Raw genomic sequence first — 128,213 nt, 5'->3', positions numbered from 1 at the left:
TTCTTGCCAGTGCAGTTTGCGAGATACGCTTGTAAAAGTTACTTTTTACTTTTGCCAGCACAGTAGCAAATTGTGCTGGTAAACGTAATAATTCTTGTAGTGAGGGTCTGGGTTCGTGGTCCAAGTAGGGGTAGAAATTCCTGTTTTTGGGTTGTTTCTGTGGATCGTGTTTGTGTCATGTCATGTTGAGGCTTAGGTATTACTAGAAAATGCTTAACCCAAATCTGAACCATTTATTAATCATGTAAGAAACTAAAAGACAAACCCAACTCGTTTATAAACGGGTTAACCTAACCCGATCTATTTATATAAAGAATCATGCTTAATTTTAGTAATTGTAGCTTAAATTTGTAACTCCTTTGGGGTGAAATCTGGAGTCAATAACTTCAGAATTACGATTAAAGTGTAATACATGACTTGATAGAGCATTGAAATAACTTTGAAATGCAATAGTTGAATCGCGTTAATCAAATCAATATTGAGTGAGTTATGGTCGTTTTATTGAAGACTATTCTGGACCCAGCGCCTAAGTTGACATCAAAAAATGTGTCAAGGATGTACGTATTTTGATGCCTAAGTGATATTTGGACATCACTTAGCCTGTTTTTATGTTCTGGTGAAGCTGTTATTTTACGAAAACAGGAAACTCGAAACTCCCAATTTCTGAGTAAGTCACTTTGTCGAAAACGTGAAAAATATGAAGTTGTCAATTTGACTCTTCTAACTTCATGGCTCTTAGTTATTATGAAAAACTAGAGGAACAGTCAAGACAGAATCAAAATCGCATAAGCAAAACCCAACACACCAGGCCATTTGTCAACTTGGGCGCTGGGTACTTTTTTAAGAGCTTCTGGGATGTCGTTTTGACACTTCTAAGGTTCTTGAACTTGAGGATAAGGTCTCCTACCCCATTTTGGACCATTTTGAAGAGTATTCGAAGAGCAGAATTGGCATTTGAATTATCAAAACCAGCACCAGGTCAACCTGGGCGTTAGGCTCAACTTTGATGCCTTTAGGAATTTTGTTTTCTCCCCGAGATTACTTGTATATTTATTATTTCTAATGATGAAAAAAATGTCTGGAACACTTTTTTTCAAAAAACTGATTGGAAACAACCCATGTTGACAATATATCAATCTAGGCGCTGGGTCCAGTTTTAGGCCACTTAGAAGTTCCATTTGGTCCCCAAAAATAGTTGAATCTTAATATTTGATGAAAATAGAGAATAAGTCCGGAAGACTTTTTAGATTAACTTCTCAAAATTGGCCCAGATTGATAAAATTTCAACCTAGACGCTGGGCCAGCTCCAAGTGCCAAATAGAGTGTCGGCCCCTTGTTCTAGCACCCAAGTTGGGTTGTTTCTTCTCTGCAAGCACTTGTTTCCCCGTTTTTGATAAAGACGAAGAAGATGCACAAGTCAGATTTTTAATCTAATGCTTGGAAGTAGCCTAAGTTGACATATTATCAACCTAGACGCTGGGTGCCCGGGCACTAATGCTCTAGGTGCTCAATACAAAGTTTGACCCATTCGCACTAAGACGGTGCCAAAAACTGAAACTCTAGTTTGGGTTTTTAACTTGGGCGCTGGGTGAAATCCTAGGTTCCCAGGTTGGTTTTTGAGGTGTTGATTTGTGTATTTTCAGCTCTCGAGGCCTAGTCTTGAATGCTTCATGGTACAGAATATTGAAATATAGTGAGTTCAAAACAACTTATCGCAATCTGAACGCCCATTCTGGAGTTCCCAGAGTTAACTTAGGCGTAGGGACCCCTTCCAGGTCGACCTCTATGACTCGGGACTACTTAACTCCGAGATGCTATCTTTCTTGCCATGTGTCAAACATTGATGTCCACGTCATCAAGCTACTTTTGGTGTAAACAGTGTGTAAAAATTTAAAATCATAAGGGCTTTTGCTATAAATATTTCAATAGTTTAAGCAAAAAAATGCTAAAAAGAAACTTATTTAGTAAAAATTATAAAAATTAATCTTAATTAAGATTTTATAAGGAAATAAAGTACTAGTTACAAGTCATTTATTTTTATTTGTTTTCTGAATTAACCACAACTATTCAATAATGATCCAATAACTAAAAAAATATAACCATAATAGTTTCATATTTATATATATGTTTGAGAGAAAAATGTATTAGTAGTAGTACAAAATGGTCTTGTGAATTCCTGTGCTACTCAGATTCTTTACAACAAGAGTCATAATTTATCTAGAATCAAAAAGGAAAGAGTTAAATATTAAATAATTTATAAAAGGAATTTTTTTTGAATAATAATGCAAACTTCATTAATTCAAATCATTAATCATTAAGGATGAGATTATAATCGGTAAAGAAAAACCATTAAAAGTACAATCACCCTCATAAAGAGAAGATCGCGCTAAAGCATGTGCAACCTTATTAGCAGATCATTTAACAAAATTGAAAGAAATAGCAGTGATATCAGCAAACAAACCAAAATAGGAAAGAAAAAAAGAAAGCCTAGATAAGTTTCCTCCACAAGCATCCTCCCTATCGAAAAAAGAGCCTAAGCAATTTATGGCCCAACGAACTGTGAATAATCCTAATTTTACCATGATCCATCAAACAGATGAAGAACTTGACAATCAGTCTTCTTCCTCTGACCAAGAAGAGACTTCTGAAACTTAGTCCCAAGATTTAGATACTAGTGACGAGTCTCAAGATTCAGATACTAGTGACGAGTCTCAAGATTCAGATACAAGTGAAGATGATGTACCCCCACATTTTATGACTCATTCTACAGAAGAGGCATATTCTCAAACCGAGCCTATTCTCAAAAGTGAGGATGAAAGTGAAGAATAAGAAGCATCTACAATAAAACTAGAATACATTCATCATCAAAAGAGTAAATATTCTAAGTTTCAAACTTTTACTCTTCGTGACATTCTCCCATGTAAATGGCGAGAAAAATTCCAAGAATTTCAAGCTTGGCTTAGCCTGGAAACACAAAATCTGCAGGCATAGACGGGGACAATCCTCTTGAATTTTGTCTTAAGATTCACCAAACCTTTGCAAGATTAGTGGACAAGCTTAGGTGAATACAGACAAATGACTTTCTTGCAACTCCCATCTATCACAAATGCCCTAAGCTATCTTTATGTCAAGTTTTGTAGCCAAGATGTACAAGTAACTGAAAGACTTAGAGCAGAGTTTTTTAAGCTCAAGTGTTGTTCAATGGACAAAAGAGACTTGAAAAAGCATTATAAAAGAATGGACTAAACGATTCTACGAAATAGGTGGCATTGATGATCCAAATTTAAAACAAGCCTTTCTTTCCTTTATTCCAGAGCCACTTGGTGAGAAACTTTGAAGCTACTCTCTGGATTGGGAAAGAGCCTAACGGGTGCTACAATTGGAGAAATTTTCCAACTAGTCTTAAAAACCCTTGAAAAAATGTGCTCCCAGAAGAAATTTCTCCAAAAATTCATGAAGCAATCCAAAAAACTAGGCAAAGTTTGTAGCAGATAATATTTACTCACTACCCATTTCCCTACCCATTTCCTTGAGATGCAAAGCTTATCCTTTCCAAAACCAAAAAGTCAGCAAAAGAAAAGGCCTCTCACAGGGCTATTTATACTCACAACTAAATCCTTTCTAAACTTAGACCCTATTTTCAACATGATTTTTTAATTCACCCAAAATATTCTTTTTCCAATCTAGTCTCCCTCTGGACTGCACTTTTCACTCCAAAATACATAGCACATCTTTTCTGGTACCTAACATGAAAATGTACAATTGAGTTTGAATTCCAAACTATGACTCTTCTCACTGCTAAACAGTCTTTCCTTGAACAAGCAAAAAATAAGCCAACCTACCGAATCTAAATGGATATTTTGCCTTGGTACGCTCCTCCAGAAGAGTGAAAAAAAAATACTTTGGGAATAGGCATGTCTTTGTTTATCCATCAAGACCACATGTAGCCAACATGATAGATTACTACACTGTCTTCCATATCAGTCTTAATGAAAAATTGGATGAGAACAAGAAAATAGTTTGCAACCCCACCTTTAAACTATACGGCTCCTAAGAAGCACCTTTCAGAGAAAATTCAGAGTACAAGGATCTCCAAAATGTTATTTTTGAGAAAAACCATACTATTCCACCAGAAATTTGGCCAAAAATAGAAGATAATGCCCCATGGGTAATGTTTCCCTTAGATTATTCACGACGCATAGCAAAGGCTCTAGAAAAATTCCAAATTTCAAAAAATAGTCATAATCAGGTCCAAGCCCCTAAAGCAAAGAAGAGAAATTCATCACTATTCAAAGAAACAAACATGTAGGGGTCTTACTTTGTAAGACAAACATTTTTTAGGATTCATAAGATTCATACATGGACCAAGAGATCAACCAGGATCCCTATCTCTTTGAGTACAATAGACTAGAATGAGAGATTATTTATTCTGAATATGATGCATGTCCACCAGATGAAAGTGATGAGATGAACCATCAGGTTGGCACCCACTTTAGGAGGACCCTAATTTTAGATAGCTCATAAGTAGTACAAAAAGATTCAATATCTCTTACTTTTGTATGATAATGGAAAAATTCCTGATAGTCATGATATTTGTAGGAAATTTTCTAATCGTTTGTTTGTTGGTTTGCCATTTTTTATGTTTTTCAGTTTGTTAGTTTGTCTATTTGTTGCCAGATTTTCCTTTTTTCTGTTTGTTATTTTGTTGATTTGTCCATTTGTTGTGAGTTTTCTTTTTCTATGTTTGTCTATTTGTAGGAAATTTCTAGAAAGTTTCTTATTTTGTATCCTACTCCATGTAAATGGTTATATATAGAGCCATCTTTTTTCATTCTAAGAGGCATGAGAAAAGCATTCTACTAAATAAAATTTTTAGTGTTTTTCTTTATACTAAATTTTCTTTAAGAAATTTTTGAGATAGTGTGCATGGTCATTGATTTTAATTTTGCCTTAAACTTAATTCTGCTCATGTTTTGACAATTGTCACTGCCATTAATAATAAACATTATGCTGATTTCTGGTACATTGGATGCATTATGAGGGATATTATTGCCTATTCGCAGTATTGTTAATAGTATGGGTCACTCTTTAGAAGCACTTTATTTTCTTCTGATGAGAATTAAGGTCGCGTTTGGTTGGAGGTAACTGGAATGGAAAGGAAATAATTTTTATTCCATTCATTTGTTTGGTTGCATTTTAAAGTATTGGAATAGCATTCTAATGGAATGCTTTTTCCACCATTTTGGTGGAATGACTATTCCATTTTAAAAAGAAAGGAATGATCATTCCAATGTAACAAGAAAAAAAATTTAATGGTTTTTTTATCAATTTTTTTTATGCATTTTAAATTTTATTCCATTCCATTCTTATTCTCATTCCCATTCCCATTCCCATTCCCATTCCTATATTTTCATTCCTTCCAACCAAACGCCTCCTATGTATAATGGTTTTACTATTTTGATTTTGTATTGCTATTTTTTTTTTTTTTGAAGAAGGATATTATTGATTACTGCATTGTTTAGCACTCTTTTTTTTCTTGAGATTTTTCTTACTAGGTTCACTCAAGAGGTTTTAATGAGACTAATTTTATCTAAAAAAAATCCCTATAAAATATATATAATTAATTTAAATAAATTACAAAATTAACAAAACTTAACAACTAGCAGGGTAGATAAGTAAGTGTAACTATAAATAATTCTTTTTTTTTATTTAAGCGTTTATATATTACAACCATATTTTACCACTCGAACCCAAGACCTCCAAGACACACACTCACCTATGGTCACTTGAGCTAGCCTCAAGTGGTTAACTACCAATAATTCTTTTAATCATAAGATGGAAACCATTGCTTGAATTAACATATAACATTCCAATAAAAAAAAAGCCACAAATCTTGAAATTTGTTACTTATTATAACTTTGCTGAAACACTGAAACTTACTAAATATCAACCAGAATATAAATACATACATACCTGACTTTCACTACAAATATATAAACGCTTAATATATATATATGCTATTATATATTCTGGTCAAGAAAGTACTATACATATATATTAACTAATCATCAAGGTTATTAGCTATAAACTAATCCCCTCTCTCTATATATATATATTAATTAAGAAAAAGACCTAATATATATATGTGATGATGATCCATCTTAGTTAGCAGCTCCCATAACCCTTTCAACCTTAAAACGTTGTTGAACACCTAATATATAGCTTGCAGCTTTAGCATCAATGGCATCAATGGCTTCTTCATCATTCGAACTACCCTTCTCATGATTTGCTGAACTATTATTATGATTATTATAACGTTGAACTGATGATGTTGATGATGATGAACTATTCTCTGATTCTTTGTAAATGCGCTTATTGCTTCTCATCAACATACTATACACAGAGTAGTACTCCATTAATTCTTTTTTCTTGATCTTTTTTCTTTCTTTGCCTAATTTAGATATATATGTATTCAAGAAAACTCTTAACTTGTATTAAAAAAATTTACAGGCAATGTCTGAATTTATAGCTTTTTTTTTTAACCTTGGGAGGGAGATATTTTTGTTTGATGAAGACTAGTCATTGAAATTTAAATAATTATAAAGTATACATATAAGTGGTCCTCTAACAAATAATATAAAAGTTTATCTTGAAACTAAGATATTTTTAAGAGTATATAGTGAAATTTTAATTGGGAGAAAGTGGTTAAAAGAGATCAGAATATTATTTATTTATTTTTTATTTATATATAGGTATATAATCTTAATTTGAATATATATATTCTATCATCATGACAACCCATAAAGATTTGATGAAAGAAACAAAATAACAAAAGTAAAAAAGACCTCCTTATCATCACCTTATGCATGCATGCATGCATGTATGCTTATCTATATGTATATCTAGTGGCTTTTCTTAGATTTTTCTGTTTGATGTTTTGCTTTTCAATAATACTATATATTAATTGAAATTCCTCTTCTTCTTATATGTATTATATTTCATATATTAAGGTTAACTTTTTTTTCTAAGAAAAATACCTCAATATATAATATCAAATTAAGAACATTTCAATGAGATGAGAAACACAATGATTACATCAACAGAAAGCTTTTCAAAATCCTTTCTAACTCTAATTTTTGTTATGAGAGAGCAAAGAGATTCTAAAAATAGCCATTAGCTTAACCATATTGGAACTAGGGAGATCCTAACCGGCAAAGACACTGTAATTAATTAATATGAATAACTACTAATATAAGACAGTCTTGTTTTTACTAAAAATGTGATTATTAAAAAAAAATAACGGGAGCAATAGTTCCTTCAAATAAAAAAATCTCTAAAAGTTATTGTCATTTCTGAAAAGTTTTTGACTTGCGGGAGCAAGTCTTGGAAGGCTTTCTTGTCCTTCCGGATCAGTAGGAAAGCTAGCCTTTTTCCGAAAAGGAGTTCCGGATGACTAGCTTTTCCTCCTAGAAATAAGTTTCGAATAGTCGACTTCAGCTGATTCTTTTTTATCTACAAAGCTCTTTCAGGGAGTAACTTTGGTTTGTATTTTTGGAAGCTCTCATGCACGTTCTCGAAAGCACCTATAGTTATGTTGACGTGGAGATCTTGCTTAAAGGAGAGCGCGGGTTAAGTTAGCTATTGCCTAACTAACTTAACAACCTCCCTTCTTGCAGCCACCAACTTTAGGATCTCGATCCTAAGCCTATAAATACTACCAACACTTATCCTTTCAGGTAGAACGATCAAATTGAGTTTTGAGATAGAGAGAGAAAGGAGAGAAAAGAGAGAGATTGGGGTTGGATTTTGTATGAAGAATTTTCTGTAGATGAAGAAGATTCTTGGGTAAGAGTGTGAGAGTTAACACTACTGCAAAACAAGGCTTTAGCTTCCCTTTTTTGAACCCATTTTATAAAAAGGGAAGCTAAAGGGTCTGAAAATACCCGCCTATTGAAAATTTACCTTTAGAGGCGGTTTTTTTATAAAAACCGTAGGTATAAAATTGGGGTATCACATTTAGAGGCGGTTTGGAAATAAACGACATAGGGTTTGATTAAATAACCCTATGCCGTCGGTTGGTATATAATAACCGACGGCATAGGGTACACGTGAAATTTGACACGTGTACCCTATGCCGTCGGTTATTCTATAATAACCGACGGCATAGGGTTATATAAACAAACCCTATGTTCGTCTTCCTCATTTCCCCTCACGCGAAAACCAGAGAGCTCAGCCACCACAGAGAGAAGAGAAAACCCTCGCCAACCACCCCTCCGCCAGCCATTTTCTCCTCCATATCTCAACCATTTTAGCCCATTTCTGTTGCAAAATCTTCTATTTTCGATACTTAATCCTATACACCAAAAAAGTTTTGATTTTTTTCCCTATATAACTGTCATCCGAACCTATACAAAAATAGTGGGTATATATAACTCCGGCCACCATTTTTTGTTGAGAAAAAAATTGTATCTCATCCTCCTTTAAGGTATAAATGTAGTTTCAATTCATTTTTATAATGTACATTGTTTTATTTTTGGTTTTTGTAAATTATTTTTTGGGTTTTTTAATTTTGTTAGTAATATTAATGTTGTGTTGTATGTGTATAGTGCCCGGAGTTTTGACGGAATTGCTCATCGGATTGCGATTATTAGGTAAAAATTTAAACCTCAATATATAGTATATATATGTATGGGTATGCTCTTAATGGGTATTACCCATATATGGGTATTTTATTCTTGACCATTGGATCAAATATCTAATGGTTGATATTTATAATCATTAATTAAATATTAAAAAATTAATATTTCCTATTTTGTTATTCTCTATATTCCTAAAATAGATAAAACTATTAATAGAAATAAAAAATTTATAAATGGAATTGTTATTTAAAAAATAAAGCACACTAAAAAAATTAACAAACTATTTTTTTTAATAAAAATCATTTTAAAGATTAAAAAGAAAAAAAGTGTATATTTATCTTTTTATAAAATTTCTTCATTATAGAATTCTAAATTACATTACTGAAAATAAAAAAATAATAATTTTACGCTTTAAACTGTAATACACATAAAATGTATAAGATTTTTTTTTAAACTTAAAATCTTTAATTTTATAATAATTAACTATTATTTATATGTTTTTATTTTTTTAAAAAATACTTGAGTTTACCAAATCTATAAGAACAAAACCAATGAAGAAAATTTTAACAAAAAAAAAAAATGAAGGAAGAAAAAAGTGTCATAAACATTATTGAATAATGGCAATTGCCAACACAAGAATTTCAGCACAAAAAATTATATTTGACCCCTAGACAAGATTATCATCTTCCAATCCTAAAAATATAAATAATGAACAACACCTCATTAGTTATTCTAGGAGAATGATTCGTGGTAATATCAAAAAAATCATTGAATGGTAATAATATTTTTCTAACAATGATAGCCTAAGTAAGAACTAAGAAGTATTGTAGCGTTTTATTTTTAAGAATATGAATAATATTAAGACAATTGGATTCCACAATCAAGCTCATATTCTTCTAATAAAAAAAACACATTAATATACATGTAAATGATTTTTAATCTTACAATGATAAATTATTAATAAACTCATAATTTCATAAAATAATAAAGTAGTAATTTTAATTAATTTTTAAAAATAATTTATAATTTTTTTTTTCAAATTATTAGTTGTAATTATCATTTCCAATTTTATAAAAAATAAATATAATTTTTTTTTAAAAAGAAAATAATTTTTAGAAACTTTCCATAAAAAAGTTATTAGATTATTACCTTATTAATTTTTTTTAGTTCCCATCAATGGATATTACCCATTAAGAAGTGTTCCATATATGTATTTTTATATTTTATTGAATATGTGTGTATAAAATGTGTGTATATATTGTGTGTATATATTAGTGTGTGTATAGTTTAGAAATAAAAATTTTAAAATTGAATTAGTGTGGGATATAATTTTTTTTTTTGAGATAATAGTGTGAGATATAATTGATTATATATATATATGTATGTATAATTTAGTAACTAATTAACTTGTTACTAATTTTAATAACTAGTTATAAGTAATGAAATAATTAATTTTGCAATATCGTTGTATTTCTTTATATTGTAGGTTCGGCATAATTTTGTGTGTAGCGTATTTGAGCTTGCAATTATAGGTATATACTTTAACTAACTTTTTCTTATTATATAATAAATTATCAATGCATGTTAGTTGAGTTTGAATATCTTAAATATTCATCCGTAGTGAAGTAGGTTCTGCGAATACATGTACTGCGGTCGGATGGGTGGATTAATTTTGTATTGTTTATCTGTTTTGTTTGTTATTTTAGGCACTTGTAAAATTTTTGGGAACGTCCAATTACAGCCGTTATGCTGCCGAAATTTCGGTAGAATTAGGATAAATCTTACTAAAACCATTCATAATATAGTTAATTATAACATAGTAATAAGAAGTTAGGTCACATAAAAAATAATAATATTCACATTTATGAAAACTTTTTAATTTTACCAACATTCTAATCAACTAAACAACCTAATAACATGAACTAATGTAAAACGAAAATTTGAGTAATTTTTAGATTAATATGAATAAATTGTGTGAGAGACTTAGTTAGTTACATTGTGTAATTAGTAACTAGATATAATTAGTTACTAAATAAATTAACAAAATAAACATATAAAATCCTTCTTTTTTTATTTTTTTTTCTTTCATTTGAGAGGTTCAATGTGGATTTTTATTTTTCAAAGAAAATAAAGAGCAAAAGTTAATTAAAAGGGGAAAATATTAGTTAATACCTTTATTGCTTTACCAAAAATTTTTCCCCTCAATTTTATTTATTAAAAATATTTAACATTTTAATAACATTCTAATCAACAAAACAACCTAATAATATGAACTAATCTAAAACGAGAATTTAAGTAATTTATAAATTAATATGAATAAATTGTGAGAAACTTAGTTAGTTACATTGTGTAACTAGTTACTAAATACTGAATTTTTTTGGATAGGATTTTTGTTATGGATAAATCATGGATGCGTGAGGAGAGAGACACACTGCGATTTCAAGTAGGGTTCGATGCATTTTTAGAGTTTGCCTTAAAGAATTCTACAAATCACGATCGTATTCATTGTCCGTGTGTAGATTGTTGTAATGTATCTAAAGGGAATATTACAATGATTAAGGACCATGTGTATTTACGAGGTTTCAATAGAAGTTATACTAATTGGTATTACCATGGCGAACATTTACCTAATGATCCATATCCATTAGGAAAGCGGGGGTAGATGATATCGAGGGTAATGATTTCGATGATTATCCATTGGACTTGCTTAACGAAGCACAGGAGGAATTTCTTAATGATCCTGAGAAATTTGATAATTTTCTTAGTGATGCTGATAAACCTCTGTTCGATGGTTGTAAAAAACTAAGATTACCAACAATGGTAAAGTTTTACAACATAAAAGCAGAAAATGGAGTGAGCGATAAATGTTTTACTCAATTTTTAGCTGCTTTTAAAGATATCTTACCATTTGCCAACTGCTTTCCGGAATCTACTTATGAAGTGAAAAAAACGTTAAATTCTATAGGATTGAAGTATGAAAAAATTCGTGCATGTCCGAACGATTGCATTTTATATCGTAAGGAATATGCAGACATGAATTATTGCCCGACTTGCGGTTTATCCCGCCATAAAGTAAACAAGAGTAAGGAGAATAGGAAACTTATCCCCCAAAAAGTGATGTGGTACATGCCTTTGATTCCGCGATCCGAAACGATTATATCGTAGTGCGGAACATTACGAAAATTTGATTTGGCATGAGACCAAGAGAGTGAAAGATGGAAAACTTAGACATCCTGTGATTCCCAAGCTTGGAAAAAAGTGAACTACATAAATCCCGAATTCAAATGCGAACCAAGACACATTCGTCTCGGTCTGTCTGCGGATGGAGTAAATCCACATAGATCTCTAAGTAGTCGTCATAGTTCATGGCCTGTCTTCCTAGTTATGTACAATCTTCCTCCCTGGTTAGTGATGAAGAGGAAATTTAACATGCTTTCTTTAATGATATCAGGCCCGCAACAACCTGGATATAATATCGATGTATATTTGGAACCATTGATTGACGATTTAATAGAATTGTATGAGAACGGGGTTCAGGTCTATGATGGTTTTAAAAAAGAATTTTTTAATCTGAAAGCTGTGTTGTTGTGGACTGTCAGTGATTTCCCTGCTTATAGTAATTTATCAGGCTTAAGCACAAAAGGTTACGAAGGTTGTCCGATTTGTTGCACTAACACATCGGCTCGTCGCTTGGAAAATGGACACAAGATGTGTTATATGGGTCACAGACGGTACTTGCCTGCAAATCATCCTGATAGACGGAAGAAGAAAGCATTCGATGGTACTGAAGAGGGTGATATGGCTCCTTTGCCACTGTTTGGGGAACAAATTCTCCAACAAGTTCAACTTGTAGATTTTAAGTATGGAAAGACGCAAAAAAATAAAAAAACTAATGGTTGTTTTCAAAGAAAGTCAATCTTCTTTCGTCTTCCATATTGGAAAAGTCTACTAGTTCGACATTGTTTGGATGTCATGCATATTGAAAAAAATGTGTGTGAGAGTATTATTGGTACCTTACTTGATATTCCGGCAAAACTAAGGACGGTCTAAATAGTCGTTTAGATCTCGTTGAAATGGGTATACGACAATCTCCGGCACCCGAGAAGAAAGGTGAACGTTTATATGTGCCTCCTGCTTGTTTCACTTTGTCCAAAAAAGAGAAACAAACAGTTTGCAAATCACTTGCAAATATGAAAGTACCTGATGGTTACTCGTCTAACATCAAAAACTTGGTGAATGAGACCAAATTGAAACTAATGGGTCTGAAATCACATGATTGTCATGCGTTAATGCAACATCTACTTCCAATTGCCATTAGATCAGTCTTGCCAAAAAATGTTCGAGAGTGTTTGACACATGTTTGCATTTTCTTTAATAGGCTGTGCGGGAAGGAATTAGAATTGGATAAGTTAGATGCATTACATGAACATGTAGTCAAAACATTGTGCAACCCGGAAAAGTTTTTTCCGCCATCTTTTTTCGACATCATGATCCATTTAATGGTTCATCTAGTGAGAGAAGCAAGGCTGTGTGGGCCGGTGTGGGCGAGATGGATGTATCCATTTGAAAGAAATATGAAGGTACTTAAAAGTTATGTGCGTAACCACTATCGGCCAGAAGCATGTATGGTTGAGTGCTACATATCTGAAGAGGCTGTGGAATTTTGTTCAGAGTACATGGCTGGAGTTGAGGCAATAGGAATTAGCAAACCAAGAACTGACCCAGATGATGTTGATAGAGGATTAAGGGGCAAAGGGACAATGGTGACAGTGTCCAAGCTTGAACTAGATCAAGCTCAATTAGTCGTGATGAACAATAACGCAGAGGTTCAACCATATATAACGTAAGTACCTTTTGTTTGATTAACATTACTTAAGTCACGATGAACAATAACTTGATTTATCTTACTTGTTTTACAAAGGACCATATGGAGTCGTTACAATCAATGGTTCCAAGAAATCAAAAAAATAAACAAAAATGGGTTGCAGACCAACATCGTCAAACTTTCATTGGGTGGTTAAGGAATACCATTATAGCAAAGTTGAACGAACCGAATCATGGAGTATCTGATGTGTTGAGTCGTATTGCCCTTGGACCAACTTTTGCGGTTGCAAAGCATGAAACGTACATTGTAAGGGGTAAACGTTGTCATACAAAGTCAAGAGATGATGCTCGAGAGGTTCAAAATAGTGGTATACGTATCATCGCAGAAACTATGCACTTTGCAAGTGCAAAAGATAGAAACCCTGTTTTAGGTACTATGACGTATTACGGGGTCATTGAAGAAATATGGGAGCTCAATTATTTTGCGTTCCGAATTCCACTTTTTAAGTGTTCTTGGGTTGACAACAACGTTGGAGTAAAAACTGACGAGCTTGGTTTTACTTTGGTTGATTTAAGTAAGAGAGGAAGCAAGAATGATCCATTCATCATGGCTAGCCAAGCAGCTCAAGTTTTTTACATTTCTGATCCGGCTAATGATAAATGGTCTATTGTTTTATCGACACCAGAGAGGAGGTTCTTAGAGACTGAAGAGGATGAGGAGAATGCTGACTTATGTTACGATGACTTCATTGTTGGACAACCAATTCATGAGCAACTCATGGGAATTGATCGTAACATTGAGGAAGACGACGTTGAATACATTAGAAACGATATCAATGAGGGAATATGGGTCAATTGTGATTCAGGCAAACATAAACAAAAAAAGAAAAAAAAACGTGTCTAATTGGTAACTTGATATATAGCTTACTTTATATTGTGGTTGTGAATGGTCCTGAATACTTAACAATTTGTTTATGCTTTTAATATTTCATATACACTACTTGTTATATATGTAGCTAACTTTGAAGTTTGTTTGTTAATGGTGTAGACATGGCGAACTCATAATCAGGATCTGATTCGGGAGCAGAAAATGAGTGTCCAACCACAATACCTACACGAGGGCCGACGCAAATGAATGAAATATCCAAACTAATGGATCGGGGCAAAAGAGTGGCCCTCGAAGTTAATGATAAAGGTCAATACCGTGGAAAAAGCTACGCGAAGCTCGTATCCACTACGGGAGTCGGATGTCGGCAGACAATAGGGTTGGCTTATAAACCGGAAAGAAGTCAACCGAGACTGCGAAAAATAAAGTTTGGAAAGACATTCAGGTAAGCTATTATTTGTTAGAATTTTGATTTGTTTTTCTATTACTCCAAATGTTGACTCTAACCGTGTTTGTTTTCCTTCAAAATAGACGGGGTTCATTGTGCGGACACCTTCAAACATGATTGTCTCATCCTAGCCGGGAAGTTAATGAAAGACTTCAAGAATAGGATGACAAAAGACATCATAATGCCCGCGTTGAAAGAGAATGATGCGGGACGACCGGCACAAGTCCCCGAAAAGCACCGGAGATCGACGCCGCCGATTGGTGCAAATTTGTTGAAAGTCGACTAACTCCTGAATTTCTGGTACGCTAATTATATTAACACTAAGATAAACTCTTAAATACAAGTACATGTATCTAATGTATTTTTTTGGCATTGTAGGAATTGAGTAAGGTGCAACGTGAACGTTCCTCAAAAATTCAATCCAGACATCGAAGTGGTCGGAGTGGAATGGTGAACGTACGGGAAGCTGTGGTAAGTAATACTTAAAATTTAATGTGCTATAATGTGCTATACAATTTAATTGGTACTCATTTCATTGTTATAACGTTATGTAGAAAAAGGATCTCGAAGTTGCAGATCCTCCCCGCCACCGTGTTTGGATTAAATCTCGCACCAAGAGTAGAAAACTTGTCACTGATTACGACAAGGAAATTGCCGAGAAGATAGTAAGTATATATTAATCCTTAATTGAGTTCTACTCATGAGTTAGTGTATATAATTCATATACTAATTGCTTGAATATATGCGTGCATTAGGCTCAATTAGAGGAGAAGCTTAGTCAGGGACAAATTCAGGTCCAGGGCCAAAACGATATCCTCACGCGGTGCGCTCGGGACACCGCAGCATCTGGACGTGTCGTGGCCGCTGGGTATGCTATTACTTCAAATGTTATTTATTTAGTTACACAAATGAAATCGTTGCTAATTTGCATTTTATGATTTGTAGGTTCCCGACTGGGGCATCTCAACCGTTCGGCGGGAAGAAAAGGGAAGTGTCCGATGTTGTGGCTCGGCAAGCGAAGGAGATTGAACAATTAAAAGCCGAAGTCCAATCCCTTAAGCGACGGAGAGGAACGCTGCCGAACAAGAGGAAGAAGGAGAGGTGGCTGGTGAGGCGTATGTTCCACAACCATACGCTCCTCAGGATGAGGTACAACCACAAATTTATGCTGAGGAGTTCATTTCCCTCAACGACCAAGGTATCCTATACAATTTTGATGACCATGCGACCCTTAATCAGCAAGTACATCTCTGCTCTGACAACATCGACAATATTGTGGCCCGAAGGTATTTGTACGAGCATGTGGGTAAGATCAAAGTTCACTGCCAGGATTACGATGATTCACATGCTCGGATCATGGTTTCGGAAATCCTGCAAGAGGACGCTGAAATCCCAGTCCCAATTGAAGAGTTCAGATATGTTAGGGGCGTGTACCAGATGTTCCTTCCTTGGCCTAAACACTTAATTTTAACAACCGAGGTAACTTCTCAACTGAAATTAATTATTAATGATTAGTGGAGTTTGAATATCTTCAATATTCATCCGTAGTGAAGTAGGTTCTGCGAATATATGTCTTTGCGGTGGGATGGATGAACAAACTACTGTTATATATGTGTTATTTGTCGTTATACAGCCATGTTCAAAATTTTTGGGGTCATTCAATTACAACCGTTATGCTGCCGAAATTTCGGTAGAATTTAGATAAAATTTGATATATATTTATTATGTTCTGTTTTGTTTAGGGTCCACTCGCTCAACCGCCCTCAAGACGTGATGCGTCAAAGGGGAAAGCCCCGATGCTTTCTCCACAAAGCCGTGGTGCACGGGAAGATGAGTTGTTCACGGAAGAGAAGATGGCGTTGATCCCTAATTCGCTAAAATGGATGATTCATGAATTCCTAAGGCTCAAAGATAAACGTGATATAATCACAATTTCTGTCCCCCCGAGGATTCATTGCACCGCGTACCCGCATCATTTTATCCGGAGAGGATTTGCGCAGAGTTGCTACGTGTAACTACATCGGCAACCAGGGAATGCTGTTTGGAATGATGTATACTCTTCTTTAATCTAATTAACCTTATATCAAATTATAGTTAAATTATTATAAGGCACTAACACTTTTTTTTGGCAGGCACATATGGGAGAGCATCAACGGTCTGAGAAAAATTTTCAAGTTTTACGACCCAGAGCTTCTCACAGTGCATGGGATCAGCGATGAAGAACAGAGTCAGTCTTTTGACGATGCGGCAAGACGATTGGCTAATTGGTTATCATTAATGAACAGCAACCACCAAATGTTCTTTATTCCTTGGAATATCGGGTAAACTTTATTAAATTCTTTAGTGCTAATTGTTCATTTCTATATTATGTCTTCAAATTATTTTTATACTATCTTACTTATATTCCAATATAATTTTCTAGGATGCATTGGACGCTAGTGGTGGTTGCGCAAGGAAAATTATCCATTTAAACCCTCTAAAAGGCCGCCCAATTCCCGAAGAAATAGAACAAATGATCGGAAGGTAATTATTTAATGACTTCTTATGTAACGAATTTAAATTAACTAACGAATTGAAATGCTAATATAATTTTCCCAAACAGGGCATTCATGTATATAGGGGACGCACATCAGTATCTTGGCCCGTGGCAAGGAATTTCACAAGCAAACTGTCCAAGACAACCTAAAAGCCAAGAATGCGGTTTTTATGTTTTGAAATATATCACTGACATCGTCGCACGTGCCAACCCCAACCGTTACATAGAAGATCAAAAAGCTGTAAGTTTTAATTATTGATCATAGTATATAAATTTTATAATAACAAATATATAATATACATATACATAAACTAATATAAATTTTTAATTTTTTTAACAGTTTGGGGGTAAGAAGCAATACGATCCAAAAACAGAAATTTTACCACTACAGCGAAAGTGGATCGAACAATTGATGGCGGTGATTCACGGTGACGATTGAGGTTCAAAGGTCGAAGAATTTTTCTTCATTATGTAATTTTTATAGATTAACTTGTAATTAGATTTATTAACTTATTAATATTTTTAACTAATTTTACATGTTTGTGTAATATTTAATTATTTTTATGAGATCAAATTATGTTTTTACCCAAATTTAATTACTATTTAATTTAAAATGTAATTAATATATAATTAAATTAAATAAATATGTAATTTAAAATTTAAATAAATATGTAATTTAAATTAAATATAATAATATATAAATTAATAAATATAAAATTAAAATTATATAATTAAATTAAAAAAAATGAAAAAAACTGAAATCTGCTCACTTTTGGCGTCGGTTCCTTACGCCATATATGGCGTCGGTTATTGGCTAGGAACCGACGCCATATATACCCCTATGGCGTCGGTTCCTAGCTAATAACCGACGCCATAGGGGTATATATGGCGTCGGTTCATATAAACCCTTTAGCGTCGCCCTGATAGGCGTCGGTAGCGAATTTCGCGAAAACCGACGCCTAAAGGGCTTAAAAACCGCCTCTAAAGGGTGTTTTTGTAGTAGTGTAAAACACTTTGAGAGAAATCTTCGAAGACTCTTCTCGACTGTATTGTACATGTTCTTGCTCAATCAATAAAAAAAATTTGGTGGTATTCCAGAATTGGAGTAGAGCCAAAGATTATATTGATATATCAGACTTGAATCGGTATATATCTTAGTGTTGATTTTATTATTTTTCTGCTTTAATCATTTCTAGTTGTTTATACTCTATTAATCTCTATTTTTCCTTACAATTATTGTTTGTGTTTTGTTAATCTTTTCATTGCTAAAAGCTTGATTAATTTTAAGTTTAGTTGATTTGATTCTACACTACTAGTTGTAATTTTCCCACAAATCTGAGCTTGGTAATCGATCAAGAATGCATAATCAAAATTCTTTCCACTATAATTCTTGAAGAAACTTTAATGTCATCAATGACGGGATTTAAATTGGAGAAATTCAATAGAACAAGAGACTTTGCGCTATGGAAAGAAAGCTTGAAAGAAATCCTAGTGCACCAGAAGGTTTCCAAGTTTCTTGGAGATGAGAAACTTTTAGCCAAGAAGAAAGGGAAAAGCAGAAATGGAGGAGATGGCGTATTACACAATCATCATGTATTTGTCAAACAATGTTTGAAGAAAACTCATCACAAAGAAGACGACGAAAAGAGTCTAGAACAAGTTAGAAGAGTTATATTTAATCCATCAACAACTAGCAAGATCAATTTTCTAGAAAGGTTATACAGGTTTAAAATGATTGCTTCCATTTCTTTAGATGATAATATTGATAGATTCAATGAAATTATTGTAGGATTAGCTAATATAAATCACAAGGTTGATAAAGAAAGTCAAACTATCATTTTTCTCATGAGATCACTCCCAATTGCATATCAAGAAGTAAAGGCTGCTATCAAGTATGGCAGAGACGTGATTGCATTGGAGAATGTTCTTGTCGCACTTAAGTCAAATTTTTTTGAATTATAATTGGAAAAGGAAACTAAGGAAGAAGAAGTGTATCTGGCAAGAGGAAGATCACCCAAGAAAGTGAGTTCGAAGAGTAAAAACCATCACTCTCAATCAAGATCAAAGTTCAGAGAGAATGAAACTCAAAAGTGTTACTTCTATGAAAGGTTTGGACACTTGCAAAGATTTTTCAAAAAGTACAAGGAGCAACCTTCAACAAATCTCCCAATGAAGATAGGAAGGACAATCGACATCATCACCATGGGAAGAATTCTGCTGCAATCGTGAAGGATAGTGATGACTGCTCCACTGAGGGAGAACTGTTCTCTATCTCGAAGTCATCAATGAGCAAAGAGTGAATTCTTGACTCTAGATGCATTTATCACATGTGTCTGAGTCAAGAGTTATTTTTTGATTATAGATCAGTTGATGGAGGTAATGTTCTAATGGGAAATGATCATTCACGTAGGGTGATTAGAATCGAGAAGGTTGCCATCAAGTAGTATGATGGCAGAATCAAGGTGCTAACGAACGTAAGGTACATCCCAGAGCTTAGATGAAACCTCATATCCCTGTGTGTACTTGAAGATGAAAGATACAGATACAAGTCCATGCACAGAAACTTGAGGATCACAAAAGATTCTTTGGTAGTGATAAAATGTAAAAAGATCAATAATTTATATGTTCTCTAAGGAGAAACTTGAGGATCACAAAAGATTCTTTGGTAGTGATAAAATGTAAAAAGATCAATAATTTATATGTTCTCTAAGGAGAAACTATACCATCCAAAAAAGCAACCATGGTGAAAGGAGTAGAAAAATATGAAACTGTGGCATCACAGACTTGGATATATCAGTGAAACAAGACCTCAAGGAACTACACAAACAAGGTATAATTGCAAATCTAAATTCTTGTGCCTTCATATTTTGTGAAAGCTTGTGTTTTAGGGAAACAACATAAGCTAAAGTTCACTTCAGCAAGGCACACAACTAAGAAGATACTCGAATATGTGTATGTTGATCTTTGGGGGCCATACAAAGTACCTACTCACTCCGGTAAGCAATATTTTCTTTTAATAGTTGATGATTATAGTAGGTGTGTTTGGACCTATTTGCTAGATACTAATAATGAGTGCCTGGAACAATTTAGAATTTAGAAAACATAGGTGGAAAACCAAACAGATCTTAAAATTATGAACCTAAGGGCGGATAATGGGTTGGAGTTTATTGACTCCAAATTTGACAAGTTGTGTCAAGAATTTGAAAATAGTAGGCATAGAACTGTAGTGAAGACCCCAAAATAAAATAGTATTGCTAAAAGGATAAACTGAACCTTGTTGAACAAAGTTAGATGCTTACACTATTCAGTTCTGGATTAGAAAAACTATTTTGGAGGGAAGCTCTAAAAACTGCAACTTATCTTATAAATAAAAGCCCAAATAGAGCTATAGGCTTAAAAACACCTTATGAAATGTGATATAATAGAACCCCCAACCTATCACATTAAAAACATCTAGGTGTAAAGCATATGCACACCAATTTATTGACAAGTTGAAACCTATATCCGTTAAGAGAACTTTCTTAGGTTATGCCTTAGGTACCAAGGGGTATAGACTAAAGGTTGAAATTACTAGAAATGTGGTTTTCAATGAGTTAAAATATTCTCATTTGACATTCGGAAAAGATAGTGTGTCTCCGTGTGATGCGAGAAAAATAAGAAACAAAAACACTACATGCATGGAAATGGATTACGTAATGAAGCTCCTAGAATATAAGGTTCACAGACAGAAGCTAGTGTGGAATCGAAAGACAATGCTCAGACGGAAGATAATTAAGACCAAATAAAGGTTTTAGAATGATTCAGATAGACAGGTTTGGAAGTTTATCAATTGGCGTGTGATAGAATCTGGAGAGAGATTCACCCTTCGGCAAGGTTCGTAAAAGCAGACTTAGTGGCTAAAGGCTTTACTTAGGTAAAAGAAATAGGACTACAGTGAAATCTTCTCACTTGTGGTAAAGTACAAGATGATAAGACTGATGTTGTCTCTGGCAGCTCAAATGGAGCTTGAAGTTGAACAACTTGATGTTAAGACTGCCTTTCTAAATGGATTCTTGGATGAAGGGATCTACATGAAGCAACCACCTAGGTTTTAGGTGGAAGGGAAAGGAGTTGAATTTTCATGCAAGCTTAATAGATCTTTATATGGCTTGAAACAGTCTCCAATGGAATAGAATAAATATTTTGATAGTTATATGCAACAAATCAGGTTCAAACCATCAGCATATGATCACTACTTGTATGAAAACAAAGGTACAGAGAACAGAGAGAGACTGGGGTTGGATTTTGTATGAAGAATCTTTTGTAGATGAAGAAGATTCTTGGGTTAGAGTGTGAGAGTTGTAATACTTTGATAGAACTCTTTAGAGACTCTTCTCGACTATATTGTACATGTTTTTGCTCAATCAATAAAGAAGATTTGGTGGTGTTCTAGAACTAAAGTAGAACCATAGATCACATCGATCAATTAATCGGGCTTGAACCAGTATATATCTTGTTGTTAATTTTATTATTTACTGCTTTAATCATTTCTGGGTGTTCATACTTTGTTCATCCTTATTTTTTCTTCTGATTACTGTTTGCATTTTGTTAATCTTGTCATTGTTAATTATTTAAAATTTAGTTGATTAAATTCTGCACCACTAATCATCATTTTCGCAAAATGATAAAATATACATATAAATAAATAGATTAAACTCAAATCCTAAATTAGTTTAAGAAATAAAGAAAATAAAATAATAAAAGAAAAGTACTATGCAGCCTCAGCAACTAGCTAGACTTATTCTTCTACTAGCTACTTGGAAAAATTAGATAGGGATTGCTTCGAAATGGCTTTATGCATTGCATGCAATGCATTAACTTGATTCTTCTTTTTTCCATTCATGATAAGTGATCAAAGATTCTTAAAGTAACTAATGAAAATAAAAACAAGAATGGGAATTATTATTTCCCAAACATAAATATCTTTCTTACTGTTTTCCAAAAATTATTCCATTGAAATAGTTTGTTTTTTATTTTTATATAAATATAATTTGTTAGGCATTACTTAATTCACAACTGTAAACCATTAACATATTACGAGTTAATCATAAGATTAATTAGAGTCGTACATTTTTTATATTAGAAGTAGTGGCCATAATTATGAGAGTGGAAATGATTTAATATATATAAATATATATAAGAGTTGATATGAATTAATTAATTAATCTTGGGTACTATACAAAGTATATGGAGGATAATTTTGATGACTCTTTCTAGAAAATAATATGCTTTAGGATCTTTCTTGTAGCTAGTTGTATATGATCTCATGTGGATATAAAGTGTAGCCATTATTTTCCCGGTCAAACTTGTGTCGTAGTATTTTTTCATGTGAAGTGATGATATATGCGATAATGACATATATTCATTCAACCTCTCTTCTAATTAAGTTTGTCGTTAATTTAGTAGTTCAACACTAATTGTTATCCAATTGTAATTTTAAGCTCTTTAACATAGGAAGAAAAAATCAATATATAGTGGATATTTCACATAGAGGTTGATTATATATCATATTACCAAATCTATATATGTATTAGGTAGAGTATTAGGTGTTATAGGTTTTTTTTTATATGTTAAATATGACACTTTTAAAGTATTTTTTTTTTTTAATTTTTAGGTCTTTATTTAATATGCCATATATATATTAGCTTTTTAAATCTCATATTTAATATTTTTATTTGTTTAGGTAGTTTTATTTGTCACTGGTGTCGGGTAAGTTGCCGAAATTTACTGTCGGCACCGGGAAAATCACCGGAGTAGCTGTCGGTGCCGGAAAATTCATCGAAGTTATTGCCGACGCTAAAAAATTCGTCACAATTGGCATTGTTGCCGAAAAAATTACTGAAAAAGTCACCAAGAAATCAGTTCTTGATGAATAAACTACTTTCTTAGTGATTTTTCTGGTAACAATGCCAATTCTGACGATTTTTCTGACACTGGCAGCTACTCTGGCGACTTTTTCAGCACCAACAACAAACTTCAGAAAAGTTATCGGAATTGGCATAGTCGCCAGAAAAATTACCAAGAAACTGGTTTTTCTTGATGAAGAAACAAGTTTCTTGGTAATTTTTTCGGTGATTTTTTTGACGACAATGCTAATTCTGATAACTTTTATGGCGTTGGCAGCAACCCTGACAAATTTTCCGACACTGGCAGCTACTCCGGCGACTTTTTCGATACCGATAGCAAACTCTAGAAAATTATCGGAATTGGCATTGTCACCGGAAAAATTACCAGAAAAATCACCCATAAACTAGTTTCTTCATCAAGAAAGAAACCAGTTTCTTGGTGACTTTTTCGGTGATTTTTCCGGCGATAATGCCAATTTCGATGACTTTTTCAGTGCCGGCAGTAACTCCGACAATTTTTCCAGCGCCAAAAGAAAACTCTGGTGCCTTTTTCAGCACCGGTGACAACTTCGGCAATCACTGTAAAAAAATATGAAGGGAATTTTAATATCTTTAATGGTAATTCAATCGAAAGTTTTTATTTTTAACACCATATTTTTTTCCTATTAAGTTTTCTTACCATATTTATCTAAACTAGCTTTATTTTTGGAAAACTTACAAAAATACTAACTTTTGGCTCAATCTTTACAAAAATACTGCCACACGGCAGAAATAACTTTTATACTGTCTTGGCTTATTTGTTTTTTCTCTTATACTGTAAACACCAAAAAAAAAATGAGGCCTCTATTTTCCACACCCACGGACAGAACCACCACAATAACACTAAAATAATCAGAAAACAACTATTAATTTTGGTGAGATTGAGAAAAAACTGTGAAATCGACGTTAAATAAATAATCATAGCAAAACAACTATAAAACAACACTAAAACAAATCAAACAAAAAGAAAGGAAAAAATGATTAAAAAAAACTAACAATGTTCTGCACATCCTCAATACCAGATGCAATAACAGCTATATTTGCAAGCCAAATTTTAAAAAATCAAAATAAAAAACTACTAAAATAACACAAAAACAAATGTAAAACAATAAGCAGATATAACCACTTAGAAAAACATAAAAGAACCACACACCTCAATACATTTACTAGTGAGCTCGTCAAATATATTTATAGGAGAACCAGAATAAAAAAAAAAAAACCCAAAATAACCATAGAGAAGGAAGAAGAAATGTATTTTATAGCCTACATCTTTCACACACACGGATAGAACCACTACAGAACCGAACACCCAAAAAACAATCATTAATTCCAGCAAGATGGAGCAAGAACACTGAAATTGACGTCAAAAAAAATAAATTATGAAAAACAACTGTAAAACAACACTAAAACAAATAAAAAAACAAAAGAATAAAAAAAATAATTAAAAAAACTAACCATCTTCTGCACAGCCTCAACACCTGATGCAATAAGGACTATATTTGCAAGCTCAGTTCTGAAAAATCAGATAAAAAAACCACTTTTATCTTTCTAAAAAACGTGACCGAAAACTTCAAAAACTAAAGAAAAAAAATGAGAAGAAGATGAAGAAGAAAAACTGAATAAGAAATAAAATTGGGCCAAAAAAATGAAGAAGAAGAAGAACTGAATAAGAAATAAAGTTGGGCCAAAAAAAATGAAGAAGAAGATGAACAGAAGGGAGAGAGCTCAAAAACAATGAAAAACAAATAATGTGTGTAGTTACCCATTAATTCAAGATGAGTATATATATAAACATATATATTTTTCTTGAGAATGATGAGATCACATGTGCTGTTGTCTAAATTTTTTTTAAAAAATATAAATAAAAACATGCATTAAAAGGTGATTGAACTTTTCATCATAAAATTTAAGTAAAAAATACAAAAATAAAAATATTATCACAAAAGTGACATGTCTAATCAAATCAGTAATTAAAGTTTATGTATTTACTCATAGATTCAAGATAAATATATATGTATAAACACATATATTTTTTCTTGGAAAGGATGAGGCATGTGGACTCTTGTCTATTTTAATTTTTCATTATCAATTTTAAGTAAACAAAAAAAAAGAAAAATTATCACAAAAGTGATATGCCCAATCAAATCAACACTATTAAAAAACTTAAAATATAATAAAATTGGTTAAAATAAATGTTGAACTGCCAAGTTTTAACAAAATGGCCCAAAAAAAATTTTAATAAAAAAATAGAGTATACAGTATAATAATAGGGTAGTAAAAATGTAATTTTATGCATATAACAGTAAAATTATAAAAAAATTGGGAAATGAGTAAATTACACACTATACTTTTTTTATATTGTCCTCTTTTATTTTTACCATCTTTTTTAAAGTCTATCATTTTTACCTATTTTTTAAAATATTGTACCAATTTTGTCCCTGTCACTTCAAGATACTCTCTATGTGACTCTCTTATGTCGGGGTATTTTGAGTATAATACATATAAAAAGAGGTATGTTTAAATTAAATATAAAATTAGAGGTAAATTTAATTAATTGATTAATAAAAATGATATTTTTCAACTTACACTTACGCATGTAAATTTCCCTTATTTTTCCATATAAATAGGGATTACCCCTTACCATAAAGCCCAGTTTTATTTCGGCCCATAATGAGAAATCAAATTAACGGGCTTGGTTTCTCTGGCCCATTGGTGAAATCACGTTCCCAAATTTCGCAGTCTCTCCTTTCAGTTCCAATTTCCCAACTCTCCATTGAAGCCGGAGCTCTCTCTCTCTCTCTCTCTCTCTCTCTCTCTCCCTCTCTCTCGCAGTCATGGCGGCTCTAGCTCGATTCTCTAAGAAGGCTTTAACCACTCTCTCGTCTCAGCAGAATATCCTTCATCGTGGGCTCGCCACTGAGGCTGGGAAGGCCGTAAATCCATCGGCCGATCGAGTCCAATGGGACTACCGAGGTCAGAGGAAGATCATCCCGCTTGGGCAGTGGCTCCCAAAGGTGGCCGTGGACGCCTATGTTGCGCCAAATGTAGTTTTAGCCGGACAGGTTACCGTCTGCGATGGTGCTTCAGTCTGGCCCGGTTCGGTCCTACGAGGCGATCTCAACAAGATCACCGTTGGATTCTGCTCCAATGTTCAGGAACGAAGCGTCATTCATGCCGCTTGGTCTTCGCCTACAGGTTCTTAATTCTCCATTTTCGTGTTTTTTGATCTCTTAAGCTTTGGATTTGAATTAAAGTATCTTAATTTTATGGTGTATTTTGTTTTGGTTTCTAGTTCTTTATTAAAGTTTAGGTTTTGAATTAGGTAGTGAATTGCTATTGCCTTTTTAGTAAGCTGAAAATGATAGCTTGGAGACTGTGTTTTCGAATGATTGTTAATGTAAGTAACTTGTGGATATAGTCTTGAACCTTTGGAAAAAGTAGAGGGGGAAACAAGAAAAGATGGAATTTTGTGTATTTAGGAACTAAACATGAAGGAGTAGTGGGAAAAACATGTTTTGGCATGTCTTTTGGAGCTGGGATGATTGTCTGATAATGGTAGGTTGCCTTTGAATGACTGATTGAGCTAATCATCTTATAGGGAATAGCAATTGAGCTAGAAATAATGAAGTTTGAAATTTTCAGGGCATCTCACGTATTGTGAGGTGTAGTTCCTTGTTAGATGGAGGGAGTTTTCTTGTATTTTTGAGCTGAGAGTTGTCTTATGTCCAAGTCCAACAATACATTTGTTTGGCATATTCCTTCTAAGGATGGAAATGAATAATAATGAATGATGTAGCTTATTCGCGTTATTGCATTTAGCTTCTAGCTTGCTTGTGCAAACAAGGAAGCAACAACCATTACAAATCTTGTGTGGTAGTAGATTTATAAATTTATGGGGAAAAAATCTTCTATTGTTGCTTTTTAATGCTGTTTGGAGCTTGGAGTTTAGGAGGGAAATAAATAACAAACAAGATTATTTTTTTAGGAAAATTGAAAGTTGTATATGAGTACTAATTTTTTTTTTTGCGAGTAGATTGGAATAAAGAAGTTCCAAAAAAAAAATCCTTTTTTTCATTTTCAGTTATTCCCCCCAACCCAATAGCATTTTTTCTCAACAAAATATGAATAAGTAACAGATTTTGGCTAATAAAATTACCAGGGAACGAGAAAAAGTTGGATTTTGTGTATTGAGAGAGATGGAATGTGTGATGTATATAATGTTAGAATGACAATTAGGTGGGACTTTTAGCGTATTTTGGAGCTTAAGTTTCTTAGGCTTCTGATCTGATCAATGTGCAATTTTGTTTTTTTTCCTTTGTTGCCAACAAGTCTTAGGAAACAAGCCTGCATGTTTAGTAACTGGGTAGATAATCTTGTTGAATAAAATGTATAGCTTCCAATCTTTGATCAAATTGTGATCTATTGCGGTTCCTATTATCTATTATGGTAGTAAGGCTCCAGTCTACACTTTACATTTGAGATGCTGAGGCTTAGCATACCTCAATCTTTTTTAAGGGTTTTGGGCCATCCTATAATATTTTAAAGGAACAAGAAATTATAGTTATTGCTATGTAGGTACTAAGGATGGATTCAAACCGCAGACCTCGTGGAAGCAAACCACGAATCTGATAATTTGATCTACCCTTTTAGGCCCTATGCACAAGAATGAAATAGTCGAAACTTGTGTACTAATTTTGTTATGAACATGTAGATAAATTTCTATACGAGCTTAAGATTTCAATCACATTTATTTCATTGATCTTTTTTGTGTAGGAGCTTAAGATTTCAATCACATTTATTTTATTGATCTTTTTTGTGTGTGAATTACCATTGACAATCATCTAAATGAAAACTTCACTTCATCAACTTCGTCGTAGATAAATTTGAATTAAAATCTTAGTTACCTTCTGTGTTTATATTTCTTGATACCTCTTTCTCTGAAGCATTATCTGATTCTTCACAGATCCTAAATTATTTTCTGTTTTGTTTTCCAACTTTTGTAGACATGGAACCAAAATTATATTTTATTTTGCCGGTAATTTTGATGGTTTACTTTTATGGAGACAGCCTTTGATTACTCTGCCACATGCACATCTTTTGTATCTTATACTTGTGTTTTAGTTTTTATTAAACAAAAGTTTTTAGATTTTGTATTTGCTTTTCACCAGCAAAGTTTGGCTAACATATTCCTGGATTTAGGGCCATGTTTGGCGTCTTCTTTGTTTGGCTAATAATTTACAGTTTATGCAACTTTCCAATTCTAGGCCTTCCAGCAGAGACATTTATTGAGAGGTTTGTGACAATCGGTGCATACAGTCTCTTGCGTTCTTGCACAATTGAACCGGAGTGCATTATTGGGCAGCACTCTATTCTCATGGAAGGTTCGTTGGTGGAGACTCACTCTATCTTGGAGGCTGGATCCGTGGTTCCCCCAGGGAGACGAATTCCAACTGGCGAACTTTGGGCTGGAAATCCTGCAAGGTTTGTCCGAACTCTTTCCCATGAAGAAACCTTAGAGATCCCAAAACTTGCTGTAGCAATCAATGATCTGAGCAAAGAACATTTCATGGAGTTCCTTCCTTACTCCACAGCATATTTGGAGGTTGAAAAGTTTAAGAAGTCATTGGGCATCACTATTTGATAAAAATCTTTATATTTAATTGTCATTTTTACATGTATCTTTTAGTTGGGAGGTGTTCCTTGTAAGGAAATAAGCAGCTCCAAGACATAGAGCAAAGCTTTTTGAGAGTTCTCTCTTTGTATTTGATTGTTTTTCTTCAGGCCATTGAAAGATTTATTTCGAATGATACACTTGTTACTGAGAAAGGCACCTATCACCTATGTGGAATTTTCTTGACAAGCTCATAATTGGGGTTCATGCATAAAAATTTGCTTTGCATAAAAAAGATCATTGGTGCTTTTTACCCTTTTTCTTGTTTGGTATGATTGAGAAACTTGATTTGAGTAGCCTATGTGGGTTATTTTCTTTGTTCCATAAATGGCTGAGATGGCAGATAAGATTCTATATTGCCAACCCCAAAACAGCTGATATATATTATCCATAAGTAAATTGTGATTACTATAATAAAAGCATATTCTCTAACAATGGTGTCTTGTATCGTTGTTGTTGGACTCTGACCATGTACATGGTTGGACTGAGATCATAGATTCTTAAAGTTGGTGAAAATGTAATAATAATAATAATAATTCCACCCACTAGATTTTTGATATCTCTAGTCTTTGCTTGCCCCTTACCTACTTCTATGAAAAAATCCTTATTGTGCTATTGGAGGAGTTGTTTTGCCCAAAAAGCCTCAGAATTATTTGTAGTAATACATGTTAATACAAACTACTTGGTGGTAGTTCCACAATATATGTTAGTGAGAAAATCTTACTTGCAATTCATGTTAACATCAGTAGGAAATCTTTAAGGGCAATACATATATAGTTTTTAATATCATAATGGGCAAAACCAAGTCCAATACATATAAATATATCTAATTTGGTAATACAATGTGCACTATATTGTCAAGCAAGAAGGACAAGAAGTTAGGTTTTATTTATTCTCTAGCTACCGAATCTTTGGTTTCTTTGTGTTTTTAGTGGAGATATTGAGGAGCCACTTAAAGAGGGAGGTTGCACCACTTGGAAAATCTACACATAATTGAGGCATAATTTATTATTTTTGGTGTAATTTGTTGTTGGATTTCTTGCAAAACACAATTCTAGATAAGTATATTATGGTTCATTCAAAAGCCTTTTGAACAAACTTTTTTGGTAATGTGATGTGATGACCTTAGATATATATAGGTTATTAACATAAGGGTATTGTTTTATGTATTATTTTGACAAAAGCACCAATCATATAATGAAAACAAATTACCCATTTCATCATGTGTTTGGTGTAACTTATATTGATCCAAAAACTACCCACTTAAGAGAGATAAACTTGAGTTTTAACAGATACTTCGATTGGGTTTTAAGTAATGAAAGAAGATGTCAAAGATAATAAAAACAACCATAGTTGAAAATGGAAAAAGGCAACTCCAAATCCATGAGGAACCTTCTTATGCATTTCTTAACAATGTGATGAACCCATTATGCATTGAGAAAAAGGCCAATCATTTTTTTTCCTTTCTATTATATAATTTTTTGGGTCTTACAAGTGAAATGAAGACATTGACATCTCAACCATTTCCTCCATTATTCCAACTTTTCACCTTCATTTTCTTATATGCCAAACACCCCTCTCCCCTTCTCACACCAACTATATAAATATATATATACACACACAAGGCCCTTATTTTCAATGATTCCTTTATTCTTCTTGTTCATACATGCTTCAATTCAACTTGCTATACTATTTAGGCACACATCAAAGGAAAGAATGGGAAATACTAAGTGCTGAGACAGAATAGAAATACCAAGCAAAGAGGTAAATTTGTTTGGTTCCCAAGTTTTGGTTACTAAATTTCATATTTTTGTGTTTGGATAAAAATGGTGGGATATTGGAATGGTTCAATCAAATCAAATCTCCCCTAAAAATTGGGGTCATCTTTATTTGATTGAGCCGTGCCAATATCTCGACTGCTTTCTCTTCCCTTAATGACCTTTTTCTTTAACACTTTTCTTTCGAACTTGATTTTCTTATATTTTTTCACATATTCATTCATGACTGAATTTGTACCTTAAAATTACATAATCATCATCTTTGTCTCATCACTTCTTTCTCATTCTCAAATTGTCATACACAATTATATCTTTGTTTGACCTGGTTTCTTGCTATTCTTTTTACCCTTTTGATTTGCACTTTTTAGGTACTAAGTTTTGGAAAGGGAAAAAAAAAGAGTTGGGTTTAGACCATATGATTATGTTATGGAAATTTATAGCAATAGCAATAAGGCTTCTTAGCTAATGATCATGTATTCATAAATACTTGTAAATCAAATTAATTTTAGTTTTCTAAAAATATTATAACTTAATAAAAATGTAGCTAAAAATATTCTGATTTCAACAACAAGGTGTTATGTTGTTTGTGATTTATTATGAATTTGATAATATTAAATAATAATTATTGTGTCAAATAACTTTAGTTATAACTATTTCATTTTATGGAATATACTCATTTGGTATTTTGTATTTTTTTGAAAAACAAGTATGGTACTTAATATTTTTAATAATACTTATTTGTATTTTGAAATTGTGCATACTTATTAACTTAAAATTAAAATTAATTAATAAAATTTTATCAATTTAACTAAATTGATCATATTTAAATAATTAAATTCTAATTTAAAATTTATATAATTAAAGACACTTTGATCGATAAAATTTTATTGAACATATTTAAATTTATACTATACATACATTAAATTAAGCACACACACCCTTAATTTATTTTATCTAATTATTTGATTACTATGTAAAGCCTGATACACCTTATTACACTTCTTAAGAACTTTAACAAAAAAATTAAAAATGAGAATTTTCGCTGCTAGTAATTACAGTTAAATTGAATATAAAAAATTGATATTTTTACAGTATTGAAATGATTCCAATATACAGAATATCAGTTTGATTGAATAACTCTTAGAAGTATTTATATTTTGTTCACTTTTTACTAAACATTATTAAGAAATAAGCTGTGAAACTATTTGAGAATCATGCATATATTTGTACAATCGTTCACATAAAAAATGTCATGCTCTATGTCACGAACTGATGATTTCGACTTCCTAATAATAGACTATACCTGTTAAGCTACTAAGGCTAGCTTAATGGTGAGGGAAAGATGAGAAAAATAGAAAGGTGATGTGTTCGAATCCAAGACCTTTATATTATAAGCTATTAATAAATTGTAAAATACTATTATGCTACACTAAAAAAAAAAAATAGACTGTAGGTGCAATATTCTGTGTCATTTCAAACTAGCAAATCAGCTTAAAATTGGGGCTACACGGGCAAATATAACAATACATGTCTCTCACATGCTAACCCCCACCAACAATGAATTATGAGTTATCTCATAGTTAGATATGTAGTTTTACACAACAATGAACAAGCATACAACAAAAGAAGATGGCACAAGACGATCCAAAAAATACAACAAATAAATAATATAGAACTCGTTTGTTACGTGTATTGTATTGTATATTGTGTTAGATTGTATTGTATTATATTATCTTAGTATTATTTAATACAATATTATATTTGGTATTGACTTATATCAATAAATTGTGTAAAATTATAATATATTTTTTATAAACTCGACCCCAACACCAACTCTGGGTCGGGTCCGGGGTCTTAGTCCAGTTCGGTCCAAGCCCGTGTCCAATCTGGGTCGAAGAGATTGGGGTTGACCCTAGATCCTTTGTAGATATTATAATACGAATCATTTGTTACATATGTATTAAATAATACAAATTACATTTTATTAAAAATTTTATTTTTCAGAACAATAAAAATAATAACTTTCTTAATTGAAATAACATTTCTTATAGAAAAAAACTATATAATTGTTTTTGGGTGTTTCTAGTTTTCAACAATGCACCCCTAAAAAGAATACAATGATACACTTTTTATCTGTTTTGACATCTAAAAAAAATTAATTTTATTTTTTTTTCATATTCATGTATGTTATAGTTATTTAAGATATAAATTTTTAAAAAGTCAAAATAATTTACAATATGCAAAGCATTGTTCAAACAGTCTTATTTCACATGCGTATAAAATAAAAAAAAAAAAATTACGCGTACAACAAATTGTTTGAATCTTACTTTCACTTTTCTAAACTTTTTAAAATTTTGTAAAATATTTAAAATAACTACAACGTATATAATTATAAAAAAAATTTCATGATATCTTAAATAACTACAATATAGACAACTATAAAAAAATATATTTGATGAAAAAAAAAATCAAATACATAAACAAATAAAAAAGGCATCAATGCATCAATGCTATAAGATACTGTCATGGAGCTGTTAGGCCGGAGCTAGCGAAAGCAATTGGTGTTAGGGAGATACTTAGTTGGATAAAGCAAAACCGGTGGCAGCCTGTGGTACTCGAAACCGACTGCCTTGTGGTGGTTCAAGCGATACGAAGCTCCATTGAGATAAACTCTTTATTTGGTCAGGTTATTAAAGAGTGTAAACGTTTGCTTATTGATTTAAAATATGTTTCAATTTTTTTTGTCAAACGGTCAGCAAACGTAGTGGCTCATTCATTTACAAGAACAGTTAGTTTATATCCTGATCGTAATTTCAATATGAGGGATGTCCCAACTGATTTGCTACACTGTGTGGTAGCAGAATTTGAAGGTTAATAAAGTTTGATTACTTTTTTCAACAAAAAAAAAAAAATGCATCAATGCACCCCTTGCACTATACATTTTTCAATTTTTTATATATAACAGGAACATTTTAAAGTAATAGTTATTTAAACAGATTAAACAAAAACAAATTTACACCTACTTTATTTTTTCTACATACATCTAGTTTTTTGAAATGTAGAGAAGATATGACAACAAAAAAAGAGTACTTTAGACTAATCAACCTTAGTACAACAACATACTTGGCAATGACTAAGAAGTATGACCACTGAGCATTATTTTCTATGGCACTTGGAACACAAAACTCAGTCTCTTAGTCCCACTTTACAAAACAAAAACACTTATTTCATTTCCAATTAGAAGAAACATTACAGCATGAATATCAACTTCATGGACATGTGCTAATTAATTTCCAACATCACACAACACAACACAACACAACACAACACAACCCTTATCATTCAAAATGGTAACTAGCAATTCTAAGGAGGAGTACATGTCATCACAAGATAAACAGTGCTATAGACATGCAGACAGCAGCTGACAGGACTTTCTTGCCGATCTTCGTCAACCAAGCTCGAAGGGCCACGCCCAATTTCCCCTCCACAAAATATTCCACCGAATGGAACCTCGGCTAAATTCTCAAGAAATGGGACACTGTCGACGTTGCTTGCAAAGAAGGGTTCACTGCGGCCGTAACATGAGAAAATCAAACCTCCAAAAATTTGAGAACAGCTGTTCTTCTGGTTTTGATCTAGCTTTAAGTTTTGTATCTTTTGAGTGACACTAATGATTGAGCTCAATGCAGCTTCAGGATCCGAACGGTAGAATTGAAAGTAATCTCCTGTTCTGATACCTTCACCGCTTACATAAAGATACTCTTCATCTCCCCTATAAAACAAGATTATGTCAAAATTCAATGATGGTACAGTCAAGTAAGCTGCTTTGCTATGAATCAGCAACAGAATATAAAGACATAAGAAGAAAAAAGGTAAGGAGAAAGAGGACATGTAAAGATGGAAAAATAAGCTTACTCTACAACTCCATGGAAAGCTAAAGATGTTAGCAATCTTGGCTTTTCTGATCGGATAGAACAATTTCTCCTCGTCGTAACTCCAATGTACAGATCAGAAGAACCAGCATGATCCCCCAACTGTGTCAATGAACCCCAAAAAGATGGGGCAAAAGCTCATAATTACTATCTTCAGGTGCATAATTTTTCAAAAAGTGCAGCATAAATACTAGCTGAGACCTAAAACCAATCATGCTAGAATACCTCATCATTGATATCATTCAAAATTCTTTGCCCATCGAGAACAGCCTGTTGCCCTTCTAATTTCGCCGTCAGCCAAGTTGAATGATCAGAACAATTCCTTTTAACAGAAGCTGCCTTGTATCGTGGGCCAACTGGTGTCACTCCATTGGATAATGCGACATGGAATTGAATGTTTCCATTGCCTGTTCATTACCACCGAACCGAACCAGAATGTATAAGGAACAGGAATATAGTTAACAAAACAGCAGTATTAACAGCAATCCATATAGTTTATTCGAGAAGAACATAATTATAATACCGTAAGCCCTGTTTCTATCCTTGGCAAATACAAGAGCTACTGCATCAGTAAAGTATTTTGCACTTCCACAGAAATTTCGGGACTCATTTCCACTCTTGTACAAAAAGCGACCTCTCTCATCACCCACAATAACAGTCTCCTTGGGCATAGCATAATCTGAAAGGTTTGATTTTGAGATGCCATTATTGAACAAAACTTTCCTAACAATATGTAACCATAAGCATATTCCGAAAATTCTTATTTAAAATAAACAAAAGATAACTGAAAATCGCAAGAAACTCACCCAAAATGTTGACTATTGGTTTCATGTCAACAAGCCCTTCCTGTTCCATCTATGATGTCAGAATTTAGCAACACAATCAATACCAAATATGTTTAGCAAGAACAGACAATGAACCAACTAAAAAACTTACTCCGAAGACAATAATCCCTACTGGGGATTGACCACCCGAAACAGAGGAGCAGAAACCCCTTATGTCTGTAACAAATTTCTCAAGCATTGCATTTCGAGGTTCCTGATGCCAGCCCAAATTTTCACCAAACAATAACATTGATTTTCAGTTCAAGATGCACAAAGAGCTTACATGTTTTTTCTTTAGCTAGTTAATGAACAATCCATATAACAAAGCTACAACCACGAGTTTCAAATATAAAAATAACAAAATTGGCAGTGAGTTCAAGGCACAGAATATGTCACCTTTGTTGGCCGTAACAATGGGACAACATCAACTACTAGTCCTGGCACAAATCCAACTGTTAAAACTATACCAAAGTTGTCATCTTCTGCAGTTACTGAGCCATCATCATCACTTAAATCTCCAGCCAAACTAATCCACTTAACCTAAAATTTGTTGTTTATTTTTCCCCAAATGAAACAAATACATTATTAACTTCTCCCTTGCTTGAAAACAAAAACAAAAACAAACTCTCACAACAAAAGCAAAAATAAGAAATACAAAGAAATGAACCTCTGTAACTTCATCAGTAACAGCATCTCTTCCAATTACTCCAAGAGAAGTTGATATAATCAATGGTGTTTTCGAACCCAATTTCCTTGAAATCTACATTACCAATGAAAAAAAACAAAATTTCAAAAAATAACAAATGAAAAATACTAAACAAACAAAACAAAAGCGAAAGATTACATACAAGTCTGGAAACGTCATACAAGCGAAACCCACTTCCAATACTTGCAAGAACGAAATGGGGTCGAATTGGCTCAGCAAGAACTTTATCAACAACCTCACTCACAGCAATCTATCAATAATTATGTCCAAACAAAAAAAAAAAGAAGAAGAAATTTTCTCAAAGCTTTGAAATTTTCCCAGAAAATGCAAATGGGAAGAAAGCAATTACCTCTGGAGAAGGATCGAGAGAGAGAGCGGAGGCGAGCTTGGGACGAGAGAGGACCTGGTTACAGAGGTGATTCCAGGACTTGCTGACGCAAGCAGCCGAAGCAAACGACACCGCCGGTAGTCTGGAGAGAATTTTGTGGAGAAGATCGTCTGTTAATGGGAATAAGTCTGTCGTTTTGGCCAATTTGGTGTCGTTTTTGGATGAGGAAGAGGAGAATGGTGGTGGTGGTGGCTCTGGTTCCATTTTTAGTTTTTGAGTTAAATGGGTTTGTTGTCGTTCTCAGCTCCAAATTTCTTCTCTATTTATAGTTGGGCCTTAGGGAAGCCACGTGGCACAAGTTTCAAACAATGAAATCCATATTATAATCCACGTGTTCATTTTTGTTTCTTTTTGCAAAACGTGTCGTATTTTACTTAGGGAGAACACAAAAGTTAATTAGGAAGAACACAAAAATTTCAAAAACACTTAAAAAAGGAAAAAAGTTAATTAGGAAGAGCACAAAAATTTCAAAACACTTAATAAGGACACAAAAGTTAATTAGGAAGAACACAAAAATTCAACAGCACATAAAGGATACAAAAATTATTTAGGAAGAACACAAAAGTTCTCTCTATCTAAAGGTGGAGTACAAAATGTCTAATTTTTTCACTAAAATTTAAATTTAATAAGATTTTTATTTTTTGAAAAAATATCAAGCTTGACTCCTATTTTAGATATATTTAATGATAATTTTTATTTGTATCATAAAACTACTTTTTTAAGGAAAAAAATACTTTTTATTTAAATATGGATATATTTTGAATGTGTATTACTTGTGAATAGATAATATTAAGAAAAATAAGTTTCTAGTGGCTAGGAAAAAAATCGGCAAAAAAAAAGATAAAAAAAAGTTGAATTTAATTTAAATATTTTGTATATAAATATATTTTTTGATATAGCATAAAAATAGAAATGTTTTAATATTCTTTAATATAATTAGATAAATTAAGCATAAAAATTAAAAAAATTCTTTTATTATTTATTATGTCAAAATCTAATAGTTTAATATTTTTAAAATTAAATTTGTTTAGTAATCATCAATAGCTAATAGCATTATAAAATATTACATATATATTGTGGAATAAGGATTCAAACTAGGGTCTCCTTTTTGTGAGAAAAAATGTGAACCTATTAAGCTAAGCTTATGTTTACATTATTAAACTACTTTTTATTCTCTTCAAATTATATTCTAAAATAGCTTTTTTAAATTTTTTTTGCTAATTAGGATTTTTTTTTCCCATAAATTTTGATATGTATTAAATTATGCCTCCTGAATTCTTTTTACTGTTAAAAATTTCCCCTGAACTATTGAGATTGTTAGATTTAAGGACTTTTGTCTAATTCCATTCAATTTTACTATTTTAGTGATTGTTTATGTACTAAATCATGCTCCCTAGACTTTGATATCTACCAAATCATGCTCCTGGAACTTTAATATGTACTATATCATGCCCCCTGAACTTTCATCTATGTTAGAATTTTTTTACTAAAATTGGACAAAAGTCCTTAAATTCAACAATCTCAATAGTTCAATTGGCATTTTTAACGACCTTAAAAGTTCAGGGGCCATGATTTGGTACATGTCAAAGTTCGGGGAGAAAAAATCCTAATTAGTCTTTCTTTTTTTTGTCTAAAAAATATATGAGATGAGAAATTACCTTTAAGAATGCTCACCATCGTCTAGTCTAAGAACATACTTAATCAATCCATATAGTATTAAAATTGTGACTCACATGTAAAAGAGTCTCAAGAGATTAGACAATAACTCTCAATTCATTATTATATACTAAAAGAGTAAAATCTAGTTGTTTTACTAATAAATTTACAAGGATTATTAAAAGCTAAAATACAAAATGTAAATCAAGATGAACACCACAGATTTACAAGCTTCACCCCTGCCTTAGAAACACATTCTAGGCGGTTAGTGTTTGGGTTTCCCGAACTAGGGTAAAATAATTCCAGTATAAAATGTAATGATCGCATAGTTAAATTATAGGAATTAGAAGATGATTTAGGGCTCGTTTGGAACATCGTATTAGGTCGTATTGTATTGTATTGTATTATATTGAATTGGATTATATATCATATTTTTATATAATACTATGTTAAACTTTAATTTATACTAAAATATTATATATTTAAGTGTCCATAAAAGTTTATAACACATATAGTTTTACATAAAAATATTGCATAAAATACAATACAATACAATACGACCTAATACAATTCAATATTATGTGATTATGTGTCTCTTAGTAAAAATTAAGGCTTATTGTCAGAAATAGGCCTTAAAAAATATTTTATCAATTACGGAGATATATTCGAATGCTAGATGCATTATATATGTTATATGTGAACTTTTATGAATTTCATGTTTTATGCTCGGTAACAGTAGAATGCGACATTTGGCCAATAGAGTCACTTAAATATGGTTATAAATTTTAGAAATAGCAGGGCGTTAGGATTGACATTCAAATGTCGGGTTATTGTTGGGATTGGATGTCTTTCTAGAGGAACTACTGGGGTTAGCACCAAAGCGGGAGATTGATTTCGAAATTGATCTGATACCGAGGGTAGAGCCTGTATCTAAAGATCCATATCGGATGGCACCTGCAGAGCTAAAAAAGTTGAAGGTTCAATTACATGGACTGTTGGACTTAAAATTTACAAGATAGAGTACCTCACCTTTGGGTGCACCAGTTTTGTTTGTAAAGAAGAAGGACGGAACCTTACAGGTGTGTATTAAATACCGAGAGCTAAATAAATTGACGGTAACGAATAAGTATCCTTTGCCATGGATAGATGATCTGTTTGATCAATTGCAGAGAAAGACCGTCTTTTCTAAGATCGATCTTTGATCTAGTCATCACCAGTTGAGGATTCGAGAGGAGGATATTCCCAAGATAGCTTTTCGTACCCGGTATGGACACTATGAATTCTTGGTGATGTCCTTCAGATTAACAAATGCTTCGGCAGCATTCATGGACTTAATGAACCGAGTGTTCAAGGACTTTTTAGATGATTTTGTAATTGTCTTCATTGATGACATTCTGATCTTTTCCGATTCAAAAGAGGCACATGGAAAACATCTTCTGATGATATTGCAACGTCTCCAGGAGCATAAGTTGTATGCTAAATTCAAGAAGTGTAAATTTTGGCTACCCCAAGTAAGTTTCTTAGGGCATGTGATGAAGAAGGATGGTATCTTGGTGGAAAAGTTATTGCCTATGCATCTAGGCAATTGAAGGAGTATGAACAGCGGTATCCCACCCATGATATTGAGTTAGCAGCAGTGTTTTTGCTTTGAAAGTTTGGCGCCATTACATGTATGGCAAAAAGTGCAAAATCTACACAGATCACAAAAGCTCATGTATTTTTTTCACTCAGAAGGATTTTAATATGAGGCAGCAACGACGGTTATAATTAGTTAAGGATTATGACTGCGAGATTCTCTACTATCCTGGAAAAGCAAATGTGGTAACAAATGCACTAAGCTGAAAGGGTTTAGAGTAAGTTTATGAATTGAAGAAAATCTCACCAAAGTTGGTTGAGGATATGACCAGAGCAGGAATTGAATTCGTAGTGAGAAAACTAGCCAATATCATGTTACAGTCTGATTTGTTAGAAAGAATCAAGATGACCCAGCAGAGTGACCTCGAACTACAGGAGTACAAAGAAAAGTTTGAAGCTAGGTCAACAAAGGACTTTTTAATCTCATTAGATGTATTGCTACGATATAAGGACAAAGTTTGTGTACCAGCCGATGAAGGTATCAGACAAGAGATTCTAGACGAGTCTCATACCACACCATATTCCTTACACCCGGGAACGACTAAGATGTATCACGAGTAAAATCCCTATACTGGTGGCTAGGTATGAAAGGTGACATTGTGGAGTATGTGTCAAAATGCTTAACTTGCCAGCAAGTCAAGGCACAACATCAGAGACCAGCGAGATTACTTCAGCTTTTGAAGATTCCTGAGTGGAAATGGGAGGAAATAACCATAGACTTCGTGGTTGGATTACCAAGAACAGTAGGGTTTTATAATTCTATCGAGGTAATTGTGGATCGATATAGAAAGTTAGCTCACTTTTTACCATTGCGAACTACGTATACGGTGGATCAGTACGATGATCTATATGTCAAGGAAATAGTTAGGCTTCATGTTGCTCCAAAGTCAATCGTTTCAGAATAAGATCCAAAATTTACATCAAAGTTTTGAGAGAGTTTGCAACGAGCAATGGGTACCAAACTAAAGTTCAGTACAACTTTTCATCCTCAGGTTGATGGTCAGTCTGAGAGGACTATTCAAATACTTGAGGATATGCTATGGGCGTGTGTATTAGACTTTGAGGGTTCTTGGAACAAGTATCTTCCTCTGATCGAGTTTTTGTATAACAATAGTTATCAAAGTACTATTGGCATGGTACCGTACGAAATTCTTTATGGAAGAAAGTTTCGTTCACTCGTTCATTAGGATGAAGCCGGCAAACGGAGGTAAATGAAAATAAATTGAAATCTGTCAAGAGTGTAATTGAATTGAAATTCTGGATTATATGCATAAGTGAATTTTTTTTCATAATCATGTTATTGAAGCTACTTGAACATTTCTCATATTTTGGAGATTGACTTGTTTAATGTTTATTTAGTGTTTTACTCGAGGACGAGTAAAAGCTTAGTTTGGGGGAATTTGTTAGGTTATTTTTAGTATTAATTTTAGATTAAATTTAGTATATTTTTAATTGAGTTTTAATCGTATTTGGAGCATTTTTAGGCTTGTTATCTTTTATTTTTCCAGATTTAAAATAAAATAAGATTAGAAAAATATCAGAGGAAAAAGATGGGAAAAAAGATAAAAATATCTCACAAAAAGATGATATTTAAAATAGAGAAAACTGTGCACGAAAATAAAGATGAAACTTCAAGCCTGAATTTGACTATCTTATTATTAGATTTTGGAAAAAGTCGAAACATAAAAGTTCTAGATCTCTCTTTTATCTTTCCGGGACATCTTGAATCGTCCAATTCTAAGCAATATTGAGAGAGTTATGACCAAAATACTATCAGTCAACGTAGTAGAAAAATCACTTCCAACACGGGCCGCGGCCCAGCTTTAGCATGCCGCGGCCCGCCCCCTAAATAGCACAAAAATCGTATTTTTCTCTCAAGTGGGTGTTGGGGGGTTTTCTAATTCGAATATGCATTTAACATGTGCGTTTTTCTATCTTTTTTTAGTCCCTAAAAGCCTATATAAAGGGTGAACTAGAGTTGATTTCAGGGAAGCAATTTCAGAGAGAAAAAAAGAAAGAATACAGATGCAAAGTGGAGAGATCAACTGCAATATTGGAGGCATTTTACAGAGGGTTTTCAGCATTATTTTATTCTCTATCTTCTTCTCTTTCTTAAAGTTAATATGTGTGATTTTGCTTTCATGAACATGTGTAGCTAAACACTTTATTAGGGTTAGATGGATATTGCTTGATATTACTTTATGGTATTAATATGATTTATTTTTCCCCCAATTTCTATGTATTCTATTTCGTTCGTGCTTAATTGCTTTTAATTGCCTGATCACCAATTAATTGTCTATAGTTTTAATGCGAGATCTGAGAAGTGAGTGTCAATTATGCTATAGTGAAATAGAGCTGAATTTCGATATAGGAAGAGAGTACCTATATAGTTTAGATAGCTTATAGGATTTCTGTGTTTAATGCCTGTTGCATGTTAAATTTATCACGAGAGTAGAAAGTTTGCATGTGATTGAGATTTATATATCTGAAAAGACTATAAATTACCTTAGTAAACCTGTTATTGCATAGAAATTGGTAATAGGGAGATAATCATATTAAGCCATATTCAATATATACAATTGAAATTGAAGCCCTAGTTTTTATTAACTGATAATTTCCTTAAATTGTTTCTTCTTTCACTATTTTTATTATTTTCTACTTTTAACCTATTCTTAATTTTTATTTAACCAAATAGAAGTAAAAGTTTAATTTTAACGTACTTAACTACAATCCTCGTGGGATCGACCTCACTCTTGATGAGTCTATTACTTGTAAACGATACGTGCACTTGCATGTGCAAAATATCACAACAGATGCAGCTCAAAGAACGAGTGAAGCTATTGAAAAGATTTGAGCTCGTACGCTTGCCTCACTGAGTAGGCAGAAGAGTTACGTTAATCCAAAATGTAGAGATATTGAATTCTAGATTGGAGATTTTATTTTCCTTCGGGTGTCCCCAATGAAAGGAATTCGAAGGTTTAGAAAGAAGGGAAAGTTAGTCCCAAATTTATTGGTTCGTTTAAGATTTTAGAAGGGTTGGTTAGGTAGCTTATCAGCTAGCCATATCCCTTACTTTATCTGGAGTTCACAACGTATTCAACATCTCGATGCTTCAAAAGTATGTGTCTGATACGACCCATATCCTAAGCTATGAAGATATCGAACTTCAGACGGATCTGTCATACGAGGAACAACCGATCCAGATCTTGGATAGGAATGAAAAAGTGTTGCGGAATAAGACCATTCCATTAGTTAAAGTGTTGAAGAGGCGACTTGGGAGTTAGAGTCGCAGATGCGGGAGCAATATCCCGAGTTATTCAAGTAAATTTTGAGGATGAAATTTCTATAAGGAGGGGATAGTTGTAATATTCTGGAAAATATAATAATATTTAATTAGGCATATTTCATTAAATATGTGATTATACGGATATTGGAGTAAGATTATAATCTTACTTAAGCTAATTGTGGGTTAATTAGAGTAAATCTTGCAAATGAATGATTAAGTGTAATTTATTAATTACAGAGATTTTATCAGATTGTAGAGTTATTATAAATACTATTTTTGAAATAAAATATTTTTTAAGTTCCGCAACCGTAGAAACTCGACGGGATGGTCAAAAATATCACGGTGATAGAAGTTGAGATATATTGGAATTATACTAGATTAGTTTAGAGAATGGGGTTGTCGGTTAGTAGGTATAGCAAGAAAATGACCAAAATGTCCTTAAACCTTATTTAACTTAAGTGTTTAATTGGAGGGGCAAATTTGTCTTTTCACTAAGTTAGGATTTTTGTCTTTTATGGATTAATATTTAAGCTGAGTAAATTTTTAAGTTAGGTTTATATTATTGAAATTTTATTTCTTTTTTAAAAAATTTGAAGATAAACCTAAACTAAAAAAATACGCATATTGCTCTCTCCCTCTTTCTCTCTCTCTCTCTCTCGAAGACCTAAGAAAACCAGCTAAAAAACTAGAAATTTCCTCCCAATTCAGTCAAGTGTTAGCTGAATCAACCAAGGATAGGTGTTGTTCATGCTTGAGGTAAGCGTTTCACTTCTTTCCTTTTGATTTTGCAAGGCTTAGGTTGAGTTTTGGGTTAGGATTTGTATGAATTCGGGGCTGAGTTATTTTTTCTAAGTTCAGAGCTTGTTCTAGGGTTAAGTTGGAAGTTGTTTAAGTTTGAATTGATTAGAATTAGGGTTGTTAGACATGTATTGGAGGAGATGAGGTTTAATGAGCTCGATTTTACTCAATTATGGTGTTTTGCTTATTTTGATGAATTCTTGAGAATCGTTTGATTGTATGCAATGTTTTTATGGTCTGGAACTGTTTTGGAAGGTTTGAGTAGGTTTGGTGGAGAATTGGTTGAGTTTTGATGTGTAAAACAAGAGTTTCTCCTTTATGCAGCAAAAATTGGTCAACCGGTTGGCCTACAGGGGAAACCCTAGTTTTTAGTTCAAAATTGGTTTTATTCGGGGTGTTTTTCAGAGCTTAGATTAGGGTATTTTAAGGATGTCTAAGCTAAGTTTTGAACCAGTGGAGAGTTAGAATTTGTCTGGTTATGGAATTTGGGTTTTTTCCAGAGTTTGGATAAGTTGTTAACCAGATTTCATTGTCGTGACATAGGACTCGGGATCGTCGAGCTTTATTCCACTCAAGTCCGCACGCACACCTGATTACTTGACCAAGGTAAGAAAGTCAATTGCACTGTTGAGCATGTTAAGAGAGGAACGATTATTATCGGTTGTGACTCGTTTATGATTGAGGAAACGATTATCATGTTAGTGACTCGATTATGATAGGTTTCTTGGCAATGAGTAATTACTCGCTTAAAACCGCAGATAGGTTTCTCACTTATCGTTTATTTTATCGGACAACGAAAGTGACACATGTAGCTCGTGAGTGATGAGTGGTAAGGATGCTTTATGAGGCATCAAGAACAATTTGTCTTATCAGACAAATAATTGCTATGTAATGCTTGATTACGTGTTGTATAAGCGTTTATTGTGAATGATAAAATTGTATGCTATGCACTGTTAAGTTATCTCGTGTTATATATTGTTTGTGTTCTAATTGCTTTTTTGATGAGTTTTTGTGACTCACGGGTGCTTCGTGGTGCAGGTAAAGGGAAGGGAAATTAAAGTGGATCAGCCATGAGTCAGAGGTCTCCCGGCGATGTACATATCAATCGCGGTGTCTTAGCTTCCAGTGGACAGGATCAATCCTTTTGACTATGTTTGGAAATGTAATGCTATTATTGTAATAGTGATTTTGAAACTAGTTGTAAGAGTTTATAAACAGGGAATTCCCATACTTCAGTAGTATTTTGTATAAAAGTTATGTTTTTAGTTTAATTAGAAAGTTTTTAATTAAACTGCACTTTTCTTAAACTAATAGATTACTATAAATAAATTTGTAAAAGCACACACGTGGCATCCATGTGGGGTGCGTTACAAAAAAATAACCACAAGATCTCACTAAGAGTTTAGTGAACTGCTCTGATACCAATTGAAATTCTATTTTTATGATTACTAAGTGAATTAATAAACGTGGAACTGTTATAAAATTATTTGAACAAAATTGAAATATGTTCTATCAGAAACTAAACTTGATAGATCAGAAATAACTGTAAAAATTAAAATTGTAGAAACTAAAATGACACGTGATATTTCATACGTGGTATCAACAATCCTTGTAGATTGCCACTAATCCATAGGGCCACACTTAGAGATAAGATTCATTAGTTAAATTTCAACAAGTACAAAGTAATTGACTTAAACAAATAATTTTACCACAAGCTTGATGTATTCCTATTTGTTGAATGAATCTCCTTAAGACACTAAGGTTTGAACTCCCTTCAAATTACTTGGTGAATGCTTGCTTCCTCCTGATGCAAGACTTATAGAAATATTCTCTCAAAGATAGCGGTGCTTGCTTCCTCCCGAAGCAAGACTTGTAAAAATCTTCTCCTGAAGATAGTGGTGCTTGCTTCCTCTCGAAGCAAGACTTGTAGAAATCTTATCTCGAAGATAGCGGTACTTGCTTCCTCCCGATGCAAGACTTGTAGAAATCTTCTTCCAAATATAGCAGTGCTTGCTTCCTCTTGAAGCAAGACATGTAGAAATCTTCTCCCGAAGATAGCGGTGCTTACTTCCTCTTGAAACAAGACTTGGATGAACCTTCTCCCGAAGGTTGTTCTTTATATTCTGTACTTTGAAATTTATTTCACATAAAAAAAATCTCAAAGACACACAAACTCACCAAGGAATAACAGAACTATCCTTTACAAAAGAAACATTCTCTTCTATAAATATAAGAAATTAAAAAGTGGAAGAGCTCAACCTATTGTTGCTGGTTTAGGTCATATTTATAGTGATAAATGACATCCAAAACCGAGCTCAAAAGTTATGAATACAAAGAGAAAATATTAATTAGTTTTTTTTTTTTTGCAAAAACTCCTTAAATGACAAAATTCTATTTGAACAGATATGAAAAATCTGCAGACAAAATCCTAATCTGTCTAGTTAGCATTATGAATCTAGACTCTACCAAAGTCAAGTTCATCCCCACAAATTTTCTTTGGACATCACACAACTTAACTGGAGAGATTAATGTAAATCATATCAGAAAATGAATTAAATAAATCAATTGCAAGATAGAAGTACAAAAAAGTTGCATTTTTCTCTAAGAGTTTTTTCCTTTTATTTTTTGTATGTAAATTATAATTTTTGGTAAATTTTTATACTTTTACATTTAAAGATTTTTTTTATATTTTTACGTTGTTCATAAAAATAGTACAAAAATAACAAAAAAAATTGCATAAAATTAACAAGAAAATAACATTCAAATAATATAAAAATAACATAAAAATATAATATACAAATAACAAAAAATTAACAAGAGTACAATATAAAAATACATAAAAAGACCGCATTTTATGTAAATGAAATCTTAAAAATTACAAAAATATTTAAATTTTATTGTATTTTTGTATTTTTGTATTTTTTTTATTATTATTACGGTTTTTTTTTTTTTTAAGTAATCCTTTTTTTTTTTAACCAAACACCTCTTAGACTAATAAGAAGTATCTCTTCCCTTACCCAGAAAAAGGTATCTCTTGACTTGACTTTTTTTAAAAAATAAATAAATAAATAAATAAAAGAGGAAAACTCATCCCACATAAATGAAATTGGTAAATTATTGAGTTTTTATTTGATAAAAAGAAAATATCTTGTGAATTATTACATTTTCTGCTAACGTGGGTGGTGATTCATCTTTTTATCCTGTGCACCTACTTCAACTACCAATATATTACAGATGAAAGTGACTTATGATGAACAATATTTTTACTTTTTTCATTGTCACAGTAATGAAATTGAAATAATAGTATTATAATAATAATAATAATTTATTTATGGATAGAAATAGTTAAAGTATGAAAATTGTAGCATCTATCTATGTTTTCCATTTGTAGAGAATTTATGATTTATAATTAAAATTCTACAATTCAATTTGTTGAAAGATATGCAAATAAAGCTGCCCACGTAGTTCTTGTTTTTTCACATATCGTGTTTTTTAAGAGTATAATTTGTCTCAATTACGTGCTATTGTAAGGGATGAAGCTTCATTTTAATGAAAATTTTATTTTCATTAAAAAAAAATTCAAAATAATCGTATTCAAAAAAAAAATTAAAATAATCAATTAGACGTAAAAAAAATTAAATAGTATGTGAATTATTTAAAATTTTCTAAAACTTACTAGAACGGCTACTATAATTTCAATGTATACCCACATAAAAAATTTAATTTTTTATTGTGAAAAATAAAGATGTCCTAGTGCTTGGGGCAAAAATAATGTCCCTACAGTAAAATTTTTTATACATGAGCACAATAGTCTAGGGTAGGGGCGGACCCACATTGTAGCGACTGCCCCCTGAAAAAAAATTAGGAAAAAAATATATATGTATTTTAGTTAGTTATAACATATATTTGTATTAAAAGATGATATTTATAAACATAATAGTAAGCTTGGTGTAATAGTTAAGGTAGATTATAAATATGTTAGAGAGTAAATGTTCAAATCCCACTAATTACACTTCATTTTTTTTCTTTTTAAATTTATTTTTGCTCTCTCTGCTTTTAAAAAAAATTACGCTCCCCCTCACTTTAAATTCTGAGTCCGCCACTGGTCTAGGGTTGAACATCATGCGGGTTGATTGAGTTTCGAGTTGACATGCTTTGAGTTCATGGGTTTTGAGTAAAAGGATGAATTCGTACTCGCCCGTTCACGTGTTGCGGGGTTGGCAAGTTCGGGTTGACCAGGTCAACTCCTTTTTTTCTTTTTAAACCTAAATTTTATATAGTTATTTTTGTCTACTTTATTTATTTGTGAAATTAAACATAACACCTTAACCTAAATTCTCTAGAAGAAAAAACATTAGTTTCAAATTCAAAGTACAAATATCAATCCAAACCAAACAATTACCAACAATCATTCATCAAACTTCAATTCATGATAATAAAAACTAAAAAAATCCCAAAATAAAATATAAATAAAATTCCAAAGTCTATCCTATATAGCCTATAGTCTCAAAGCACAACATAAATATACTGAGTTTATCCTATAAAAGATTATCACACCAACACAATTTATATTTTTTTTCAGAGCATTACTAATTTACTACACTAGTAGTGCCTAGCAGTAGCACTACTTAGAGGTGGCATGTTGCGATTGAATAGAGATATTCCAATCAAAAATATTACATTAAGTTCTAAAAGATCAATACTTAATTGTACCAATAGCGATATAACATGTCATCAATATATTTTTTTTTTTGTGTAAGATTTTGAAGATACGAGTAGACCCACCCAACACATCAGTGACTCAAAATATATTGGAATAATTACATAAATCATTTTTTTTTTGTAAAAACATTTTTACGTTTAAAGATTTCTTTTTATATGTTTTCGGTGCTTTATAAAACAACACAAAAACAATAAGAAAACTATATAAAAGTACAAAAATATAACATCTAAATAAATCAAAACAACAACAAAAAATAGTATACAAATAACAAAAAATCAACAACAAATTAATAAGAGTACAACATAAAAATACATCAAAAAAACCGTATTTTTTGTAAATAAAATCATAAAAAATTATTTAAAAATATTTAAAATTTCGTACAGCCATATATTTTTTTTTTTTTGAATTATCATGAATACATTTGCAAAAGCATATAATTAATTCTCTTGTTAATCTTGGTAAATAACACAATAATTGTGGGGAATTTTTCCTTTCCAACATGAAAAATTCCAAACTAGTAGTACTAACCTCAAAAGATCAGACCTATAAAGTTCCAAAAACAAAAATAGCATCATTGTTAAAAAGAAACAAATGCATTAACAGAGTGGAAATTTTGACATTTCTCCATATGAAAATTTCCAAGCTAGTACTATATAACTCCCAAAAGATCAAACCTACAAAGCTCCATTAACAAAAATTTCTTGGGAGATAGTAATACCAAAAAAAAAAGAGAAAGAAAAATTGCCCCAATAGGTTAAAGTCACAAGCATAAAAATTATGAAGGAGATGATACAAATTCATGTCTCATAATGGTCATAGAAATCTTCAACAATTTTTTTGTTTCCTTATCTTTTTCTTCTTACTAATCCCAGTGAGAAGGAAGATTTTGATGGGGTTCATGAGTATCTGACCCCATGCTAAACATCCCAGAACAGTGAACAACATCAGTAGTGGCACCATTTCCATTAGTGACCAAAACTGAGCTCATGAAAGGCTCTAAACCATTATTATGAGTTTGCAGGGTGGGATGTTGTTGGTGTTGCCCTGCCATTGAGATTGAGGAGCTAAGGTGTGACATTATGTTGTGTCCCAAACCCATCTCAGATGTCTGCACCTGCGGTGGTGACGGTGATGACAGAAGAGAGAGAGCACAATCCGAGTTATGGATTCGTTGTGCTGTTGTAGAAGTAGTAGTAGTTGTTGTTGTTGATGTTAATGGCTTGTCATAGAACAATTTGCTCCTAGGCACCTCATTACATTGTTGTGACAATGTCCTTAGAAGAAGGGGATGATGATGATGATGGCGTGCTGAAACTTCAGGACTATGTCCTTGCAAAATCGGGAATAGCTTGTTACTACTACCATCTCCTTTGTAGTTTGTATTGTTGTTGTTGTTGTTGGGAGAGGTTGATCCTAGAAACATGTTATGTTTATCAAGAAAGGGTAGCTGTTGTTGATGATGATGATGATGGTGGTAAAGGAGACTGGACTCTGGCTCGGTTTTGACTACACATCCTCCCCAGTTGGGGTTCACAACCGCTGTAGAGGGATAAACGAGTGAGGATGAAAATGGTAACATCTGAGTACCTGCAAATAATAGTAGAAAGTATTCTCACTTCCCAACCTTCTTCTCTTTCCCCGAAAAGGGATGATCAAAAGGGGCTCCTCTAATGTTCATGTTTAGTTCAATAGAAAAAGTGGTATTAATGTGGGAAAACATGAGATGATAAGCTTATAATACTTGGGAAATTAACAATAGAGCTCAGATTTGTGGCTATGAACTCATGATATGTGATCACAAGGCATAAAAACATTAAGGAATTACTCAACCAAGTAAGGTGTCTAGCTAGAATGATTATGAAAAACAGAGTGACTAACCTGAATAAGTGGACACTAAACTACCATAGCGCGAGAAGGGCTCTGGTTGAGGCTTCCTTCGCCTTCTGTTGTGTCCATCAAGACGTTTTCTGCAGCTTCTCTTCCCTTCATCGAATTCCTCGAGTGAATGGAACCTAAGAAAAAAAGCAGATGAAGCTGTGAGAAACTTCAGCTGAGTGAAAATGATTTTATAATGACAAATATGAAGCATAGATTTCCACAAAACTCAATTTAACAACAAGACATGACTTCAAAACTCTCACTAGAACTATGACAATGCCATAAATGAGTAGTCTCTATTTCTCAAATTTTAAGTTAAATGAACAAAAAACACTATAATCCATACCTGCTGCACTGTTGGCAGAATCTTTGTTTCTCACCACCAATTGTGACCTGAGGAGTCTTAGAGTGAAGCTCACAAACCTTATGGCGTCTATGGTAATCCCTACAAGTACTAAGATCAGCATTGCACCCATCAACAAGACACGAAACCGTTTGAGATCCATTGTAAGAACCCCGAGACCGTTTCGAAGATCCTGAAGGTGAAGAAGAAGAAGAAGAAGGAACATGTCTTGGAACCCCTGACTCCTTCCATGTTGCATCCACTAAGTCATTATTACTACAATTTCCCACTTGTCCCAGCTTCAAATCTACTGAAAAATCCTCTCTGATAATCTTATTATAATCTCCATTAACTGTGCCTAAGTTGGAGAAAGTTTGTTGTTCTAGTTCAGTAAATTCCCAAGAAGGTGGTGCTTTCGAGTTCCAGTCCATAAAATCTCTAACTTTTTCTTCAATTTTTCTTCTACTTTAGCTTCTCCTGATCTTAACAACTCACCCAATTTAGCTTCTTAGTTGTTTATTATATCACCTATAAAGGGAAACAAATTAGTACTTAAATTTTTTTGCATCAACATAGACATTAATAGTAATTATTAATCTAGTCCCTTTACAACAACACAAGTAAACAGATTAAGTGAGCAAACCAATTGAGAAAAAATTTCCTTATTGAGTTTATGGTTGTGAAATTTTCAACAAAGGAAGAAAATGACAAGTTTAGATTATACAATAATAGAACCCAACAACCACAGTAGTTTAATTATAAGTAGCTTACCAGCTCAGTTAAGACAAATTTCTTTAAGGTAGTTAGGAATGTCATAAAAACATAAACAACAAAAGAAGAAAGAGAAGATGAACATAATAAATTAAAACAAAAAAGAAAGCTCAAAATGCAGTTGCAGAAAAAGATTATACTTAAACAATAACCTCAAAATAGAAAGTCAAGGTCAAGCTTTTGCTTGTTTTTGATTAATAATAATAAATAATGAGTAAGTAAACAAGTAAATAAGTTGTAGTACATATAATATATAGTGCTCCAAGATATTGGGAAGCTGAAAATTAAGAAAGGTACTGGTCAAGATCATAAGACACAAATAACTTAATAAATAAACCAGAACCAAAATAAAAAAAAATAAATAAATAAAAAGAAAGAAAGAAATCTACCCAAGTGCTCTTTCCAGCCATTCATTCACTGACATATGATTCTATTAACAATCAAGAAGTGGGTTTTTTTTTTTTTTTTTTTTGAAAGGTGAGAAAAATAAAATAAAAATAACAACTTGAAATGAAAATAGATTTGGTTCTGGGATTACAAGAGTAAAGTAACAATTTTTATACCTGTCAGCAAATGCCATTGGGAGTTTCTTCAACAGAGAAAGAGAGATGGAGAGAGAGAATGGATAATTTATTCAATTCAAGATTACTAAAGAAAGAACTAAAAAAGAGTGAGAGAGAGAGAGAGAGAAAGAGGAGAGAGAGAGGGTAGTGACTGGAGAGAAACTCCTATGTGAGGGCCAAAAGGAAGTAGATTTTGCTTTGAAAGCTTGAGCTTACTATTTTGAGGGTTTGTTTGAAATACATGACTGTGACTATGGTGGCCTATGATGAATTGAATAAAAAATAAAATTAAAAAATAATAATAATAAAAAATTAATTATAGGGACAGGCTGTTTGTTGCTTTCAACTTTTGTGAACCAAGAAAAAGAAGTAAGTACAAGGATGGATGCTTGAGACAAAGCATGTGGCATTGTGTTTCACATTTCATGGTATGTCTTTCTTTTGGGCTTACTTTGGATTTTTCTTTGGGGGGCTCTTTCTTTAGTGTATTTACAATACCACCCCAACTATAACAAAATTTGTTCTTTTGAATTTTGAATTGAATACCATGAAAGAGAAGAAAAAAGAAATTTAATTATCATTAACTGAGATTTTATGCTTAGATATGTGTTGTTGGTGGGGACCCTGATTAGCTTTTGCATAAATAATTGTATAGAGTATATATTATAGACCATATTAATGTGAACAAAATTGTTTGCTTCAAATCAGGTAACAGATTCAATAATAAAAAAGAATAGCCTAAAATAGTTAAGAAAGAAGGAAAAATGGTATGGTGAGAGAAAGTGACATGACATCAATTCCATGGATGATGAAATAAGAATTGTTGAAAATGATATATATTAAAAAATTTCTTGCATGTTTTACATCTTTATAATTAGACCCCATAGATAGAAAATTCATATTTAGCAAATTTAAATGAAATTCACATTAAAATATGATCAGGGCTCGTTGGTTGGTTGTTCATGGCTGTGGGCTAGGCTTGAGTGTTTTCCTCACTACAATTGATGTTTTCTTTTCTCTGGTGGATATTTCTTTGGCCGTAAGATACTAGTTTATGTGCATTTTATGGGGTATGCATTTTCGGTATCGTGTGGAGCCAATCTACTAGGGGTGGATCTACATAGAAGCAAGGTGGGATAGTCTCTCCGTATTTTAGTTAGTTACGATATATATTTGTAATAAAAAATATATTTAAAACATAATATTAACTTTAACTTAATAGTTAAATTAGATATGATATAGATTAGAGAATAAGAGTCAAATCCCACCAAAAGTTTTTTTTAAAAAAAAATTACTTTTGAAAATCTAGAATTCTTCTTATGTTATATTTATTTTTCTAATTAGTTAGTATCTTAGTTGAAGATATTGTTAAGATTTTTTTATTACATATGACTTGATTAATTTATTATTGTTTGTTATACTCTTTGATATTTTAATATTCTTGATTAATTTATTATTGTTCAATTTACTTATTAATCAATACTTCTATTTATTTATTAAAGAAAAATTCGAATTTAGATATGTGGCTTTAAATATTGATATTTAATTAGTAATGCAAACTTAAAACATACCTCTCCACTCCTCTTAAAAAAATATGGTTCAATAGTGTACCTTAATTTAGAACAATATTGTTATAATATCATAAATATACTATTTTTTTTTTTAATTTTTTTTAATGTTATTTTTATAATTTTATTAATATATTTAGCTATAATAATAAATTATAGATAATTTATATTCTTTTTTTAATTGTTGTACATAACTAAATTATTATTTTTAATATTTTAATAAAAACATTAAATTTTATATCATATTTTGTAACTGTGTATTAGAACACATAAAGATTTATATAAATATATCATAAAATTATTTTTTATATTAATTATAATACAATTTTTATATCTTCAATAGAGATAATCTGAAATTTTGATCTATCTTATTATTGAGTCTGTATTTGTAGTAAGGTGATTGTATAATTAATTCATATTTAATTTGGTGTGATGATAATTGTAATAGAATTTAGGGGTCTTTTCAATATTATACCTAAAATTGATTTTATTTATAAAAATACCTTTAAGAAAATTATTTGCACATATACCGATTGTCACGTCAGCATAAATACCGAAATATAAAATAATTACCGAAAATTGAAAAAAATAAAAAAATCTCGCTTCCAGAAATTTTAGTGTTTTGCAAATTTTAAAAAAAGCAACCTTTTGGTTGCTTTTGATGTAAATAATATATCAATTAGTTACTTTTTATTAGAAAAAAATTAATTCAAGATAATTTTTTTCTCATACACATTTGGTTGCTTATTTTGATTAGACAACTTTAAAATTAATATATATAATAATTTTCATATTGTAACTAATTCTATTATGTTTTAGATACTATTTGGTAACTTTATAAGTTTTTTTATTAACATATTAAATTCTTTTTATTAAATAAATTTATTATTAGTATACTATATTTTAACTTTTAAATACAAAATAACAAAAGACTTTAAGTTAAGTTATGATGTTACTTGATATATTAAAGTTTATTAAATTTTAAATTTTATTACTTTTTGTTACAAAATATAAAAAAGGAGCAAAAAAGTTTCTTTTAACACATACTAAAATGTAAGAGAGATATCTAAATGTTAGAGGAAAAATAAAAAAAAAAACTAAGAGAAATAATAAATTTAGAGAAAAAGAATAATAAAAAAATAATAATAAATGAAGAAGATTTTTTCAAAAAAAACAAATTAATAAATAAATGAAGAAGATAATAATGTCAGAAAAAGAAGAAGTAAACAAAAAGGAAAAAAAAAAAAGTAAAAAGATAAATATTGGAGGAGACTTATAATTTCTTGTTTAAATTTTAAATTATAGTGTGTTATTTTGTTGTTTAAGAAACCTTAGTCTAACTTTTAATTTTAGTCATTTTTTTTTTGTAGCAGAAAAATATATGCTTCTAACATGTCAAAATGATCACTTTAAAAAATAGATTATAATAGTGTAATTTTTGTGTCCAAATAATAAATTGCGTGGCTGAAAAAACTTTAGAAATAAAAAAAAAATAAAGAAAGTGAGAATAATAACAATTTGTGTCGTTTATTCACATAATTTTTTTTTTAAAAAAAAAATCTGATTGCATATCAACTAGGAGAGTCAATAAAATGTAAAAGAAAAACATATGGTTAATTTTTAATTTTAGTAGGCGTGTAGCGGTATTTAAAACAATAAAATGGTCTAAGAAAATTTCATAAATACAATTCACGTTGATACATATAATTATTTTTTTCTAAAACTACTAATTAGATTAAAAAACAAAAAAGAATGTAAAATAATAAAAAAAAAAGAATAGAATGTAAAAAAAAAAAATATTTAATCAACCTAGTTTACTGTTATTTTGAAAAAATAAGATTTTTATTAAAAAAAAAAAAAAAAGCTAGTCTAGAAAAAGAAGAAAAAAAAAAAGCTAGCATGTAGGCAGAGTTTAGGAGAGAGAAGCAATAAATATACATTGGTATACCTATCAAAAAGAAATGCCTAAATTGTGAGTATTAAAATAGGTAAGGGTAAATTCTTAAATAATTTAATAATAATAGTTGTTGGTGCAAATATTTCTAGAATTTATTACAATTCTACATTTGGTTTGATTTCAAAAAAATTACAAATGTCTTTAAAATATAATATAGATAAAATTTTATTATAATTTAATAAGCTAAACCTTATTTTGGGGGAGTGGATTGTAATAGTTATTGACGGCTTGACTTAACCTTGTTGTTGTGTAAAGTATTTAAAATTAAAAAAACCCTAAAAAAAATGAATAATCACCTCATTAAGTCCCATTATTGGTTCTTAAGTTTCAAATTCTGTTTGCCAAAATTTTCAAAAAACGTTTCCATAATTAGGAAAACAATTATAAAAACAAATCAAATGATGTACAGTAGCAAACCGACATTTTATTTTCTATGAAGAATATTTTGAAAATAATGTTTAAAACATTAAAACATTTTGTTCTTTTTAGTTTCTTTAACGTTAGTATAATAAATAGTGTGTACGGTCATTTCACTCTCTCTTTAAATTATTATATTATTTTTATTATTATTATTTTTTATAATTAATTACACTAAATACTTTTTTTAATACAAGACTTACTTAATTACTAAAATACAATTATAAAATCAAAATAGTATTTAATATTTTATTATTATTTATATAAAATCATTATGAAACAATTTGGTAAATTTACAAAGACTACACTAGATGTTGTAAAGAATGATAATGGTGCATAGCACAATTTGAGAAAGAGAGAAGAATGAAACAAAACATTATCTTGATCATTCACAGGAGATTCTGTAATAATAAGAGCATCAAAAATTGACAGAACTTTACCAACATATTCAAAGATAGTGAGACTTGAACATTTGAGAATTGTCCATTCAACTATAGTCGACGAGCCTTTGTCTATGAAGAGTATTTATGCTCAAGAGCACACCACACAGCAGAGGAGGTATTGTAATTAGCCACAGGGGTAATAACACTCTCTGACATGGAAGATTGGAGCCAAAAAAAGAGAAGTTGATCTTTTCTTCGCCATTGCTAATACTCTGGGTTGAGAGCACCTGTAACCAAGAGCTCTAGAGGAGGGATACCAGTAAAAAGGATCTCATCTAGGTCGTGTCTAATGACTGTAGGCACCACCTGAGACTTCCAAGAAAGAAAGTTTTGGCGGTCTAATTTGAGAGTGAGAGACAATGTAAGAGAGTACGAGAAAGGATTCCATGGTGTTTGAGAAGCAGCGATCGTAGCAACAGGAGTGAACATCAGTCGATTTGATCGGGTTACAAAATATTTTTTCTAACCCAATGTAATTGTTGAGTTGTAAGGATCTAATTATAACCCACCTAATTAAGAAAAAAAGTTTAACTCGTTCAATAATTTTATCAGTTTATTCGAATTAACTCGTCCAAACTATTATAACTTTTTTTATTATCATTATTGCCAGTAATATTTGTTAAAACTAGAAGAATAGAATGAACTTCTGTATATGGATTATGAGAGAGTTTTACATATATATATAGCCAATACAATAAACTCAATTGAGCTCTTGAGCTATAAATATCTAACACTAGCCAACTCTAACTGAAAGCAACTAACTGTACAATTAACAAGATGACAGCTCAACTAACTGTCTAACTAACTCTCAACTAGCATATTAACTAACTCTCTCAACAGCCCCCTCAAAACTCAGATTGGAAGAACTTTTAATCTTGTTTTTGTTTCTTAATAGTGAAAATTTAGAACTTAAGATGGCTTTGATTAGACAATTCGCAACTTGATCAATGGTCAGGACATGTCAAACTTCAAGCTCTTTGTTCATAAGTTTTTCCCTTATAAAATAGAGATCCAACTCTATACGTTTGGTCCTGGCATAACATGGTCGGCCATGAGTAATACTGTACTCAAGTAATCACACCACAAAACTGATTTGTTGAATAGAGTTACTTGAAGCTCAGTTAACAGTGATTTGATCCAAGTAACCTCAGTAGTGAGAGATGCTAAGCTCCTGAACTCTGCTTCAATAGATGATCTTAACATGGTCTGTTATTTCTTAGATTACCAGGCAACCAAATTAGAACCAAAATAGATTGAGAACCCACTGGTAAACCTCCTCAATCTGGATCACATAACCCCACAAGGTCAAGAAAGGTAAGTTTAATGAGGTGCATACCATAATTTATTGTACCAGACAGATATTTAAGTATTCTTTTCACTACAGACCAATGTGATTGAAGAGGGCTATGCATAATTAACATACTTTATTTACACTATATGAAAATCTCAAGTTTGGTGATAATTAGATATTGTTAACTTCTAACTATTGACCTATAATACTCAGGGTTCTCTATTGGATCACTCCCTTGTGCTGAAAGCCTGAGGCCTGATGTCATTAGAGTGTTATTAGGCTTGGTAAATTACATTTTTTTCCTGAGCTGAAAGATCCTTGAGATACTTGGTTTAAGATAGATACATCACTTGTGATTTATGCATCACTTCAATGCCCAAAAAATACTTAATTTCCCCCAAATGCTTGAGGGCAAAGATGTTATGCAATTCTAGAACCAGAGAAGAGATGTTAGAAAGGTGACTTCGTGTGATAATAATATCATCAACATAGATTAAAATGAGCATGTGATAACCATTGGAGCTTCTAGTGAAGAGAGAATGATCTTCCCTGGAAGAAACAAACCCAAAAGAGACTAGGACAGAAGCCAATTTATCAAACCAGGCCCTAAGGACTTGCTTTAAGGTATACAATGCTTTGTGTAGTTTGCATACAACTTAAGGATGATTGAGATCCTTAAAACCAGGAGGTTGCTGCATGTAAATATCTTCTTCATAAACCATACTACTAATGCATGTAATTAAAACATTAAAATAATGCTCAAATCCTGGCCTTGCATAAAGCTTTGTTGTGGCCCGAGCTGCCACAATTTGAACAACGACAATGTTCCACAACTTTTTTACTGTTAGATGGATATCGGTTAGTCCGTATTCTTCCTGCATTACTCTTTTTTGGATGACCTACAAGTTTCTTCTCCACTGGTACCTTGACTCTCATGTTCTGGATGTATTCCGAAGTACCCAATCATTCTCCTCACCGACAAGATTAATTGTTGCATCGCAAGTATTCTTCCACGTCGATTTTATGTAATAGGAGAGGTAAGAGCGTACACGCTAACATTCTGATTAATCGACACGACACATGCATGGGCATAAGGAATTTTTAACAATTGGAACATTCCGCATGTGCATGTTTTCTCAACTAAGTTTACATCACCACCTCGCTTACCCTCATGACCTCTACCAACATTAAACAAATGTGCACCATTACGTTGGACACTTCTGAACCTACCATCCTTGTGTTGTGCTACCAAATCTTCCTCAAAATTAGTAATCGAAGGGGTAGCGCACTTGCCTTTTCAAGACGTTCAGCAAACCAACTTTACAGTGTGAACCTTATGAACTCAACGATAGTAGTTATTGGATATTTCCAAAATTCAGTTGTCACGTTGTTGAGGCTTTCAACAACATTGTTAATCATTATGTTGTACCTATCTCCTGGACAATAAGGACGAGTAACCCTTTTCCAATCCTATACCCTCAATATAAGCAGTGTGACAGTCAGTAGTCCCGTGATCCGTAAGGGGAAACACCGGGTAAGCTGTGCAATCCCACATCGCCTGGGAAGGTCAAGTGGGATGATTCTGAGACTGTGTAGGTATGGGACTACACAGTTGAATAGAGCTTAAATGGATTGATTGGTACTACCTATGTCAACAAGGTGCATCTTGTTTTTCGGTAGCCCATCTCGAAAGAACTCCACAGTTAAGCGTGCTTGGCCTGGAGCAATTTCAAGGATGGGTGACCTCCTGGGAAGTTTTCCCAGGATGCGTGTGAGTGAGGACAAAACACGCTGAAAACACTCGTGTTGGTCTGTAGGGTCAGTCATCAATCCAGGAAGTAGCCAGAGTGGCGTACCCGTGTATAAGAGCCATTATTCCGTGGGTGCAAGGACCCAATGGAGGCTTGAAGTGGGGACGTTACAAATGGTATCAGAGCCTTGACCCAGCCGGAAGTGTGGTCGACGAGGACGTCGAACCCCGTAAGGGGGGGTGATTGTGACAGTCAGTAGTCCCGTGATCCGTAAGGGGAAACACCGGGTAAGCTGTGCAATCCCACACCGCCTGGGAAGGTCAAGTGGGATGATTCTGAGACTGTGTAGGTATGGGACTACACAGTTGAATAGAGCTTAAATGGATTGATTGGTACTACCTATGTCAACAAGGTGCATCTTGTTTTTCGGTAGCCCATCTCGAAAGAACTCCACAGTTAAGTGTGCTTGGCCTGGAGCAATTTCAAGGATGGGTGACCTCATGGGAAGTTTTCCCAGGATGCGTGTGAGTGAGGACAAAACACGCTGAAAACACTCGTGTTGGTCTGTAGGGTCAGTCATCAATCCAGGAAGCAGCCAGAGTGGCGTACCCGTGTATAAGAGCCATTATTCTGTGGGTGCAAGGACCCAATGGAGGCTTGAAGTGGGGACGTTACAAGCAGTGCTGGTAGGATCCATTCGTTGAAGCACCTATCATATTCTCTCTTCGACCATGCGTAAGCGGCCAACGATATTTGCGTGTTACATACATCAGTCTTGAACTTGTGGGTGACATTCATAGAAATATGTTTATAGCATGCACAATGACATGCTTTGGGGAAAACAACCTCGATAGCATGTTCAATGCTTTGATGCTTATCCGATATAAACACTAAGTTTTGAACCTCCCCAATCGTTTCCCTTAACTTCTACAAGAAATACTTTCAAGAGTCATGATTCTCACTATCAACAATTACAAAGGCAATTAGAGATAATTAGTTGTTTGCATCGTACGCTATAACAACTAACATTGTGCCCCCATACCTTGTTTTCAAAAACGTGTTGTCGATACTAATCACAGAACGACAAAACTTAAATCCCCTCCTATAAGCGTCTAGTGACCAGAAACAATACTTGAACCTATTGTCCTCTATGACCATGTCTGTAATAATACTCAAATTCTTCTGTTCCAATATGTATAAGTAACTACGTAACTGACGATAAGCTTTTGCTGGCCTACCCCTCACATACATAAGTTCCTTCTCCCTGCACCTCCAAGCCTTCTCATAACTCATCTTGATGCCATAATCCTTAAACTTATATCTCTGTATGTCTTTTATCTTATACTTAGTTCCACCTAATTTGAACTTGTTCTTAATAAGGTGGCCAGCAACCTATGGTGCTGCTTGACGATTATCAGCATGTCTAGAATACAGGTTACATGTGTGTTCGTTGTGGAACACAGTGACCTCAAACATGTCAAAACATGCCTTCTTCCTCCCCCTCACTCTCCATTTGCAATTTGAATCCTTGCAAGTTGCGTACAATACATCGGTGTCAGACTTCCTCACCATGAACTCAAAATTCATTTTCAATGCAAACCTTCCCATTACATTTTTCAATTCACTTTTATTTTGTGTACAACTTGCCAACGTATATTTCTCCTGAAAGTGTACCATTAAGAGAAGTTGTATAAATATTATTTTCCTTTATGTCTTCTCTTGTCCACATAATAGGTTTGAAGTTTGTACAAACTTCAAAATTGGATGGTACAGTACTACGAGTAGGACCTGACCGACTGCTACTAGTGCCTGGTGTTTGGTGATTTTCACTACACGTAGTTTTTTTTTCTTGCTCTATCCTCTGGTTCCTTGGCAGTAGTGGAGGTAGTTCTAACCTCAAAGTAGGTACCTCTACAACTTCATCAACTTCCAACTCCACATCAACATTCTCGTTCAAATCTACCACAGATCATTGTTATTAAAGGGAGTATCAAACCCATCAAACTGGTTACATGCATTGTCAACCCTGTCCTCATCTATATTAGTAGGGGCCTGCTCATTCAAACCTACCACTGGATCTGTTTATGAGACAAAACTCCCAACAACACTTAGACCCGAAAAATTGCATGCCTCTTAACCTTAGTCGCAAACAGTGGTAGAAAGTTCTCCACACTCATTTTGCATTCATTCTTAAGAACAATCTTACTTGATTATCTTTCACTAAAACCTTTGGCGGTATCATATATATTTTCATGTACATGTAACACACCTCCACTTTCAATTTATACACAAGATGATCTATATCCAACTCTTCATAAATTTTTTTTTTTTGCATCTTCTGTAAAGTAGTGTTAACCTCAAACATTAACATCTTTCTTTTGCATTATTAAATATCCAGTTGAAACCTTAGGTTTCAACTGCCCAAGACCCATCATAAAGTACAACCAGAAATACAATTAAATCTGTAAAAAAAAAGGAAAAACCTTATTTAACAAAAATATGTTGAGAAATATCACAAGTGACATCATAAAATATCGATAAGGTTGTCGCTACATATCGCAACATGTCGATAAGTATCATCACCAATATATAACTTGAACAATATTGACAAATATCGCGAATGATGTCGATAGACATCATGACCGTCGTAGTTAGAAAACAAAAATTGAATACGTCATAAATATAGTCGCAACTTGTCGCCAAAAAATACTAACAGGTTATCCCACACATTCAGTATGCTCTAATGTCGTTATATATTGTAAAACATGTCGCTAAATATCGTTAAATATCATCCTTAACATTTAGTATGCTCTAATGTCACTAAATATCATGAAAAGTATTGCAAAATATCGCTAAAATACGAGAAAAACCAAAAAATACAAAATTCTAGCAGCTCAAGTCTCAGGAATAACACAATTAAAACAAAAGATTGATATATGCAGGTCTATTCATTTCAAACTTTTTTTTAGGGGAAAGAACCGTTAAACTTAAACTACAGGAAGGCCAAATCAGCAAAAATTGCTGAAACGGCAACTGGAGGGTAACCTCCATCCCAAAAATAAAAAGCCTTAACTACTAAGGCTTACTTTGCTAAGCAATGAGCTACTCTAATACAAGTTCTAGGAACAAAGAAGACTCCCCTACACTTAGTTGTGATCATCGCTTTACGAATATCATTAATCAGAAATTCTAAATCACCTCCAAAAGACGAGATCAAGTTAACTTTGTTGACATCGTTAAGGTAATCCAAGCAGAGAGTGAAATGGTTCATGTTCAATCTTCTAGCCCAAAGAAAGCCATCCTTGATTGCTCTGAGCTCTGCTATCATCAGGGACACCGAATGAGACATGAAAGAGGTGAAGGAGTGAACCACTTTACCCGTGTGGTCCCTTATAATTCCAACTGAACTGCTACATTTTCCTTGTTCATCCACGGCAGCATCAACGTTGATCACTAGGTTGCCATCTTTGGGTGGTTTCCATCGACAAACATCAGGTTTTATGTTATCCTCCTCGGTCATTTGCTGGCCGTTTGATGCTTGGAACTCTTCCAAAATATTTGTTGCTATTTCAATAATATCCCACTCTTAGGGGAGAAGTTGTTATAGAGCATAATATTCCTACTGTTGACCGAGGTTTTCGGCAACCGATAAAATAATATAAGATTAGAGAACTGTAAGAAATTAAGAGAAGGATTTTTACGTGGTTGGGGCGTTAATGAGCCTTAGTCCACGAGTCTGTGTATTTATGAATGTATTAAATACAGAGAATATTTTTGGTGAGTATTTACTCTTCTTCCACTTATGCAACCCAAAATTCTCGACCCCCTTTAATGAGTTGTGAGGGGGTATTTATAGTGTTTTTGGTGGGGTGATCCCCAGGATTATTGTACATGTGTCTCTGTAAATATCCATAAAGATGGGTATTCCCAATGAATATACCATGAGTAATGCATGGTCAAATCCCTAGGTGTTATAGGGCTTTTATGTGGAATGTCCTTATTGTCTTTTGACTGACGTGACTCTTCACAGTGTAGCCGTCAATAGACTTAAATGATCATTACTTTGCAGGTGTAGATTAGAGGTTGTGCCGTCAGACTTTATTGCGTGTAGCAGTCCCAACACGTTCCCTCCCATGCGGCATTAAATGCGAAATGACTGCTCAGGGGAAGCCTGACACCTCACGGAGATGCTTCAATGTTACTTAGGCTTCTGGGAGCATAGGGGGCTCCGTATGCTTTCTCCGGGAGGCCTGTCCCGGATGCTGCCTTATTTCATAAAGACTTAGCAAATAATTCAAGTATTAAGGTGTTTTGATCCACGTGTCCCTGTCCGGTTGGTCCACGTATATTGGAGAAAATCAGGGGCAACACCTACTATATAACAAATGCCAAGAGATCATCACGAATAATTCAAAATTAGCAGTGGTCAGATTTTCCTTAAAGTTGCAAAGGAAAATAGGAATGTCTGGGTTGGACCATTTGTTAATTATTAAATATATTACATAATACAACTAAAAATAACTCAATCTAACAATAATTATTAAATAAATTATATACCCATTATTTTTTCAAGAATTATGTTGGTAGGGAGTTTGGGTTGCTCTATACACTTGGTTATTAATGGTGCTCCGACAAATGAAGAATCCGACAAAAGTGTGTGTACGAGTTTGAAGAGATAAAAAGAGAGTGAAGAGAATGAGAGGGAAAGAGATGAGTTTTAATTTTGTTATTTAAAAAGTAAAATTAATGATAAAAAAATAAAATAACATATTTTATTTAATAATTTTTTATAAAAAATATATATAATTAGAACATATATTTATTTTAACACTATGTTTGGTAGGAGGGAGAAATGGGTGGATGGAGAGGGGTGGAGGGAGAGTGATGGAAGGATAGACTAAATCACTTGTTTGACAAGAGGGAGAGAAGGAGGGAGAGGAGAGATGGAGTAGGGGTGGCAATTAGTGTTCGCGGGTCGTGTTCGTGTCGTGTCGAGACCCATATATAACAGGTACATGCTCGACCCGAACACGACCCGTTTATAAACGGGTTGACACGACACGACCCGTGTAACCCGTTTATAAGTATAATTTGTTTAAACATGTCAATCAATAAGACGTTTATGAAGTATTCAACACGTTTGTAACCCATTTATAACACGTTAAAGTACTAAAATAACTTTAAATAGGTCATTAATGGGTCAATTTCGTGTTAGACGTGTCAACCCGAACACGACCCGTTTATTAAACGGGTTAGACGAGTCAACCCGAACACGACCCGAACCCATTTAAAGCAAACCCAAACCCGCTAACTCTCGTGCGAGTTTCGAGTCGTGTCATCATGTCTGATCCATTTTGCCGACCCTAAGATGGAGGGAGGCATTCTCCCTTTAAACCTTCAAAATTTAATCCCTCCAAATTTGAAAGGATTGTAGGAAAAGACAAAAATACATTTTCCAAAATACAACAACTATCCTTAAAAAAATAATAAAATTATATTTTTAAAATGACAATTTTGTAATTTTAATAATCAATTTTTTTCTCCATCATTCCCACCTCACACTCTCACTTAATACCAAACAATACAAGGAAGATTAACAATCCTCTCTATCCCTCTTACTCTCCATCCTCTTTAACCTCTCCATCCATCCTACTCTCCCTCCCTCCCTCCCACCAAACATAGCCTAAGCATGCATTGTCAAATTTTTCATTTTCTTCCATTTTTTTTTATTAACTTATTTTCTTCATAGTTATGATTCATGAATAATACAGTCTACCAAGGGTATTTCAGTAATAATGAAGTAAAGTTAGTTTGTTGCTTGGGTGAGAGACATTAAAATCTGAAACTAACCAAAAGTCGGTCTTCATTAATAATTATTTATTTATTTATAACAAGGGACTTTTAATCTTTTGCCACCTGTCAATTTCTTAACCATTCAACTCTGTAACGTAGTAGATGTCGGCGATAGGTTGTTCTTCCCTAATTCCCTTTACCCATTCCACTATAACAAATTTTTTTTAAACACTTAATAATTCAACAATAAATTCTTTATCAAAAAAAGAAAAAAAAAATCAACAATAAATCATCTCTGTATTATATACTTTTTCTCGATTACCAACAAAAAAAAAAAAAAATAGGAACCGTCAATCTTTAGATGATATTATAAAATGACTCTTAGAATTTGTCAATAATAATAATAATAATGTTATGTTAATAATAAGTGAAATTAAATTGAATCTTCAAATTCCAAGTTTGGCTATTCCAATTCATGGAGAAACTCATTAATTCAATGCATACATATATATTTATATAAGCCCAAGGTGAAGAATATATCTATTTAAATTGTGAATAGGGACAATTGAGACTGCCAAAATCATAGATCAAGTTCCAAGATTTTCTTATAAAAATTTCATGCTTCAATTTCAATTAGGTTTACTCAACAATGCTAAGGAATCCAAAGCAAGAGAATCAAAAAGTCAGAGATAATTCAGGTCTATATTTTTAGTTTCTAATTTCTACAGTAATTGTCATTTCATGTAATTTTTTGTTGTAATTATTCATTTATTTTTCTTTTTTGATTTGGTGACTTGTAAAAGTTATTGCAGGAGAAGGGCTTAAAGCATTACTATACATTGAGAAAGATGATCTAAAACATATAATTTCAAGGAATGAGTTACTCTTGAATCCAAAGTTTTCAAAGCAAGTAAAGTTATTAAATAGTAACTTGTAATTTTTATTAGTTACTTCTTTTTTGTTTTGATCCTAAATATATCTTTGATTAAGCACAATGATTATGAATAATATTTTTTTTTTATAAAGATGAATTTCTTAACTTTTACTCACAATGGGAGTTATTTATCTTTCTTAGTCAACTTCTAAGTCAATACAATGTGCTTGTATGGTAATAGAGAAACTAATTGCCCCAAATAATAATGTAGATGTAGTAATTTATAATTGGCGGCCCCACTTTCTCAAACTAGGATAACTTATCGTTTAATCGAAGGACATACTGTGTCAAATCATGAGATGCAAAAATTTGCTCTTAAAAATTAGACAATAAAACTGTAATATCCTTTCACCCCTAACTCATTAAAAAACACACTTTTATTGTTTATTATCAAATGAGTTCAATAAAAATGTAAATATATGAAATTTAATTAATACACAACTTAATATTAAATTAAAATGAAAAATTTCATCTATATATTGAAACATATTTTAAAATATTATTTTACAAAACCAAACTTATCTTTGATATATGCGAAGCAGATAAAATATCGCTCTCACTATCAAATTATTCTTAAGATAAATAAAAAACGAAGTACCATATAGGATATATACTAAACAAGCCACAATAAACACAAAAAAATGAATGAACAAGAAGACAAAAATTTTCTACATTCATTCTTTTTTCTGTTTAATGTAAAGATTTTTTTCTAGTGAAAAAGTGGTAAAAGGAAAAGGTAAAATTAATTTAACAAAAAAATTTAAAAATCAACCAGTGGGGTAAAAAAATTAAAAATATTAAAGTAGGGATAAAATATAAAATTAAAATAATTTCTCTAAGTCCCTGGACTTTATTTAAATTATGAAAAGGTCCAATATTTATTCGTTGAACCCACAACTTTGTGAATTTACAATTCATTACCACTTTTTCTTCAGCTGCTTCTTCTTCTGGCCCAGTGAAGAGAGTAAAAACTTCTTGCGTTTTGCCCCAATTTCTGTTAGGGTTTCCTCTTCTCCTATTCTTCCTTCGAGCTTTAATTTCACAGTTTTTGTAGGTTTTTCTTACGCGTATAATCACAGTTGATTTCTATATTATTTTTATTATTTTTTTTTCACTGAGAAGAAGCTAAAAATTGCGACTTATTGGAAGTAGGTTGACGTTGGAAATGGACGGCGAGGAGTTGACGGAGCAAGAGACTGCCCTGTATGATCGCCAAATTAGGGTTTGGGGCGCTGATGCTCAGAGAAGGTGCGTAAACCCTACATTTCACACTTGGGCTTTTGAATTATCTGATATTTGAAATGGGTTTTCGATTTTTTTTTTGTTAGATTGAGTAAAGCTCATATTTTGGTTTCTGGGATTAAAGGAGTTGTTGCTGAGGTAAAAAAAACATATTGATTTCATTTTAAGCTAAATTTCGATTAATTTAATTTTATTGTATAATGGTTTCTTACATTTGAACTTATTTTGGGGTTAATTTTAATTAAATTATATGTAAATAGTTTTGCAAGAATATTGTACTGGCGGGTGTTGGTAGCTTGACCTTGGTGGATGATCGGGTTGTAACTGAAGAGGCTCTTCATGCCAACTTTTTGATTACTCCTGATGATGTGTCTAGTGGAAAAACTTTAGCCGAGCTTTGTTGTGATTCTTTGAAAGATTTTAATCCAATGGTCCGGGTTTCTGCTGAAAAAGGTTCATACCTATAGTGGCCAAGCTTTTTAGTTGAACATTGTTATTGAGTAACTAATTTTGTTTGTTTGTTTGTAAGTACATTTTCTTGTTCAAGTGAATGAAAACTAAGTGAAGTAGATTTTGAATTTTGATCTTACAGGTGACTTGTCGAGCTTCGATGTGGATTTCTATAGTAAGTTCGATGTTGTGGTCGTCTGCTGTAGCTCGCTTTCAACGAAAGTAATATCCTATCCTTCAATTTTTTTTTACAGTGTTTTGGTAATTCTCTTGTCTAAAGGTTATGATACTTTTCTGCCTATATTTTGGTTTTGCCCTTTGGCAGAAATTGATCAATGACAAGTGCCGAAAACTATCAAAACGCGTAGCATTCTATACTGTTGATTGTAAGGATTCCTGTGGAGAAATTTTTGTTGATCTCCAACTTCATAGATATTCAAAGGTGATTGTCACTTTGTAATTATTTAGTATCTGATATATCGTATCAATAACTTAACATGCATCAGATCTGATCATTATGAAGGTACTTTAGATAGCTCTTTGATTTTCTTGATTGATTTTGTTTTACAGAAAAAACTCGAGGAAACTGTTGACTGTGAACTGAAGTATCCTAGTTTTAAGGTATTACTTGGTTTCTAATGGTTTTTCTTTTAAAATTGTTTGTTTCACTCTGCTTCTCATGCCATGATTACCTTCCTTTTTCACCCATCCTTACCAAGCAGCTCTAACTTTTTTGGTTTGTTATATTCAGACATTTATTTCTGAGTTCTGATTGACTATATGCCATTTTGTGTTTGCATCCTTTAATTGCAGGAAGCAATTTCAGTACCTTGGAAAACACTTCCACGGAGAGCGTCAAAGGTTTTCTTTGCCATGAGAGGTGTGCTTTTGTGGTTTTCTTAGTTTTCTGTGGGTTGCATTAATATTGCCTGTCACATTAGACTCTCTCGACACTTTTCAGTATTAGAAAGATTTGAAGAGGCCGAGGGACGAAAGTGTGGAGAAATCTCAATTGGTGATCTTCCTGGTGTGAAGAAGTTGAAAAAGGAGCTGTGTGAGTCACAGGTGTGACACTCTTAATAAACTTTTTTTATGTTTTCTTTTCTTATGTTATTATCTCTTTAATCTTCTTCTTACCCTTGATTTTCGGTATAACATGCAGTCTTTGAATGAATCTCATATCCCTGATTCACTACTAGAAAGATTAGTAGCTAATGGAAGAGAATTTCCTCCAGTCAGCGCCATTGTAGGCGGCATTCTTGGGCAGGTGTGGGATCTTTCGTCTATTTTATTTTCATCTATAAATATATTGACATAGTCACTAGTGCTGAACTACATACATAGGGCATAGTCACTTAATTTTAACTAAGTGCAAGTTTTAAAACTTAAAAACTCCACAGGAAGTTATTAAGGCTATATCAGGCAAAGGAGATCCCATGAAGAACTTCTTCTTCTTCGATGCCATGGATGGAAAGGGGGTAATAGAGGACATATCAAACCCAGCTTAACAGAACCAACTGCCATCATTTTGAGAATTGAGTATTCATTAAAACAATTATGCAGAAGAAACTGACTTCTTATCTATAACTGTTGCTTTAGTATTTATGTCCTTAAGTTAAGCTTATGTTTGTGTTTGTACATCTAACAAAAAACATAGAAAGAAAATACACAACTCGTAGAGGTCAACATCATATGCTTTGTAGACAAATATGGACTATTATTGTCCATTATTGGGTATGCAACTTTCTCTTCTATGAAAGCTAAAAGTTTTCCACATAGTATATATCCTCGTTTATCTTTTCATAAAGATCTCATTTAATTAATGGAAGAGGATGATGCAACACATGATGTCTTGGTTTCCAAAAGCCAATTATAGTTAGAAAGTGGTATCATTATCGTTTGCCATCAAAAATAGAAAAATTTGGAGAAAACCTGTGGACTATGCCTAAAAGCCTTGTCATTTGCTGAGTTGGACTAATGTGTATGTGATTTGATTTTGGTGTGGCTGATGTGGAAATTGAGAATCTAATCATGGTTTTTTTATTAATTATTATTATTTTGATAAGTGTTCAGAAATGGGGTCAACGTTATTACTCTTACTTTTTCATTATGGGAGGTGGGTAGGGGAAGAACAATCACTATGTCTGATAAAGTTGGAGGAGGAAAAATGTTGAAAATCATAGCTACTGCCTACTAGTCTATACTAAATATTTTAATCAAAGAAAGAAAGATTTTCCTCATTCAAATGATTATGATTTTCATTATTGCTATGTGATATGTCTATTTACGTTTAGAAATTTGTTGGAAGCCATTTTTGTAGCTTAAATTTGAGCATTTTAAAATTTATTGATATTGTATCAATTGGAGAAATTTTTAACATTAGTTAGAAAATATTTTTTCCATGATAGCCAATAGCCATGGTCGGTTGATCCTACCAAAGAGATAATTAAAAGAAAGAAAAATAATGTCTCAAAATATAATTTTTCCAAAAAAAAATCCAAAAAATTATTACATATATATATTTTTTAATCCTAAATCTTCACTCTCATCATTTAGTTAAGGCAATTTTTTTATTACATATTTTTTTTTAAAGGTTAGTTTAAATAAAGAAAAAAAAGAGTTGGATTTTATCTTTTAGATAAGCACAAACTAGATAGGCCTCCTTAAAAAAAAATCCCACAACAATTCAACTTTTTCTTCTTTTGAAAAAATTGTAATATGAGAATAACAAACTATACACCAAGTTATCAAAAAAAAAAAAAAAACCACCAAATCAAAGTAAATAAATAATCATATCATCCTTCAAAAAATAAATAAAAAAAGAATCATATCAAAGTCATATACCATAAATCTAATTTTAATGGTGTAGATATTTTCATTCAAAAAAAATTACAAATATCAAAATTTGAATTGGTAGGGATCATAAGAACGTGGGGAGTTAATATTGTCCCATTAAAAGGCAATTTTTTGACTATCTTTTTAAAAATTTAAGAATCCTCAACTAACCAACCCCACCAAATTCTCTATCACCACCACCTTATTCAAAAATCTCAAACAAAAAAGAAAATGTTAAATAAATAATCATATCATCTTTGGTACCCCACCATGCAAAGCTCAAAATTAGTAGAAACCAAAGACAAATTGCACCAGAAATTTTATCAACTTCAACAAGAATGGCTCTTCTACAAACATTGTAGAAGAACTAGTAAGAGATATCATCATAATCATGTTCATGTTGATTCAACAAATAATTCAAAATTTATGATCAAAACTCTCACTCTTATGGAAACCTCTCCCAAAAATCTCATGTCTTCACTTCAGAGTGGACCAAATCCATCAGATGTAGCAATGGTGAAGGTGATCAAGAGTAGCTCTGATTCGGCTGTGAGAGACAAGATTAGAGAGCGAAGAGAGGCCATTAAGGGCGGCGCCTTAAAGGGTAGGCGCCGTCTTTTTGAGACGGGGCTCGGTGGTGGTGGTGGTAATGATTTTTGGAACAGTATTGGTAGTAATAATGTTCAAGAAAGTGATCATGAAGAAGAGAGGTCAGTGTTGTCGTTTGATGAAGAAAATGACAATTGCTCTGTTTTTGTTGAGAAAGAAAAGATTAAGGAAGGAGAGAAATTGAACAAGGGTCTTGTTCATGAAGAGAAAAGGGCTAATAATGTCAATAGGAAAAGATCATTAGTGGCCATAATGAGATGCTTTGCTCTTGTATCTGTTATTTTTGCCATTTTCATAATCAGAAGTTCTGGTCAAAATAAGGTGATTCTAGTTCCAACATGACTGGTTATAAATCTTTATCTAATTAGAACTTTTCTTCTGTGATACTCAAGTTTAAATCTTTTTCTTCTTTTTGTGTAAAAACTTTGATGAAGTAATCTTTTCTCATCTCATGTGACATAATTGATCATTTTAATCAAGTTTTTCTCATTATTCCAATGATATATGCAAAGAAAATTTACATTATGTATACTTTGAAATAATAACAATACAAAAGTTTGGCCATTTTTCTCCTTTACATTATGTAAATTTCTAGTTGAAAATGATCTCCAGCTGATTTTGTGGTTAATATACATATATATATCCCTGCAAAAAACATTAGCATATAAAGTACTACTTTGCACCCTCTTCAAATATATATATGGTCAAAGTTTAAACTTTTATAATCATGATCAATAGAATGATTATGCATCCCTTCATATGTTGTGACCACAACACCTTCATCTATGCAAAGCCTTTGAATTTGTTTCTTCACATTGCAACCTTGATAGGTACACTTGTAATAGCTTCTGCTTATAATTAATTACATAAACCATACCAATTATTATTCATATAAAAACCACACTACCATACATACATATTACATATTAACATAACATTAATATTACCTTGGAAATTTACTATTCTTGACTGTTTTCTGGCCATATTTTCTCCAACGATATCCATCATCAAGTACATCAACTTGGCTCCTTGTTTGAAAAGCAAACTTGTGCATTTTCACCTTGGGAGGATGATGACCTTGTTTTGGTGATGATTTCTTCCCATTTTTGATCCCACAAAGACTATTATTATTATTATTATTATAAGATGTTCCACTACTCTGATAATTAGTACCAACCTTGTTGTTGTTGTTGTCACTATTAAACATTTGTAGATCAAATTTAAGCCCTTCTTCTTCATCATCTTCCTTCATGATCACATGACCATTATTATGATCAGTACTAAGTACAATGTGATGATCATCATGATGACCATGAAAATGAGCAAACAACTGAGCACTTCCCATGTCTGATGAGGAAACAAGAGACGTTATATGAGTTAGTAATTTTAAAATTCCATGACTTTATCAATGGTTAATATAGCTAACGAAAAAGAAAAAAAAATATCATTTATTTATGTCACATCACAATCAATAATATATACCCCTTAACTTAATAATATGTATTTGATGAGAATTTACATAGTAATTTACTATGAATGCATTGCATGTATTTAGAAAAGTGGTGAATAATAATAAAAGAGAAATTAAAACGTGGGCGGCCTCTTGTAATGGACAATAAGGTTTGTATACAGTGACAACAGCGACAATTGACGATGATCACGACGCATGATCTCTCTATAGTATATAGATATATAGATGAGATGAGTTATTATTATAGTGATACTGAGCTGATGTTTTCTTGTACCATTTCATAAAACAAAATTAAATCAAAACTAATGACGTGATTAACACGTAAAGAAACACTTCAATTCAATTCAATGGAAGGGGTGGCCATTAGGTGGTGATAGGTACTACATGTGCATCTTTTATATATATATTTATATATATATATATATATATATATATAGGATTTTAAGTCCTCATTTACAAATGAATACAGTGTATTTTATTTTGAGTATTGTTATTGGGTACTAGTTGTTAAAATCAAACACAGATTATGAGTGATGATGATTAGTGTACAATCTTTTGTGTTTCAATGCCCATGATTTATGTTTGATTTTAACAAGGCTCTAATACCATTTGTTAAAATCAAATACAAATTATGAGTATTGAGACACAAAAGATTATACACTAATCATCATCACTCATAATCATCAAACCAAGATCCAAATATTTATTTAGAGCATCCAAAATATATAATAAGCATATATACCTCCCATTGATGCATCCATGCGAGCCATCTAAGTTCAAGAATCTCCAACAAGAATCAATCCAATTTCAAGACTAGAGAGGAGCACAATGTGGAGCTATCCCCACTTCTTTACTTTTTTACCATTAATCTCACTAAACCACTTCTTCACATAAGACACACACACACATATATATATATATTTATATATATCTTTATATATTAAAAGTGCCTATCTAACGACAATTCTTGGTGATCTTCCGTTAACAAATAAACCCAATAATTAAACCAAAAAAATTAAACAATCTTTTAAATATTAATAATCTCTTTTTAAATTAAAAAAATCATCTTAGCCACATATCTCTCTAACAAACCTATCTTGGGAGAATATTAATATTTTTTTTTATTTATTTTTTAAAAAAGAAAAATCTTTATATATTAAAGTTAACCTCACGTTATTTAATGTTTTCTCTGGATAAGCATAGCAAGCAAAAATACCACTTCTATCTTTGTGTGATTGCAGATATACCACTTCTGTCATTGACCCACTTTTTAGCTTTATAAATGGAGATGTTCATATAATATTAACACTTTACAGAATATTTATAGATATAAACTTACATTACATGCTATGTTAAAAAAAGAACTAAATAGAATAATCTACTACTCCAATAATAAATTTATTTACAATTTTATAATTACACTAATATTATTTTTAATACATTATTAAATAATATTTCAAATGTAAATATTTAATTTTTTTAAACAAAAAATTTGTAATCTTTAAAAATAAAATACATTCAAAATCTTAAAAATACCAAAATCTTAAATAAAACTAGCAATACGTGGCTCGGCACGTACATTCACCTAGTATATATATATATATATATATATATATATTTCATACCCTTATAACCCTAAGGGTTATTCACTAAATGGGCTTAAGTGGTTCAATAATGGTATACTACAATTTAAAGGGCCAATTATAGTTTTAAGGGTGCTCTCATGTGCCTCTAACATAATATATAATTATTAACTATCCCATTATGGTAGAAAACAAATATTAGCCACATAGTTAATGATTGTATTTATGGTATTAAGTTCATGATTATATTAGTCCATAATAATAATTCTAACACTAGTGCCCAACACTTTTTATAGGTGGCGCCCTATAAATAGCTAACAATATTTTTTAAAAGCTATTTTTTTAATTTATATGAGACTCGATACTTAATTATACCTATAGCGTTATGACACCAAGGAAAGTACTAGGTACCAATAATACTTTTTAGCAATTTTCTTTTATTTTGTCTCTCAAATGGGATAAAATAAAATATGATATCTCCTACTTTTTTTACGGTTTAGTATAATTTTACATGTCTGATAAATTATAATTTAATTAATTTATTTTTTTAAAAAAAGTGAGAGAAATTTTATTTACACCTTAAAATTTTTTAAAGACACCATATTTTAATAATTTTTATTTTATATAAAATTTATATCTTTAATTGTACTAAGTTTTTTTAACTTTTTTTTTCCAATTCATATTCTTAAAAAATATACCTATCAAACAAAAATAAATTATGTTTTAAATGTTATGACAAAAAAATTATATGAAATTTTCTTAAAAAAAAATAAAAATATATATAAATGAGTTAGAAAAAAGTATGAAAATAAAATCAAAATAAGTATTGAAATTAATATAAAATAATTGGAGAATTTTTTTTTAAGAAAGTACTTTTTAAAAATGATTTAAGTTTATATTTTTTCTAATGATAGAGTGTATTTATCATTTATGGAGTGTAAATATAACTCCCTAAAAGTAATTTTCTTTTAGGGTATACGTGTAAATTAATTGTTTGATTATATGTAATTTCAGTGAAGCTATATGATTTTATATAAAGAACACATGTATCATGCTAAAGAAAGAAGAAATGTATTATGCAATTATCACGATATGTATGTTTAGAGCATATAACATACGGTTGGCTTGGAAATGAAGATGCATGCAAAATATGTTAGGTGGGGCCACACTCATATATTTAGAGATGAGTGTATTGATTATGGAGTAATAATGATATTCTTATAATGCTCTCAAATATAGAGAAATTTACATGGTATATTAACTTTTGTCATTTTTTTACAAAAATACTGCCAGGCGGTATTTTTTTATTTTTTTACTGTATTTTTTTATAAGTTTCATACTGCAGTATACTGTGTTAAGTATTCACTGGTATTCTACTAGTGTTTTACTAGTGTTCTACTGTTATTTTGAGTTGTTCTGTTTTGTGTTTTACTGGTGTTTTATAAAAATACAGTATTTTTGAAAAGATTTCCGTGTGACAATATTTTTGTAAAAGTTAACCCAAATTCCAGTATTTTTGTAAGTTTCCCCAAATATATTACTAAGTGAAGTTTTATAAAAGATTATAACTAACTATGAACCTAGCTAGCTAATGTCTTTTCAATATCTTTATATAACCTATATTGTAAGGAATTAAATATTCACATTTTTTTTATGCTTTTTACACGTTTGATTGCGTTATTTGCATCTTTAGTTGAGGCTGTTATTAGAGTTTTCTTCATTTATTTTGTAAACTGTTTATTTATAGCCTATTATTGTTGATTATCATCATTAAGCGATTTATCAAAGGATTAATTAGAGTATTTATCCAATTCAATATGTATTATTTTGCTCATAGTGCATCCGATTCAAACTAAGTATAGATTTTATATTTTGAATCTAAATCCAATCTGCACAGTAACTCAAATCCAATCTTATTGCTGATTAGATCGATTATTTTGTATTGATTACTTTTTAATATTAAATTATTTAATATTTATTAAAAAATATTTTCTTTCACATAACTAACAACAAAATAAAACAAATTATTATTGTTTTATATGTCTCCAACAACAATAAAATAAAAAACAACAAATTTAAAGGAAGATAAAAAATTTATGTAGAAAGAAATATTTAATTTTGTGGGAAATACAACTAAGTGGTGCAGAATCAAACCAACTAAACTTTAAACAATCAAATAATTAGCAATGACAAGATTAACATAACACAAATAGTAATCAAACGAAAAACAAGGATGAACAGAGTATGAACAACCAGAAAACAATAACACAGTAAAAATAAGAAATCAACACCAAGATATATATGTTAGAAAAATTAATAATAAATCCAAGATCTATTTGTATATAACATAGAACACAATAATAAGATATAATAATTAGGTATGTGTACCTGATTGATCCATAACAATTATCTCAGTTTGATCCACAGCAGTTACTCCAATTTGATAGTGCAATACTATCAACTAAGTCTTCCTCCCTAGATCTCTAAATCAGAAGCAGTTTTATTTATCTGATTATCAAAAGGTATACATTGTGATGAGACAATATGTATTTATAGAGTTAGGGAGGGGACTTAGCTACAAAACCCTAGTTGGGTTGGGCCTGCTCATCAAAGGCTTCAGTCAACTAGAAAAGCCCACACTTCTGCTTCACCTAGACTTTACACACAGATGCTAAGCCCATTAACAATTGATCACCAACAACATGGGCTAACACAACAAAGAACTATCCAATCAATCCAAGTTTTAATAAAACAAATAAAATTTAATGTAAGCCCAAATAATAGTCTAACATTCTCCCACTTGGGCTACATTGATTTTAATACATATATATTATATATCAAAATAATTTTGTTTGAAAACGACTCATGGGTTGAACAACAGGAAAACATTTGTGGCCACTTTAAAAATGATAGTTCTCTGATAGCATCTCAACATACCGGTCCAATTTAACCTTTGATAATGAACTATGACAGTCATATTGTTTTTAACTCAACAAAAGACATTCATAATCACAAATACCAAAGTATTAAATCGACATGGTCAATAAGTCTAGTAGTGTGGTAAGGATTTATGTTCAATATGTGATCAATTTAAAATAACATAATATCCTTATCAGTCCTCAATTTCACTGATACCGTGATGCTTAATAAATAAGCCAGTGAAATTCATCATACACCACTTAAAATAAGTAAGTGTCACTAAACTTGCTTAAAAAATAAAGCCAACAACATATCATTGTTATTAAGCAAATATACTTAAAATACAATGATCACAACAAGATATGAACTACATGCTTTCAATTCAATTATTCTCGAGAATATAACAAAGCCTAACTGAAAGCATAAACATCCAATAATAAAAAAAAAGTATTGGCCCACAAAGTAGTTCATAACATCAACAAGTAAATTACATTTAAATGTAATCTCAAAAGATAAAGCAAGAAACTCCCACTAACCCAAAGGAACAAAAGATTATAAAATGCCTGTGTCAAAAACATGTTTATCAAACAATATGACACTTAATCCTTTGGTTAGAGGATCTGCAAACATCAACTCGGTCTTTCAATATTCTATCACAATGTCTCCTTTCTTAACCAAGTCTTTAATAGTGAGATACTTTATTTCCTTATATTTGGAAGCACTACTAATCTCATTATTCTTTGAAAAGAAAACAACAATACTATTATCACAATAGATTAGTATAGGAGAGGGAATAGGATCAACTAGTCGTATCTCTAAAATCAAATTCTTTAACCATAAAGCTTGCAAAGATGCCCCATAACATGCAACAAATTTAACATACATAGTAGATGATACGATTAAAGTCTATTTAACATTTTTTCAAGAAATAGCAGCACCAACAAAAGTGAAAATATAGCCAGAAGTTGACTTTAAATCATCTACATAACCACCAAAATCTGAATCGGAATAACCAACAACTTAAAGATTGTTGACATGCTTATACACAAGCATAAAACTCTTCGTTCTATGCAAATATCTCAAAACTTTATTGGCTGCAACCTAATGATCATGGCCAGGATCAGATAAATATCTCCTAAGAACATCGACCATAAAAGCAATATCAGGTCTAGTGCAAACCTAAGCATACATCAAACTCCCTACTGCACTTGCATATGGGATATTCTTCATTTCTTCTCTTTTTAAGTCGTTCTTGGGACAATGTTGCTTAGTAAATTTGTCCCTTTCAGAATAGGAACGAAACTAGCTTTACACAAATCCATGTTGAACCTTTTGAGCACACGATTAACGTAAGCTTCTTGAGCTAAGCCAAGAACTTTTCGATTCCTGTCACGATGGATCTCAATCCCCAAAACATAAGATGCCTCTCCAAGATCTTTCATATCAAAATTAGTAGACAGAAAACTTTTGGTCTCATTTAGTAATGACAAATCACTGCTGGCAAGTAAAATATCGTCTACATAAAGAACAAGAAAAATATGATGACTCCCACTGATCTTCATATAAATACACTACTCAAACTTGTTCTCTACAAAACCAAACGATGTCACAACCAAGTACCACTGGCGAGATGCCTGTTTGAGACCATAAATGGATCATTTCAATTTGCAAAACAAATTGTCATTTCCATTTTCCTCGAAGCCTTCAGATTGAGACATAAAAAATTTGCTCACTCAATTCTCCATTCAGAACAATAGTTTTAACAATCATTTGATGCAACTCTGAATCAGAGTGCACAACTTAGGCCATAATAATTCTGAATGAATCTTTAGTGGAAACAAGTGAGAAAGTTTCAGTGTAATCAATACACTCTTTGAGTAAAGCCTTTTGTCACTAAACGTGATTTATACCTTTTCAAGCTGTCCCATTTTATCCTTATAGTTCTTAAAAATCCACTTGCAACCTATTGATTTAAAACCATCAGGTAAAAAACAATCATTGAAAATTAATAATTTTCAACCAAATTTCCAAAAGAGAGATATTAATTGCTTTTATTATTTTATTTTATTTTTTTTTTTGTCCATGAACTTAATCTCATCATCCATAGCTTCTATCCATTTTGAAGAATGTGGACAATTGGGTGCTTCACTATAAGTAAGAGGTTCCACAAAATGACCAAGATTACATTCACCTTCTCCAAGGTAAATAAAATTATCATCACACCTCATTGACATCTTTTGTCTTTGAGATCTCCATATAGGAGGTACTTCTGGAATAACCTCTATTTATTGACCATCATTTTGAATGACATATTCCACAATTAGATTTCTCTGATAACAAGACCCTCATCAACAACAAAACCTTCTTCAATAATAGGTTCCTCATCAATAGTAGGACCCTCGTCATCTTAGATAGTATGAGCAATATATTCATCAGCAATGGGAGCGTTATCAACTAGAGTAAGAATAAGACTAATATTATTATCATCTCTTGAAAAAGACATAGGAATAAAAATTCCTTTAGATGACTCCCCCATTTCAAGAGATGGTGAATGAATATTTTCAACAACATCAAAATTTAGCAGTCTGAGATTCAACAATTCGCGTACCACGAGTAGGACAGGAAAAGCGATAGCCTTTTGAGCGCATTGGATAACCAATGAAATAATAGCGATTTGTTCTCGGATCTAACTTTTTCAAATTAGGATCATAAATCTGTACTTCAGCTGGACAACCCCATACACGAAGATGATTCAGACTAGGCTTCCGCCCAGTCCACAACTCAAAAGGGGTCTTAGGAACAGATTTACTGGGAACATGATTTAAAATATAAGTTGCAGTCATAAGTGCTTCACCCCATAAAAACTCTGGAAGATTTGTTCTACTCATCATACTTCTAACCATATCCATGAGAGTGCGATTTCTCCTTTCAGCAACGCCATTTTGCTCAGGTGAACCAGGCATAGTGTATTGAGAAACTACACAATTTTCTGGAAAATATTTAGCAAAAGGCCTAATGTGTTGTTTAGATTCTAAATAACAACCAGAATATTCTCCTCCGCGATGAAAATGAACAAATTTTATGACTCTGCCCAATTATTTCTCAAGAACATTTCGAAAGATTTTGACTTTATCAAAAGCGTTCGATTGTCTTTGATCAGGTAGGTGAGACCATAAGAAGAAAGAAGAAAAAAAATATCGATAAAAGTTATAAAATACTTGTTTCTACACAACATGGTGGAATAAGGTCCACTGATGTCATTGTGGATAATCTCTTATAAAGAGTGACTATAGATAGCAGTCTGCTTTCTTATTTTAGTCAATTTTTCACAAGTACAATCAGCACAAGTATTCCAACCAGAAACATCAACAGGAGGAAGAATTTTAGCTAGAAGGAATCGATCAATTCTTTCTTTAGAAATATGACCTGATCTATCGTGCCATAATAATAAGGATGTTATCTTAATATAAGATTTCTTATCCACAATATTCACAGCATTAAAAAAAAGGAAGCTAAGGAAGTCAATTATAATTTGAAAAGAATATCAGAGTAAAAATAGTTTCCAATTATTCTGAGTCAAACATAATGTCAACACTATAATTGGCAAAAAGAAAAGAAATTCATTGTTTAACTAAAAGCGGAAGCGAAACTGAATTACTTTAAAAGTAGGAATCAAGAAATTACTGTTCAAAATAATCTGAACACTAAATTGTAATTCAAGAATAAGTGTGCCAACATAGATAACATCATCACTAACATAAGTGCCACTTTCAGCTTTGACTCCTTCTCACTTATCTTCTTGAAATCTTTTAGCCTCTGGTTGTGGTTGTTTCTCTTCATATTTTCTTTATCCTTTGTTGGGCTTGAGGTGAGAAACAAAGTGAGAAGCCTCATTCTTTTCAATTTGTTATCTTGCTTGTTTCAGCTACACACTGAGAAATAAGGTCACTAACACTCCATGCTTTATAATAAGTGTTTAGGCAGTCTTGATAAAGCTAAAAGAGGTAGGAAGTTCATGAAGAACTTAAAGAATGGTGTAAAAGTTGGGAAGAGGAATATTATGTTCTTTCAACTCGGACTGAACATGAATAATTTTCAGAATAAAACCTCGCACTCCTTTGATTTTTCATACTTAATGGTTGCCATTTCATCCATAAGATGTCCAGCTTCAACGATTTTACTATTGTTAAATAGTTTTTTTTTTTTTTTCACTTCTTTGAAATATTTCATTAGCATTTGTGGTGTTTGACAAACCACCAAAAGATGTTCAGGAATCAAACGTTTCATAGCAATGAGACTAAGATGATTTGAATTTTTCCAATGTGCATGAAGAATTTTTGGGCAACAATTCTGATATTAGAATAAGATCAGCAGATTTTTCTTCTCGAAGGCATAAGTCCAAATCTATTATGCCTAAAGTAATTTTCACATCTCGTTTCCATGTCTTAAAGTGGAAGCATTCAGAATTCAGATGAAAATGTTATTGTTGTTCGCAGAAAGGAGACCGAAAAATCCAAAAAATTAAAACTTGAATAAGCAATATGAGCAATGCATTAGAAAATATTGTAGAATCAACTGGTCATTATAAACTCCCCTTTGGGGTGAGAATATGACACACACATGATTTACCTTCATGAAGTTAACAACAAAGAAAAAATACATATCATTTAAGAATTTTATTACCTTTGGGCAAATAAATTTCTTAAAAATATGTATTAATTCAGGCAAAAAAATAATAATAAATTTATATATTTAAATTATTACCTTTGGGCAAATAATTAAAATATATATATTTAATATTAACTCACTTCATGGAATGTGAACTAATATATGTAAATACTACCTTTGGGCAAGTAATTACACATATAGTCAACCAAAATATATAATATTTTCTTCAACATGTGAAATTTGGTGATAAAACAATCATTGAAAATTAATAATTTTCAACCAAATTTCCAAAAGAGAGATATTAATTGCTTTTATTATATTGATAATAAAAAAAAATAAAGTGTCCACCATAACACATTATTTTTATATCAAATAATCAAGTTTTATAACTTTAGAACAACAATTAATGGAAAAATGTGAAATAAAGAATATTGGTGGAGATTACATAGTCAAGATAAATTAAACAAGAGAGTGACTATGTCATATGGGACGAGAAGAAACTCAAAAAATTTTCTATGATTTACGGATTTTGAAAAATCATCAAAAATTATTTTTAATAATTTTTTTAACTGCATAATTATCATTAAAATAATAATAATTATTAAACGGAGTCAAAAAATTAATTAAAAATCATAGAAAAATCAGAAATTTAATTTTAAGCACGCTGGAAAAAAACGTTGAAAAACGACACCCGACGGTGCCGCACGCGCCCCCACGCGCGGGCTGTGCGAGTGGGCATTACGGCTGGACATCACCTTCAACCTCCAGCCGGATCTCCAGCGGGTCGCGCGACCCGGTTCGGCCCCAGGCGGGTCTGGACGAAATCCGGCCAAAAAACACCACGAAAACTTCGGCAAATCGAGGGGTTTTGATCGGGAATCAATTTCTACTTTTAAAATCGGTTCAATTCGATTTGGAAAGGACTAAAACCGAGCATATTTTACTGATTGAAATCCGAAAAAAAATAAAATAAAAACAAACTATCAACCCGATTCTACAATGTATGTCATACAATTCGAAAAATTAAACGTGTAGAAACATTGTAAATTAGTTGGTAATGAGATTTGCACCATCAATTTTAGTGTATAAACTATAGAATCAAAAATCCCAAATTGAATTTCATAAAGAAAAAAAAATACGTAAACCCTAAAAGTTTAATCTTTAAATTCTCCTAATTTACTCAATGATTTTATGCAAGTAATATATCAAAAGAAAGAGAATCTAATGAGGAATAAAACCCCTAAACTTTTAAGATCGAAAAAAAAAATTCAACATAAAATAATAAGGAAATTAATATGTAATTGGAAAAAAAAAATAACATTTACATATTAATTGTTATAAAAATTATAGGTTCTAAATCATATACAATTGGCAATCTGATACCATATGTTAGAAAAATTAATAATAAATCCAAGATCTATTTGTATATAACATAGAACACAATAATAAGATATAATAATTAGGTATGTGTACCTGATTGATCCATAGCAATTATCTCAGTTTGATCCACAGCAGTTACTCCAATTTGATAGTGCAATACTATCAACTAAGTCTTCCTCCCTAGATCTCTAAATCAGAAGCAGTTTTATTTATCTGATTATCAAAAGGTATACATTGTGATGAGACAATATGTATTTATAGAGTTAGGGAGGGGACTTAGCTACAAAACCCTAGTTGGGCTGGGCCTGCTCATCAAAGGCTTCAGTCAACTAGAAAAGCCCACACTTCTGCTTCACCTAGACTTTACACACAGATGCTAAGCCCATTAACAATTGATCACCAACAACATGGGCTAACACAGCAAAGAACTATCCAATCAACCCAAGTTTTAATAAAACCAATAAAATTTAATGTAAGCCCAAATAAAAGTCTAACAATATATTGGCTCAAGTTCGATAGATCGATGTGATCTATGACTCTACTCCAGTTCTGCAACACCACCAAAATCCTCTTTATTGATTGAGCAAGAACATGTACAATACCGTCGAGATCAATTCTCCGATGAGTTCTCTCAAAGTGTTTCAACTCTCACACTCTTACCCAAGAATCTTCTTCATCTACAGAAGATTCTTCATACAAAACTCAATCTCTCTCTTTTCTCTGTAACTTTCTCTCTCTACCTCGAAACTCAATTTGATCGTTGTATCTGAAATAATAAGTGTTGGTGGTATTTATAGGCTTAAGATCAAGATCTTAAAGTCGTGGCTGCAAGAAGATAGGTTGTTAAGTTAGTTTGTGACAGTCAGAGCCCCGTGATCCGAAAGGAAAAGATCGGGAGCTATTCAATCCCACATTGCCTGAGTGCAATGATCCTGAGACTGTGTATGTATGAGACTACATAGTTGAAGTGGGTTTAAATTTTTATCACCTTGGAAGGCGAAAGCCATGGCAGAGTTAGCATTATTAGAATTAGGGGTAGTACTTCTTTGGTGTTCTTCTTGAGTCACAAGATAAAACACCCTATTTACTTCTGGTAAAGAATCTATAAGCAGAATTCTTCCTCTAACTTGTGAGTATGAATCCGAGAGTCCCATCAAGAATGATATAATGTACTCTATGTGATGATGATCTTGGAGCTTCTTGACTCCTCCACATGTACATCCGTTACATGTGCATGAAGGCTTGTAATTGGTTAGCTCTTCCCATATAGTTTTAAGTCTAATAAAATACATGCTTATGGTCTGGTTTTCTTTTTTAAGATTCGTAAGATCTTTCCTCGAATTGTATATATGAGGACCATTTTTCTGGTGAAAACAGATCTTTAAATCATTTCAAATTGTCGAGGCACATTCATCATAAAGAATACTTGATGAAATTTCCTTTGAAACAGAATTTAAGATGCAAGAAATCACATTGTTATTATTATGATACCAAGCATTATAAAGATTTTGTTCAGAAACAGGGGGTTTAGGGATAGAACCGTCGAGAAATTCGATTTTATTCTTCACAGAGATCGTGAGTTGCATTGCCCTGCTCCATGAAAGTAGTTGTCTTGTCCTGTGAGAGGTTGAGACACCAATGCATTCCCAGGGTTATCTCCATGATGAAGGAAGTGCGGACTTGTAGGATCTTCCAATCGATTCTTGGTTGAAGTAACTTGAAGGCTTTGATTAGTTTGAATAGAAGGATTGCCAAGATCGACAACAGCAGCAGGAACTCTGGTTTAATCGTCATCTGTAGCCATTGTACGGAATCAATGTACAGAGAGAGAAGAGAACATCAATCAGAGAAGATGATCGAGAAAGACGCAGCTACGCTGGAGAAAAAGACACACGACAACTGGGAGGATCGGACGGGAAAGCTTATCTTTCCAGCTTTGATACCATATTGAGAAACAGAAGAATCATAATCTTGAAGAGAGAAAAATAAATTTGAATTAATTAAGAAGAGAGAAGAGGTGAGCCTATAAATAGCTAGACCTCAGTACAGACACAACCTAAGAAAGGAAAGCTAACCGAATTAACCAGAAAACGATTATAACTATAAGACTAACCAACTCAACTAAACAAACTAATTGTTTATAAAGAACAAGCAATAAAAACATCTAATACTAGTACAATAACAACACAGTAAAACTTAATACTGGCACATAACAACATAGTTAGGTCTCTGTCGCTACTCTTTATGTAAGTAAGTGTAAGTAGAATAATATAAATATTTTTTATTTTGACAATTGTGAATTATAACGAAGTGGGTCAAGGAATATTTTGAAATGTTTTGGATATATATATATATATATATACATATGGGTGACTATTCAATGGTTACATTTTTATTGTAACCATATGGTTACATTTTTCTTTAACCTATAATAGCAGGTTACTAATAGGTAGACTTTCTTTTTTTAGATTTAATTAATTATAATTAACTATTTTCTTAAAATAATTAATTAAATAGTAGACATTCCTTTTTTAGAATTATTTAATTATAATTAACTATTTTCTTAAAATAATTAATTAAATATTTAACAAGACCTCTTTTAGCAATTAATATTTATATTTAAATCCTTACTTGAATTATTTTAATAATTAAGCCATTTAATTATAATATTTACAATAAAATTTATTTTTTTTACAAAAATTAAACTTCTTTTGACACAAATTAAAATTCTCTTCTTATAATAAATTTTTCAAATAATTAATTATTTTTAAATAATATTTAATTATTTTGTTACAATTATATGAACTAAGTATGAGGCCTCAAGCTAATCAATCAAGAACAAGTGCAACCATTTTTTTTTTCTAAAAAATCCTTCAACTTATTGTATTTTTTACTTTTTAAATATTTAAATAAAAAAAATTAAATAATTAAGTGTAATAATTTAAAATTAAGATTACAAGTATAATAAAATTTAAATTATGAAACTATATGTGTATAATTTTAAATTATAAAAAGTTTTGCTATAAAATTTTAAATAATTTAGATATAAAAAAATAAATTGCTAAAAGATCCTTATATAGTAATAAATTGTAAAAAAATTAATTAATAATTATAATTAATTTAAATTTAAAATATAATTAATCTTAATTAAAGTTTTATAAGGAAATAAATGATTAGGTTACTTTCAGGTTACAAGTTATTTATTATTTATTTTTATTTAATTTCTAAATTAATCACAACCATTTAATAGTAATCCAATAGCTTAGAAAAATGTAACCATGATGGTTACAATAAAAATGTAACCATTGAAACCTGTTCCATATATATATATAGTATTTGGAAAAGTAGTGTTGTAGCAAATCCAATTAATATATGTATGGGAACAAAATTAATTACAAGTGAAAAAAAATAAAAAATCTCGTGTTTAAGTTTGACTAATTTGATCACTATAAACAACCAAAGATAATTTAAACTTTGGAATGGGTGCAAATAGCAAATGGGAGATTGGGATATTTAGTTTTAAAATAAAATGCATGTTTTTGTTTATAACTTATAGGGTTCGTTTGGAACACCGTATTAGGTCGTATTGTATTGTATTGTATTATATTGAATTGTATTTTATGCAATATTTTTATGTAAAACTATATGTGGTATTAACTTTTATGGACACTTAAATATATAATATTTTAGTATAAATTAAAGTTTAACATAGTATTATATAAAAATATGATATATAATCCAATTCAATATAATACAATACAATACAATACGACCTAATACGGCGTTCTAAACGAGCCCATAATAATTAAGGGCGTGTAAACCAATTAAAACGTTTTCAAACTTTCACATGTTTACCTAACTTTATTTCACGTTCACACAAAAACAAAATAAATTTTCTCATGCTCCTCTTCTGCCCAAACCCATATTATTTCCATTTTTCTTCTTCTTCTTTTTTAATGGAATTCATTCATGTTGGGAAATAGTTGTCTTTAATAGAAATATAAAACCAAAAATATAACTCCAATAAAATAATAGAATAACAAAAACAAAAAATTAAATAATATTATAGCTCTAAACAAAATAAACACATAAAATAAGACATTATTTTTTATATAAAAAAAATTACATTTTTACGTTTAAAGATTTTTTTGTAAAAATTTACGGAGTTCTTTAAAAACAGCACGAAAATAACTAGAAAATTACATAAAAATAATATGAAAATAACATCAAAACAATAACAAAATCCATGTTTTTGCAATGTGAAACTTACAAATCATAAAATTAAAAATTCCCCCATTATAATTAGTACATACTCGGCCTTCAACACAGACCAAAATATCACATAACCAAATTACAAAAATATTAGCTACTATAAGTTACTAATATTTCAAACATATTTTAATATTTATAGATTTGACAAATTATTAGTCACAGACAGATAGCTTTCAACTTTGAGGTTACTAATAATTTTAAAGAATGACCCACTTAGTAATAGATGATTACTAGTTTGTAACTGAGTTAATAACTATTTAGAAAAATACCAATTTTATAAATATGTACATATATACAACATAATTTTTAGTGCATTGTGGAGTATTTCCATTCCACAATTTTGGACACCCCAAATTTCAAATATATGTACATATTGGTATTTGTTCCCAAATTAAGTTAATGTTGTTGGTCAACCCATGTAAGTAGTAGTGTTAGCTACTATTTTTCTCTCCTCTCATTTTTATGAAAACCATCAATACTCCTTCCAAAAATATGTAAGAATTGTAAATAAATTTAAATTAGAGTACTAGCTAAAGAATAATATTTTTGGCTAATTATACTTTAAAATTTTGTTAATTTTTTAGTATTTTAGTAATTTTGAGTTAGTGATATGAGTTGTGTGAAATTTTAAGTTTGTATATTAATTTTATTTTGATGATTGTCATTCTGCTATAATTTTTTTTTTTTTTAATTTCATTAACTTTAGCGACAATCATTAATAATAGGATGGTATTTCTTTTAATATGATGAGTGTTGTTTGAAGACGTTATAGCTTTATTGTCTAATTTTTCGGAAGCAGTTCCCATGTGGCTCGCGATGAATTTTGCAGCTCATAGTTTGGTAAAATATACCTTTTGGTTAGACGATGAACTATTTTGGTTCGAAGAAGTTCCACTACTAATTGTAATTTACTGCTTTATTAATTATATGACTCTGTTCACTACCTAAGAAAAAAAAATTAGATTACAACAATGTATTTTTTTTTTATTATTTTACTCCTTTTTCTTTAAGGAATAATATTTTTAAAATATTAAAAGTTATAGTAGATTTGAACAATAATATTTTATTAATTATTTCCTTTTTCATAAAAGCATGTCAACACACAAGATGTGTGTAACAACTAACACTCATATCATGCATTCCTTTCAACTATTTACTCCTAATTTGTCCTCAACACTTAAGATGACACTAACTACAATCCATTACCCAGTACAAGCACTATTACTAACAACAAGAGCTTCATTCACATTTTCACTTTCTTTCATCTTACTACCACAAACACACAATGTGCTCTTTCACCTTCTTGATTCTCCTCTTCATTTTGAACATTTCCCTTTCACCTCTTACCACCTTTTCGCAAGAAACAACCGTGGCTCAGTGCGCGACAAGGCTGCTTCCGCTTGCACCCTGCGCCTCATTTGTGCAAGGTACTGCCTCATCGCCAGCCCTGTCGTGCTGCGACAACCTCAACCAACTCTATGCTCAGCAGCCAAAATGCCTATGCATGCTTCTCAATGAAACTACACTCAACTCTCTTCCTATTAACACTACACTTGCTCTGCAGTTGCCAAGTCTATGTCACCTCAAAGTAGACATCTCTATTTGTTCTGGTAAATTAATCTTAGATATCCCATATTCTAAAATGAAATATCACTCTATGAAAGTCTGGCAATTATTCCATTTGAAAGAATTTTGTTTAATGAAAATATAAGTGTCAAAATGTAAAAGTATATTTATTAAAATTTTGTATTGTTATTTATTTTATTTTTTTATGTGAATTTTTTGTACTATTTTATTACAATATAATTTGTGAACATTACACATATTATGTGTTTTATATAATTTGTACAAAAATATAGTTTTTTTTTTCAAAAAAAAAAAATTAAAAAGAAAGTTTAAATATACGAAGAAAAATACATTATAAAGTAATTTGTTATCCTAAAAGTAACTAGCAACCTGTTTTCCCCATTTTTTTAACTTTCCCAAAAAACAAGTTTTTGGAAAAAGAAACCACAAAAATAAAAATTTCCCCTATAACGTTTTAATTAAGAATGACTCTTATGAGGTTTTTACACCACATATTGAAATTTTTAATTTTTTAATTTTTTTTTACTGTAGAGCAAAATTTTTTTCAAAAATATTGTGTATTTTTATACTGTACATCGTTATTTTTTTACTTATTCTACTGTTGTTTTAATTGTTCTGTTTTATTATTTTACGATTATTTTATAGAAAAATAATATTTTGTTAAAAAATCTGTATGATAGTAAAATTGCAAATTTTTACTTAAAATTCAATATTTTTGTAAGACCTCTTATTATTTCCATGTTAGGTTCGAAATAGTTAATTTGTACGTGTTTAATCGTTACAAGAATACCAAGTGATTATTGTACATTCACATTTTGATTAGGGAGAAATGTGAGTACTAGTCCACCTGGGTCTCAAATGTTGACAAACACCAATTCCACTTCTCACGTAAACTCCACCATTGCAGGTATATATTCACAATTCACAAACAATTATTAATTTATACATAAACATATAATTCCACATATATGTTTACATGTTTTATTCTTTTTATTTATTATTTCAGCTTCTCCAATGTTTCAAACTGTACCAACATCACCAAATTCTGCAACAGGACATGGGTCTAACGAAGGTGGCAGGTTGAAAAGGGCTACTGATTTTACTATGGTGATGGTAGCTGCTTTGATCTTTTCTTTGGCTACTTAACTCATAATATTTTATACATAATTTTGTGACTTTTTTAGGTACTGACAAGTGGTAGTTTTATGTAATTGTTAAGCTATTTGGTTAATTTCAATTCTAAGCAGATCTTACTAATATTTTTACAATAACTGTTTACTAGTATCGAATTATTTAATTTAAAAATTAGTATAATAGTAACTAGTTCCTACTATCATCTTTTTACTTTTAATGACATGATGGTAACTAGTTAGTGCCACATACATTTTAATTTAAAAATAACTCACTTTTTTTTACTGGTAAGCTGTTTTTGTAAAATTTAATGTGGTAGTAACCAGTAACCGATTTCTAAAAAGGGAGGGAAGGTGGGGAAAACCCCATAAAAATGTAATCATAATAATAAATCGATAGAAAGCACACAAAGCTATTTTTAGCATTTGTGAATTTTTTTTTTTTTGAAAAAAATGTAATCTCCTCATTAAGATAAATATCTAATCCTTTCTCAAAAATAAAAAAAGTAAAAAATGAAACAAAGAAAGAAGAAGAAGATATCTACTTTGCAGAGTCATCATAATTACATACTGGGCCTTCAATACAGACCCATATATCATAACTGGGCTCGAAGTCCCAAATTTTCAGATGACAAATTACAAAGTTAGCTATTATAAGGTAGCTACTAATATTTTCTCATACTAAAGAAAAAGCTACTAATTTTTTTTGTGGCAAATATCAATTATATCTTAATATGCATAAGTTTGACAAATTATATGTCACTGAAAGGTTTCAACTTTTCCATCATATATTCATATATAGGTTTCTAACAGTACTTTTAAAGAATGAACAAGATAGTAATAGATAATTTACTAGTTTGTAAAAGATTTAATAACTATTTATATAAATAACAATTTAATAAATATGTACATGTGTCAGCATAATGTGTAGTGCAATTTTGAAAATCTCAACTCCACAATTTTGGATTTGGCCCAATACAAGAAAAATATGGGATACATTTCGAAGCCAGTTGTAGTGGTAAGAGTAATTATATGTAAGAATAATTACATAAGGTACTATTTTTTGTAAAATATTTATATTTTTACGTTCAAAGAATATTTTTTTATATTTTTACGGTTTTCCAAAAAATAACACGAAAACAACATAAAAATAACAAAAAAACAACATAAAAGTAACATCAAAATAACAACAAAATAACAACAAAAAATAACATACATATAACAAAAAATTAACAACAAATAAACAAAATTTCAACATAAAAATACCATATTTTATGTAAATAAAATCAAAAAAATCGTAAAAATGTTTAAAATGCTGCGAAACCGTATTTTTGTTGTTTTTTTTATTATTTTTGTACATTTGTGAAATTAACTCAAAAATATGGGATACATTTTGAAGCCAGTTGTAGTGGTAAGAGTAATTATATGTAACTTAAACATGATTGATTGAAGATAGAAATGTTAATTTAAAGACTATCCTCGATCCACACCATTTCCATTCCTCAAATGTCACCACTTTATTTTTTTTTAACTCGTTCCTCAATTTGAATTTTAGGAAGAAGAAGTACGTGTTGAAAAACACACAATAATCACTTAGATATAGTTGACCTTTTTACCTTGGATTGATAAACTTACTATTAGGGGTTTTATATAAATTTGGATATTTTTATAGATACTCAAAAATAACAAAAAGTTTACAAATTTACTTTATTTTATATATTTTTATGAATTTTAAATTATTTTTTCAAAAATATGCATGAAAGGTTATATTTTTTTATTATTTTCACGTTGTTCCTACAAGAAAACAATGTGAAAACATTATTTTTTGGAAAAAATATAAATGCAAACCTATAAAAAAATAAAATCCATAAAATGAAAAATAAAAATAAATAAATAAACGATTTTAAACTAAGTAAAGTTTCTAAATAAACCCTATACCACTTTGTAAATATATGTGTATGTATATATATATATTTTGGTATTTGTTCCCAATTCAAGTGATGTTGTTGGTTAATCATGCAGATAGTGTTATAACTTATTTTACTTTAATTAAAATTATAGAAAATCGCTAACTATTTATAGGGCGCCACCTAATAGTGTCCTTGACACCTTGGTGTCTTATACCAATGCTCATTTCGATAAGAGCATTGCTATTGAGTACCATTGGTGGCACCACCTAGAGGTGGTACTATGACAGTCAATAGTCCCGTGATTCGTAAGGAGAAATACCGGGTAAGCTGTGCAATCCCACATCGCCTGGGGAAGGTCCAGTGGGATGATTCTGAGACTGTGTAGGTATGGGACTACACAGTTGAAGAAGGCTTAAATGGATTGATTGGTACTACCTATGTCAACAAGGTGCATCTTGTTTTTCGGTAGCCCATCACGAAAGAACTCCACAGTTAAGCGTGCTTGACTTGGGGCAATTTCAAGATGGGTGACCTCCTGGGAAGTTTTCTCAGGAAGCGTGCGAGTGAGGACAAAGCACGCTGGAAACACTCGTGTTGATCTGTAGGGTCAGTCATCAGTTCATGAAGCAGCCAGAGTGACGTACCCGTGTACAAGAGCCATTAGTCCGTGGGTGTAACAGCCCAATGGAGGCTTGAAGCGGGGACGTTACAAATGGTATCAGAGCCTTAACCCAGTCGGAAGTGTGGTCGACGAGAACGTCGGACCCCGTAAGGGGGGGTGATTGTGACAGTCAGTAGTCCCGTGATCCGTAAGGGGAAATACCGGGTAAGCTGTGCAATCCCACATCGCCTGGGGAGGGTCCAGTGGGATGATTCTGAGACTGTGTAGGTATGGGACTACACAGTTGAAGAGGGCTTAAATAGATTGATTGGTACTACCTATGTCAACAAGGTGCATCTTGTTTTTCGGTAGCCCATCATGAAAGAACTCCACAGTTAAGCGTGCTTGACCTGGGGCAATTTCAGGATGGGTGACCTCCTGGGAAATTTTCCCAGGAAGCGTGCGAGTGAGGACAAAACACGCTGGAAACACTCGTGTTGATCTGTAGGGTCATTCATCAGTCCATGAAGCAGCCAGAGTAACGTACCCATGTATAAGAGCCATTAGTCCGTGGGTGTAAGGGCCCAATGGAGGCTTGAAGCGGGGACGTTACAGGTACTCTACAATTGATTAGCGATATGCCTTAAAAGTTATTATCTTAAGTTATATGTGACGTCCTCATACTTGATTTCACCTATAGCGATATAACATCGAGAAGGATGTTAGGCACCACTAGTATTTTTTAGCATTTCTCTTTTGATAAATAATAAAGGGCTCTCTATTAGGGTTATGCCCTAAAAGTAGATAATTAATGGATTTTATATTGGAGATTATATAAAATACAAATATAATATAAATGAATATGTTAATTATAGAAATATAATTAATAAATGTATCAGAAAATTTCATATTCACATAGAGAATGTATGATCTTGTAAGGAAGTGAAAGAGAATTAAGATCATACTATACGAATAGCATAAGTTGGTATTGTACTAAAGTATATAATTTTTAATATAGAATTAACAAGTACAGTTTACTTAGCACTATACTTTAGTGGCATGTGATTTTGATTCAGTCACATATGTAAATAAACATTTAGTGAAGGTACTATGAATAATTTGATTATGCACGACTGAACCGATATGAACTAACATCTCTATCAACGTGTCATTAATCATAAAATAGTTATTCATATCACAATGATGATCATTAGTAGATCAATTTAAATCTCAGGTATTCATGAACTCTTGTTTATGTTCATGGTGACCATAACATAAGGTTATTACTTTCACATTAAAGTTTCTTAGAGAAAATAATTCTTACAACTTTTATTTTAGAAACTTAATAGCATGAATGACTGGGAACATATATATATATGTATTATATAATAATAAGTGGAATCCAAGCCTTTCGAAATGATCAAATATTAGTTCCCTTATAGTATTAATTATGGGAGTGATTACAGTTGGATCCAAATTTAAGATTGGAATTATAAATTAATAGTTCATATTGAATTAATGATATTTAAGGAATTGAAGATATAATTAGAAGGGTAAAATGATAATTTTGACCAGCTCTAATTATATGAACTAATAAATTAAAGGACGAACTATTTATATTGATTATATCAATGAACTACTAAAATGAATTTTGTAAATATAATTATATATTGTCAAAGAGTGTAATTTTATATTATAGTGAGGTAATAATAGAATTAATCAACGAGATTATTTTATTGATGAGTTCAATAATAATCTAAGATTTTTTGCAGCTTCAAAATTTAGATCTATATGACTCTAAGATCACCTCTGTACCATACAGTATAGGAAAAGGTTTAATTTGAGAAATACTTATTTTGAGAAAGAATTAATTTTTATAGAAAATTATTTTCGAGGGCAAAATAATAATTTTGAATGAATTATTATTTTGTATGATTATTCAATTATAAAGTGAATCATTAAATTTTTTTAACCATTTAATTTTATTCACTTAAAACTAAATATTTGTTTTTTTAAAACAAAAATTGTATAATATTATGAGAGAGATATATTATTTTAATTGAAAATACTATATATTTAATTTAGAATTAAATAAGATATTATTGAGAATTAATCAATTATAATTTATTGTAAAATAAATAAATAATTATATTTATGATAAAATTGAGAAAATAATTTTTAGCATTAAATATAGCCGTGTAAAATTAAGGCCCTGATAGGTTTCAAGAGATAAAACTTTCTTTTAAAGTAGTTTAAAAGTAATCTATATAAATATATTGAGATCTTGAGGCTTATGATTGAGTTTAGAATTCTATAAAAATATTTTTCTAAAATTACTTCTACTTTCTACTTTTATTTGGACTATGAAAATCAACACACACATATTAGCATCTTTGTGAGATGTAATATCGCTAGCTAGTAGTGTAATTTATTATTGAATCTCACTTATTTTACTTTAATAAAAATTATAAAAAACTGTTAACTATTTATAAAACACCATCTCATAGTCTTGCTACGTACTTATAACAACGTTCTACTATTTTTCGTGTCTCATTATCATGAAAATGTTCGACATTCATTTTAAAAAAAATTGACCATGGGTTGTTTTTTCATCAAGAAATGTAAATAAATGCTAATTGCTATGTTTAAAAATATAAAGAAAATATATGTTAAAAAAAATTCACAAACTACACAATAGTCTCCTTTTCAAGAGAGCTTTTAACACGATCAAATTCTTCATGTTGGCTTTAAAATTTTTTATTATCAAGTACTTCTTTCTAGCTACTCCAAACTTAAAAAAAAAAGCTAGCTATATAAACACATGAAACAAATACTAATAAAAAATATATATAAAAAAATATTTGAACTTATTCAAATTTGGATCCCTTCACAGTTGTCAGCTAGGGTTTTGTTGATAAAATTAAAAACATGACCAGCTCAAATGTTCATCATATATATAAAATATATATCACCTAAATATACATATGGACCATGCATGACACCTATTATAACATGGTTATTCTTAGGGGTGTTCATAAAATAGCCGATCCAATCCAATCCGCACGATCCAATTCAATCCAATCCGCAAAGTGCGGCTATCCGCACTTGTGCGGATTGGATTGGATTGGAAAATTCAAAATCCGCACTTGTGCGGATTGGATGTTGATTGACATATAAAAGTAACCGATCCAATCCAATCCACACATATTTATAACAAAATTAAAAAATTATATATATAAATAACATTAAGAAAATAGTAATTTAAAAGTCTAATACATATAATACAATTATATTGCAAAACTTAATAGATAAAATGTATATTCTATTCTTATATATTTTTTTTCTACATACAATTTCTTTTTTAATAATTATACATACAATTTAAAATAAAATTAAATATTTTTTTTTATATATATAATTTTTTTTCTTCCTTTGAATTTGTTATTTGTTATTTTATTTATTTAATGTGTTGTTGGAGACATATAATTTGTTTTATTTTGTTGCTAGTTATGTGAAAAAAAAAATATTTTTTCATAAATATTAAATAATTTAATATTAAAAAGTAACCAACCCAAAGTAACCGATCCAATCCACACTTTTGCGGATTGGATTGGATTGGATTTGAGCTATTGTGCGGATTGGATTGGATCCAAAAAATAAAATCCGCACTTAGTGCGGATTGGATGTTGTTTGACCAAAAAAGTGCGGATTGGATCGGATGAACAGCCCTAGTTATTCTTTGCTTCATAGTATTGACCATTAATCCAAAAACAGCTTAATCACAAATGTTGCTGTTGCCCAATGATTTTGGACCAAGCATTGAAAAATTAATGAATTTAGTCAGAACTGTCCATCCCTACAAGTATTAATTTCTGATCTTTCTTTCTTTGTTTCAACTAACAACATTGTTATTGAATACTAGTAGTGTCTAGTACTTTTTATATGTAACTTTCTACGATTGATTAGTGATCTTCATTAAGAGTATTTTTTTAAGTTATATGAAACTCGATATTTAATAATACTTATTATGACATAAAAAGAAAATAGTAGTATATCTTCATAATTCTCTTCAATTAATGCAAAAAAAATTATTGTACTTGGTAGGTACTGCACAACCTTATTATCTTCATAAAAACATCTCAAAGACCAAATCGAACATTATGGTTTCTAATCTTGCTCTGAGTGTAAGCCATATCCACTTTGTGAGCTGATATTCATAAAATATTAGTCTCATTTTCCAATGCCACACTCAACTCCATTATAATTATGAGACAATAATTGAGGTCCACACAGCCTAAAAAAAGTGGTACATTTACAATGAGTTCTGAAAAATTGGCAAGAAATTTGTACTAGCTAACTATTGAAAAAAAGATAGAATAAATAGTTTGAGACAGAACCAATATTTGTACTAATTTGTGTTGTGTAGATCTAACTTGTGCAAGTTTTGGTTAAATAAATTAGGTTAATAGTGATATAAATACTTAAAAGTTTTAAGTTTATAATTAATATAAATTTAATAATTTTTTAGCGGTATATAAATATTAAATATTACTAGAAGTATAATTTTAATCAAGTTTTGTCATTACAAGCTCCGGTAATATTTTTAATATGACACTTGTAAAATCTAGATTTCAAATTATTAGGTTGGACGTAAATATAGTGTATGAGTTATTTTTAAATATTCTTTTAATAAATTTAAAACGAAATCTGTATTTAAGAAATTAGATAAAAATGATAGTTTTGCTAATGTAGGGATTGAAATTAAATATACTTTATCAGATACAGTTAATAGTACATTTTATTGGTCCATGATCTAACTCTTGATTAAAGGTGTACCCTGTATGTCTAACCATGAATAAGTTTTATTAATAATTAATATTTTGTAAGACTACTACACTTAATGAAATATAATAATTGAGCTACTTTATGACATGGTATTATTACCAAAATATATGTATCTATTGGTTGATACACATGCATGAGTCAACATCTGTTTGGGTCATTTTTGTGATCATGTACTTGGAGAGGATGTCCATGTGTTTTATGGGCCCAATAGAAAGCTTCCACAATTCACTGCCCAACCCATATATTACATATCACGTTTAAGTGGGCCCCCAATAAAGAAAATGGGCTCCACAGTAAGGAATCAGAATCATCATCATTCACATGCATGGCCTTATTGAATTATCTACATATACAATATCATATGTTTCCCTTTTCTCAGACATAAGTTTGGCTTTGGAGTATCTTTAAGAGACTATCATATATATTATATATATAAAAATATATTTATGGGTAAAATATAATTTTTCATAATTTACAAAAGTTATCCATTAAATTATTTATTTTTATTAAATATTAAATTAGATTTTATATTTTTTAAAATGGTACAAAATAATACTTTAACTTAATTTTTTGTTAAAATAAAAGTTAATAATAACCCGATCTAAAATTGTTATGACAAAACTGGATACATTTTCTTGCAATTGATTGTACTAGAAATTGTTTTCAAGTTAGTTATATTAAAAAAATTATCGAAAATTGGGCTCATAATACTATTTTATATTATTTTAGAAAATACAATGTCTAATATATCATTTTATAAAACAGAAAGCCCAATCGATAACTTTAGTAAAATACAGGATCGAAAATAGCATTAATTCTTGTTATATAACTTTGTCGCTAAAAAATTATGCCCTTGTACTTATATGTGTATTAAATATATTTGGCTTTAGAGTCTCTTTAAGATGCTATCGTATTCATATAAATATATATATTTATAAATATATAGTGAATAAAAATTTATTTTGCCTTTTGTTGATTCAAAAATTTGGACTAAATTTTTAAGTCACACTCGCTCGCTAGTTTAGCGAGAATAAAACAGTTATTAAGTAAAAGTAAATAGAGACACAATAATTTATACTCCCTGTATCGCGACAGTAATGTAGCTACGTCTACTTCGAGTTTTTATTTCTCACGAGATGACATTACAGAAATAGGTCAAGTATCAAAGCTCCAATAGGAAAACTAGAGAGAGAAGCTCTGACTTTGTGGATATAGTTTTTTGGATGTGTAAAATGAGCTAAGGGAGCTCTCATTTTATAGTTGAAGGAGACCCACAAAAAAGGGAGAAAAATACAAATTGGATATTTTTGACCGTAGATGATGATCTAACGGTGAAAATTAACTTCTGAAGGTGATAGTCATTTTTTAGAGCCTGACGAGACTTGCTGCGGGTAACCCGAAGCTTATTTTTGTAACTCCCTTGGGGTGGAATTTGAGATTGATAGCTTCAGAATTGCGATTGAAGTGTTAGACATGACTTGATATAAATCATTAAAATATATTCGAAATGCAAGTTAAATTGCGTCAATCAGATAAATATTAAGTGAGTTATGACTGTTTTACTGAATGTAGTTCATGACCTAGCGTCCAGGTTGACATCCAGCGCCCAAGTTGACATATAATGTCGACCTGGACGTTGGGTAAGTGGAAAAACATCTGGGGGATGTACATTAAGATGCCTAAGTGATATTTTGACATCACTTAGTCTATTTTCGTGTTCTGCGGAAGCTGGTCACCAATTTTCAGAGATGTTGCTGTTCTGCAGAAATGAGAGACTCGAAATTCTCCATTTTCGAGTGAGTTTTTCCATGTTGAAAATGAGAAATGCAAAGTTATGAGTTTGACTTCTCCGACTTCATGGATCTTAGTTATTGTGAAAAACTAGAAGGACGGTTGAAACAGATTAGAATTGAATAAGCAAAACCCAGTGTACCAGGCCATTTGTCCACTTGGGCGCTTGGTACCCTATTTTTGAGCTCCCAAGTTGTCGTTTTGATACTTCCAAGATTCTTGAACTTGAGAATGAGGTCTCATATCCTGTGTTTGACCATTACGGATTTAATGGTCAAATCAGATCTGACATTTGAGTGTTCGAAACCAGCACATTAGGTTGATTATCAACTTGGGCGCTCGGCCCAGCACTAGGTCAACCTGGGAGTTGGCTCTATTTCTAGGGGCTTGGGTTTGTGGTTTTCTCCCCGAGTTTGCTTGAATCTTCATAATTTCTAATGACGGAAAAAATGGTTAAAATAATTTTTCGAGAACTTGATTAGAAACAACCCAGTGCCAAGTGTCAACCTGGGCACTAGGTCCCAGTTATGGTCTTTCAAAAGTTCCGTTTGGTCCTCTAATATAGTTTAATCTTAATCTTTTCTGAAAATAGAGAAGATTCTCGGAAGAGTTCTAAAAAAACTTCATCAAAATTGGCCTAAGTTGACAAAATGTCAACATCTTGTTTTTGGCACCCAGGGAGTGTTGTTTCTTCCCCAAAAGTACCTACTTCCCTTTTTTTTGATGGAGAAGAAGATAATGATTGGGCATTGGGTGCCCGGGAACCAGGTGCTTCGTGTGCTTAGAAATAAACTTGCTCTGAATTTGATTTTGATGCCTTAAAAATGTATGTGGTATGTCTAGTCGATGTCCCAATGTAGTTTGACCCATTTGTACTAAGACGGTCCTGGAAACTAAAACCCTAATCCGGAATGTCAACTTGGGCCCTGGGGGAAACCCTAGGTGCTTAGGTTGGCTTCTAGTGTGTAGGTTCATGTCATTTCAGCTCCCGGGGCTTGGATTTGCACCATGTCTTCATGGCAAAGAATGCTGAAAGATAGTGAGTTGGATCCAAATTATTGAGGTCTGAACTTTCATCTTGGAGCTCCCGAAGTTAACTTGGGCGCATGGCTAGGGTCCCCTCCAAGGTCGACTGCTATGACTTGGGTCTACTCAACTCAGTGATGTTATCTTTCTTGCTACGTGTCAAACACTGATGTCCACGTGATTAGGGAAAATTTTTGGGTTAACACTCTTAAACTTTGTCACTAAAAAGTTATCCCCTATACTTATATGTGTATTAAATAAACCTTTTAAATTTTAGACAGTTATAAAAAATTAGTGTTAGGTTACATTTTGTCAATTTTCTCACTTATCTTACTAATGTTGCATAATATTGTCTAATTTAGTTTCTTACCTAAGCAAACTAAAATAGAAATAAATTTTACAAAATTTTATTTAATCATTAATATATGTTTTAAATTTTTTCTTTGATAATGAAATTAGTTTCAACCTTTTATTTCTTTCTTTTTTTAGAAAGTTTAGTTTACAAATATAATTTTTATGTCAAAATAGGATTTTCATTATAAATTTGAAATTCGTTTCAAGGTTTTTTTTTTTAGAAAGTTTAGTTTACAAATATAATTTTTATGTCAAAATGAAACTTTCATTATAAATTAGTCTTGTTATATTTTCATTAAGTTTCAGTTTAAAATTAATTACGTTTTTTTTGTCAACCACATAAGCAAATACATGGATATATTATTTGTCCACCATGTCATACTTTACCAGCCCAATTTATGAAAAATTTAACTGAAATCTTAATTTTTTACTAATTATAATAAAGTTAATGGAATATTTTTAACAACGTTAATATTACAAGAGATACAATCATATAAGTAACAAAATTGAGGGGGACAAAATAGTTTTATTTTGTAACAAAAATCTTAATTTTTACTAACTAATAAAAGTAAGAAGATATTTTTGACGACACTAATATTACAGAAATACAATCATATATAAGTAACAAAGTTTAGAGATGAGAGATAAAATAATTTTTTTTTAATATTAATTGAATATATATATATATATGTGTGTGTGTGAGTAGTGAGTGTGTGCTAGATTAATAGTGAAATTATGCTTTGTGCTTCTTGTTGTTTGGTTGGGACTTTGGGAGTGTTTATATGCTATTTTTATAGTAATTCATGAAAAGAAAATTGATGTGGAAGAGAGTCATATTGCTGCTAAGTTATATATAGGCACATATAGAGAATAATAAGCATGAACGAACTATGATATTAGTAAAAAGTAATTGATTTATATGCTATTATAGATCGATCCTTACAAAAAAAAGAAAAAAAAATCTATTATAGAAAAATATTGCCCTAAGAATCACAGTTATTATTAGACTTGTTGTGTTGTTGATCATAAAATATAATAGCATAGGAATTAATTTAGCCATTTTCTCCTTGGCCTACACAGTCAATTACATACACACATTAATATATTTGGCAAAAAATACACACAATATATATATATATATATTTCATTTGACGATATGACAATTTTCACATGCAAAATTCATTAAATTTCCATTATAGTGATTGACTAACATGACCAAAATCTCATGAAGATCATACTATAAATAGATTCAGGCATGGTATTAATTAATTGATTTAATTATATATATATGGTATGTATAGATAGTCAAAAGTACATGACCTGTTTTACCATTTGAATCTATCTGCATTTATTTAGGTATATTCTCTTTCATTATATGTAATTTTAATCTCTTTTCGATATCGTTTAAAGCGAAATATACTATAATTAATAACTTTCAAAATTACATATCCTTTTATAAATATACAAAAATTTACAATTACATAATGTTGCATCTAGCTCAAGTACAATCATTTTCAACCAGAGTATATGGATATATTTTAGGCGATGACATATTTAATAGTGGAAATTAAGACAAATATGATATTATTTTATAAATGTGGTTAAAAAAGTTTTGTATGGATATATCGTATCACCTAATTAACCTCACCTTCACTATCGTCCGTCCATTTTTAGTACTTCCATTTTCTTCTTCTCCCAAAAACAAAAAAAACAAAACATCTCTCTCTCTCTCTCTCTCTCTCTCTCTCTCTCTCTCTCTCTCTCTCTCTCTCTCTCTCTCTCTCTCTCTCTCTCTCTCTCTCTCTCTCTCTCTCTCTCTCTCTCTCTCTCTCTCTCTCTCTCTCTCTTTTTCTTTTTCGTAGACTGAATTCATTCCATTTTATATAGTCGTATTTCGATATTATGTGAATTGTGATAGTATTTTAGTTGGTGTATATACTGTTCGATATAATGTCTCTGTGATTCGTGAAAAAATTGGTTATATTAAGGGCCAGTGATCACGATTCTGAAGCAACTTTTCTGTAGTTTAATACCTCTTGATCATATTCATTGTTCAAGTTACCTTAAGAGTTTTTTCTATTTTAATTTTCTTTGTCTATCGTTGATTGTTGTAAATGAGTTCAATGTTTTTCTTTCTTTTTTTGTTTCATAACTCTTTTTCTATTCTTTCTTTTTTCAATGTTTTTTTAATTTGTTATAGGTTTGTTTTATATTGATTTTGTTCTATTTTGCGCCATTATTTATGGCTTTCGCGCCTTACAAGGCTTTAGCACCTATTATATGGTTGTCTCCCTAATTATTTAGGGTAGTTTGTTTAAATTTTCACGTTTTTCGGTATTGAATGTATAAGAAAATTTTGACACAATAATATTTTAAAGTTAATAAGTTATGCACTATACAAATTTATTAGTCGCAATAAAAGGATTATTTTGGTTAAGGTATGATTTAAAGAATATTTTAAACTGAAATAAGGTTTAAGAGGGTTTACTTTAAACGCTAATTCCTATTAGCTATGTTTTGGTTTATATTTTTTTAGGAATTGTCAGCATAAAAGGAAAGTGTTTTGAATTTTAGTATTAAGATTCTAATATTATAATTAATTAAGAAAATTAAAGAATAAGAATCTTGAGGATCTTGTAATAAAAAGAGGTGGAAACACTAATGGTCTAATGAGAATATATTGGTTCAGATATATTTGGAAAGTCAAATTATTGAAAAATTTAGTTTGTTCTCAATATTATGGGAATGTACCAAAATTATTATATTATTTGTATTTTTAAAGAATTTTTGGATGAGTGGTATTAGTTTTTGATGGAAGAAATGGAAGTACAAATTTGATGGATGAGCTGCGCCATTGTTTATGACTATGGTGCCTTTTAAGGTTTTCGCGCATGATTTATGGCTGGCCCCTAATTATTTAGGGTAATTGGTTAAAATTACAAGATATCATGAATTGTAAAAATATTATAAAATTTAATAGCTAACAATTATGGTATATAATTATGAGATTATTGCCTTATTAATTTATTATCGATAACATAATATTAATTTTTGGTATATAAATTATAAATATGAGTTTATTATAGATATCATAATATTAATTTTGGTGTATAAATTATAAATGTGGGATTTTGTAATAAATTGGAGGTAGGGACATTAATTGTGAATTGAGAATATTTTGTTTTATTTTATTTTTTATTTTTGGGAAGATATTGAAATAAATGGGAAGTAAATGCTAATAAAGTATTGAGATTATTGCCTTATTAGTTGTATATGAAGATACTAATATGAATAGTTTTTATAATAATTTGAATGGTATAATAATTAGGAGGTTATCTATTTAAATAATAAATAAAGAAGCATTATGTCATAATATCGAATTGGGTTAATTAATATTAATTTAATATTATTAATTAAATGTATGATGAAGTGGTATTAGGAAAATAGTACTTTTGAATGTGAAAAGTGCAATCTTAAGTTTTAAGGATATTAATACAATTTTGGTTTAATTTAGGTTGAATAAAGATTATAGATATCATGTTTTACGCTATAAATAAAATAATAGATAATTTGACTTATTAAGGATTTTGACATGTTTTCTTCTATAAATAAGTAATATTTTTAAGAGATAAAATGAAATAATTAGTACATAATATTTTGAATATTTCAGGAATAATGGGTATTAAAAGGAAAATTTTATTTATGTTTGATTTTAAAAGGGTAAAAGTAAAGAATAAAAAGATCCTATGAAAGTTATGAAGTAGAAAGCTATAATTTAGTTGTTACTAGCCAAAGGGTAATCCCTTTGGCTAGTTCTAGTATTTTAGAGGGAGATCTAGTTGCTTACTCTTGGTGGTTGATTGATTCTCTTCAGTTTGAATAGTTTACTAATTAAAGTTTTATGCTGTTTTTTGATATTTTTTTCAGGTGGAACTTCAGTATTTTATTGAGTTAGGAACATTGTTTGAAGAAGTTATAGCTTTATTGTCTAAATTTCCGGAGGCAGTTTTGTCCCATGGGGCTCGCTCTAAGATTTTAGCGGCCCATGGTTGGCAAAGCATGCTCTGCGGTTAGACGATGAGCTATCCTGGTTCGAGGAGGTTCCAGCGCCGGTGGCGGACGTGGGCGTCGTAAATTCATGAGTGATTTTAATCACTTTGTCCAAAAAAAAAGAAAAAAAAAAGAAGTTTTGTATGGAATTTTTTACATTTCATGTTTTTTTTACTTTTTCAGAAAGCCCAAACTCCACCTAATTAGCTCTAAAAAAAATAGCAAGAGAAGAATATCATTAAAAAATCACAAATCAACCGTGATTAAATTTTAAATACAATCCGAATAATCGAGCCACTGAACTTTGATAATTGCCACAAATAAAACAAACTTAACAAGATTGTAGGCAATAATATTAACTGTCTTAGAATAATGAAAAAAACTAACATTATTAAAGAAAGCCAAATTACAATATGTCTTAAAGAACTAAGCCTAACGATGAGTGCAAAGATACAATATAACTAATCTTATAGCCACATTAAGACAGTCACACTACTATAAAATTGGGTTTTAACGATGGTTGTAAGAATTTTCAGCGTCAGTTTTGACGAAATTTGCTAAATACTGTTCTAGGCGACGCTTAAAGGTAAAAAACAACCGACGATATAAGAACCCTATAGTGTCAGTTATTATACAATAACCGACCGACGCCATAAGACCGTATGGAGTCGGTTATTTCATAATAACCGATGCCATAAAGTCTTTCTATAGGTTTTTTTTTTTTCAGCTTTATAATTTTTTGTTTTAACATAATTTTTTTTTCTATATATATTATATTATTTTATTATTAATATAATTAAATTAAGTATAAATTATATATAATAAGCATAAATAAAAATTAAATTGAAAAGTTAAATAAATATACACATTTACTTTACTCTAAGTGTGTGTATATTAGCTATCTTATTATTAATATTATATATTTTATATTATGTGTTTGTATTTTTGAAGTATATTAGTATCATTTTTATAATTTTTTAAATTATGTTTTGTATAATAATTTTTTTTTGAATGGAATGTTTTGTATAATAATTAGTATCTTGAATAATAAATAATATTGTGTACTATTTTAATTTTTATATAATGTAATATTTTTATACATTTGAATTTTATAATATAGGTTTGTATTATAGCAACAAATGATGTGGATTCAAATCAGTGAAAATATTATTATTTTCTATAGTGTAACTTTTATTTTACTATTTTTAGTGTATATATTACTATTTTTTATAAATTATGATAGTGATTTTTTTAATTATATTTATTTGAATTTAGTATAACTATATTACCTAATCGGAATTATGTTATTGTATTATTATTTATGAAATTCTAGTTTTAATTTAAAAATAAATTATTTTTATATTTTAAATCAAAATTTATATTTTTTTAAAAAAAAATTTCTGGCGCAGTTATATGCGCTAGTTAAACTACAAAAATAATTTTAAATACAGAAAAAAAAATTTGCTAACGAAATTACATGTGCCAAAAAAAGTTTCCTCCGAATTAGGAAATTGGCAGGAAATATTTTGCTAGAGATCGACCTAGCTCGCTAAAGAGGTTCTACTGTTGCGTCAATGACGATGGCCACTTTTACACCGACAACTTGTACTACAAAAAAGACTATCTTTAGTGACAAATTTTTAGTCACAACATAATTTTTTTTGTGACTAAATGTAACATTTTTAGTCACAACAAAAAGTTACTTGTAACTAATATATAATATTTGGATACATATTGTCACTAATTTAGTTTTAGTCACAACAAGTATTGTAAAAATACTTTTAGTCACAACTAATTGTGATTTTTGTGACTAATACTTTTAGCCACAGACTTTTTAGTCACAACATAGGATGATAATTTATAATTAGTCGCAACTTTTTTACTTTTAGTCATAAATTTTGTTGTAACTAAAAGTAAAATTTTTTGTAGTGTTGATACCCCGAAAAAATATTCGTATTTGCAGACAAACACCTTTTATTGACTGTTTATGGCCGTCAATTTTTGCTGATGGATTACCTCACCGGAAAAACTTTATGGACTCGTTTGGACTGCTGTATTAGGTCGTATTGTATTGTATTGTATTATATTGAATTGTATTTTATGCAATATTTTTATGTAAAACTATGTGTGGTAATAATTTTTATGGACACCTAAATATATAATATTTTAGTATAAATTAAAGTTTAACATAGTATTATATAAAAATATGATATATAATCCAATTCAATATAATACAATACAATACAATACGACCTAATACGGCGTTCCAAACGAGCCCTATTGGTGCAAAATTATGACGACAAAGACTAATTTTCTTGTAGTGCACCCTTATTTGGTGGCTTAATTTTTTATAAATATTTATAGAAAGTATAAATTTAAATTTAAATTTATCTATTTAAATATTTTTTTGAGAGAATATCCTTAGAAAAACATCATCAATGAGAAGAACTCCAAGGGCTGAGGACTAAAAGATTTATTGATGATTGACATCAGCCAAAATAATATTCTGAATACAAAAACGATAATCAGGCCACCAAACAGTGCTAGAAGTAGCCCGAAAAGTATAATGAGCAAGAGCATTCGCTGCTCCATTGGCAGTTCTAGGGCAGTAAGTAAAAAATACAATAGTAAAATTAAAACATAAATCTCTAATATCATCAAGAAGTAAACACAAAAAAGAGTCCAAAAAGAGAGAGTTGTTGAGTTTATGGATCAGACTTTGACAATCAGATTCAATCTGGATATTGTGATACCAAAAGAGATGCACTGGGAGAGGGAATGGCGGATTGCGAGAGCTTCGACTCACTCTGGAGGAGGACTGCCGTGAGCTTTCCACGCTACAGAAGCAGTGACCTTGCCATCATGGTCTCTGATCACCATACCAAGTGCGAACTAGAGCCAAAAGCTGCGTCAGTGTTGGCCTTGAGCGTGCCTGAAGGAGGGCATATATTTCTAATGAGGTGGATCACTTGTTGTAGTACGATCAAGGGAATTAGAATTCCTTTTGGTTTCTAAATGATAAGAACTCAAAAAGTTAACCGCCCAAGGACCAATAAATTCAGGCAAAATGGTAAATTTTCATGAACTTGTTTATTACAATAGAACCAAATACGCCACCAAGTAACAAGAACCAATTCAATTTCTGTGCGAGGAAGTTGTAGAAGATAATTGCAGATGAAATTATAGATATCATTTACAATCATATTTGGGTTATCGAGTTCAAAAGCACATAACTTTTGAGTTGAGGCAAGCTTACTACATCCCCACAACGCATGATGAGTAGTTTCCAATTCACAGTGACAAATTGGACATAAATCATCGTTAAGAAGACCATGTCTGTGGAGAATGACCTTAGCAGGAATCCAGTTAGAAGAAAGTCTCCAAGCAAATTTTTTTACCTTGGGAGGAAGATTCAAGTGCCAAAGTGTTTGCCACCAAGGGGAACTAGCATTAGAGAATGAAGCATGAGGTTCGTTCTTGTCTTGGTTTGCAAGTCAATAACCACTTTTAATAGAGTAAAAACCATGCTTCTCAAACTGCCAAATAAGTTTATTAGGAACATTGCGCAATGGCTAAGGAATTGAGAGAATTTCCCAAGTATTCGAGAAATATTCCAGCCACCGTTGGAATGACAAAGAGCAGAACTAAGGCGTTTTCATTAATCATGTCTAGAGGAGTCATAATGGTACCTAAAGGCAAAGGAAGCCATTTTGTCTTTAAAAATTGATATTGAATTGCCATCACCAATTCCCCAGAGAAACCAAAGGTCAAATAGCATTTTACCCCACAAAATATTTTTCCAAACATAGGAACCTGTTTTTGGTGAAACAACTTCTCCATAGTCTTTTGTACGATGATAAAGTCCTTTGATTGCAAGTGAGTTGGGAAAGTTATAAAGGTGTCCCGCTTGTTTGACTAATAGAGCTTGGTTAAAAAGGTGAAGATTACGAAAGTCTATTCTACCATCATTTTTGTGCTTGCAAAGACGGTCTCAAGTACACCAATGTATTTTCTTCTTCACATCTGATCCTTCACACCAGAATTTAGCACACATGCTATAAATGTCATTGATAAAGTTCATGGGCAGCTTGAAAAGGTTCATGGTCTAATTAAGTTCAAGGGCAGCGCCTATTCATTGATGGCACAATGGGGCACAACAAGTAAAAGCAATTACTAAGGGACATGAACAAATTAAAAATAAAATGTTTTTGGAGTATCACTTTGGCCTATCTATATCATAGAAACATTATATCCATTAATTCTAGCTGATGTACAAAATTAATATACGTAATATAAAATTGGATAATTCGTGAAGATTAGAGGATTTTTTTGTTGGTAATGCAGTTGTATATTTTGTATCATTTTTTATCATCTTAAGGCAGTATATATAGGGGAAACCACTACAAAAAACTGTTACTTTTAGTGACAACTTTTTAGTCACAACATAATTTTTTTATGACTAAACGTGACTTTTAGTCACAACAAAATGTTACTTGTGATTAAAACATAGTATTTAGTTACAAGTTGTCACTAATTTAGTTTTAATCACAATAAATATTGTGACTAAAAGTACATTTAGTCACAACAAATTGTAATTTTTGTGACTAATACTTTTAGCTACGGATCTTTTAGTCACAACACAATAATGATAATTTATAATTAGCTATAATTTTTTTATTTTTAGTCACAAATTTTGCTGTGATTAAAAATAAAATATTTTGGAGTGAACTTTGATAAGACATTTATAATATTAAAAGTTGATGTGATTACAGACCATTAAGCTAACTACCTAGGGTTTTGTCATATGATCATAATCACACATACAATTGAAAAGTTTGTCCAAACCCAAAAGGGTTTCATATACTTAAAATAAACTTCAAAACTATTATTTGGTCAGAGGCAGCTATCATCAAAATAAAATAAGACTTTTTTTATTATTATTATTGGTGCATGTATTTCTTCATAATGCTATATATATACGTACCACTAATAATATTAGGTATGGACTAAACCTAATATTAGATTAGTGGAGACTGTGGAGTACATCATCACATAGGCCTAGCCCTAGGCGCAATATGAATGGTCATCTGGGCTGTTGGCCCAAGAATGGAGCCCAATCAATCTATACACGTATAAAATATGTATGAAAAAGCATGCAATCATGTACATTCTTTTACGTGATAACTTGTACCGACATATCATGAAAACATAACCACACAATATTTTGATCCAAACACGATTAAAGCTAATAATTAACAGTACTTAACAAAATAATGGATAAAAGCTGGTCCATTAGATTAGGTCAATGCTCTTAAAAAGTAGCCACGTGTACGTACACGATCACAGCATGCATGAAAAATATAAAAGTAATACGACTTTACATATTTATATGGTGTTCCTCTAGAAAAAGTTCACAACCTATGTTCCTCTAGAAAATAGATAGAGATTTACATAATAGTGCACTTATTATATATAATCGTGTGGCCATCAAGTAGTGTCACTATCTCGTCATGTGTCAAATTCTCAGAGAAAAATCAAGACATGTCTTTTTTTTTTTCTCATGTTGGCAAAATTAATTAATTAATTAATTCTAATAATAATTTATATAGACTTGGTCTAGTTTTGTTAAAGAATTAAAAACAAACAGTGATCAATAAAGACCCACATGTCCCTAAATTATCGTTTCAATGGGTAATAATAGAAGTAGTGTAACGTGCTTTGTTTATCTATATTGATCAAGATTAGTATACATATAAGTGTTTAATTTAGTTATTAATCATGTAGAGAGAGATATTTTATATATATATATATATAGCTAGTTCTGAAACAATGTGCAGTGTTTGGCTAGGTATTGTGTCCGGTTGAATACATAAATATATATATAAAAAAAAGAAAAAGAGCGAAACCAGTGATTATTAATACTGCACACACCCATATATTTTATGTACATATATACATATATACAGATAGATAGATATATTGATAGAGAACTGGGGGGCCTCTCTGACTATTTATATATATGATATCATATATATGTGTACATATTGTTTGCTCGAAAATGATAATATAGATTAATAATTATATATGATGGTTTCAGTACGTACATCCGGTCCCGGACAATAGTTGCAAAGCCATTATATTTGTAAAACTTTTATTTTATCCATCAGACATGATCAGTATATATATATAATAAACTATAGTTCATTATATTGGTTTTCCTTGGGAAAATATGCATATATTTATATACTGATCAGGCCCATAAATATATATATACGTGCATATATAATAGGATCCCACTAAAATTAACTTTTTTAAGTCACTCACAAGAAATTTACGTACGTACATATAAATATACATATACATATATATACTAGTAAAAATTTACGTGCGAGGCATGTATACTAATTTTATGTTAGGTATTTTTTACTTTATTTAAAAAAATATAATTAACAATTAAAGAAAAAATATTATTACTTATTAGGTGAGATTATTATTATGTATATCTAAATAATGTAATTTATAATTTTGACAATTAAAAGTAAATATTGGATGTAATATATTATAGTGTTTAAGAAAACTTGAGAATTTAAGTGTAATATGTTCTTAAGATAATCTAAAAATAAACTAAAAAGTCATGTTCAAATACTAAAGAAAACACAACTTAAATATGTGTGAAAAAAAAAAATTAAAAATCAATCTCTAAATTATTGACAATTGAAGATAACATCTATCTAAAAGTTGTAGATAAAAAATCTCTTTTTTACAAATTATAATGTGAAATGTTTTAGTTAAAATACTTTATATATATATATATATGGAACACTTCTAAATAGGTAATACCCATAGATGGGCACTAAAAAAATTTAATAAGGTAACAATCTAATAACCTTTTATGGCAAGTTTCTAATAATTATTTTTTTAAAAAAAATTATATTTATTTTTTATAAAATTAGAAATAATAATTATAACCAATATTTTAAAAAAATTATAAATTATTTTTAAAAATTAATTGAAATTACTACTTTATAATTTTATGAAATTGTGAGTTTATTAATAATTTATTATTGTAAAACTAAGAATCATTTACATGTATATTAATGTGTTTTTTTTAATAGGAGAATAAGAGCTTGATTGTGGAATCCAATTGTCTTAATATTCTTCATGCTCTTAAAAATAAAACGCTACAATACTTCTTAGTTCTTACTTAGGATATCATTATTAGAGAAATATTATTATCATCTAATGATTTCTTTGACATTACCATGCATCATTCTCCTAGAATAACTAATGAGGTGTTGTTCATTATTTATATTATTAGGATTGGAAGATCATGATAATCTTGTCTAGGGGTCAAGTATAATTTTTTGTGCTGAAATTCTTCTGTTGGCAATTGCCATTATTCAATAATGTTTATGACACTTTTTTTCTTCGTTCATTTTTTTTGTTAAAATTTTCTTCGTTGGTTTTGTTCTTATAGATTTTGGTAAGCTCAGGTATTTTTTAAAAAATAAAAACAGATAAATGATTGTTAATTATTATGAAATTAAAAATTTTAGGTTTAGAAAAAATCTTATACATTTTATATGTATTACAGCTTAAAGCTTAAAATTATTTTTTTTTATTCTCAGTAATGCAATTTAGAATTCTAGTTTAAAGAAATTTTAATAAAAAGATAAATAATATCAGCTCAAATATTAATAGCTATATAATCAAAACTTACCTATATAAATTTAGAGAGTCCATGGTTTGATCATATATTTTTTTTAAAAAAAGAAAAAAGATTAAAAAGACGTAGCTAGCTATAGACAATTTAAAGAAAAAACTAGGCTCATTGTCATATTGAACAATTAATTTTTCCATAAATGATAATATATTTGTCCGATTTAATTTAATTATTTGATATATAGCTCCAAAAGAATAAATTAATTAAATAAATGATATTAATTTATATCAAGTAATTAATATATTAATTAAGTACGTGAATATTATAACATTATAGCATTAATATATTTGCCCCTCATTATAACATTTTGGTCGTAATACATACATGAACAGATTGGTATGTTATTTGTCCGCTGTTGTGGAGGAGTAAGTCACTCACCCGCAGAGCATGTATTGGATGATGATGTTTGGGCATCTGGTTTGGCACTCTTGTCATTCATAGAAACTCAGTTGTAAAATAGAAATATTTAGCAACACTGTACAGTAGCATCTCAGTAATGTTCAGTTATATGTATGTTGTTTCTCAATTGTACATCTCTCACTGTAGACTTTGGCCAATGCCATTATTTAAATATGTACCTATTTATGATAGAGGGTTGTGACTCTCGAATAATTAGCATTAAATATCAGTTCAAATATTAATGAGATTTGTTTTATTTTTATTTTATTATATATAAATAATATTTTATTATTTTATTAAATATAAATAAAAAGTCACCCATGAATTTCTCATAAACTAAGAAATTCAGTTATATAGGCACACTTTATATAGAATAGATATGTGTTATCTTTCATCAATTAACAATATTATGAGCCACACGTCATTTAAAAAGTATAATTATTAATGATAATTTGTTGAAAATTAATATTTATAAATATATAAAATTTTATAATAATACGTCTCTTTAAAATAGATATATTGATGCACGTATTTGAAAATTTTAAAAAATTCAAAAAAGTTTAGCATGTTAAAGATAAGGTTCAAAGAGTCTATTGCAGGTGTATTTTTTTTTTTTAAATTTTTGTGCGTGTGAAATAGATGTTTGAACATTGTTTTTTATATTGTAAATTATTATGAATTTTTTAAAATTTTATAAAATATCTTAAATAATTATAATATACGCGACTATCAAAATATTTAGACTAAAAAATTCTTATAGATAAAGAAATATAATTAAAGATTGTACCCATTTTAGTAGAATGCATTGTAGAAACACCCAATATATTATAAGATCAATCATATCCCAACAAGAAGTGAAATTTTAGTTACTGTTTGTTTTCCCTCATGCTTATCCTGTTTAATTACTAATAAAAACAAAAAGAGATATGGAAGAAAATATGAGAAGAATTAAAAGAACGGGAACTATATACAGTGATTAAGATATATATAGAGATAGAAAATCTAATCATATATGATCCTTGTAATAATTAGTTAAAGAAGTTAATACATATTATCCTTATACATGCAGAATAGATATGATCATTATTATATTTAATTGGGAGTTTATATATAATTCTTAAATATTAATTGGTTTTTTTTTTATTACTGATGTTCGGAAAATGGATTTTGATGGGAAAAAGAAAAATGGAAGAAAAAAAAAAAACAATTTTTTAGGTTTGGTATGATATAAGAAAAATTGTAGGTTGCATCTCCAATAAAGCACAATTCATTAAATTGGTATATGGGGTTTTTACATTATTTTATGGGTGTTCATCAAACCGCCCACACCGTCAAAAAAATACAGTTTGAAAAAATTTTTACAGTACGGTTGCGGTTTGATTTTTTCTTAAAATGCGTGGTGCAGTTTGCGGTTTTGAATTGATAATATGCGGATCAAACCGCACAGCACATTATAAAAATACATATTTTAATATTTATTTAGGTCTAATATGTGAATGTTCAACTTAAAGTCTACTATTATTGTATTGTTAAAGCTTAATTTTTTTTTTCATATTTATTTTCAAGCCTTATGGTATTTTTGACAAGCGTTGATCAAGTTTTGTTATATTTGTGATAGTTTAATTATTTGGTGATAGTCCAAAATCACAAAAACTGCACCGCACCGCACCATTTTTTGTGGTGCGGTTTATGCGATTTTTTAGTTTCGTGCGGTTTGGGAAATTAAAAAAACCGCATGTGCGGGTTGGTTTAAAAAAATGGTCAAATATCGCACGACCCTCACCGCGAACACCCCTACATTATTTAAGTCTAATGGCACATTAAATTATACACTTAATTAATATACATTAAATTTTACACTATTAATAGTGTTAAATTTTAAATCTACACAAATTTAGTGTGTGACTTTTTTTTTTTCATTCTAACTCTTATTTATTTTATCTTAAAATATAATGTTACATTTTAGTCCTCATATTATAACAAAAATAATAAATGATTTAAAACATTTTTAAAAATACAAAATAATAATAAAAAAATACTAATACTAATAAAATAAAATAAAAAAAAAAACATAATACTGAGTTATAAAACTAAAAACAACATCAATAAATATTAAGTTAAATAATAATTTAATAGTTAAATTGTTCACTTGAAAATTTTAGCCTTCAAGAATATTAAAATATCAGTTATATGAATTTAAAGTATTTTGAGAATCTTAATATTTTTGAGATGCTTGATATTATTAGTGAGTTCTTTTTTGCATAATTTTTATTTGCTTATTTTTAAAATAATCAAATATATTGAGATCAATTATAAAATTTTAATAATTTTTTTTTATTTTTTTAAAAATAAATTAAATTATTTTAAAGTTATAAATTTTTATTAGTATGTATGGCATAATTATATCATAAATTAATTATTGTGGGTTATTAATGTAAATAACACAAATAATTTTTTTTAAGTAAAATATATTTATTTAATAGAATATTCAATATAAATTATTAGAGTTGTATGAAAAAAAAATAAAATATTCTACATCAAATTAGTTTAATTATTGAAAATGGTCTAAAAATGTAAAGTTTGGTTGGACCGAATTCTCTTAAAAAAAAAATGGCAAATATATTAAAAAAAAACATTTTTTTCCCCACAATATTTATTTATTTATTTTTCTATATTTTTCATACTTTTTCTTTTTTTCATCCAAAATAATCATACTTTCAAACATCCACCTAAGAAGAGTATTCTATAGTCTATACAAAACCTTTTTTTTAAAAAAAAAACAGATAATTAACTATTTGTGGCTGTAATGTGATTATTAATGTAATTAATACCACATTACATCAAATCAAAGTCATATCAACTAATTTTGACACCAAAAAAGAAAAAAATAAAATTAAAGCATAAACTCATCTTGTGAATCAGAGCCCACAAACACCGTCCAAAAAAAAATCCATTATCTTCTCCAGATAACAAATTTTGGAGATATTGGAGTCAATAATCAATACCAATGGCCACATTGTTTAAAATATTAGCTATATATTTTGGCACACATATATATACACACATATTATAATTTATAATAATACTCTTTATATATATACACTATACGAGATCTCATCCTCCAATAAGATGACGTTAATTATCTATAGAGATTAATAAAAACTCTCTAATAATTAATTATTAGTTCTCCAAAACATTTACTACATATATTTCAATTGAAAAGAAAGGACAATTAATTAGGTCATCATCATCACTTCGATGATGGGTTTCCACTTTAGATAACTCTAGCCTAATCTTGAGCTCATACTCGATTTCTAGTAAATAAATAATAATATAAATTATGGCCACCTAAATTAGGAATGACTCAAGTTAATTTGGTAATAATAAATAAATATATGTATGTGCACTCACAATCATGGATGATTGTGATAGAAGAAAAAGAAGTGACCCTCTACCCTTTTCATCATTTATATTTCTTCATATAAATTTATGATTGTGTATGCTTTTTATTTTCGTTGGTAAGTAATTATATAAATAGGTGATTATTTAATGGATACATTTTGGTTTTAATTATATATTTTTTTTTTGACTTGTAATAGTAGATTATTAATAGGTTAAAATTATTTTTTTAGAATTAAATTAATCATAATTAATAATTTTCTTAATATAACTAATTTTAATTTAAATATTTTAGTGAGACCCATTTTAGCAATTAATATATATAATGATTTTTTTATATTTAAGTCCCTATTATAATATTTTTAACATTTAAACCATTTAACTATAATATTTACAATAAAATTCTATTTTATTTTTACAAAATTTAGACTTCTACCCCTTCTAAAATAAATTTTTGAATACTTAATTAATTTTTAAAAATTACATCTAATTATTATTTTGCAACAATCACTTGACCCATCTTCCTCCTTTACATAAAAAAAATTAGGATTTTAGTTTGTCCTAACTTAACATTATGTAAATTTTCTACTTCGATATAATCACTTACATCTATGCTACAAACTCATTTGTCTATTCAACCAGCTACAGTTGGATTTCTCATTAATTTTTTTATAACTTGCTTGCTATTTTTCTACTGTTATGCTTATTTGTGAAAAAGAAATAACAATTTCAATTAATTGGTAATCTACTTTGATAATTTATTTTTACAATCTTTAGATTGATGAAAATAATTTAACCAAAGAGCGAAAATAGTTAACAATCATTAATTTTATAGTTGTTATTACATTTTTACTTAATTTTTCATTGTTTAAAAGAGAAAAAACTAAATAACTTGAACCAATTTTAGACCGACACACTAATTTGGCACTTAAAAGTGTTAACAAATAAGATTGAGCGTAAAATTACCTCTACTAATTAGAGGTCATTTATATATTTTTTTTATTATTTAAGGTTATGTGTGTAATAACTTTAAATAATATGGAGTTTTGTTGCAATTATTTTAATTATTTAAGTTAAAAAAAAATAATTGCTAAAAGATCTTTACTTATTAACAAATTGCATAAAATTAATTAATAATTATTAATAATTTAATTTTAATTAAGTTTTTATAAAGAAATAAAGTATCAAGTTACATATAGTTTTTATTTATCATACATTGCATCTGTGAGATAAAATAACATATAGTTTGTATTGAGTAATAATCTAAAAGGTCATACAAGTTATATGAATACTCTCGTTTCATATCAAAACCTATGTTTGTTTAGTTAGAGCATTCCTAATATTTACTTTTCAGATTTCACATTAGGATCATAAATTATGTTAGAGGTAGCCAATCTAAAATATGTATTAAAACAAATATGACTAAATCACCTAGATCCAGAAAGAAGAAATAGCCAATCACATTAACACATTGAAATAAAATTAATCAACATTTATCATATCCCTAAATTAAAAAATTAGTTCATAACTTCAACAATCAAATCTATGTTTAAAATAAAATAGAAATTAACATAAAAAATAAAAAAGGAAGAGAAAGAAACTAGATGGAGAACTCAGTAGGATTGCCACGCTCACTTCCCAAGTCTTCTTCATTTGTTTCTAGGGTTCTATTTGTAAATGTTTCCTTAAAAATTTAAAACCCTCTTAGAAAAATCCATTTTATAACTCAAAATAGCAAAATTACGAAACTGCCCCAATTTCCCATACATAGCACCTCATCGCGACCACAAATAGCCTGGTCATGGTGACAACCTTGAGTCAAAAATCTAAGGTTCTGTAAGCCTCATTGCCACGACCACCATGTCTTCTCACTGCGACGACAATTAGTCGCGACTAGCTTCTGAAATTTCAACTATTTTTTTCTTCGATTTCCAATTGTCTTGTCCCTTCGATATTTAACAAATTTCACACTTTAAAATCCCAAAAACCTCAAACTAAGAAAAAAAAAAGTGTAAAATCATCCAACAGTAACAACAAAGGAGAAAAACAACTCTAAAAAGTGACCCAAAACTTAGGCTAAAAATAGCCTAGCAAAATTTCTCAAACTAACTCCTTACTCGTCCTCGAGTAAGACTAAAAACTAAGACAAACACACGAACTAACACACAAATTAATAACTAAGTGTTGTAGTATTTTGCACACGCAAGTGCACATATCGTTTACAAGTAATTATAGACTCACTAAGAGTGAGGTCGATCCCACGAGGATTGTAGTTAAGTACGTTAAAATTAAACTTTTACTTTTATTTGGTTAAATAAAAATTAAGAAAAGGTTAAAACTAGAAAATAATAAAAACAGTCAAAGGAGAAATAATTTAAGGAAATTAACAGTTAATAAAAAGTAGGGCTTTGATTTTAATTGTATCTATTGAATATGGCTTAATATGATTATCTTCCTATTATCAATTTCTATGCAATAACAAGTTTACTAAGGTAATTTATAGTCTTCTTAGATATATAAATCTCAATCACATGCAAACTTTCTACTCTCATGATAAATTTAACATGCAACAGACATTAAACACAGAAATCCTATAAGCTATATATACCATACAGGTACTCTTGTCCTGTAACGCCCCGATTTCCCGAGACGTCACACTAGCTAGTCCGTTTAAAACCATTTAAGATAAAGACAATAAAAGACTTCTTTAATAAAAAATAACTAAGCATGAGATCTCATTATTTTTAAAACAAAACATTTATTTATTCATAACTTTAAAATATAAAGCCTTACAAAAACTATTTGAATCATAATCTTAAATGAAATATTTTTAAACCAAAACATCGTGACAATCCCCTAACATGTAATCCACGCCTCGAGCTCGCCGCCCTCACTATATAGTTTTGCCTTTACCTGCACACAGAGTACCCGTGAGCTAACGCCCAGTAAGAAGAGCTATGTAGGACATAACCCCCCAACTTGATAACATAGTCATAAGTATAACAATATCACAACATCAAATCAATTCATACCATATTTGCATACATATAACAACATGTCATATCACACATTATTCTCACATACAATACAACATCATATCACAGTGTAATTATAATGCATGCTATACTCACACATATAACACATAGTATCTTATCGCACATTGTACTCACATACGATAATCTACTCCCACTCATGTTAATCAGACATGAAGTGTAACTTGCCCTGCCTTGTGCTGTTCTCACACTCGGCATCCAATAGGGCAATCCCTTATCACAAGTTGTACTCACCCATGATAGGATGACCTGCAAGTAAACCCATACAAGCAGCCAAAAATATATCCTGCAGTGCTATGCTCACACCAGCAGCAGAACCTATCCTATAAGTGCTATCCTCACACAAACAGTCAAAAGCCTTATCACTATCACACACTAATAACATTAGCATAAAACAACAATCTACCATAAAACATGTAAATACAAACCCATAATACAGTTGTATGTTTTAACATACACCCTGTGCACAGATGTCCACTCTTCTTACCTCAGTTATTAAGAACACCTTCTTGCTACTCCAAGCACCTCAATGAATTTTCTTGTTGAGGACAAGATCCTCAAATCCCGCTGCTTAAGACTTGTTATCTCGTCATTACTACCTATAACAACACATGGTTCAAGGCCCTAACATTAAAATTCGTACTCTTACAGTACAGCAGAAAGATCACTATTTTTGACCAACAACTATACTAATTCAGTGAAAGTTGTCTTCATAAAAATTATAGGAAATTTTATTATCTTTCCAATGATATAAAGATTATTAAAAATGGCTTAAAACGGAGGGAGTTATGATTGTTTTACTGAAACTATTTCTGAGAAGGAATATGGAGTAACGAATTACACAACTTAGCAAAAATATAAACTTTTGACATTGAATGGTTCAGAACTAGAAGATAACATCTTCATCAACGTTTTAGGAAATTGAATTCCCTTTCCAATGATACCAAAATCTTTGAAATTGGAATTATATTCAAGGAGATAGTACAATTTTACCAAAACAGTTTTGTAAGAACAAGATTCAAGAAACGAATCACATGATATTGAATAAAACTAACTTTTTGACATAGTATGACTTCGAATTAACAAAAAGTTTCTTCATAAAACTTATGGGAAATCGAATAAGCTTTCTAACGATATAAAAATCTCTAAAAAAGGATCAATATCAAGAGAGATATCGTCACTTTACTGAAACTTGTTTTTTCTGAAAACAAAAAATATAATAGGTCCGATCCCTAGATAACATTTAGCATTATTGAGCAAGAAAATATTTCATACCTCTTCACATATTTCTATTCGATGTCTCAAGCCCGCAAGCCTTGATTATAAATCCAAAACTTTAAGAATGAAGGTAGAAAATAAGAAGAATTGTGGAAGGTTTGAGAGGAGCAAACATGAAGAAGAATGAGGTTTTGACTAATTGGTTTGGAGAGGAAAAATAAAACTATGATAGTTTAGGGTTTGATAAAAAGATTATGAGATATCGTATTCTGATAGGTTTAGGTTAACTAAAAATAATAATATATAATAAAATACTAAAATATTATTAAATCAACAAATATCTAAATTTTTAAATTTTAAAAGTAAGCCCTTTATTTCGTAACTTTAGGCTCAGTTTTTACCTAGAAAAATTCCGAATTATGATATAACTATTTCTACAAAATTTATAGATCTTTGAATTATCTTTCCAATGCCACTGGAATCACCTCAATCGGAGCTCTAAAACTCTAGATATGATCATTTTAGTAAAACAGTTTTTAATCCTGCGAATTTATCAAAACCTACGAATTTTTGTGACATTAATTCCATTATAATGTTATTTAATGCACTTCATACAATAGATTAAACCCACTAAATAATCTATAAAACTCTAATAGACTTTCATATTGGGCTTTAATTGAGTAATTATCCTAATTCGTAAAAACACCATAATTTTACCTTGACACTTACTATAATTTCAACTATGTTTAGAAATCTATCAATACTATTCTAAGCAATAGTCTCTATTCACTATTAGTAGAAATAAATGAATATTTATTCTCACACAAATTGTATAACAAATAAAATTTAAAATATATGTATATTTTTACCGGGTATTACATGTCCTATATCTAAATTTAGTTCTATTTCACTATAGCATAATCGACACTCACTTCTCAGATCTTGCATCGAAATCATAAAACAGTTAATTGATGACCAGAAAATTAAAAGTAATTAAGCACGAATGAAATAAAATACATAGAAATTAAGGGGAAAATAAATCATATTAAAACCATAAAGCAATGTTTAACAACATCCATCTCAACCCCAATCAAGTGTTTAGCTACACATGTTTATGGAAGCAAAATCACACATATTTGTTGGAATAATTTTACCAGGATTTAGATTTACTACCATGTATGTTGTTTAACATCCTAAATATGAATTTCTAAAACAATGTAAATAAACACATATAAAGTTTGAGAAACCTTACAGTGGGTGCAGTGGAATTAAATGACTCCTTCTGCTCAGATCTCTAACCTTTGTATCCTTTCTGTAGCAGAGTATCACCAAGATCTGAGCCCGAAACTCCTTTCTTATGTTTGGATTCTTACACACTATGATTGAGGACCAACTTGATGTGTATGGGCACTTACTCAATCACTAATGGCTGAATAATATTTTTGTAAAGAAAGGCTAGTGTTTCGAAAATTCAAGAGGAAGAAGAAGAAGGAAGAGGTCTCATCAGAAACCTAGGTTTTTAGGTTTGGAGGCATTAGTTGGATGAAGAGACCATAGCCTTCCTTTTATACTATCTTCAATAGGGTTAGGGTTGAATTATTAGGAATAAAAAAATGATAAAAATAGGGTGAAAAACCACTTGATGGCCGGCCACTTAATGAGCCCCACACAAGTTTGAGTTTTGTCATTTTTCTCAACTATTTTACCTATTTTTCATAAATACGTACTTTTTACAATTTCAACCCTATAAATGCCAAAAATATTTAATTAATAATTAAAATAACTATCAAATAAAATTGTCATTTATAATATTTATTAATTAGACTCCATAAAGTGATCTCTTAATTAACAAATAAACCCTAAAACACTATTTCTTCCCAATCAAGCCATATCTTAGTGAAAAATTCATAAACTAGACATAGTCTAATTTTAGAATTATAATTGATTAATTAAAACCAATTAATTGGGTCCTACAAGTAGTTTGTCTCAATTAGTATGGGGACCATGGGCCTATATAACCGAGCTTCCAGTAAGCAGATGTAGAATTTACCAAGTAAATTCACTAACTTATTAATTCCTCATTGCATCCACCATAGAACTTGGAATTGCACTCTCAGTAACATAGAACGCTCTATATGTTCCACGATATAGATACACTATTAATTATCCATTGTTATAATCCCAATAATCAATGATCCTCTATAGATGATCTACATCACATAGGGATAAAATTACCGTTAGACCCTTTCAATGTATTTTATCATTAAAACACTTTGCCACCTATAAATGATATTTTAGTGAACTAATATAATCACTAAAATGAGATCTCAATCATTTATCTTTATTCAGCCAAGCTCGAAGGAAATCATCGTTTCACTTCTAAATACCTATAGAAGTTATAGATTCCATATCTATGTTTAGCGCTCCCACTCAATTGTACTATCATGTTCCCAAAATATACGTATCACCCTGACCAAAAAGTAGGCTTAACTAACAAATCAAGGAACACGAATAACACTCTTGAGATCGAACCTAATCATGTCAGGATTAAGATCATTTGATCTAGGATCAACTAGGTGATATTGAATTGAATAGATATTACGGTAAATTTATCATATCTAATCCAAGTTCAATATCGGTCCCTTCCAATGTATACTTCATACATCTGATACTGGTAAACTTTGCCAATGCCCTGGAAAGGACATAACACTTATCCAAGGTGTAAGTATACCTATCGCTGATTATCATGCCAGTCGAAATCTAGTGAACTGCCAAATCAGGGAATTAAATATTTGAACATATAATCATGATTATATTCCACTGTGTTGACAACACTATGATCTTGAACAAATACATATATTTTGGACTTAATAGAATTTATACATTAAATATAATCATGTAATAAATCATGTGAACCATGCAACATAAAATGATTTCTCATCTTTATTAATTAGTAAATCTGATTATATTAAAATGGGTTTTATTGAGGGCACAAAACCCAACAATATTAAATTTAAAAAAGAGAAGAAGATAGAGAATAAAATAATGTTGAAAACCCTTTGCAAAATGCCTCCAATATTGACTTCTGTCTTTGAAATTCGTACTCTTTTTTCCTTCTCAATTGCTTCTCCCAAAAATTATTGAAGTCCACCTCTTTTATATCCAAAAAATGATTAAAAAAATAGAAAAATCGTTGAATAAAAAACCTATTCTGCTTAGGATTAGAAAGGGTAGTGAGTTTTCTACTATATCGAATAATATTATTTTGGTCATAACTCTCTCGATATTGCTTAGAATTAGACGATTCAAGATGTTCCGAAAAGATAAAAGAGAGATCTAGAACTTTTATGTTTAGACTTTTTCCAAAATCTAATCAAAAGATAGTCGAATTCAGGCTTGAAGTTTTGGGTTTATTTTCTTACACAATTTTCTCTATTTTATATGTCATATTTTTGTGAAATTTTCTTATCTTTTTTTCATCTTATTCCTTTGATATTTTCTAATCTTCTTCTGAGTAGAACTAAATTAAAAATATACTAAACTTAATCTAAAATTAATACTAAAAATAACCTAACCCTAAGCCACCAAACAATCAAACTGACGCTACCCCCTCGTGAAATTTCAATCAATTAACTAAACCAGAATTTTAATCCCTAAACTCTAACAATTAATTCAAATGCTTTCTTGTTGGTGGGATTATCTCCTTAGAAGGCAAAGGCCATTCCAGGATTCGGATCCGATGTAGGGTTCAAGTTGTCGTTTTGATTCTTGTGTAACCAAGTGAAAAAATATATTAGCTTCGTGTAGAGAATCCATGAACAAGATGCTACCTCTGACTTTTGAGAAAGAATCTAAGAGCCCTATGAGGAACGACATGATGTGTTCCATGTGATGGTTTTCTTGAAGTTTTTTGACACCACCACAAGTGCAACTATTGCAAACACATGCATGTCTATATAAGAGTTGCTCCCATACCATTTTTAACTTCGTGTAATACATTCTAACAATTTGATTATCTTGATTCAAATTTATTAGAGTTTTCCTCAAATTGTATATGTGAGGTCCATTTCTTTGATCAAAATAAACTTTGAGATCAAACCAAATAGCGGCTGCAGACTCATCACGCAAAATACTAGTAGAAATTTCTTTTGAAACAGAATTCAAGATCTAAAAAATTACTAAATTGTTGTTTCTAAACCATGTATTGTACATAATCAAATCAGAAGGCAGGGGTTTAGGAATATTACCATCTAAGAATTCCAACTTATTATTTGCAGAGATAGCTAATTGTATTGAACTACTCTAATACATTTAATTGTCTTGTCTAGTGAGGAGCTGAGAAACAAGAATGTTACTTGGATTATCTTAATGGTGTAGACATGGCCGGCCATTAACCTGTGCAAACAGTGCTAATGCACAGGGCTTAAAATTTAAAAAGGCCCAATATAATTTTTCAGATTTTTTTTTAACCCAACATTCCATCAATGTGTCATGCTAAATAAAAAAGAAAGATTTTTCTATGATTTTTTTTCCTTATTTAATACTTTTTAGTTTTTTTATCCATAATATTTGATATTAATTTGAAGTTGTATTGAAAATTAAAATTCTTTGAGTTTTTAGATGTTTAATTATGTAAAATATATTTTTGTAATATAATAATATTTAAAAATATTATTTACAAATTATAATTGTTTTTTTTTTGTTAGGGCCTACTTTTTAATATTAGAACAGGGCCTCTAAAATATTTGAGACGGCCCTAGGTGTAGATAGTAAGGATCCGAAGGATCTTCAAGAGGATTCCTCTGTTGTACGATTTATTGGTTCAGACGACTTTGCACAGTTGGATTCAAAGGATCTCCAATCACAACTAGTCCGCCATTATTATCTGCTCCATGTGTTGTAGTTTGATCATCAATAGCCATTGTTGAATCGTGGTTGGATTAGGTAAAGAGCGCGCTGATCACAAAACAAAAATAGAGAAATTGTTTGAGCAAGGGACAAAAAAATAGAGCTCGAGGAAAGTGCTTTGCCGAACAAGAAACACAACGAAGAAGAAGAAAGAATCAAGATCAAGGGAAAGCTTTATTTTCATGCTCTGATACTATATTCTGGAGTTTTATACATAAATGAAAAAAAAAAGTTATTGAAGAATGGAATTGATTGAATTACAAGGAGAAGAGAAGCCACTATATATAGAATGAACAGTAGAAATTAACTAACTTAACCACATTGCTAACCAACCTACACTAATAAGATATCTTAAAAAAATGGAAAAATTAACTAAATGATCAAGTTAGTGATCGTATACACTAGCTAATTAATCACAATTCTTAATTGTGGGGATTATCTACACCAATATTTAAATTATGAAATATAGAAAATATATATATATTTGTTGGAATATATATAAATAAGGGGAAAATACCATTTTGAATTCTGTGTTTTGCAAAAGTTATTAATTTGACCCTTTATTTTGGTAAATGACAAAATAGATCCTATATTTTTAAGATTTTACAAATAGGACCCTGAATTGATTTTTTGTCAAAATAAAACTTAATAATAATCTGATCTAGAGATGTTATGACAAAGTTGGTTACGTACATTTTCTATATCTGTTCGTAATAAAAATTGTCTTAAAGTTAATTATATTAAAAACTAAATTTTTTTAAAAAATTGAACTTATGATCCTATTTTTACCATTTTAGAAAATATAGAGTCAATTTTATCATTTAACAAAACAGATAATCCATTTAATAACTTTTGCAAAACATGAGATCCAAAATAGTATTTATCCAATATAAATATAAATATAAATGACTATTTTCTCACCTACCAAGCACATAAACTTCGTTTGGCATTTTCTTTGTTTAATTTTATTTGGGAAATTTGAAATTATATGCATATTAGGGACTAAAATTGGTATCCTAATTTAAAACTATACATAATTTGTAAAATGGGATAACTTTTACTTAAACCCAATTTTACCCCCCTCATTTCTAAACTCTCTCTCTCTCTCTCTCTCTCTCTCTCTCTCTCTCTCTCTCTCTCTCTCTCTCTCTCTCTCTCTCTCTCTCTCTCTCTCTCTCTCTCTCTCTCTAGCATTTGAAATTGCACCACCCACGAATCCCCACTCGAACGAAGAACCCACCGAACCCACCACCCCACGGAGGGAACTCATCCACTGAGCACGCGACGAGCCTTTCCCGTTTCAGTTTTTTATTTTTTTTTTCTTATTGATTATGGTAAAAATGTTGTTAGTTGATAGATTTAGGTTGGATATGTGCATTCTTGATTAGATCTAGGGTTAGATGGAGTAGATCTAGGGTCTGTGATCTTTCTGGGCAAGAAAATCCGATTTTCTGGTTTGACATGAGCTTGAAGATGAAGGCCCGATGCATGGCCCGATGGTCCGATGCAAGGCCCGATGTAGGGCCCGATGGTCTGATGCCCATTTTGGATTTTTTAAAAAATTTCTATTTATAGGACTGGCCCGATGGGCCCGATGTAGGGCCCGATGGTCGGCCCGATGGTCAGATGCCCACTTTATTTTTTTTTTTAATTTTTTTCATTTTATATGATTGGTCCGATGGGCCCGATGTAAGGCCCGATGTAGGGCCCGATGTAGGGCCCGATGGTCAGATGATTGGCCCGATGTATGGCTCGATGTAAGGCCCGATGTCCACTTTAATTTTTTTTTTGTTTATAACAAAGAGAGAAGAAGAGAGAGAGAGGCGGTAATATAAATGGGGATATTTTAGGGATATTCTAAAATGTGTCATATCCCACAAATATTAAATGTTATGTGTTTAGAGAAAAAATATTAGATATATGTAAGTATAGAAAATCAAATTTCCCTTTTATTTTTTTGTTTCATTCTAATAAGCTCTCTTGGTGGGTGGTTAATTCATGGTTAAAGTGCATGCCTAGCTAATCAAGATCGACATAATAAATTAATGCCTTTGAATTCTCCACATACACTCGTACGTGCACCTTAAACTGATCTTATATATATATTAGGTCTAATTTCAGCCAAGTGTTCGATTAGTTAACAATATCATCAATATAAACTTTAATTACAGTTATTATTATATTATTAGTAGTTATGAATATAATAAGTAATTATATAAATATTAATAAATGTTCAATCACAATAATATATATGTGGATCAAGAAATTGTAGGACACCACTTTATTAGTAGGTGCCTCTCTATGGATCCAGAGCATATTTGATCAGCACCATGAAAAAAAAAAATCAGTGTTTGATATGATCACATATTGCAAATAGAAAAGTCCAATATTAGTGATTGAAATTGTCTTTATGAATAATTATGTTGG

The 128,213-nt window shown here is 30.8% G+C and overlaps 6 protein-coding genes across 10 annotated transcripts; 3 read left to right on the top strand and 3 right to left on the bottom strand.

Moving 5' to 3' along the window:
- The first annotated feature begins 25,969 nt into the window (after positions 1 to 25,969).
- On the top strand, positions 25,970 to 29,222 carry LOC115711192 (gamma carbonic anhydrase-like 2, mitochondrial). Its single transcript, XM_030639519.2, has 2 exons — positions 25,970 to 26,452; positions 28,522 to 29,222. Exons 1-2 carry the CDS (start codon positions 26,092 to 26,094, stop codon positions 28,896 to 28,898), a joined length of 738 nt encoding a protein of 245 aa, XP_030495379.2. The 5' UTR covers positions 25,970 to 26,091; the 3' UTR covers positions 28,899 to 29,222.
- A 4,688-nt stretch (positions 29,223 to 33,910) lies between these two features.
- LOC115711419 (F-box/LRR-repeat protein At5g63520) lies at positions 33,911 to 36,807 on the bottom strand. 2 transcript variants are annotated; one of them, XM_030639752.2, is made up of 10 exons: positions 36,518 to 36,807; positions 36,311 to 36,418; positions 36,130 to 36,222; positions 35,859 to 36,002; positions 35,575 to 35,676; positions 35,445 to 35,493; positions 35,162 to 35,317; positions 34,864 to 35,045; positions 34,622 to 34,740; positions 33,911 to 34,478 (listed from the first exon to the last, which is right to left on the bottom strand). In XM_030639752.2, exons 1-10 carry the CDS (start codon positions 36,758 to 36,760, stop codon positions 34,070 to 34,072), a joined length of 1,605 nt encoding a protein of 534 aa, XP_030495612.2. In that variant the 5' UTR covers positions 36,761 to 36,807; the 3' UTR covers positions 33,911 to 34,069. The 2 variants fall into 2 exon arrangements, with proteins under 2 accessions (XP_030495612.2, XP_030495613.2); XM_030639753.2 differs by having other exon boundaries at positions 35,445 to 35,484.
- Positions 36,808 to 49,228: 12,421 nt separating this feature from the next.
- On the bottom strand, positions 49,229 to 52,849 carry LOC115708847 (squamosa promoter-binding-like protein 13A). Its single transcript, XM_030636866.2, has 4 exons — positions 52,210 to 52,849; positions 50,879 to 51,403; positions 50,533 to 50,666; positions 49,229 to 50,241 (listed from the first exon to the last, which is right to left on the bottom strand). Exons 2-4 carry the CDS (start codon positions 51,304 to 51,306, stop codon positions 49,517 to 49,519), a joined length of 1,287 nt encoding a protein of 428 aa, XP_030492726.2. The 5' UTR covers positions 51,307 to 51,403; positions 52,210 to 52,849; the 3' UTR covers positions 49,229 to 49,516.
- Positions 52,850 to 67,243: 14,394 nt separating this feature from the next.
- LOC115711314 (SUMO-activating enzyme subunit 1B-1) lies at positions 67,244 to 69,833 on the top strand. 4 transcript variants are annotated; one of them, XM_030639652.2, is made up of 11 exons: positions 67,244 to 67,359; positions 67,516 to 67,611; positions 67,692 to 67,743; positions 67,866 to 68,058; positions 68,198 to 68,277; positions 68,381 to 68,497; positions 68,626 to 68,676; positions 68,869 to 68,935; positions 69,017 to 69,120; positions 69,218 to 69,322; positions 69,456 to 69,833. In XM_030639652.2, the coding sequence occupies exons 2-11, from the start codon at positions 67,529 to 67,531 to the stop codon at positions 69,561 to 69,563; spliced, it is 960 nt and encodes a 319-aa protein (XP_030495512.1). In that variant the 5' UTR covers positions 67,244 to 67,359; positions 67,516 to 67,528; the 3' UTR covers positions 69,564 to 69,833. The 4 variants fall into 4 exon arrangements, with proteins under 4 accessions (XP_030495512.1, XP_060967886.1, XP_060967888.1 ...); XM_061111903.1 differs by having other exon boundaries at positions 67,253 to 67,413; XM_061111905.1 differs by having other exon boundaries at positions 67,256 to 67,359; positions 67,513 to 67,611.
- A 2,209-nt stretch (positions 69,834 to 72,042) lies between these two features.
- LOC115709869 (probable WRKY transcription factor 75) lies at positions 72,043 to 73,181 on the bottom strand. Its single transcript, XM_030638108.2, has 2 exons — positions 72,447 to 73,181; positions 72,043 to 72,347 (listed from the first exon to the last, which is right to left on the bottom strand). The coding sequence occupies exons 1-2, from the start codon at positions 72,842 to 72,844 to the stop codon at positions 72,188 to 72,190; spliced, it is 558 nt and encodes a 185-aa protein (XP_030493968.2). The 5' UTR covers positions 72,845 to 73,181; the 3' UTR covers positions 72,043 to 72,187.
- Positions 73,182 to 88,975: 15,794 nt separating this feature from the next.
- Positions 88,976 to 90,650, top strand: LOC115710368 (non-specific lipid transfer protein GPI-anchored 10). The gene is made up of 3 exons (XM_030638739.2): positions 88,976 to 89,402; positions 90,203 to 90,286; positions 90,386 to 90,650. Exons 1-3 carry the CDS (start codon positions 89,078 to 89,080, stop codon positions 90,523 to 90,525), a joined length of 549 nt encoding a protein of 182 aa, XP_030494599.2. The 5' UTR covers positions 88,976 to 89,077; the 3' UTR covers positions 90,526 to 90,650.
- The last annotated feature ends 37,563 nt before the right edge of the window (positions 90,651 to 128,213 follow it).

This window comes from Cannabis sativa, chromosome 3 (assembly GCF_029168945.1).
Source record: "Cannabis sativa cultivar Pink pepper isolate KNU-18-1 chromosome 3, ASM2916894v1, whole genome shotgun sequence".
Taxonomy (NCBI): Eukaryota; Viridiplantae; Streptophyta; class Magnoliopsida; order Rosales; family Cannabaceae; genus Cannabis; species Cannabis sativa.
Note: the sequence above shows the minus strand (reverse complement) of the source record. Positions and strands in the feature narration are given on the sequence as shown.

Excerpts from the sequence above, each read along its gene's own strand:
- LOC115708847 (XM_030636866.2), bottom strand. The coding sequence starts at position 51,306 with ATGGACTGGAACTCGAAAGCACCACCTTCTTGGGAATTTACTGAACTA. Across the intron at positions 50,667-50,878 it reads TTCTGCCAACAGTGCAGCAG|GTTCCATTCACTCGAGGAAT; the intron begins GTATGGATTATA and ends TTTTTTTCTTAG. Across the intron at positions 50,242-50,532 it reads TTTAGTGTCCACTTATTCAG|GTACTCAGATGTTACCATTT; the intron begins GTTAGTCACTCT and ends TATTATTTGCAG.
- LOC115711192 (XM_030639519.2), top strand. The coding sequence starts at position 26,092 with ATGGCGGCTCTAGCTCGATTCTCTAAGAAGGCTTTAACCACTCTCTCG. Across the intron at positions 26,453-28,521 it reads CGCTTGGTCTTCGCCTACAG|GCCTTCCAGCAGAGACATTT; the intron begins GTTCTTAATTCT and ends TTCCAATTCTAG.
- LOC115709869 (XM_030638108.2), bottom strand. The coding sequence starts at position 72,844 with ATGGGAAGTGCTCAGTTGTTTGCTCATTTTCATGGTCATCATGATGAT. Across the intron at positions 72,348-72,446 it reads AAGAATAGTAAATTTCCAAG|AAGCTATTACAAGTGTACCT; the intron begins GTAATATTAATG and ends AATTATAAGCAG.
- LOC115711314 (XM_030639652.2), top strand. The coding sequence starts at position 67,529 with ATGGACGGCGAGGAGTTGACGGAGCAAGAGACTGCCCTGTATGATCGC. Across the intron at positions 68,677-68,868 it reads TGAAGTATCCTAGTTTTAAG|GAAGCAATTTCAGTACCTTG; the intron begins GTATTACTTGGT and ends CTTTAATTGCAG. Across the intron at positions 69,121-69,217 it reads AGGAGCTGTGTGAGTCACAG|TCTTTGAATGAATCTCATAT; the intron begins GTGTGACACTCT and ends TATAACATGCAG.
- LOC115711419 (XM_030639752.2), bottom strand. The coding sequence starts at position 36,760 with ATGGAACCAGAGCCACCACCACCACCATTCTCCTCTTCCTCATCCAAA. Across the intron at positions 35,677-35,858 it reads CATTGTTACGGCCAACAAAG|GAACCTCGAAATGCAATGCT; the intron begins GTGACATATTCT and ends GGCTGGCATCAG. Across the intron at positions 35,046-35,161 it reads GGATAGAAACAGGGCTTACG|GCAATGGAAACATTCAATTC; the intron begins GTATTATAATTA and ends GGTAATGAACAG.
- LOC115710368 (XM_030638739.2), top strand. The coding sequence starts at position 89,078 with ATGTGCTCTTTCACCTTCTTGATTCTCCTCTTCATTTTGAACATTTCC. Across the intron at positions 89,403-90,202 it reads AGACATCTCTATTTGTTCTG|GGAGAAATGTGAGTACTAGT; the intron begins GTAAATTAATCT and ends CATTTTGATTAG. Across the intron at positions 90,287-90,385 it reads CGTAAACTCCACCATTGCAG|CTTCTCCAATGTTTCAAACT; the intron begins GTATATATTCAC and ends TTATTATTTCAG.